The sequence below is a fragment of the Anopheles coluzzii genome, chromosome 2 (genome assembly GCF_943734685.1).
Source record: "Anopheles coluzzii chromosome 2, AcolN3, whole genome shotgun sequence".
Lineage (NCBI taxonomy): Eukaryota > Metazoa > Arthropoda > Insecta > Diptera > Culicidae > Anopheles > Anopheles coluzzii.
Genome location: NC_064670.1, coordinates 46,420,447 through 46,564,625, shown reverse-complemented (window position 1 = coordinate 46,564,625; position 144,179 = coordinate 46,420,447). Strand labels below are relative to the sequence as shown.

At 43.0% G+C, this 144,179-nt stretch overlaps 12 protein-coding genes and 1 non-coding gene across 15 annotated transcripts in view; 9 read left to right on the top strand and 4 right to left on the bottom strand.

Annotated features, from left to right (window-relative positions):
- LOC120950542 (uncharacterized) overlaps positions 1-6,762 on the top strand; it is an 18,174-nt gene extending 11,412 nt beyond the window's left edge. The window contains exon 2 of the mRNA XM_040368664.2: positions 5,779-6,762. Within this exon, the coding sequence (XP_040224598.1) occupies positions 5,779-6,119 (341 nt within the window). The 3' untranslated portion in view covers positions 6,120-6,762. The remainder of the gene's footprint in view (positions 1-5,778) is intronic.
- A 2,051-nt stretch (positions 6,763-8,813) lies between these two features.
- Positions 8,814-10,718, bottom strand: LOC120953092 (uncharacterized). Its single transcript, XM_040372772.2, has 2 exons — positions 10,094-10,718; positions 8,814-10,031 (listed from the first exon to the last, which is right to left on the bottom strand). Exons 1-2 carry the CDS (start codon positions 10,120-10,122, stop codon positions 8,963-8,965), a joined length of 1,098 nt encoding a protein of 365 aa, XP_040228706.2. The 5' UTR covers positions 10,123-10,718; the 3' UTR covers positions 8,814-8,962.
- Positions 10,719-18,084: 7,366 nt separating this feature from the next.
- Positions 18,085-28,985, top strand: LOC120948779 (myogenesis-regulating glycosidase-like). The gene is made up of 5 exons (XM_049606031.1): positions 18,085-19,261; positions 26,774-27,653; positions 27,727-28,291; positions 28,365-28,521; positions 28,602-28,985. Exons 1-5 carry the CDS (start codon positions 19,060-19,062, stop codon positions 28,799-28,801), a joined length of 2,004 nt encoding a protein of 667 aa, XP_049461988.1. The 5' UTR covers positions 18,085-19,059; the 3' UTR covers positions 28,802-28,985.
- LOC120948778 (nucleolar protein 6) lies at positions 28,962-33,043 on the bottom strand. The gene is made up of 4 exons (XM_040365485.2): positions 30,369-33,043; positions 29,661-30,289; positions 29,285-29,578; positions 28,962-29,204 (listed from the first exon to the last, which is right to left on the bottom strand). Exons 1-4 carry the CDS (start codon positions 32,917-32,919, stop codon positions 29,079-29,081), a joined length of 3,600 nt encoding a protein of 1,199 aa, XP_040221419.2. The 5' UTR covers positions 32,920-33,043; the 3' UTR covers positions 28,962-29,078.
- A 7,527-nt stretch (positions 33,044-40,570) lies between these two features.
- On the top strand, positions 40,571-43,521 carry LOC120949725 (zinc finger protein 771-like). The gene is made up of 3 exons (XM_040367207.2): positions 40,571-40,784; positions 40,850-42,930; positions 43,003-43,521. The coding sequence occupies exons 1-2, from the start codon at positions 40,680-40,682 to the stop codon at positions 41,993-41,995; spliced, it is 1,251 nt and encodes a 416-aa protein (XP_040223141.2). The 5' UTR covers positions 40,571-40,679; the 3' UTR covers positions 41,996-42,930; positions 43,003-43,521.
- A 22,028-nt stretch (positions 43,522-65,549) lies between these two features.
- LOC120960265 (U6atac minor spliceosomal RNA) lies at positions 65,550-65,605 on the top strand. Its single transcript, XR_005752320.2, has one exon. It is a non-coding gene; the product is annotated as a U6atac minor spliceosomal RNA (small nuclear RNA).
- A 4,604-nt stretch (positions 65,606-70,209) lies between these two features.
- On the top strand, positions 70,210-73,159 carry LOC120949723 (zinc finger protein 771-like). Its single transcript, XM_040367204.2, has 2 exons — positions 70,210-71,324; positions 71,390-73,159. Exons 1-2 carry the CDS (start codon positions 71,220-71,222, stop codon positions 72,542-72,544), a joined length of 1,260 nt encoding a protein of 419 aa, XP_040223138.2. The 5' UTR covers positions 70,210-71,219; the 3' UTR covers positions 72,545-73,159.
- A 116-nt stretch (positions 73,160-73,275) lies between these two features.
- On the top strand, positions 73,276-74,066 carry LOC125906568 (uncharacterized). The gene is made up of 2 exons (XM_049606036.1): positions 73,276-73,451; positions 73,524-74,066. Exons 1-2 carry the CDS (start codon positions 73,382-73,384, stop codon positions 73,997-73,999), a joined length of 546 nt encoding a protein of 181 aa, XP_049461993.1. The 5' UTR covers positions 73,276-73,381; the 3' UTR covers positions 74,000-74,066.
- Positions 74,067-74,164: 98 nt separating this feature from the next.
- Positions 74,165-75,822, top strand: LOC125906566 (zinc finger protein 771-like). Its single transcript, XM_049606033.1, has 2 exons — positions 74,165-74,425; positions 74,488-75,822. The coding sequence occupies exons 1-2, from the start codon at positions 74,303-74,305 to the stop codon at positions 75,691-75,693; spliced, it is 1,329 nt and encodes a 442-aa protein (XP_049461990.1). The 5' UTR covers positions 74,165-74,302; the 3' UTR covers positions 75,694-75,822.
- Positions 75,823-83,840: 8,018 nt separating this feature from the next.
- On the top strand, positions 83,841-87,180 carry LOC120947532 (putative ammonium transporter 2). Its single transcript, XM_040362917.2, has 4 exons — positions 83,841-84,587; positions 85,661-86,056; positions 86,118-86,350; positions 86,415-87,180. Exons 1-4 carry the CDS (start codon positions 84,124-84,126, stop codon positions 87,095-87,097), a joined length of 1,776 nt encoding a protein of 591 aa, XP_040218851.2. The 5' UTR covers positions 83,841-84,123; the 3' UTR covers positions 87,098-87,180.
- Positions 87,181-87,503: 323 nt separating this feature from the next.
- LOC120947530 (TP53-regulated inhibitor of apoptosis 1-like) lies at positions 87,504-88,449 on the top strand. 2 transcript variants are annotated; one of them, XM_040362914.2, is made up of 3 exons: positions 87,504-87,585; positions 87,656-87,828; positions 87,950-88,449. In XM_040362914.2, the coding sequence occupies exons 2-3, from the start codon at positions 87,682-87,684 to the stop codon at positions 88,046-88,048; spliced, it is 246 nt and encodes an 81-aa protein (XP_040218848.1). In that variant the 5' UTR covers positions 87,504-87,585; positions 87,656-87,681; the 3' UTR covers positions 88,049-88,449. The 2 variants fall into 2 exon arrangements, with proteins under 2 accessions (XP_040218848.1, XP_040218849.1); XM_040362915.2 differs by having other exon boundaries at positions 87,517-87,581.
- A 42-nt stretch (positions 88,450-88,491) lies between these two features.
- On the bottom strand, positions 88,492-90,048 carry LOC120947529 (complement component 1 Q subcomponent-binding protein, mitochondrial). The gene is made up of 5 exons (XM_040362912.2): positions 89,674-90,048; positions 89,407-89,557; positions 89,159-89,349; positions 88,992-89,080; positions 88,492-88,918 (listed from the first exon to the last, which is right to left on the bottom strand). Exons 1-5 carry the CDS (start codon positions 89,900-89,902, stop codon positions 88,766-88,768), a joined length of 813 nt encoding a protein of 270 aa, XP_040218846.2. The 5' UTR covers positions 89,903-90,048; the 3' UTR covers positions 88,492-88,765.
- A 208-nt stretch (positions 90,049-90,256) lies between these two features.
- On the bottom strand, positions 90,257-139,538 carry LOC120947531 (DNA N6-methyl adenine demethylase). Of its 2 annotated transcripts, none has more exons than XM_040362916.2 (9): positions 139,447-139,538; positions 129,853-132,258; positions 95,621-96,923; positions 95,323-95,542; positions 94,987-95,243; positions 94,729-94,890; positions 94,449-94,644; positions 94,290-94,376; positions 90,257-94,205 (listed from the first exon to the last, which is right to left on the bottom strand). In XM_040362916.2, the coding sequence occupies exons 2-9, from the start codon at positions 131,195-131,197 to the stop codon at positions 94,014-94,016; spliced, it is 3,762 nt and encodes a 1,253-aa protein (XP_040218850.2). In that variant the 5' UTR covers positions 131,198-132,258; positions 139,447-139,538; the 3' UTR covers positions 90,257-94,013. The 2 variants fall into 2 exon arrangements, with proteins under 2 accessions (XP_040218850.2, XP_049461987.1); XM_049606030.1 differs by having other exon boundaries at positions 139,419-139,535.
- Between the last annotated feature and the right edge of the window lie 4,641 nt (positions 139,539-144,179).

The window sequence follows — 144,179 nt, the reverse complement described above, 5'->3', positions numbered from 1 at the left end:
CCGGTTCCGGATCTATTTGCTTTCTCAATTGGAACAAAGAACTTGTGAGACAAATTAGATGTACGTTCATGGTGTGCTTCGTGGTTAAACAGAATGAAATTTCCTTATCGTCGAATACAATTTGCTCATAGTGTTTTAATACCGTACCAGAAGAAATGAGATTTCATGCTGCGTACAATGAAATCTATGAGACGCCATTAATAGATATTGAAGAAAATCGACGGTTACCTTGAAATGTGTCGTAAACAACGAACCGGTACCAGTAAACATAAACTCGTAGGCATTGTTTAAGAGTTTCCTATGGTTGCAAGTTTTAGATAAACTAATCTGGATCATAAGCACACGAAAAACACAACGGAGAGTAAGAGAAAGAGAGATATAGAAACTATACAATTATGTGTTTCGGTTACACACCATATGTTGGACAGTTCGCTACTTCGATGATCATACTACAGATGGTGCTGTAAAGCATGGTGGATGTCTTAGCTAAAACACTATCGCAATTTTAAACCTTTAGTATTTCGAGTCGTTTATCTTCATAGTTGTATTTGATCTTTTAATGGACCATTGCAATTTGATTTGTTGGAGATTGTTTATTTGTCCAATTCATCGGAAAAATTTAAATTCATTTCAACAATTGACATAAACAAACAAACAAACACCATGCCGAGTGCAAAAATAGCAATGAGTTCTGTGGTCAAAACCTCAAAAACTCCGAGCAATCAATAGTATTTTAGTCAAAAAACGTGAAATTCGACTTACGCGGATATTCGAGTTACGCGGATTCGTCGGGAACGCAGTAACTGCGTAATTCGGGAACAGACTGTACATTATTTTCCAATCAATTGTTGATATAACAATTTACCAATGTCTAGTATATGACCAAGGCCGGTCTCGTAGTACATTCGTCAACTCGTACGACTTAACAACATGCCCGTCATGGGTTCAAACCCCAAATGGACCGTGCCGCCATACGTAGGACTGACTATCCTGCTATGGGGGGAAATCAATCAGTCACTGAAAGCCAAACCCACAAGAGGTAAAGGCAGGCCTTGACCGACAACGGTTGTTGAGCCAAAGAAGAAGAAGAAGAGGTATATGACCAATGTCTAGTATAGTATATAGTATGGTATATATCACCAAAAGAGCGTACAAAACGAATCACTACAAAAAAAAATCAACTAACGGCTGCTAGTTGAAAAGCATTGAACTTAAGAGTTAATATTTAATGCAACTTTACGATCAAACAGAAAAATGAGATAAAAAAAATTAACATTCAAAAAACAAAGTCGTGATAAATAACATGAACGTTAACAATGAAGAAACAGAAAATTACGAGTATATTTGAAATAATAAACGAAATATTTGTTGAAATATTGAGTTGGATTTTTCATGATAAAATATTCATAAAAAATGCCTTATTTATAGCACTATTTTGGCACTGGAATCAATAATTTTAGTTTCCATAAAATATGTACGTATTTTTTTAACAGCGCTATGCACATCACGAGTGAATTACTTTAACTAATTAAACCTGACATACGACGGTTCACTGTACATATACACTTTAGCACAGCATGCAAAATGACACAGCAAAAAAATGAATAATTATAGTAAAAGAAAACAATGCAACAGCATCAATACCTTTGATAATCAAAATTGACCAACTAGTTCTCGCTTATAATTATTTAGCGTTGTCAGAGTAAACTACATCATCAGTATAAAACATGCAGTCACAATGAAACGTGTGCAGCAAATTGTTCAGTGTTTTGTAAGAATTTCCATAATCACGTATGCATTTAATCTCGCATTAAAAACCGTACAATGTGACCAGCAACACATTCCCGTGTACTATCCCAATCGAATCGTCTTCACGAATGAATCGAGACCGTTCACCGTACGAGTGACCCGGTTCGTCTGTACGGAAACGCCATACGAAGTGTCAGAACTGTTGCAGTGCAAAACAGTGCTGCGGCGAAATAGCCCAACATACTTGAACTTAACGATACACGTCCCGAAAGTGCTGAACACCTTGTATTTCCAGGTGAAAACATACTACCGGTTGAACGATTATCAGGCTTTCCCAGTTGATGTATTATTAGAAGCGTGTGCATATTTTCGTAATCCATCGGAAGATATATTTTCCCGCCATGTAATGTCTGTATTTTTTGCTACAGTACCTCAACTGCTGTACTACTGTCCACATGGTGTAAATATAACTTGATTGCATGCGGCATTGGCTGAGTTACAACTCATCATCATTCGTTTCTTTCAGAACCGAACTTACAATGTCGCTTACTGGCTGGAGGATAAATTCTTTCCCAAGTCGGTGCCAGCCGGAGACTATCGACAGGACGTTTGGTTTCGTGATGAGCTGAACAAAACACTATTGTCGTATCAAGCTCACTTTTCTGTTCGCCGCAGGGGTGTATGGAAATCTTTGATCGAGTGGTAGAGCCGACAAATGATGTGTGAAAGCGATAATTGATGATGTTTAGGCAGAAATGTATCGTAGTAAATACACAATTATGCATCCTGACATTCAGTTTCTAATCAATGCAAGATGATGTATACTTTGCTAACACCAACAAGCTGAAGCAAATGTTTAAATAATGTTTTCATTTTACTTCAATTGTAAGGAAATCATACTGATGCTGTGTTACATTATATTTTTGACCCAAGCAATCATTGACCCAAGCAACATAATCAATATGCTTTCTCGCTCTGTCTAGTTTGAGGGACTGTTAGATAGAACAAGAAAGAATGATAATTTTTTGCTTGGAAAACTCTCTATCGTTCCAGATCATTAAAAAATATATGTGAATTATGCCGATGAGTACATTCGCATAGTTGGAGAATATAAACGCATTGGTAATGTTTTGGACAGTACTTAATTGAGGATTATTTGTTGAGCTATCGTGAAAATCGTACCGATTATTGTGCTATTCTTGTTGTTTTAGTGTGTATTTATATACTTGAAATGTTCAATCCAGATATTCTATTTTTTATACAAAAATAATTGTAGTAGTGTCAATTTAACTTCATGAGATTTGATACAATTATTCACGCTTGGTAGTATATTTTTAGCAGAAAAGTTCCTACTCAAAACTGTCAATCATGTGCTACGATTTATTTTGTCTATTCCCAGAAAGAAAACCAAGGAGAAATGTGTTCATTCCCACAGCTACCATCGCTCAATCCTTAAATGACGGTTGATAATTACTCGAAATAATCTAAATAATCTCTTTAATCACTCTGCTAATCTGCGTCAGGTTCACATAAATCAAACCGGCAGGGTAGGTTGTCCATGCCTCGAATGGGAAGAGAATGTGTGGTCCCTACTAAAACCAAGTAACTGCTGCTCAAGGGTACAGCAGTTTATCTGTATAGAACGAACAGCGGGAAATATTCTTAGATTTATATTTGTAGACAACAACAAAACCTGTCGCTTACAAGGGCGGACAAGGCAAGGAGCAAAAGTGAGACAGAAATGCGCCCGCTTTTAGTGGGCAAGAAAAATGTACTGGTTGTGTAGTAATCATTACAAACAACACATACAACCCCAATAGCGCAAGGTACAATTTATCTAACCGACGGCACAGAGTCGGAAGAAGGACGGATTGGAAAGAGTACCTCGTGACGCTAATTTCCCACGACCATAATAAACAGTGATCGTTGCCGTTAAAGACCATCAGGCGAGGGTTGGCAGGGTATAGCACCAACTTTTGGGCGCTTAATTGGACGGGGAGGTTTTTTTCTCCTTACATACAAATGTGGCCAAAGATAAGTTTACGGAATATCGGTGTATTTTGCAGTGTTTTGAGCCTTTTTTATTGCATCTGTTTTACGAACGATCGGTGACAGCGAACATCATCTTAGTTGGCATAACGACAACGATCGATATACTTGCGAGATACATCCAAGAAAAGCAAAATGGTTAAACAAATGTCTGCACCGTAAACGAATGCAGTATTTGGTGTGCTCTGGATTGTAATAGCCTGATTGATATTCCAAACTACACCGTTTTATTTGCTGAAGTAATAAGTGTTTCAAAGTTAGAATTAAATATATTAAGCTAACGCAACTGTAATGCAGGAAGTAAACATATGAGTACAGTTTAAGGCATGTGTTCTCTTTTCTTTTGCAAATCAATTTAAATGCGACAGTCGACAGAGCGTACGCCCTTGGCATACATACGATGCTTACATCACATCAATGTACGATCCAAAAAAACCTTGATCCTTTCCACAAATACCATCGTTATTGAACGAGTAGAAGGTTTTACCTCCATTTAGTACCGCAGTACTGCATTTCCCTCCCCGGTTGGCGCATCTGCATTCTTCGAAAATAAATGATCCGACAACAAGGATCACAAACGTCGTCAGCCCAATCAAGCGGCAGATGAGTGACACAAAACAAGCATAATTGACGTGAATCATATTTTTTGACCGGCATAAGACGGTCTGTCTGGTAGTAAGAGGGTAGTATTGTCATCTACAAAACATTTGATGAATGCTAGTACTAGTTCGCTTTTTGTTGGTCTAGTTGCTGCTGGGCGTTGCTATTCTAGTATTCGTTAATTAGTAATATTGACTAAAACACAGAAGAAACAGATTTCAATCACATTTCAATGCATCAACTCTCTTATGATTGTCCTGAAAATGATAAATTACATAAACTTTGGACAAGTGGGTCCTCCCACTTGACTAAGAATGTTTAAATTGATTAATGTATATGAAGACGCATTTAATTGAATTGAATTGAAGTCTTCTGTATCCGTAACAAACATACCCTTCAGGTACATATGAAAACCTTTTACAAGTACGCGAATTTGTTGCAGTGCCTAACCCTGATTTGTGCTCACAAAAAGCAAATTCGTAGTATGGACACGCAATGGAATTGATGTGACAGAGCTAACCTGAATTATACATCATTAAATATTCATCAAACAACGATAAGGGCGAAATGTACCGAAGGCTAAATAGAGTTGATCACATATGATCATTGATGCAGTTAATGGGAGTTGTAATATGTATATAAAGATCACTAAATTAGATTCTGATAAATAATGCTACTTACAGTAACAAGCTATGTTAATTGCTGTAATTTCTGAAGTGTTTATCATGCAGATCGTGAAAAGATGATTAATGATCACATTTTGTCTGTAACCTATATCGTTGTACAGTAGTTAATTATTTTGTTTAACATCTAACCAGACAAAAAATTTAAGTCTAGTATGAATCGAAATGAGACCAAAGAATATCAATTTTACAGAAAACCTAGTCCATACGTCCATTACAACAACAAGGTCCAAACAAAAAGGTAAAATGTTTACGTATGGAAATATTTATAGGGCGGTCCCGTGGTTCAGTCGTCAACTCGAACGACTCAATAACATGCCCGTCATGGGTTCAATCCTAGAATGGACCACTCCCCCGTAGCAAGGATTGACTATCCGGCTGCGTGGTAATGAATTAAGTCTCGAAAGCCTGTATAGGCCGGCATGTCCACGTAGGACGTTACGCCAAATAGAAGAAGAAGAAAAAGTATTCACAAGTGATTAATTCCCTTATTGATTGTTTACATGTGCTTTTTATAGATATAATCCGTTTCCTTTTTCTATGATTACAATGCTATATCATCTTTCCCAGGTCCATTTCATATGAAACTATTTATAAACATTACATCTATCATTATCTCTTCTAGGCTTATCGAGTGTCCCTTGCGTTATTTTTATACTAACTCATTCCTTTTCCACCACCTTGCCGCTCGTTACAGACATGGACAAGATACGCAACATGACGGACATACTGCACATGGATCGCTCTACGCACATCGTCCCTTCGCCGGCCGGTTTCAGAGTGTTCGGGAAGGACTTTGAGATACACTTCGATCGGATCAATGTAACGAATGGTGCCGGCGGGGACGACAGCTCGCACCCGCAGGAAGACTACACACCAACGCTCGTGAAACGAAAGACGTACGTCTGGGAGATAACCAGACGCCAGCCAACGGCCAACATTACCGTGCCGGTGTTTCTGGGGAAGCACGAAAAGCAAAGCATACCACCGTTCCAAAATGCCATTTCACCACGGGATTCTGACACTCAAAAAGATTAGCCCCAGGAGCTGCTGCTTCCTCATTCCACATAAAGTGTGCATAGGGTCAACATGTAAACAGCTAGAAAAGACCACTGTTTAACGATAGGTTCCAACTGTTTGGCACGTGAGGAAGGTAGAGCCAAATTGATATCGGCCATAGAAGGCGTTTTGTGAATTGACCTTTTTCTTTTATTCAACAGAAAGATCACCAGACAGATCATCAGATCAATAGAACTAAGTTAAGAAGCTACTAATCAGTTATATGGATTTTGGAAAACTTTCCGTTAAACTTTTACTAAATAAAGTACGTAAACTTTAACTTCTTGGACGTAGCACAGTCAGATCTGTACGCCCTCTCAATTTTGAGAGCGAGCAAGAAGTAAAATATATTAGTTATTGTTAAGGAATTGTGTACATCTATCCTGAATTTATACACCATATTGTGTAGTGACACAGTAAAGCAGTATCCATGAAAGGCATTTATTGCATGCTTAAAATACGTACGTTACGCAAAAACGAAATAATAATATACAAATGGAGAGGGCTTACGAAATATAATTAGAAATTAAGCGATGTATATGGCTGGCAATTATCATTAGAAATGACAGATTTGTGATGCATTTGAAAAATAAAGAATTGTGGTTCCCTTCTTGATCATTCATTCGAAAGCTATTAAAACCTTTCCCAGTAAACAGTGCCTGTTTAAGAATCGTTCTTGCTGGACAGTTTAAACATCATATTTAATGGCAGCTCTTTCCTTCTTGCATTCATCCGAAGCGATCATAGGCTTCTGCAGAGGACAACCATCCGCTAATACACAGTGTCTGTAAAACGCCCCGCAATACGGAAACCTCTACCCTCAACAATTAATGGTTTGCATAAATGTGTTGTGGCACTGACGGTTCCAGTCAAATGCCATTGCTGTGACAAGCAGCATGGTTTACGATCGCAAGAAAAACACGACAAACATTAAAAAGATGCTCTTCCCCCGTACAAAATTGCAAGAATACACGGTTGATGGTATGGTGGCGTCGTTTGGCGTCGGAACGTAACAGGCCGTAACAGACGCATTAAATCGTCCTATCACGAAATAACACGATAAGATGTATGCCGACATTTGGACCGGTAGTGGCGCACACATTTGCTTCATTTGATCGTTCCTTCGTTGCGATCGTTCCTGCTTTTGGTTTTCTAGACAGTGACAAGCAGAGTGCCTTCGATAGGCCACATTAATCATCCGCTCATTTCGGGGAACACTTCTTCGCGGGCGATGAAAAGTAGGGGTGTTACGGTTAGGTGTACGCCCGTTACAACGGCACCGACCAACTAGTGGGCCAAGTAGTGGGATTAATTTAGTAAACATACGCACGTGTGCGAGCGTCGTGGGTAAGGATAAGCGCTGATGGATGAAATCGAAAGTGTAGCGTCGTGAGATGCACTGATAGCTGTAAATAAAAGCCCACTATTTGCATACGGGATTAGATATCATTACATGGAATATTAGATAAGGGTTGGTGTGCAGGAAGCAAACAAAAAGATCATTTCCATTGGCTACAACACTGTAAGACGGACTTTAAAAGTTACCAAAGTGATTAACCATGCCTGTTTACCATGTGCGTAAAATCGGAAGTAATCAATACAGAACTGATAAGCGAGTGCGATTTCATGTATATTGGGAATATATTTAAAATGAAAAGAATTACATACAAATGCTCATTGTTTTATTTCTATTTGCCTGAAAAAAAGCCTGCAATAAAGTAAGTACAATCAATTCAATATTAAATCTTTAAATAAATACAATCATTTCCATAATCTCTTGCGCAATGCCCACGAAATGATTCAAATTGTGTTTGATCAACCAGACGCGCGCTAGACGGTCTGTTCGGTGGGATAAGGAATTACGTTACCATTTGTTTGCATAATTGTACATTTCTAATCGCTGCTAGCCACAACGTTTGTTTGGCAAACAAAAGCTCGTCCCCAAAATGTGAAGGTTTAAAGCGCGCCCGTAAACGAGTAAAACGATAGCATTTGTTGTGAGAATTCACCTGTTGGCCGGTTTACGAACCAATTGTCCATTAGGGGGCCGGCGAGTGATGTTCGGTCACTTTGCACCTACCCGGTTACTAAGACAACGTCGTTCGCTGCCTATAGTAGCTGCGGTTGTGCCACGGTTGTCACAGAAAGTGGGGAAAGGAACCGAAACGGGAACAACAACCGCATGAAGTTACTTTGCCGTTTAAAGGCCATTAATTAACGCAGAATGCAGGCGCGCACAGACGAATGACATCGCGTGAAGATCAGCCGTGACATACCGTGGTCACACTTTGGCTGGCGCACCACACACCTCCCCACTTCCTTCTGTAAACGAGGGCAATGTAGAGTGAGCGACAGAGAGGAAGCAAACCAAAAAAAACCACGATCGACGCGCCCGGTTCAGCTGATGAGAAATTGGAATGTCACACAATGTGGCCATAGAAAAGAAGAAAAAAAAACAACAACCGCCCCAGAAGAGTCACACTCGGGCCGACTTTAAGCAAGTCGACCCTGCGCTAGTCGATCTTGGAGTCATTATTTCACTAACAGTACTTGAAGGTTGAGCACGGTTGCAATAGAAGTGGCAGCGCGATTTGCTTGTAAAATATTGGACACATTTGAAGGGGCTGCTGTCCCAGATTGGTGCAGTAAGGTCGAAACACACTCGGAAAACACTCGTTATACACACACACACATGTTGTGCACAAAAGTAACACATTTAAATGTACGCGTTTGTGTGTGTTTCACCCGATATCCTCTTTGTGGCATGTTTGTCTTTAAAGGGCAACTGCCTCCCACTGCTACCGTCGCACGAAGGGGTCGCGTTAGAACGGATCAAGCGCTCTTGCCGGTCCAGCCACCAGATCGAACTGCTCCATCAGCGTGGTCAGGTTGGCGCGCAGCTGCTCAATTTCCATCCGCTGCTGCTGTATGGTGCGCTGCTGCAGAAAGATGCGTTCCTTCAGATGGCGCACCTCCAGCGGACCATTACCCTCCGCCGCCGCCGGTTTGATGCCATTGGGACGCCGCATTTCCTCCGCATCCAGCACGATCGCATCGTCCACGCTGCACATGCGCCGATCGATCAGATGCACCACGGAACGATTCACAAACGTTTGCAGTGCTTGGTGGTACGAATGGCAATCGAGTGCGTTCGCCGATGCGTCCAGTATGCGTAGCAGAGGAAACCGCCGCACGAGCAGCCCACTGTCCAGTGTGGTTAGCAGGTTATCGCGCACGCTTAGGTTAATCAGCTGTGGCAGCTGCCACCGTTCGAGCGGGAGGCTCGCGAGAAAGTTGCCACCGAGGTCTAGGTGCGTCAGTGCGGGCAGCTGGATGACGGTCGGCGTAGTACCGAGCGTCTTGATGTGATTGCCGCACAGGATCAGCTGGCGCAGCGCTGGCATGGTGGCAAACGTATCCAGCGGTACGTCTTCGATCAAATTGTCACACAGATTGAGCTCGTGCAGCTGCGTGAGATGTTCGAAGTGTGCGATCGAGCGAAGTTTATTCATCTGCAGCCGGAGGTAGCGCACGATGTACCGTGCCCGTGGGTCGATTTCCACCGTCCGCAAACCGTTGTCGCGCAGATAGAGCTGCTCGATCGTGCTGGGCATGGTGAGTGTCGTTACCCGGGTGCCCCGTGCGAACACCCGTAGTACTCCCGCCTTGAACAGCTGGTTGTTGAACGTGTGCGTGAAGTTGCCGATGGAACCGTAAATGAAGCCGAGCTGCCGTACGCGGGGGAACACACTCGCCTGCACATCCGTGTCCATATGTACAGTGGCGTTGTGCAGCTGGCACCAGGATTGGAAGTAACTGTCACAGGTATACTGCCGTACGACGGCACCATCAACGAGTAAGCCCAGGACAAATATAACAATCACACACTTACTGTAAAGAAAATATCTCTAAATGTTACAAGAATTTTGAATATCCAAAAAGATCCCACTTACAGCAAGCGCAACACAGTGATGGATGCCATCGTACATGAGGTTAGATGTGGATGCACTCCGTATAACCTCACACGTTGTTTGCTTCCGCACTCGGAGGAACGACTAGCACAATTCCAGCTGTGAAACCACTGCACTTACTGATCAGAACCGCATCTTCCATTAATGGTGCCGTATTTAGCACGCTCTATGATGCGCAGCATCCGGAAGTTGGCTACCATGTGCCCCCCATGAATGCATTCTATCGCACTTGCAAACTGGCCTGACGGTCACGGCCTACTGAGTTAAAGGCTAAAGCGCACACACAAACACGTAGTTCGTTCTACCAACGAACGTGGCTTTGCACTCTAGCGTCTAAAAGCGGCGCAGTCTACTAAACTTATGACACCGGGCCAGCACCCAACACGCCACAATCATCAACGCGTCGATCGTGCGACGACGAACTCACCTGACTTGGTGGGATATGCTAGCGCACAGCCCAGCGACTAGGCCTCGGTCCACACCAAGCCCCATATTATCATGCCGAACTGCTGCAACAATTCCCCCACTCAGTGACGGCGGCTTTTCGCGACGATACTCTCAACATCTAAGCGTGAAGCATTTTTTCCCATTCAACCCAACTTCGACGGCTCTGGTGGTGGTGACGGCGACCGCGATTGTTCGTGTGCGATTTGGTGCAAACCAGCCTCCCAGCTGGGTAGTTCCCCACCACAGCTGGTGCGCTAGAATTCCAGCCAACCCTGTGCAAATCACGATTTTGCCCATTTTAACACGGAGACTGACTGAAGGCTTCGACGTAAAACAAAACAAAAAATCGCGACCGACACAGCATGGCGTGACTTTGGAACCCTCGATCGGGAATAATGATGGAGCAAGCAGAGCGGATGGCAGCGTTTTATTGGCCGCAAGTAGTAGGGTCGTTTCGCCGTCTGTCTGGGTGGATTGTTCTAATGGGAACGGTAGCGCCCAACGGCGTCGGCTTTCGGGGGTTGGCTGGCTTGAAGTATGAGTTTTCCGGGCATATTTCAACCCAACGGAGAAGGGCAATTAAAGGTTTCCGAAACGTCGATTAAGCGTACCGACCATTGCTGGAGGCTGGTGTGCTGTGGAGAAGGAACAATTGTTGGGCTCGCTTACTTTCCATTTCCATTTGTTGTTATTGCTTCGTTTGTTTGCAAGATCTGTGCAATTGCACGACTCGTAGTCTGCATTTGCATAGCGTCTGGATCGATCTATATACAGGCGTAGATTATGGAAACATAAATGGTAACGCAGAATATTGTGAAGAAAATAAGAGAGACCTAGAATATCTGCGAACAATGAGAAAAACCAAGGATATTCTAATACCTAAAGGATTTAAAGGAATTTCTAATAGCTTGGCTAACAACCTAGCTCATCAACTAAACGTAACATCTGAACGTAACGTTCTTGTTATACGCCGACGACGTCAAGCTCTGTGCAAACTGTCCAGGACTGCAACATGCAACATGCTGTCACTACACTCAATATTTGGTGTGTCCTGAACGCTTTGTTATTATGTACAGCCAAGTGTTTTGTCTTGTCTTTTCTGCGTTCGAGATCATCGATTTTACACGAGTATACTTTAAATGACACAGTTGTAGCACGAACTACTAAAACTATTAGCTTAGGAGTTATACTTATTAAATAACTATTCATTAATGAATTATTACGGTATCGTAACCGGAGTACTCTACTACAATTATAGTTTGCATAAACTAAGGACTCCTAAATTAGACGCAATTATACGATATGTTGTCCATGCTAGTGTTGGGAGATTCAGGATTCGGAAGGTTCGAAGATTCAATCCATAGAAAGATTCGATCGGATCGGATCCCGTTTGTAGAATTTGAATCCCTAAAAGATTCCTTTGCGATTGGGATTTGATTACGATTCGATTGGGATTGGGATTCGTTTGCGATTCGATTGGGATTCAGATTGAGATTGGGATTGCGATTCGATTGAGATTTGTTTGGGACGGGATTGGGATTCTGTTTGGGATTGAGATTTTGATTCGATTGGGATAGGGATTTGTTTGGGATTCGATTGGGATTCTGATTGGGATTGGGATTGAATTTAGAGGCTGTCCCCGAAATACGCTATTAATGGGGGTCGAGAGAAACCACGTATCTCAAATTTCGGAAGTCAAATCACGCAGTTTTCAGTCAAAATATAACAAATGTTCGTGTAATGTAGCATTTGATGAGAAGTTATAGTCACTAAATAAATTTGATATTGAATAAAGGTCCGCGTCGGGGCAATGTACTAATTATGATGTAAGTACTGCAAAGTTAAATGATTTGGAGTAAAACTGAATGACCTCTTATTCCAGCTTTAACTAATTCACCCCCTCCCACCCCGCTGCAAACGAGAATAAAACACTATACGACATTGAGATTGGGATTCAAAGATTCGAATCCCTTCCAGGATTGGGATTCGAAGATTCGAATCCCTTCTGAGATTCATTTTTCCCATCACTAGTCCATGAACCTCAGATTGGATAAATTTTCTTGAGGCAATACAACGAAAATTGATTCATTTCACTGCACGCAAGCTAGGCTGTATTAACGAATCTGAGTTACCCACCCTCTTATATTTTGATTATAATAATGATAATAATAGTAATAATATTAATAATAATAATATTCTTCTTCTTCTTTTTGGCTCAAAAACCGTTGTCAGTCAAGGTCTGCCTGTACCCTGTACTTGTGGGGTTGGCTTTCAGTGATTTTTTTGGATTACCCCCATAGCAGGATAGCCAGCCCAGCGTATGGCGGCTATTTGGGGCTTTAATCCATGACGGGCGTGTTAAGTCGTGCGAGTTGACTACTGTATCATAAGACTGGCTTAATGGTACTAATAATAATATTAAGCAATACGGTCATTTTTTATATGAATAAAAATAATAATAATAATAATTATTATTATTATATTACAACAACTGATAATAAAAAATTGTAATTATTATTAAAAGAACAAAAAGAGTAGCTTTAAATGAAAGGTAAAACATGTAAAATTCACTGACCGGCCCCACCAACAACTGGCACTGACATCGCCGTTACGACTTCATTTAAAAGATATCCGCTCTCGTGTTGCTACTGCTCTTTCGTCTCTGTGCCAAGCGAACCAACCCCTCTACCCCCATCCTGCTGTTACATTGATAAGTGGCCATTTGTAATTTGCGATCGATGCGACAAAAAAAGAAAAGAAAAAACAAGACATGGAACGCGCTGCCGCCGGCCGGTGTTAATATACCCAAGTGGACTATGTTACGCCAACGCGTTACCGGGCCATGTCATTAAGAATATTTCACCGAGATTTTGCTGCTGTACCACGCTGCCGACAACTGACGGGAAGATGTAGCCAAAAAAAAAAGGTCACCTCTCGTGCTCCCGCAGCGTTTCCCACTGTCCCTCCCCGAGGGAAACGGTTTCAACAATGTAGCATGAGAAATGTTTCCCCCCAGGGAACGGTCACTAAACAACGGCCAGAAGAAAGGGCAGCAATTGGGTGCGGGACAAACGTTGCGGAAAATGATTGATGGACTCCGGGGGAGTTGGTTCCGTGTCCGTGTAGGTGTCCTACTCGTTTCACCTCCCTTCCTTCCTTCGCTTTTGACTATTTACCTGTGTTGTTTTGCCGGCGGCCGGATGGACCGGCAAGATGGCACACGGCTAATTTTAGGATGATCACTGTGTAACATGATCAGGTGCGATGATCGTGGACGCGGTGCTTAGCCCATGCCCTGCCGTACCATTCCGGACGAGTGGGAAGCAAGCGGATGGCATATGCATGTGAACTTAATTAACAAAACGGGGTCAAAAGCGGCCGGTGAATGTACCTTCGGGGCGGCCAGCGTGTGGCCAGCGTGTAGCAAAGTAAAGGAAGAATGAAAAAAAGTAAAAAACGAAAACACTAACCGACAGGATACATTCCCGTAGTGTGGCTGCATGTTGCGACTGCGCTAACGCCAGGTTCGTAAATGCTTCGGTTGCGGAAATTCCAATTTGGAGTTTGAAAAACAGGTGTAAGGTTCGGATCTATTTCGATTTGGTGTTCGAAATGTGTACAAAAATATGCATCCAATTTTGAGTCACTTGAAATACAATTCAAACTTTCCAAGCCAAGAATAGCGTTTAAAGTAGTGGAAGGTAGAGAGATCTATCGGATCACGTTACTAAAGGGAAAGGCTAAAGCCATACTTCCCTCGTCGACTCTTCAGTAAATTTATACTAAGCGGAAATGTTTCTATAGCTCATTTCATAGGGGAGAGAGGAAGTTCCCATTTGTCATGACGAACAGTGGACCGTTTTCTCTATGAAGCCAGAATTCTATATAAGATACAGGTCGATGCATTCGTAACAAACTGACAAATGAAAGTAAGTACAAGAAGTCTTTGCTTGACAGTTGCCTCGTCCAGTTTGTTTCTTTACATCATGTATGGGATGCTGCATCCATTTAATAACTTTTAGATTTTTTTGTCCTAAATCCTCTTGGAAGCGATACTGTCTACAGATATTTCAATTGTAATAATTATTAATGCATTCCGGACCCCGAATAAAACACGTTTGTAGTGACCAACGGAGTAGCCATGTAGGGCAAAACATTGTTAAGGTAAGGTAAACATGGAATACATACGTTTGATAATATAGGGTTGTTTATGTGTAAAAAACTTAAAAAATCATCGTTGTTTATAAGTCGCTTGAGGGTAATAATCCCTAACACGTGATTTGGAGTGGAAGTTTAAGTATTATAAAATTATTTAAAATCTCCCCCAGTATCGTATACTATCTTATGATATTAGTTTTACAACAAAACTGTAGCCTAAAATTAGCCCAATTTAGTTTTTCCAGTATTGAATTCAGAAGTTCATTACAGGGTTTTCCAGGGGTTCTCATAGTTGTGGGACACTTCCTTAACTCTTTCTTATGGGAAGTGAACTTCATATGATGGAAATTGGAGTCTATGGCACCCTTTTTGGACAGGTTGCTTGGAAATTCCTATATGATTTGTCCAACAAGGATGCTATAGACTCCAATTCCCGCTACATTAAGTTCATTTCACTTAAGCAAGAGGCAATAAAGTGTCCCACAGGTATGAGAACTTCTGGAAAACCCTGTATTATACAGCGATTACAAGATTCAAGATTCATGCTACGGTCAAGTAGTAATAAAATAAAATATTCAATGTGTCCTTCGAAAATCCATCCGAAATGATTAAAATTTTACTTTTCTTTCGCTACAGGCTACTAATGCATACGTCACAGATTGTAGCCGGAAAAAAGGGCGATCCATATTTTGCCCATCCTCCCAGTGATTTTGTGGCGGTCATTGAACCGTGAAAGTGATCGTAACTAATGCGTTTTTGAGAATGTGCAATCCATCTTCACCGGCAACGTGCATTCCGCCCGCTTTTCCCTCTCCCCCATTCCTGCGTGTCACTTGCCATTTTCGTGTGAGATGAGGCGTGCGACATATCGTGCACATCCCTTGGTTTTAGATTCCTTGCTCTTTTGCTGTCCAACACCCCCGACACACCGGCAATCACACAGAATTTCGTCTGCATGTACTATTTTTTGTGAGTGTGTGTGTGCTGGTTTCGTCTCTCTCTCGCCCTCCGATCACCAAAGGATAACTACACTGCACACGGTATGCCAACGCAGGCACATCGGACGAGCATCGGTTCGCATCGGGTAAATTAAAAACAAGAACCATCCCGCCAACCCGCCCGCCCGACCCTTCTTAAATCGGTTGCAGCAAATATGTTTTCCACTAATGAGCGACCGCACACGCCAGTGAGCCAGCAGCACTGGTAGTAGTTGCCGTAGCGATTGATAGTGCGCAAATAGTGAAGCGTTAGAGATCGGGAAGGTCTTACATGCTGATGGTTTGCGGTGACGGTACATGAATTAAAATTTAATGAACACGACGCCGATAGCCGTGTTGTGTGGTTGTGTGTGGGGGTTTTTTTCTTTCGACCACCCGCGTCCCGTGTGCAGGATGATCGACTGCCAATGGACATTGGCGTCTGGCACGCAACTGGAGTGCGGAAGGTTGGTGATCATTTTTCTTTCGATAATTTACCAACACACCACGCAAAAATATCTGTATCACGGCTTTTTCGTTAATTAGTTAGCATAATATTAAGATGTCGCAGAGGGGGTAGGGTGGCTCGAGGCCACCCTTATCCATCATCACTGTACCGGTTAGCCAGTAATGAAGTCGTATCCGGTAGAGTAATGCTTGTTAGTAATTTGGGTAAGCAAAAATCGTTACTTCTTGAGCAACAGCTAGTAAGGGACAAATTTGGCGATCGTGCTACATACTTCTAGCTTGTCGGAAGGTTTGTCAGTTTGTAACTTACCGATCGGCTTGTGCGGTTGCCGTTGTTGATCTCTAATTTATTCCGAGTTTTCGATTTACTTATCCAACAGCTGGGAAAAGGGATTAAAAAAAGTAAGTTTAGTATTCAAGTATCACAAAAAGAATTGCTTTAAAACTATGGTTAAATCCACACTCCTCATGATTAACGCGATTCAATGCTCGAACGGAATGAAACGAAAAGTTTCATCGTTATGAGATTCTTTGGGACACGGGTCATCAAAGTTACACACAAGAAATCAGATAAAATGTTTCAAAACCCCCTCGCAAAACCATAATGCACCTCACTATGCACCTTCATTTGTTCGTGTTGGTTGCAGCAACAAGTCCTTAGCGATTTTTTTTGTTATTGTTATTTATAGCACATGATCTAAGTGTTGCAGATCATTTGTGAGAATCGAAGAAGGAAAGCGGGCGGTCGTACAAACAATGCAGACATGAAATTAGCACCTCAGCGATGGTTGAGATTCGCGAGTCATAAAATTGGGATGGGAGCTGTAATGATTGTATCATCTCGCCTTTCACAAACAAAAGAAAAGGCCGCACAGGCATGGCCTTGTAGTACTAATAATGTGTGTGTGTTTTTTTTTTATTGTGTGAGTGTACCCAAATTGTGTGAGTGTACAGGAAACATACATCTTTGTTACTGTTCATGTTTTCCTTTGCTTCTCCCTCACGTCAATAATATCCCCATGACATTGATGCCTGCTCTTGTTTCTGCACGTTTCTCTCTTTCCTCCGCTGCCATTTCGCGAACAAGGTACTGCCCAAATGAATGATTACACATTTTATCATCCATTTCCTATTTTTTACACATTACTGCACACACGATCGTGTGCTGCGTTCGTGTGTATGCTTTGACGCGCCGCCAGCAAACGAAAGAAACGTCATAAAGCAAACCCCGCAACCGCACTCGCAACCGGGCGTCGTCCTCAACTTACCATCATCACATTTGGTGGTGCTTGGTTTTCCCATTTCCCATCAACGAAAACCAAAAAAAAACGACTCACCCCACCCACCACCAGAGAATGTTTGGCCTCAACCTCGCGAAACAACGCACGATTAATCAATTCTTCTGCAAAAGCAAGCATCATCCCCGCGGGCCCAAGTGACAAGGTCGAGGAAAATGAGATTTTCCTCGCTGCTCCCCGCTGTTGATGCCATTCATCCTGCAGTTCACCACCACCACCACCACCGACAACGTTAATGCTGGTGGAGGTTGTTGTCCAACACGGACGCGCGTTCGTGTTGGGGAAATGTAAAGATGAATGTTTGGTGCTTTTCCCTTCAGCGATCCACCCCGCACAGTAGAGGGTAGAGTAGCGTGCTTGTCTGTGTTTTGGTTTACCTTTGAACCTACTGGCGCGAGCGTGCGCATCTTCACCGTGTCTCTTTTTCGACACCTTTACCAACACACATACACAAAACCCAAGGGTTTTTTAGGATGATCGTACGCCGCAACCTAACCCCCGTGTACCTCGTCCAATCCATACACCGCTGTTGAATGTGGTGTTTTATTTTCCCTTCTTTCTTGTGTTTGTGCTGGGGAAAATCGGTTTGCCCCTAGGAAGGTGGACGCCACAGCCGCACTTCGAAGATCGGATCAGTTGCGATTCAAGCCGGACCGAGGATCGACGAGCTCCGTTCGTACGACGACGACGACGCCGTGCAGCATCCCGTACATACGAGAGCTAGAGTGTCGATCGGATCGGATTTGGAATTCGAAAAGCAAACGGTGTGATCTAGCTGAAAAGAAAAATATTTAGATAGGTCTGTGTGCAACAACGACTGAAGGGTGTAAAACAGACTGTAATTATACGTTGATATGGGGGGATGTCATTATCGTGGATGAGATAGTATGGTTCCTCTGAACGCTTCCAATCAACTCGGGATTTGGTGAGAACCGCTACAAGTCACCCACTGACAGGCCCACTCCACCCAGGGGACAGACAACAACTTATCCTCGTGTGATAACGACAGCTCACTCCGTTCCCCGAGATAATGTGTTTTTGAAAGAATAGGTGCTTCTAATCGGAAACATGTGCACCCCCGGAGGCAGTGGACGTATCTATCTCTCACCTGGCATCGGTGATGTCTGGGAGGTCGTCCGGTGATAGCAGCAGTGTAATTGTACGTTAGCTTGTGCCCAAAAACCAGCTGCCGCCAGCTTTAGTACGCGGTGGTGTACCGATAGAAGTGCAGCCGCGATTGTGCGGTGAACGTGAGGATCACTTGAAGATCGTCCCCAAATTCCAATACCAGTGCGCAAGAGTTGAACATAGTGTTCCAGATACTCTTCTACCTTGATTCTTTCTTAGAGAATAAAACAACACAGAAGCGTAAGGTTGAATTTCGTACCAGTGTCAGTGCGATCGCGAAAGCATCCCTCTTAACGAAAGGTGACATACGGTTTCCAAACGGTGAAAAACTGTCACCGTTCCGGTCCGGCCACCGATCGTGAGTAGCGAGTCAGTGTCACCGCTATTTGGAGTGGTTTTTCGGTAGGTTATTTTTGCGCGGGCAGTGAAGAAGCAGCTAAAGAAGCAGTGATCCAAACCTGTCTCGTGGACGATGGCGATCCGTGTGACAAAGAAATGCTTCCTACTGTCCACGCTCGGTGTGTTGGTCGTGGCAGCGGCACTGACCGTGACCCTGGTGCTGGTGCTGCGGGACGATGAAGAGATCAGTGAAACCTATCGCTTTGCAGCCAGCTCGATCGAGGTACGGCTCGAGGAGCAACCGGACCATCGGTACGTCCTGAGCATCCGCCGAGGTAAGACAACGTCCGTGGGAGACGGGTGCAACTACACTCCCATTCTTGCCCTAAGTGGCATGCAATCTGTTTATTTTCTTTTCCTCGCAAGTGTAGTATAGTGGCGGAAGTGGCGTTGCTCGCACCACATCATCGCATCTCGTACGACTGAAAGCAATAGCATAAGGGGTGGTAGTTACGGTTAACTACACTGGCGGGTGGATGGATAAATAGCAGACGTGCTTATTATGTCTGATGAATGAAAATAAACATGGAATTATATTTATTCTTGCCCCTATTCCTTCCAAGCAAAACACCATGCTGTTTAAGGTGGAAGAAATTTGGTATTATTGCCTTCATGCAAGCTGCCAAGGATGAACAAATAATCACACCTTACAAGCATCACTCCACATGTTTAGTCTTTGTGAAGCAACAACTCGCATTGCATTCCACTTAGTAGCCTCTAGTTTGTTTGCATCAGCATTTGTTAGCCTGCGAAACAAACAAACTTTGCACTTTTTACCCACGCAAACAAATGCGATACAAATCCAAAATGCCAAACCACAAATCTTTACCATTCAAGTACCAACCAGAGCCGCTCATCGGAACAGACTCCGTCCATCCAACATCCGCCAAAAGGCTGAAAGGCATCTGTCGATCCATTTGCCGGATATGCATTAAGACGAACGATAGGGCGATATGCATTTGGCACAGGGTACAGAGTCACAATGTCAAACCCACCCCCACACGCACCAGCTCATCCAGAGTACGCTCGTTGCAATAGTGCAACAGATTGTAGATGGTGCGCCCACAGAACGCTGCGGTTGTCGATCAACCTTTCCCGCTGTCTGATTGGCATCACTCGTCAAAACTTAAATTCGTTGGCTACCGTTTGCATCCGTGTGTGGTGTCTGTGTGTGGTTTGTTTCCCGCGCCGTCAAGAACACTGACATTAATGTGTAGTGAGAAGAACGGGAAAGGAATAGGGATAGTGCTTTTGCATAAATCAAACATTTTGCAGTTGATGTGTGATTGGCCACCGCCCAACGGAGTAACTTGATCGTCCTTTTTGGGTGGGATCGGAGGGATCGCACATGTAACGCTCACCCATTAAGCGAGGGAGAGCGATTTTACGGGGTAAGTGCGCATTCTTGGTGTTCTGTCTATCCATCCATCATTCGCAATGCTCTACCGTGGTACGTGGTCCATTATGAATGTTGCGAGATTTTCAAGATCTTTTCAAAAGGTTCTCAAGCTACCGGTTTAGAAGAATTGTCATTGCCGAAAATAATATATTGTAGGCAATGTACTAGAAGAAGACATAAGCTAGAGTGCAACAAAGCCTTGTTAGAATGGAGGATGGGAAATGTTATAACAAGTAAAAGAAAAACAAATTGAATTGAGGAGCTTTTCGATGGAGTAATCCACAATTTGTATCCTCAACGTATCAGTTTAGCTAATAATCCGAACTCGAGTTTTAAGATAGCAGAAACAGTCGCTCTTTGAGTTACGCGATTAGCAACTTTTTCTGAGAAAATTGTTACCTAAAAGTTTTCCAAGTCACTTTCCATTATAAAAAGCGTTATTCCCTGTCTGTGAGATATTTTTTCAACAGCTGTCACACATTTCATTTCTCAATAATTTTTCAGTTCTTTCACATGATTTTCAACACATCACAAATATGTATTAAACGTAGTCCAGCTTGGGACGCATTGAAAATCATGTGGAAGAATTAAAATTGTATTTGTGGTTCTTCGCGGTGAATATTAATGTGCACATTAGAAAATTAATTGGAAAACTCTGTATGCTCAAAGTACAAAAATATAAGAAACCTATAAAACAATTAATGTAAGGCCTTAAAGTTTAGATCCTCTTTTTGTTATGAAGATAGCACGAATATAGCACATTAACAATGGTATTTGCTTCTATTTCTAACACTCAGAAAAATAAACCAGGGTTTCTTCTAATCAGCATCGGATCGCTCGATCAAGATCAAAAGGTCACGTTTCATCTACCTTAAGTGTTAATGAAAAGTAACATTTTCTTTTTACCAAAACACTCATTTCACGATCGTGTCTGATCCAAAAGCGACTGAATTATTTTGCAATCAAAGTAATAAATAGCGTTTGGTTTGCACTTTTGCCGTGTGACACTGTTTTTTATCTCTCTTCGTCTTTGGCACAACAACCGATGTCGGTCAAGGCCTGCTTTTACCACTAATGGTCTTGACTTTCAGTGAACTGTTGGTTAGCCATAGCAGGATACTGTTTACTACTTTATTTTTAAAAAATCGTAAATTGCTCCTCATTTGAAGATTTTGTAAATATCAATTTCATTACACATTTACTTATGGTTCCACGCAAACTAAAGCTGATAAGTTTTCAAAGATTGTAGCTAATACAGTGAAAATATCAATCAGTCATCATTCCATTCATGCTCACATCAAATTACATCCATAACTAAACGCAAAGGCTTTTTTAACAACACTTCTTAAGCAATAACACCCACCATCAAATCATCGCCAGTAACTCAGCACGTCACATAATGGACGCATAAACAGATAACAAAAAATTAGTTATCACTTTCCCACTTTCACGCGAATGGTGACAAAACATGTACCCGAAACCCCTAAAACAGCAAGCAACTGTGTACACTCGGATGATGGACGAGACCGATGGATTGCCATCAGTCGTCGGATCTGTCGGACGTCCGTTGTTGTCGATGTCTTTCGGCTCCATACTGCAGAACGCGCCATACCGCCAACAAACGATCCGTGACAGGGCCGAGACACGAACACAGAAAACATCAAGTTAACGGCCAACGTTCGTGTGGCAGCCACCGTTTGTTTCGTTACAAGCCAAATTCTCCGGGGGCAATTGGTTATGCGGTGGTGATGCTGGGCTGATGTTTACATTTCTCACTGATTGATGGACCCATTCCCCATCTCCCGGCCGTTATGGACTCCCCTCGTGTTGTTCAATCTGACAAACGAAATGAAGATCGCGCGTGAGCGTGAGGTTAGCAATCCGAACGGCTGTGTGGATGCTTTCCAAACAACTTAGCATGTACGATCCGAACAACCCCTGCCTAAAATCGGTGGTTGTTTTTTTTCGCTTTTGACTACAGGGGGGATTAATTTTAGAACGATCTAAAACTGATGCCAAAAGTAAATTGCTAGCCGTTTCCGCCTTCCAGAGACACACCCCACGAAATTCCGCTGTAAAGTGATTTCGTTCGACGATGCACCGCATATTTTCCTCCCCATTCTGTTCCCGTTGTGCCAACGTCGATTGGTTTGGCGCCGTGGCTTTTGGCGACAACCTTACCCATTCTACCGTATCAGGTTGCCACACGCCAGATACGATTAGGGGGAAAATGGATCCATTGCTTCCCTCGGTGTTTTTCTGGGCAGTTATGTACTTCCAGTGCTTCCCAAACTTGTTTGACTGACATTCCATTTTAAACAGTTAACACCAATAAACACAATAAAATAAAACATCTAAAACAGCGCTGCACCAGACACATACGGTGGTCGAATTGGGGAATATTATTGTAAATTTATATTGTTATTTTCATTACAGAATCATAGAATTTGGTTTGTAGAAACAAAATACGAAACAAAAAGACATATACAATAAAGTACATATAAAATAAAGTAGAATTGGTTTAATAACTATGTTTACCGTTGAAATCGGATTCTCAGTAAGTAACAAAAAAAGTGATGAAGTATGGTTCTCATATAATTAAAACCAAAATTACATTACACTACACTATATAAGTACAAAGGACCATTTATGTAACCTATTGCCAAATTTGAAGAACAAAGCTTTACGTAGCTCTCAAGTTTTGTATTAACATTTTAAAATTTGGCTTTACATGCCAGTTTGTTTGTAATTCAAACCTGACAACATGTTCGTAGCGATTAAGCATCTTATTCGGGCCGAGATTGGTATTATAAGAAGTATTGTCTATGCTGCCATGGAGACTAGTGGTGGGAGATCGGAATCGGACCTACCCGATTCTGATTCAGTGTTGGGAATCATTTCCAGATCCGATTCCGTATTGGGAATCAATTGGAATTAGCTGCAGAATGAGAATCAGTTCATGAATTGACATAAGAAGATTCAGAAGCGACATCAGTCCAGGAATCTCCATGAGAATGGATCGTTTACAAGTAAATTTTGATTCTTTGCGGCTTTCAATACGTTGATTCATTGGATCCAAATGTCTATGCTTATGTGGTTGGCGAAACCGAATCCGATTTCGGAACCAATTCCCATTCTGGAAACGAATTCGATTCCGGAACCGGTTCTAATTCCGATTCCGGAACCGGTTCTAATTCCGATTCCGAAACCGGTTCCAGTTCCGATTCCGAAACAGGTGAATATTTCGTATCCTAAATCCAATTCCGGAGCCGAATCCGATTCCGAAACCAACTCCGAAGCCGATTCCGGAATCGATTCTGGAAACCGATTCCAGAAAACTTCGGAGCTAGCCGGAATCGATTCCGACGAAAACTTCATTTTTCTCGTCAATAATGGAGACTACTCTTGCATATGCATGTCTAGACAAACTAAAGGTATTGCCCCAAATAAAAAGAACAGAATAATCTTAGTTAACATACTAATAAACATTTGATATATTAAATGTACCATCTATCTCTATTGTTGGGCTTTAGGAAGAATTGTGAATTCCACACGATTGCATCTTTTTGACTATATTGATATTCGATTGGTTATGGATCAAATCGATCTTCTTTGTCAGATTTGGGCATACAAATGAAGCCTAGGAAAATAACTTGAAACCATCTTCATATAGAAATGATTTGAAATATTTGATATACATACAACAACTAGAAAGTTTAGTAAGCATGGCATAGAAATTGAACTGAAAACTTTCTAAGCACTCTCTTACTGTGAACCTGTGTTGTAAATCGCATCCTTACAATCGGACAACATGATCCCATTATCAACTCGGGATGGCTGCCTATTTGATTGTACAATCTAGCTACCCCAAACCCAATCGCTATCTCAATACGGCTGTGGTAGGGTCATAAATATTCGCTACACACATAAATTATTCCAAACAATCGTTGTCAACAGTTGACGAGAAGTTATCTAATGCCCTCCACCACCACCTGATTCCACCGATAAAGCTGACCCATGCCACTGCTATCTCCGTGGCGGCTCCCTACTGTATGTCACCGATTGTTACCAACCTACCGATCTTAATGGAGAAGTTTCCATAAGAAACGCTTCTCTGCATTGATTACGCTGCATTGAAAATGAACGGGGAAGCAAAAGCGACTCAGCGAGAAGCAATCGCAACCAGGAATGCGTTCAGCACGTGACGTGCTGGCCGTGACAGTTGGGCAAGCGCCATCGTACGCGTCATTTGCAGCCGAGTTTCGTGGTACATTTTTCATTTCGCAACCGCACGATCAAACACGATCCTGTGCACGATTCGGTTTGGTCTGCCCGCGCACACAAACACCATTTGGCTCAAGAATCGGCGAAAAATGGCCATAATTAATGGGATGTGTTCCTACCAGCCAATCACGCCCGCTCCTGCCCCATTCCCCTTCACAAAAGTCGTGGCCCATAAATCTCGTACCGCTTCCCCGCCCCCCCTGTGTGAGTGCTCTCGAGAGCGCGCTTTCTAGCATTGAAGTAGATCAAGAGTTGAGGTGGTTCCTTTCCGTTTCGTTTTTATTTAGTCATCGCTTTCCCATACCACACTACACCACAACAGCACACGCCAATGGAGACGCATGGTGCATGAAAGGATTAAGCGCACAAACGCTTGAAATTAATTTCGCTTGGAGAAATTAATTATTTCTCTGTGGCATACTACAGCCCCGATCATCGAGGGAATGCTGTGATCGAGAAGGTAGTGAGTAGGGCGTGTGCTCCCGTTAAAAAACGTGATGATTTATGAACGATTCTACGTCGGGGCTGATGATCTAAGCGACGATACGATACTGGAATTTTAGGACCTCTATCTAGCTTAGCCGATCTCATCGATCCACACCGGCAATATCTGGGTCAGAGAGCTTCCCCAAGGGTGAAACACTAATTTTTATTTTATTTTATTTTTATTTTTATTTTATTATTTGCTCGGCCACGTTGGGTTACAGCAATAGTGCTTACTGACTATAGTATAACAATTATTCACGAAGGAGTTGGAAGGAGTTTATGGTACGGAAAAGGAGCGAAGACGGGATCGGTAGACAGGATAGGATATGTTGAAATCGAACAGATCATAAGTACTATTAAAAGACGACATAGCTCTTACAAAAGGCTCATTGCGAGCAAAACGTGTACGACATATAGGTAACTGGAGACGAAAACGATAACGTAAGGTACGACAAGGTGCATACAAATGTAAGCGCGACAGAAGTGAAGGGGTATCAATCGTATTGAGCAATATGCCAGCGACGAAAGAAGCCTGAGCGACCGAGAAGCGGTGCTCCAACTTGGCAAGGCCTAATAAAGTGCATCTATCCTCATACGAAGGAAGCGGAATAGAGTGATGACCCAGCGACCTACGAAATACGATCCTTGTAAAACGTCTCTGGATCCTCTCAATCCTTTGGAGCAGAGATAGTTGGACAGGAGACCAGATGACACAGGCATATTCCAGTACGGAACGGACCCAACAACAATAAAGGGACTTAAGACAAAAGGGATCACGAATTTCAGTGGACATGCGACAAATATAACCAAGACTAATGGCGATGGATCAAAGCAGGCTTGGGTGGCACTGCGTTTGCACAGGCCAAAGGCTGGAAAGAATGTGCAACATTAATTTCGCAACTGATTTGTGTGATGATAATGCACAGCTGGTTTACTGTTTCGGAGGTTCCATCAGTTTTCTGCCGTTTCTGTACTTGGAATTGAAGGATTTTTTACTTCAGCTGAGCACGTTGGCACATCTTTGATGTTATAATAAAAAAATACGTTCACAAAACGTTGCGATAAGCTGTTTTGATTGCTTTTTGTGGGAGCAGTGAATGTCAGTTTTGTCATATAAATTTGAAATATTTGCCATAAAAGTTATGGCAGTTATGGCTTGATTTTTTATTAAATAAATATTGTATCATAAAGATTGGTTAAATTTCATTTTTTGACTCTAATATGACCGGAAGCTATAGCTGTTGTAAGCACACGGACTAGCACACGATAAATCTGGTCTGATTACGTTTCAATTTGGTTTCAATAACGGATCGTCCCGTGGTACAGTCGTCAATTCGAACGACTCAATAACATGCCCTGCGTGGGTTCAAGCCTAGCATGGACCGTCTTCCAGTAGCAAGGACTAACTGATTATATCTGACTATTATCCGGCTGCGTGGTAATGAATTAAATCTCGAAAGCCTGTATAGGCCGGCATGTCCACGTAGGACGTTGGACCAAATAGAAGATGAATAAAAATGCATAGTTATGCTTTTACATTTTTTATCAGGTAGAGAAGATAAGCTCACAAATAAAAAAAATCAACCATATGTTCTACATTCTCAACCTCTCACACCAGGTGACGATCGCGTGCAAAGGATTACCTTCGATCATGACTTCACGGATGACTCGGACATCGAAACGTTCCCGAAAGGTATGCGACTGTACGGTAACGGCCACAGCGTGGAAATTCGTGAAGTAGAGGACAGCGCCGGCTTTGCCTACCTCAGTATCTCACGCACCCTGCGCAAGGGCCAGATCGGTAGCGATGTGCTGCATCTGCACGATACGTTCGGGGCGGAACAAACCCCGCTCCACTGGTACGGCGGCCCGGAACTGATGGAGCAGTACTATCCGATCGAGAAGCTGCGGTTCGACGACTACCCGTACATCACGAAGGAACTGCACAGTGCGGCCATCATCGAACGCTACTGGCTCAGCACGGCCGGGGTGTTCTTTTACGTCGAAAAGGAGGTGCCACTGTTTATCGACCAGAACGATCAGGTGCTACGGTTTACCGCAAAAAAGGAGCTGCCCTACTACACGTACGACGACGAGTTTGTGTTCAACTACCGCATCGGTGTAGCGGCCGATGCGCGGGAAGCGCACCAGAAGGCGGTCGAGCGGGTGCTGAACCAACCGGTAGACATTCCCGACGAGCGCATGGTACGGCAACCGATCTGGTCCACGTGGGTGCGCTACCGCCGCCCGATCAGCCAGCAAACGGTGCTGGACTTTGCGCGCGAAATCAACGCGTACGGGTTCAAGAACGCCCAGCTCGACATCGATGATCTGTGGGAGGTGTGCTACGGATCGCTCACCTTCAACACGATCACCTTCCCGAACGTGACCGAGATGACGGAAACGTTGCGCGAGATGGGTTTCCGCGTGACGCTGTGGGTGCATCCGTTCATCAACAAGAACTGTGATCCCTGGTACACGGAGGCACTCAGCAAGGGGTAAGAGCTTCCCGTCCTGCTTACGCAATTCCAATTTAAATTTAAAAAAATCTTCCTACTCCATCTTCCCCAGCTATCTGGTGAAATCGCACAACGAAACGATCGGGTACAACACCAAGTGGTGGAACAGTGGCGAAAACGAGGCGTCCTACATTAACTTCAACAACCCGGACGCAGTCGAATGGTACCGGCGGCGGTTGCGCGAACTGCAGGAGCTCGGCATCGACAACTTTAAGTTTGACGCGGGCGAGACGAGCTGGGCACCGGCCGATCCCGACATTGAAGGGACCACGGCACTGCTACCGTCGAGCCAAACGGTTAACTTCGTGCGCATGTGTGCCGCCTTCGGTGGCATGATCGAGGTGCGCACCGGTTGGGGAACGCAGGATCTGCCCGTGTTTGTGCGGATGCTCGATTTCGACACACGCTGGGGCTGGAACAATGGGCTACTGTCGCTGATACCGACCCTGCTGCAGATGAACCTGAACGGCTACCCGTTCGTGCTGCCGGACATGATCGGTGGCAACGTGTACGGGGACGATATACTCACGAAGGAGCTGTTCATACGCTGGCTGGAGGCGAGCGTCTTCATGCCGAGCATACAATTCTCCAAGACGCCGTGGGATATTGATGAGGAGGTATGTTGAGAACAAGGGACGTCATCCAATAGGATGGTATCTAAACGCGGCCTCCTAACGCTTGCTTTCACAGAGTATAACAATATCGAAGAAATTCGCTCAGCTGCACGAAACCTACTCAGACTACATTATCCAGCGGATGCGACTGGCCGTATCGCACGGTACACCGGTAAATCCTCCCATCTGGTGGCTCGATCCTACCGATAAGATCGCCCAAACTATCTACGACGGTAAGATAGAAATGACAATCATCCTTTTGAGATGGGGTGTTTTCTTCTTCCTTCCAATTCCAATGCTTTTTTCGTTGCAGAGTACCTGCTCGGGGAGGACATTGTGGTAGCACCGGTGCTGGCGGAGTTTGCTACCACCCGGGACATATATCTGCCCAAGGGTACGTGGCGTGATGGCAACACGAACCGCGTGCACGAAGGTGGCCGATGGATCTACAACTACACCGCACCGATGGACACGCTGCCATACTTTGTCTCTGCCACGTTCCAGCTAAACTAAGCGGGGCGGTCTGTCGCAACCAAATTACGCTAGTTCCTTATACAAAGCAACGAAAAACCGGGTTCCGAATTTGGATGGTAAAGTAAGCAGAACACATAGTGATTTATATTTACCTACTACTTTTCCATCAAAAACCAAAATAAATTAGAAACTATTGACGTACAAGGGAAGGGAGAGAAATGTATTTTATTGCTGGTTTTTTTTTTTGCTCTTTAAATTATTATCCGAAACAGATCGGTCGTTTTAAACTACCTTACAAACACATTGCATGTTGTGTTTAGTGCATTTTCTCGACGCTGCTCACCAATCCTTCACCCAGGATCTCAAAGTCTCGCACTAACGCATCGACATTCAGCTGCAGTGTACCGTCGTTCGTAAACTTTCTTCCATTTACGTTCGATGTCTGGGGTAAGAGAAATGAAACCAGCATAAGCATTGCATTAACACACCCTCTCCAACGCTTGGCATGCCACGTGCACTTACCGTGAACGGTTTTTCTTCCAATGCTTGCGGACGCCACAGGACAGCAATCCGATCGCCACCACACGGGTCGTAGAAGAAGATGGCAAACTGCCCATAGGCTTCACGAAGCTCTTGCAAATAAGAGCGCACCGGATCGAGCCCCGCTGCCGGCTCTTTGTCCGTCGAGTTAACTGACAAACCCGGCGTCTTGTGAACGCCTATTTCATGCGATTTGCGTATACCGATCGGCGTCACGATGTGGGCGTGCAGGTGAATGATGACGTTGTAACCTTCAACCGATGGTTCGAAGAAATCCTAAACAGATCACACAGAATGAAATTCTAAAATCGGTCCCGTTTTAAGAGTTTCACTACCACCCCGCGCGGCACTACCATACCTGAATGTTGTTGCGAAGCGTACGGAAATCGGTTTCCACCAGGTGTGTGGCCGCCTTAGCAAGCAGCGTCACCCGGTTCAGTATTTCTAGCGTTGGCGCTCTCCGTCCAAACAGTCCATACTTTCCCGCATCGCACGGCGTTACGATTGTGAGCGGTGGGAACGAATGGCGGCGTTCGAAAAAGTCCTTCTCCAGCTCGTCGATCGTTTCGCTCGACAGTTTGTCGGTTAGGTTCACCACGATCATCTCTTTGCTCCAGTCGGTGGAAGCGATAAACTGCAGCCAGCGCAGGAAGCCCGTCTGCGGTTGTATCGGCGGCTGCAACGGTTGGTTTAAATACAGCGCCGCGAGCAGCAGTTCCGTACACTCGTCCGGCCAGAGGTATGGATCGATTAGCTGCGAGTAAAGCCAGCGTTTCGCAATGGCAGCGACGGACCCGAAGGAGAAGTACTGCTGATGCAAACCGTGCAGGAAGCCGGTCAGCTGGGGCAGGATCGTGGCCCGCATCTCCAGGGCGACGCTTTCGTCCGTGTCCTTCTGCAGGCGTGTAACCTTGTTCGAGGACAGATACTCGCGAAGAATGCCTATTTCGCGCTGATGAATTATCTCGAACCGGAATAGGTATTTTTCTATTTAAACAAAAAAAAAGTTCATTTAAATACCTTCAAGGTGATTTGAGTCTATGAGTACTGCCTGTACCACACTTACCAAAAAGCACATCCAAATAGTCGTTGTATGCTTGGGCCTGAACTTGTCCCTTTAATTTCCGCGAGGTGTTTACATCCTCGGCAATGCGCAGGTAGAATGCCGTTTTCAGGCGTCGTATCGCTTCCAGGTCGGCGGGCCATTTTCCACTAGCCGCCAGCTGGATCGTAGCACGAATCGGTTTCCCACTGAGAAATACCGTCTCCCCATTGCTGGACTGCATTCCACTAGCGGTCGGCCGCGGAGGATCTGGATCAGTATAGCGAAACACCGGATCCGTTCCAGTAATTGCATTGATCGTTAACGGCAGACGTTCCAAATCGCGCATCACACGTCCAAGCGTATCGAACGTGCGGATGACGGCTAGCGAGCGTTCCTCAATTGTTTCGTGCAACTCCTGCACCGGGAACGGTGTTACCGCGGCCTCGAACTGTTCCGCCAAATATACGATCTTGTTCTCCGGCATATCGAAATGCGCTTGCAGCAGAAACTTCACTATCGCCCGCACGATCAAACGCTTCTGTCCGATCGGGTCGGACGTTTCGCCCCACACGCACGACTCCGTGATGGAGCCGTCCTTGAAGCGACGCAGCTCTGCCTTGCCGTGCCAGAACGAGCGGAACGCTTCGCTTGCCTCCGCATCGATCGCTTCCGGGCCTTTATCGACCAGGTTGAACGCTTCCGAACCGTTGAGCGAAAGCCCAAGCGCCAATCGTGGCTTTATCGGCATCGCACTCTCGCCCTCTTTTAGAGTGCTAGCAAGCGGGACCAGATAGGCGGCACGCGCTCCCAGCCCTTTCCTTAGCAACCTTTCGACCATGCGCGTGAAGAGTGCCTGAGCGTCACCGAAGTAATCGAGCTTTTCGGCGTCCTCGGCGAACGATTCAAGCGTGGCAGTGACGAGCTTGGAGTCGTTGACCATCACTATGTGATCGTACTGGGCAAAGGAGGGATAGCTTGCTAGGAACAGCGCCAGGAAGGAGTTAATTTGGCGGTTATCAAGCAACCGTATCGCCAGTGCACTCTCGTGCCGCACGCGCCGGTACAGATCCACCGGCAGATTGGCGGCAAGGTTGAGCGTCCCGAGCGGATCGATAAACACCACGTCGTAGTAGCGGAAGAAGGAGACCAGCATTTCGCGGCTACTGCTGTCAAAGGAAATTCCCTCCTTGTCCCAGCTGCTGCCCGCCAGCTGGTTCCAGAACAGTCGAATGATCTGGTAGCTGCTCATGTTCGGGTAGATGCGCTTGTTCTGCAGCAAATACGCGACGTAGAACGTGGCCAGTGCGCCGTCGAAACCGTACCGGCTTCGGTCGAAGTGCCGCTGGCGTATCCACACCTTCAGCAGGACGATCGCTTCCCGCACGCTCTCTGACTGGATGATGCTTTCCAGCAGCTCTACATTCTTCACCAACCGAACGTCATAAAGAATGGAAGTGTTGTAGTGCGGGGTGGGAAGGTTTTCGTACTCTTCCGTCGATACCGTTTCCGCCTGCCCTCCGATCATGGACGGTCGCACATTGTTCCGATGCGGGAGGAACCGTTTCTTGGGAAATTTGCTACTATCGGCCACTACGTGCAGCTGAAAGTGAATCTTTCGTGCGAATCGTTCATCTGCCGGTTCCATTACGAGTACCGGCTTCGTATGATCGCCCTTCAGTGGCTCGAAGCGAATGTTCGAGACCACCTTATCGTTTCCCGCCTGCTGCAGCAAACGTTCTGCAATCGTGCAGAGATAGTGCGCCCGCTTGCAGTGGTAGCGCAGGTTCAGGTAGTCCTCCTTGTGAAGACACTTCTCTGGCATGACCATAAGCAGATCCACGACCAGTGGTTTCCCGAACGAGGTGCGCAGCATTCCATCGCACCCACCGATCACGCGCACCTGGTGCTGCTGCATATACCGGAACCGTTCCTTGCCGAGCACTTCCTGCGCGTGCTGCATGCTGGTCAACGGCAGTGGAAATTGCACACCATCGTACTCCAGCTCGTGCAGCCACCGGTCACTGGCACCGTCTTCTATTGTGTGGAGAAATTGTTTAAACTGCTCCACCCAAACGTGACTGAACCGGCCCACCTTGGACGGCACGCGCACCTCCTTCAGCATTTCCTCCGTCTGCATGCGGAACAGATTCGAGTGGTAGTAGTTTTCCGTTTCCTTCAGCCGGTTTATCTCCTCCATGGTCGGCGGTTTGTACAGTTCCTTCATCTCTTTCAGGCGCTTACGGTGCGCTTCGTCGTCCTCGTGTGCGACCACTTTGCGCTTCAACGCTTTGACGGCCTTCTTCTTCGATGGTTTTGGAGCACGCACAAAGGCACCACTCTCGTGGCCGCTGTCCATGCTGTCGCTTTCCTCCCCGGAAGCGTTTCCGTTCTGACCGGCACCATTAAGTTCGCCACCGCCGTCGTCATCATCATCATCATCCTCATCGGTACCGTTGTCGACCATCGAGTCGTACGCTTCGTTGTCCGAATCCACGGGCACTTGTTGCTTCTTGCTTTTCTTTTTCTTCAACAGCACCAAACTGCCGGACGGTTTCTTTTTCACTCGGTTCATCCTCGCTAGGTGGGAAATTAGCACTTTTTGCTAGCTAAATACTCACTAATATCGACGCGCGAATGAGTTCAAGTGTGCCGGGAAAAGATCTTTTCGCTACGCGCACATTGTTTTTATTTTGACAGCGCTGGAAACATGCGGTGAATGACAGGTGAAAGTTACACCATCAACTTACACCATCCATTCGACAGTGTGACACTGAAGAGTAACGACGGTTTTTTCGAAGCAGCGGTTGACCAACAACAAGCATAGCGAGAAGAGAGTGAAGAAGGAAAATCAATTATAAAGTTTCTTACCAAGACAAGGGTATTTTCAAAAAAAAGGATAAGAAAGGAGGAGTGGAAGTAGAGTGCGTTAGTGACTAGTGGAAAATGGGGGTCCAGGACCCAGGGGGGGGCATTCCCCTCGGGAACTACTACGACATTTTAGAGTTCCAAAGCGAACCTAAAAGGAAAATGGGGAAAAAGAATAAAATCCTAGGATTTGAGAAAGAAATCATGGAGGATGAAGTATTCATGGTGATGGAATCCACAACCCGAGATAGAGATCTAAGCCGAGTTAGCCCGTTTTTGATCTCAAAGGTAATTGAAAATGCGATCTCCGGAAAGCCAATGCTGGTCAGTCGCTTGAAAGACGGGAAACTACTGATCAAGGTGGCCAACCAGAAACAAGCAGATAAGATTAAAAAAATAAAATCGATCCCCGATCACAGAGGAGAGATCCAGGTTCAAACGCTAGAACACCCCACCTTAAATTGTAGCAAAGGAGTGATTCGATGCCCCGATATCGAATTCCTTACGGAAGGGGAAATATTGGACGGACTTCAAGCACAGAAGGCAACAGAGGTGATTATCTTAAAAAGAAAGATAAATAATGTGTTAACCAATACTCGCACAGCAATCGTCACCTTCAAAACAGGAAGAATCCCACGTACAGTCGATTTCGGACTGTATCCACTGAAAGTGGAACTCTACATTCCGAGACCCATGCGGTGCACCACCTGCATGAGACTCGGTCATACAAAAAAATCTTGCCAGCGCGACAAAATATGTGCAAACTGCAGTGAACTGGAGCACAAAGAGTCATGCGTAAGAACAAAATGCGTGTCATGTGGAGATGCCCACAATACGCTAGACAGGAACTGCCCTGTTTTTTGTGACGAAATGGAGATCAGTAAAATACGCACAGTGAACAAAATAACATACGGAGAAGCAAAACGTATACGTAGACGACAGTGTCCCGAAATCCCTAAAATCTACACATCAGACATATCCTATGCACAAAGAACAAAATCAGCAACAAAAAGCGTAAGTACAAACTCGACAGAAGAAACAAATTCACGAAATACCACCAATGATACAAACAACACAAACACCACAGAAAATAACAAAACACACACAGCCGAACCCACCACTCCAAGAGAAACACATAAACAGAAAACCGTAATCGATCAACCGATTACACTCAACGAACAAACAAACACACCCACAAGAAGCGACACACTAACGATCAGTTCACCTGAATCACCAGATTCTATATACATAGAAGTTACTAATGAAACACCTAAAACCCCCACTATGATGGTGGAGGAATACATAATTACTAATACACAAGAAGATAACACATCAGAATACGATAAATTCAAAATTCTATACTAAATACCACTCACAAGGCATCCACAACCACACTTAAACATTTGGTCTCATGTTCTCGTTATTACAAGCTAACATACAGGGACTAAGAGCCAACAAAGAAGAAATTAGAGAATTGCTAATAAAAAGAAAGATCGATGTAGCCTGCCTGCAGGAGACATGGTTGGATGATAAAGCCATAGGGAAAATAAACATCCCACACTATGAACTAATATCGGACAATAGAGAAGATGGTTACGGAGGAGCGGTAATATTAATACGCACAGAGCTAAACACAGAAAAACTCAAAGTGATTCCCCCTAACCCATACATACAGATAGTAGCCGCTCGTATAAAGCAAGCAGGCTTAGTAATCGCCTCGGTGTACGTTAAACCCAACACACCAATCGCAACATTCCGCAGCTTACTAACCCTTAGCATCACAAGCTTGGCGAAATATAACAAATTAATAATTATGGGTGATTTTAACTCTCATCACTCTGAATGGGGAAATCAGACGTGTGACGGAAAAGGAAACATCCTTTTACATGAGATTAACGAAAACAATCTAACTGTGATAAACAACTATGAACAGACTTTCATTAACCCAGACCCAAACAAAAGTAACTCAGCAATAGATTTGACAATCACCTCTCTAGCTATAACCCCACATATTCAAAGGAACGTTTCAGACATACACATCGGCAATAGTGGACATCGGGTTATATTCACCAATTTTAACCTATTCAAACCTCCCCCACAAAAAATCACAGTTTATAATAAGAAAAAAATAGACGAAGGAATATCCAGCCTACCATACAATAACAAATCTGACATCAACTCAATTACCAAAGATATCAATAAAATTATTTTAAGAAACAAAATCAAGACCCCGTTCACCCCAAAATCATGGTGGAATGATATCGTTCAAAAAGCATGGGAAGAGAAATGCAGAGCTAGAACAGACTATAACCAAAATCGGACGATCGAAAACCAAATCAAGTACAAGAAAGAATCAGCCAAATTTCGATTCGCAAAACAAAAATCAAAAACCAAACGAATCGAGGAAAAACTTGACTTGATCGATTCTCAATCCTCTATGGATGACCTTTGGACTCTTTTGGGAATGTTCAAAGATAAACCTGCCAGAACAAACAAGATTGCCACAGATGAATCCCTAGCAAAAGAGTTCTTAAAAATTCATTTCGGTTCATCAAACCAAAAAAAAAATGAAACAAGACCCCGATTCATAAGCGATAAAAATCTAATTGACTACAACAGATGGCAAAATATCCTAAACTCAAAAAAGAATTCTGCTCCTGGTATTGACAAAATATCGTACAAAACATTGAAACTACTAAGCAGCGAAAACACCAAAGCCATAATCGGAAACATCAATGACATGTACAAAAGAGGAGTCGTGGAAAAAAAGCTCAGAAGAATAAAAATCGTAGCAATTGGAAAACCCGGCAAGGATCTCAGTCTAGCAGCAAATCACAGACCCATAGCTTTGCTTCCTACTATAACGAAAGTGGCAAACACGGCCATCTTACACAACATTAACCACATCGTAGATAAGTTTGACATCCTCCCCAGCACATCCTTCGGATTTAGGAAAAACCGTCCCACAACCTCCGCAGTTGATTCACTCTCCAACATTTTAAAAAATAACATAAGAAAAAACAAACACACTACAGTAGTTTTTATTGACATTAAAAACGCCTACAATAGTGTGAATGTTGGCCTTTTAACAAAAATCCTCTCCGGAAAAATGATACCACACGAAGATATCAGATGGATAGAAGGATTCCTCTCAAACCGACTGGTAGAGATCGCTGCTGAAGGTAAATCGATTAAGAGAAGGATAACTAACGGGTTGCCCCAAGGGGACGTCCTTTCACCACTGCTTTTCAACCTGTATACAAGTGGATGTCACGAATTAAACCGGTATAATGTAAAAATAATCCAATATGCAGACGATTTCGCATTAATTGGAAGTGCAATCACCTCTCCAGCAGCTCAAACAAAAACACAACGGGCCCTGAACCAATTGGCAAACACACTATCTTCCCTTCAACTTGAAATAAACGTAGCAAAAACAAAACTCATGACATTTTCCAAAAACTACACTCACACAACAATAGCACTAAACGGAACTCCCCTTGAACAAGTCAACTCCCACCACTTCCTAGGCATAGAAATTGACAACAGATTAAAATTCCACTCCCATATTAACAACCAAATCAACAAAGCCCAGAAAAAAATGAATTTCATTAAAGCCGTATGCAACAAATCCAACCACATAAATCCAGAAAAAGCTAAACAACTACACCAAGCTCTTGTGAGGGGTACCCTGGAATACGGGATAACTCTAAGTAGCAATGCCAACAAGAACAAACTCAACACCATGAGCACAATAATTAACCAGTCACTCAGGAAAATTACAGGCTGCACAAAAACTACTCCGATCAACACACTCCACGCCATAGCAGCAGAAATGCCCTTCCACATACGATCTAAACTTCTTATGCAAAAACAACTATGCAAAGCAATAGCACATTCCTTTTTCACCACAACATCTCAGCCACTCCCAACCACATCAAGAAATCTAACCGCTCAAGAAAAAACATACATAACTGACAAACTCATCTTCAACAACATAACTAAGTATGATTTCAACCACTCAAAATCCACTTCCGAAAACATCAATATTAACACGATCATCCCAGGCATTGACACCAACAAACACAATTTAAACATAACAGTCCTTTACCAAACAAGCATGCAAATCATCAACTCACATCAGGGCATAAAAATATATACAGACGGCAGCAAAAAAGATGAAAATTGTGGCATAGGAATTTATGTAAAAACTCAGATTGAAGAACTCAAAATATCAAAGAAACTCCAACACCCAACATCCATAAGCACTACAGAACTCTACGCAATAGACCTGGCACTCGAGATGTCGACGAAAAAACGATGGAATAATATTGCCATTTACACAGACAGTCTATCAGCATGCCAAACACTAAATACAGCCAAAGAAGAAAACCGAGTAGACGAACTCCTCGGGAGAATACTACATAACTGTGAAGTCACTCGAGCAATAATCCAATGGATCCCAAGCCATGTCGGAATAGCTGGAAATGAAATTGCCGACCAATTAGCCAAAGATAGTCTTAGTAAACAAACTGTGATAAATAACAAATTAAGATTAAAAGATGCTATTAATTTATTCCAACAGAGAGCTAATCACGAGACTAATACATGGTACACTGAACTATGCCGAAGCAAAGGGAAAAAATTTGCTAGATACCAAAGCTCAATTGAAAATAAAATGTGGCACTATACAGGGTTTCCCACGATTTATTGGTTGGTTCCCACGATTTATTGGTGCGTTCCCACGATTTTTTGGTCATTTCCCATAATTTTTTGGTAGCAACCCACGATTTATTGGTCGGTTCCCAAATATTATTGGTCGGTTCCCAAATATTATTGGTCGTTTCCCAAATATTATTGGTCGGTTCCCAAATATAATATAATATAATACCGACCAATAATATTTGGGAAACGACCAATAATATTTGGGAACCGACCAATAATATTTGGGAACCGACCAATAAATCGTGGGTTGCTACCAAAAAATTATGGGAAATGACCAAAAAATCGTGGGAACGCACCAATAAATCGTGGGAACCAACCAATAAATCGTGGGAAACCCTGTAAACTAAAAATCCCAGCAAAGGACATCAAAACACTTAATAGATTAATAGCAGGCCATGATTATGGGAATTTCTGGCTACACAAAATGAAGCTCATAGACAGAGGAACATGTGCAATTTGTAACGTAGAGGACACAGCGAGTCACAGAGTCTTCTATTGCCACAAACTCGACATGGAACGAGAAGACCAGTTAAAAATAAATGAACAAAACTTCATCAAGGCCTGGAAGACGAAAGATAAAAAGAAAATGAAAATGGTGATAAAATTTATAAAAACTAACCGAATATCCTTCTGAAACGTCTCGCTTAAACTACATGACATAATAAACCGACGAAGTACTTAACCTAACAACATAAACTGACAACACACACAAAACTTCAGAAAACAAATCACATATAGAAAGAGGACATATGGCCTTTGATGCCGTCCAAAAACAACAGAGGTTGTGTTTAACACAATAGCGGACTAGTACTGAAGGGCCCAGGAAGCTGGATTTCAGTTCCGAACCGTCAAACGACCTCGACAAACTGAAGAAGAAGAAGAAGAACTTACACCATCGCCGACAGAGTGACCAGAAATACCGATTTATCTGTATTCCTACCGGTTTTTGAATCGCCTACTAATTCACAGATGAGCTCTCAATAAACACCGATTTTTCATATTTCATACCGAAAAAAAAGTTTTTTTCTTAATACTGACCAAAAAATCATAAAACCATTTCCCCAAACATTTTATGCATGAAACTCCTCCTTAGTACGATATCACTAGCGACCAGAACAAGAAGTTTAGTTGACAACTAAGGTCCACGTCTGTGTTTCTTCAGATTTAATCGAACGTGCTGTAAAAAATTAACATGAAACTTGACAGATAACTACCGAGTGTGACTTTGAAGCACGAAGAATAAAAAAAGATTTGATCGGTCAATGTAATTATTTAGGATTTGTAGGAACAATCTCAAGTTTTAGTGTATGTTTTCTAATTAAGCTATAAAACTCATCTAAATAATCGCTATTTCTATCGAAGTAGCTAAATAGGTCTATTTCAATTGAAATTGCCAATCGAAATAGTCCATCGAAAATCGGTTAACAACACATCCGATAAACTCGCATACGATGGAACACTACCACGATCCTAAGTGGCCGCGTAGAGCCCCGAGAAAAGGAACTCACCATCGATCAGAAGAACATATGCATCTCAATCCTCTCTCTCTGTTCAACACTTGATACACTTAACTGGTTTTCAAATTTCCCAAGCTGCCAAAAACTATCGAAAACTACCGAATACTACCGATAAATTTCCCTACGGACAAAAAGCGGGTAATTTTTATCATGGTGTGCGTAAAAACCTAGAGTTAAGCCGACGGAAGATTTCCTAGGCTTAAAAAAGGGGGCGGGAATGGGTACCACGGTTCGCTCCCGCTCCCATATAAAATACTTGTGCTTGTGTTTCTTTCTTTCGTGTTGCGCTGTGTGCGTTTCTTTCGTTCAGCGATCGCTCACACTCGCTGCGTATTTTTTTGTTATCTAAAGCTAAACAAAAACACAAACAAGCGTAGATTTTTTTTTATCACTTTATTGAAACATTTACATTTTAACTTTACACGATTTCACACATTTACGTAAGTTGATACACAATATTTGACAAAAATAAAATTGATCACTCCATCGATGCAAACGTTGAAATGGCCGAATATCTGCGTAGATCCTTTTGTACACGTTGATTACTGTAAAAAGGTACGAAATGAAGCTGCGCGATGTACATAACATGCATTACGTATCATTCGCGCAGCTTCATTTGAATTCGCACAACACTTGAACACTTGAACACTTTACAAAATCATAACACCAATCGTCCAGGACTTAGGCTGACGCATGTGCGGCCGCTCGCTGCCGATCCTTGAGCTGTACTGACGATTTCGTGTGGTAGCAAGAACGAGAGCACACAGAGGAACTTTCGGTGCAGCAGTGCAAGCGATACACCGACATCAGCACAGCGCTGCGAGCAGATCAAACTGAGCGCACTGGCGGAAAGTAAACGCACACATTTCCACATGTGTAACTGTGTTAGTGCCAAAACTGTGTCGAAACCAAAACGCGCTCTCGCCTCCGTGTATTTCACACCGATTCTCCGCTTAACTCTAGGTTTTTACACACACCGGTCACATAGAAGGTTTTTACATAAAATATCCCGCTCGTTGTTTGTAGGGTTTTGATGCTCCTACCGAAACCCGCCAAAATAATCTGGTCACACTGACCACCGGGCTTGGACTCAATGACAGCTGTTTGTTTATAGCTCCCAGCGCCAGGACGATATTTGTTTTCCACCGAGTGTTTGGAAATGATCTGCCTCAACACAGTATTTCCTGCAAAAGCGTTCACATAATTGTACATATTGTACAGCAAAATGCAAACCTGCGTATCGTGTAGAGTGAAAAATAATGGCATGATTGCTATTTATCAGCATCCAAATGGGTTGGATGAGATGTTTCACTCAATTACCGACATAAAGGTACGGGGTGAGGAGAACCATTTGCACAAGTTGTGCATCGCTAAACCGCATTGTTACTATTCTAGGTACAACCGGAAGAACATCTGTGTGTGCCGTGCTATGATGATTTGAAGGTAGCATATCGCTTCAAACAGAGATGCATTCAGAACACGGCACTACGGTTATCGTCTCGGGCTAAAAAGACGACACATGCTCCTGCAGACCAGAGCGTCATTAGTAGTTGTACGGATGTTTACACAACGTATGATAAATCTGTTCCGGAATCAACTATAAATCAAAATACAGAAAACAATAGCAGCAATGGCAGGGCGAACACGTCTAATCTTACACCGGAAATGTCAGATCCTTCGCCGCTTCCCAAGATAGAATTATGCATAGAAAATGAAACGATACAACAGGATGATGTTGAAATTAGCGAAGAACTCATTGACCCGCTACAAGACGAGGAAGATCAACCGTTAGCAAATTATATAATCGGGGTAATAGAAAGCGCAACTAATGACAATGCACCAAAAGACAAAGTGGGTACCGATGCCGCTAAAGAACAAATCGGCGACCAAACCATAACTGCAGCCACCCAAGAGAGGGGTCAATCCTCTTCTCTTCTACCGAAACTGCATAGCCTGATGTGTGAGTACTGTTTCAAAGAGTTTACCCTGCTGACCGACAAGATCGAACATACCGAGTCACACAAATCGGAAGCGAAACCATTCAAATGTGTGCAGGAAGGTTGCGGCAAATCATTTAAAGACCGCGTAGGTTTGCGATCGCACGTGCGCATCCATTCCGCCGTAAGGCGGTTCGGCTGTCGGTACTGCCCGAGGCGATTCCACACGCTGGGCAATCAGATGGCGCACGAGCGAACACACAGCGGGGAGAAGCCATTTATCTGTCCAAAGTGTGGCAAAGGCTTCGCGGAGGTAGGCAATCTCAAGAATCACATTCGCTTCCACACTGGCGAACGGCCGTACGCTTGCAATCTGTGCGACAAATCGTACAGAACGTACTACTCTCGCACGATTCATATGCGCTCCCACACCAACGAACGACCGTATCTGTGCGGTGACTGCGGGAAAGGGTTCTATTCGAGCGGCAAGCTGACCATCCATCGCCGGACGCACACTGGCGAACGGCCCTACGAATGTACGAGCTGTACGGCAAGGTTTTCCGCAACGTCCTCGCTTAGGCGACACATGGTTAAAAAACACTAGAATAAGTGGACATATATTTAACTGTGTAGGGTAGTTTGCCAATTGTTGCACACTTAAGGGAACAGCCAACGTATTTCATAAGTTTGAGAGGGATACAACCACAATATTCATGTTATGTGTGTCTAGTTTACATCATTATTGTTTAAAAAACAGCATACATATATTTTTCTATTATTCAGGAGGAACAAGTTTGCCGTATCGCTTAAAAGTATGAATGTATGTTGTATTTTAAGCAGAAAATGATAATGTCAAGAAATACTGATATTTAAACCTATTCAAAAGCTCAATTCCGAAATGTTATACATTTACAAAAACTCAAAGTTCTATTATTTCACACTTTTAAATGCACTGAAACCGACGAAAAATAAATCTATTCTGGATGTTTTTCTATTGAACTGCTATTTCTATTGTGTTTAGGACAATACGAAACGCTGTTACATTAACATTACATACATTACTTAACACGTTTGTGCTTGGTTCGAGCTGGAATTCCGCAAAATAAGTAGCAACTTGCGGCACTTGCTGCCAGACGCCAATGGTAGACGAAGGCAAAATGAAGGCACGATGAAAAAATAAGGCTTTGGACTGTGCAATAAAATAGGATCGAAGCGCTCTCTTTGTTCTAATTATTGAACAGTGTGTTCATAACATAACTAACTAAAAAAATCTTATTTTTTTTTAGCAAAAAGTCTACATTTTTACTGTCATAGGAAAAAAAACTTTCATCATCATCATAGTAGCAATAGGATTAAGTTTCACTCCTTATTTAACATAGGATCCGATGAGGTGAAAGCATCCAAATTTCACGTGAAAATAAATCTAAAAAAATTGAATAATTATAATTTTATTAAAATCAAAACAAATCATGAATCAACAGTCTATATTAATTAACTCAGAACAAAAATCGTACGAAATGTTTGCCGAACCAGTGCACTGTAAGGAAACACACGTCAAATCCAAACAAATAGTGCGTTTCATTTTCCTTTTTTCCTTCCTTCATCTACAAGTCCCACTCGTGATTGGAAATGAAACATTCATCATCACTTGGCAAGATCAGCGGAACATAATCGATCGGCGGAACTGGTTTTTGTCGCGTCCTCCCAATTCTACACCGACAGGTATCGAATGTCCAATGGGAGGAGACCAGACTGCTATGATCAACTATCAATCTCTGTTAGCACAAATATTGCACGAGCTGCGCGGGAACGATGCGGCTTTCGAATCAAACCTGCCGCCTGGTCAAAATATGGATGCTAGACAGTGCAAACCTTTTTGCTTCCACTACGAGAAGAAAACCGATACAGAGGATTTACCGTACTATCAAAACCGAGATCGTCTGCGAGCACCGAACGGAGAAAGGGTGGTGAAACATGTGCACTATTATGTCGAGTCTGCCGTTAAAAGCGTGGGCACCAATACGTCCGCCACGGATCAGCCAATGGAAACAGAAGAAATCACCGATATCGAAGATTTGGGGCTATAGTTTGCAAGAATCATTTTTTTAAATAAAATCCCTTCGGTTCAAACTGATTGTCATATCGGAACAAGCAACATTTGCACCAACTGTCAAACTGAGGCCAAGCGTGGGAACAAGGTGGATTAAAAATATCAGATGGTGGATAAGGGCCTTTGGGGGTCGCCATAGTTGAGGGACTTTACGTCATTTTAAAACCGTTAACCATTGGTTTCCGCACACAAAGCTTGGCAAATAGAACAGATTTCTTTGTTATTATGTGCATTTTTGTGTGTCTATTGATTTTATCCAAAAAATGAGATATATTAACAAAAGATTTGATGATTTGTTTAGGCACGAAATTTAAAATCATGTGAGTAAGAGTTATAATCTCACGTAAATTGTCCATGCGGCTCGTAGATAATGAGGAATTAATGTGAAAATGTTGGAAAAACAAAGTAGACCATATCATATACGACGGGTATAAAAGAAGCAGCTAGCTTCAGTTATGTTGTAGTTTAGTATAATAAACTGCAGAGACACATTCTAAACTCATTAGGTTATGGGCTCTCCACGTCTCTAACAAGTGTGTCGCGGATATAAAAGGTATTCATTGAAGATAATTTTATTATTCGTGGTCGTGTTCATTCCGGTCGATATTATCGAAGTACTCTGGAAAAACCAACATGGAGGAAGAACGAATGCAACGCGTGTATCTTTTTGATGGAACGAATTTTTCGAATTGGAGTTTTCGTATGGAATTATACCTGGAAGAATTGGGGTTACTCCATTGTATCGAAAAGATTCTGGAAGAAGAAGATTTTTTTTTCAAGTGAATCGTACGGCAGAAATTGAAGCGCTAAATGAAGGAAAACGGCTAAAACGAAAGCAACAAGATGCGAAATGTAAATCGGTTTTAATTCATAAAATAGCCGATAATCAACCGGAATATATTCGAGGGAAAACATCTCCAAGAGCAATTTGGTTGACGTTAAAGGAAAATTTCGAGAAGAAAGGAATTTCCGGAGTGTTTTACTTGCTGAAACAGCTATCTATGATGAAGTTCGATGAAAAGCGAACATTGCAAGAACATATTCTATCATTCGAAAAGCTCGTCAGGGAACTTGAATCAGCTAACATCAAGTTGGATAAGTCGGTATTAGTATTCTTTTTGCTACAATCGATGCCGAAATCATTTGAACATCTGATTACGGTATTGGAAACGTTGCCGGTTGAACAGTGCTCGATGGAATTTGTTAAAGCACGTTTGCTGAATGAAGCCGTTAAACGACAATTCAACGTGGAAACAGTCGAAACCAGCACAGCCTTTTCTGGAAGAGTTGGAAAACCTGGAAATACTGGAAGATTCGTTTTCAAATGTCATGCTTGTGGAAAACCTGGTCATAAGCGTATAAATTGTCCCGAAAACAAAGGAATTGAAAGGCACGTAAAAGCGGAAAATCAGAAGAAGAAAAGTACGGCACATTATGCGAAAAACCAAGACGACACGGCGTTTATAACTAGTGATGTGAATTTAGATGAAAATTTCCAATGGATACTCGATAGTGGTGCATCGGAACATATGGTGAACAACAAAAAGTATCTGCAGAATATTCGAAAACTGAATTCACCGATTGTTATAAATGTGGCCAAGTCGGGAGTATCGCTAACCAGTGATGTAATTGGAGATTTGAAGATATTTGTGAAAATTCAAGACGAGCAGTTGCCATATATAGTACACGATGTATTGTATGTACCTGGACTTTTTTCGAATTTGTTCTCCGTGAAACGAGTCGTTGAACGAGGAATGGAAGTAAAATTCAGCGAAAGTGGAGCAAAAATCATGCGTGGATCTAAGGTTTTGTGCACTGCAAGTCGAAAAGGTCGATTATATGAATTGGATATTTTAACACCAAGTTTAGAATCTGCCATGGTTACTGATCCTCAAGATTTGCTGATAATATGGCATCGTCGGTATGGTCATATTGGAAATACGGGTCTAGTGAAGCTCATCCAAGCTGAAATGGTTGAAGGAATCGACAACTGTGGAAATGTGAAACCTCACGCAGGAGTCTGTGAATCGTGTATGATGGGAAAACAAACAAGGCTACCATTTGAAACAGTTCCTCGACCTCGATCATCGCGACCATTGGAATTGATCTATTCCGATGTTTGTGGGCCGTTTACACCAGCTTCCTGGGATGGTAAGAAGATGTTCGTTACCTTTGTTGATGATTATACGCATTTTACAGCAGTGTACGTGGTGAAATCAAAGGCGGAAGTTTTCAACGCATTTGTTAAGTACACAGCGATGGCAGCAGCTCACTTTGATCGTCGAATATCCCGAGTAAGATGCGATAATGGCCGTGAATATATCAACTCAAATTTTACACATTTTTGTAAAGAAAAGGGCATTGTAATGGAACCAACCGTTCCATAAACATCGCAGCAAAACGGAGTTGCTGAACGCATGAACAGAACGATTATGGAACGTGCCCGAGCTATTTTGGACGATTCGAAATTTAAACGATCGATGTGGAATGAAGCGGTTTTGACGGCAGTACATCTGATCAATCGAAGTCCATCCTCATCTTTAAGTATGAGCAAAACTCCATACGAATTGTGGTTCGGGCACAAGCCAAATGTGTCTCTTTTCAGAATATTCGGAAGCAAGGTATTTTGTCACATACCGAAAGAGAAGCGAACGAAGCTTGATGTCAAGAGTCAAGTAGGATTTCTTGTTGGCTACGGATTCAATGGCTATCGTGTGTGGGATCCTGTACATCGGAAGATTATCGTTGCTCGTGATGTTGTAATCGAAGAATTAATGTCGAATCGTCATTTGGAAGAATCCACTTTTGACCAAGAAAGGATGCTACCAGAACAGGTTAGTGAAACAAATCGTAATATTGAATTTACTGTTCAACATGTGGAAGATTTTGGCGATTATTTGAACACATCGACTGAGGGCATTGAAAACGTGAAAAATACAAATATTGGAACTACGAACAGATCGGTCGACATTGTTGGAAATATGGAAGAAACATGTCATGAAAACTCGAACGATACGCCTGATGTTATTGAAAACACAGAATATAACGAAGTAGCAGTTCGTCGTAGTGAAAGGCTTCGAAAACCACCTGTGCGCTTTAGTGATTATGAAGCTAGTGTCGCATTTCCACTGAACGCGGAAAATTACGTGGAAGATTTACCCGATACGATTGATGCACTTCGGAAGCGTGACGATTGGCCTGAATGGAAACAAGCGATCAATGTGGAGATGCAAGCGCTCGAGAAAAATGAAACATGGGATCTAGTAGAACTTCCTGTTGGCGCGAGAGCAGTTCCTTGTAAATGGGTATTCAAAATCAAATACTCGGAGAATGGTACTGTGAACAGATACAAGGCGCGGCTCGTTGCTAAAGGATGTTCTGGACGTCAAGTATATGACTATCAAGAAACGTATGCTCCAGTAGTCCGAATAACAACAGTGAGGACCCTACTGGCAGTAGCAGTGCAGAAGAAGTTCTATCTTCATCAGATGGACGTGCGGACCGCCTTTCTGAACGGAAATCTTTCAGAAACAGTGTATGTAAAGGTATGTAAACTGAACAAATGTAAACTGAAAATTGTATGGTTTAAAACAGGCTCCGCGGAGCTGGAATGAAATGTTCCACAACTATGTTGACACTGGAATTTGTACGGTCAGCATATGACAGTTGTTTGTACACTCGGAAATCTACGAAAGCTGAGATGTATCTAATCCTATACGTCGCTAATATAGTTTTGGCATCAAACTCTTTGGAAGAAATTCAACTAGTAAAGGAACAATTAAAAAGGAAATTCGAAATGGACGATATGCAAGAAATAAGCAACTTCCTTAGAATGAAAATTGATTACGACATGGCTCAAGGTACGTTAAAAATTAATCAATCAAAGTACGTGAAGGACTTGTTTAAAAGATTTGGTATGGAAGATTGCAAACCATCGTTAGTACCCCTAGAAACTAATTTGAAGTTAACACGCAACCATAACATGGAGGGAACAACACAGCATCCGTACCGTGAACTTGTAGGATGTTTAACCTATTTGATGATTACGTCTCGTCCAGACATTAGTATTACAGTTAATTATCTTAGTCGTTTTGAGAGTGGTGCAACAGATGAACACTGGACACATCTAAAACGTGTACTAAGGTATTTACAAGGCACAAAGGATTATTTCCTAGAATATCGACATAATCAAGAGGAACCAATTGTAGGATTTGCTGATGCAGATTGGGGTAGCGACATGGAAAGTCGTCTTTCCACAAGTGGCTATATATTTCAAATTTTTGGAAACACTGTTCTATGGACCACAAGAAAGCAAGGAACCATTGCATTGTCATCAACAGAAGCGGAATATGTTGCGTTAAGCCAATCATCCTGCGAAGCAATGTGGTTAGAAAATTTGCTTACCGAATTTGGCGTGCATTTGAATAGTCCGTTAATTATATACGAAGACAACCAGTCGTGTATGTATATTGCCAAAGAGCCTCGCGAACAAAAACGGATGAAACATTTAGACATCAGATACAACTTCATACGAGAATGTATCCAGAACGGAAGAATTCAACTGAAGTATATTCCCATTCGCAAGTGTGAGTTCAAAGTGAACGGTTGTGCTAGCGGACAAGAGAACAAAAACGAACACAAATTTCATACATAAAGGCTAAGTATAAAGTTAATTAAATTAAATATATAAAAAAATAATAAGCAGGTAAGGTACAAAAAAAAGGAAACTAGGAGTGTAGGAACAAAAGATGGGGGACCGATCCCCCGGAGGGGGGGAGACGTTTGGTTCATATTACGAGCCACTAGGCTCAGTAATATCCCCAAAAATCCAAAAGAAAAGAAAGTTTAGAGGAGAAAAAGTAGACTTGTGTGACATACTAACAGAGGAGGAAGTTTTTATGGTCATCGAAGGTACAAAGGAAAACCTAGTAAAAGACAAATGCCCATTCCTAGTGCAGAAGTGTTTGGAAGCCGCATTAGGAGATCGACCAAAAAAAGTCACGGCACTAAGAGACGGTCGTCTATTAGTGTTAGTAAAAAGCAAACGCCAGGCTAGTAAACTAGCGAAATACAATCTAAACATAGGCAACACAAAGGTTTACGAGCATGAAACCCTCAATACATCGAAAGGTGTAATAAGGTGTGATGCAGTAATGGCGATGACAGAACAGGAGATAGTAGAGGGACTAAAAGAAGACAAAGTAAAGGAGGATTACATCGTCAAGCGAAAAGATAAGGACGGCAAATACGTGAACACAAGAACAGCGATACTAACGTTCAACACAACAGTAATACCGAGACGTGTGAACGTTGGATATTACTACGATGTGTTGGTAGAACAATACTACCCGAAACCGATGAGGTGTATGACATGCCTCCGGTTAGGACACAAAAAAGAGAACTGCCGGGGAACAAAGAAATGCGCAAAATGCGCCGAGGAATATCACGAAAACTGCAATGGAGTCGAACGGTGCATGGAATGTGGAGAAAACCATAGCACGTTGGACAAAAATTGCCCGGTATATTTAGACGAGGTCGAAATTAAAAAAATACAAACAAAAAATAGTATAACAATGAGAGAAGCGAGAGAAATGAGAAGAGCGCAAGTACCAGCGGTACCCAGAAATTATATAAATAAAACGTTCGCACAAATAATTAATAACCGAAAAAAAAAAGATATACCCCCACCAAAAACAATGGAAAACGAACACAATATAAATATGCAGAAAATAACTCCCACATTCACAGACAAGCAAAATAATCTAAACGACACAGAAAAAAATAACTTAGAAAATACGAATCAGAAAATGAAAAAATAACACAGAAAATATTAAGAATCAGAACAAAATTACTGAAATAAAAATAATCGATACTAGCGAGGAGGAAATGGCAGGTTTTATGAGCGACGAAATCAGTCCTCATCCCAGGTCGCCAAATAAAAATAAATCAGAAACAAAGCAACATATCCAACAAACAGACAAATAAACATTAAAAAAAAAAATCATTAATAAAAAAATGGAAAATATAAAAATTTTCCAAAATAATGTACAAAGTTTAAGAAATTGCAAGGATGAACTTAGAGAATTCCTAATAAAAGGAAATTATTTAATAGCATGTCTTCAAGAGACATGGCTCAAGAATAACGAAAAAGGAAAAGATTAAATAGATTCAATATAGTAAGACAAGATAGAGAGGATGGATATGGCGGATCATGCATTATTATTAAAAATAAAATAAAATTTAGAAGAATACCAGAATTACAGAGCTCCAAATTTATACAGTTAGTAGGAATAAAACTAACCGAGTTGAACATTAATATAACTTCCATTTATGCCTCAACGAAAGCAACGATATATGAATTTGAAGAAATGATAAAGCAAATAACGAAGTTGAACCTGCTCAGTCAAATCTGCTAATAACTCAATGAATAACCCATGTTTCGGCTAGAATGCTACAGCGGAGCCAAGATAAACCTCTATTCTTTGTTAAACAACATAGTTGTATCACAAATCAGCACTAAAAGCCCAAAAATTTATTTTTGAAAAAAATGTAAACATCGCGGACGGCTCCAGCTAACATCCCCTGTGAAAAGACTTCATATAATGGATGAAAATGAATGCGGCGGAATAGAAAATTATTTCGGGCCAAATGAAGTAGCACGTCAGAATAGAAATACGTCTCAAATGAGATGAATTGTGCAGCTCACATCGCAAAGTGACTTGGTAAACCCTGTAACACAAGAAATATATGTCGACACACACAAAACAATTTTAGACCAACACATAGGAAATAGCCAGCACCGAATAATAGAAATAAGCCTCAACAAAAGCACAACAGATGGAAAAACAATAGTATACAGCAGGGGTCTCCAAACTACGGCCCGCGGGCCGCATGCGGCCCTCGAGAGCCTATAATGCGGCCCGCGGTGATGTTGCCAAGGATAATGTAAATATCATATTAGTTTTACAGTTTTCATCACACTTTTTATTTTTACTAGACCAAGCCAACAATAAAGTTACTATAAAAGAAAAGTGCAGAATTTTAAAATGTTCATAAAGTATTTTCATATGAAAACGTGATTTAAACGTTATCATTACCAAAAGTAACGTCAAAATAGCCCTCAACAACGTTATTTACAAAGCAATGCGGCCCGCGAATTGAAAAGTTTGGAGACCCCTGGTATACAACAAAGCAAAAATTCTAGAGCAAATTAGTCGAATAAACAGCAAAACACCACAAAAAATAAAACAACTAACAAAACAACCATTATTTAAAAAAATCGACACAGGGTGAAACACAAACCAAAATCATGGTGGAATAAAGAAATAAAAAAATGCATGGAAACAGAAAACGAACGCAAGAAAATCCTTCAACAATTATAGAACCATTGAATCCTTAATCGAACTAACAAAACATCAGCAAAATTGAAGCTAGAGATATGTAAAAGTAAAAGAAAATACATAGAAAATACAATAAAAACAATAAACGAAGATACATCTAATAAAGAACTGTGGGAAATTGTTGAAAAAATTAACTACAAAGAGGAAAATACAAATGAAGAAAACATTATCCATAGTAATGAGGAAAACGCAAAAAAGCACCTGGACATAAATTTCGAGAAGAACAAAGGACTAAAACTGGAAGCATTCAATATACCAGAATTTATAAACGAGGAAACTGTGATAGAGGTAGAAGATTGGGACAATATAATCAGCAAAAAAACCCGACTCGATCTCGCTACACCAACGGGTCGGAGGTGCTTATGCTTGCTCGCATATACTGATCATTCGGGTCGGAATAAATCCTCATTGGATGGCTCCGACCCCATAGGTTCGGGTCGACCCGTCCATCACTAGAACGGTCCATAAGGGCTTTAACCCATGACGGGCATGTTGTTGCTGTGCCACAGGACCGCACTTAACTCGCAGTGAAATATAAAATTTACTGATAAATAACAAAACAACTTACCGTATTGAGATGCGCGCATCCTTCATAGTATCATCAAGGAACTTCATCGTGGCGAAGGCGAACCATCTTGGCCGAAAAACGTCCTCAGCCGCTACGAATGATAAAATTTTGTCATTGAACAGTTTCATATTATTTTACAGGGTTTTCCATTCCAATTAACAACTGTCCACAGTCTACTAGTAATTTTCGATTTGAAAAACACGATTGTCTACCACTTACAAACAAGTCAAGCCGTTTTTGGTACACTGTCCATTTCAATTTCACAATTGTCGTCTTCGAAACCACACGTCAGATGCGGCCGGGTTTGGCTGGAACGTGTATCACTTGTCTGTAAGAATTGAACCATGTTGTAAACAGGTCTTGATTGAATATCAGAATATGGGAAAGCTGAGCAATTTGGACATGTTAAGCAGTTTTATCATTTGGTTTTAGTTATTCTTGGATCGTTACAGTTTTTAGGTTATTTTGGGACGTTGTATTTTTTTTTCACTGGCTACAAGTAAAAGCACCGATAAATGTCAAAATTTCTGCATTGTGTTGAAAGATTAAAGTATACATAAAATGCCTAACATGTCCATTTTGCTCAGCTGTCCCAACTACAAGTGATACACGTTCCAGCCAAACCCAAAACAAACCGTGCCGCATCCGACGTGTGTTTTCGAAGACGACAATTGTGAAATTGAAATGGACAGTGTACCAAAAACGGCTTGACTTGTTCGTAAGTGGTAGACAATCATGTTTTTCAAATCCAAGATTGCCAGCAGACTGTGGACAGTTGTTAATTGGAATGGAAAACCCTGTAAATTTGATGATTACCTGCTCCGCTTTGCTGACTTTTACGCAGCTTGGACTTATATGACAGGTAGCTGGTCAGCAGCTTCCTCCACTGGTAACTGGCCTCTTCGACGGTGAGTTCCAAGAGTCCACCAATCTCGGTCCACGCATCCCTTCGCCGAATACCGTTCTTGTAAAAATCCGACCGCTTTTGCCATAAAGCAGGCCGTCTTTCCACCTCGGCAATTAGCCGAAGGCTTTGCTCAACGTTCTGGAAGCAAATCAATAATCAAAAAACTATTAATCTCGACTCAATTACTTATCATTCACCATCCCCATGACCCCGATATTATGTTGATGGCTCGGAAGATGCAGCAGTTTTCTTCCATTATCAGTTTTCTAACTCGAAAGAGTTGTAATATAAAATATTTAAATACACATAAACGTTCCTATAAAAATAAGAAACTTTTTTTTATCGCAGCGGCAACAGCAATAGCTTCCATTGTAGCAGTTGGGGTAGAGGTGTTAGTAAAAATGGTGCAGTAAACAGGGCCAGAAGGAATAGTTGATTTTCCGGATTAGATGAAATATTTCCTGTTGGAAGAAGACCAAAACCGCATAACCTAGATTCCAGGATTCCAAATCATTATTAGTGTATGCGGACTAATAAGAAACACAACATCCCGTGGTACAGCCAGGTCAGTTCTCAAAGAGTTGCAATGTACAAATAAAACATTTCAGTTCAATGGTATATTCCTGTAAAAATAAAGATTAGCTAGGTACATAAAATTAGTACAATTTTTACAATTTACAATTTTTACCATTTAAACTTTTTTATAATCTACAATTTTTACAATTTACAATTTTTACATTTTTTTTTAAACAAACTCCAAAGCAGCTGTCATTTTTAAAAAAATCGCCGGTAGCTGGAGAAGCAGCAGAGGTTATGTTTTTCCAAGCCGGAAAATAATCAAAATTGAACAATAATTCAATCGTTGCCCATATTTATAAATTTCTACCGCATACACAAATCACAAACACTGAACATATACGATTTAAGTAAAAATAAATTTAGAAAAATACACCCAAGAATTGCTTCCACTACAAAAACACCGGTATCAAAAACAGAATGATTATATATTTACCAATTTTTCATAATTCCGGCGATTCGGCACGTTCGGCAATTCGTTTCCCATGGCTGAAATCAAAATAAAATTAGATTTTTGGTTAAAAAATCAACGCATCATCTCATATTTATTCGTTTCAAAACCTACCGCTATATGTAAATTTTATGTTTAGAACTTTTGTAATTTATTTAAACACTTATTAAACATACAAAATAAATAAAACATAAATGAAACAAACAATACACTTTAAAATAACAAATGCGGTGGCCGCGCACCAGCCGCACCGAGCGCCCCTGCCGAGAGCTCCTGCTCGATCGGCTCGCAAACACACTCTCACTGTGCGCTCGGCACACACTAAGCCTTGCGCTGCTTAGTGTGTGCGACAGTGTGCGTGACACACTGTCGTCCCCCTGGATGTTGACCGGTGGCAGCGCAATTGCCACGGCAAGTCCAGGGGTCGGCACGGCTGCCCACAACAGTAAACAAACGTATTATTTCAAGATTGCGCTAAGATTGCGCATAAATTTTCGAGATTTATATGTCCGAGATATATAATTTTTTTTTGACAGATAAATATATCAAATCGGGCCGTCTGACAGATAAATATATGCGCAATCTGAGATTGCGCATCGTCTATTGCAGGGGCCTCCAAACTTTTCAGCTCGCGGGCCGCATTGCTGCATAACTAACTATATTGAGGGCCATTTAACGCTACCTTTAAATGATAAGTGAACGTTTAAATCTCGTTTTTACAACAAAATACTAACGATACTAATACAGTTTCGTGTTACTAAAGCTTGGTTTTTGTCTAAGAAAAGTAAAAAATACATTTTTATTTGAATAAGTCATAATAACGTAATATTTATATTAACTCTGGCAAAGTCATCGTGGGCCGCATTATAAGCTCTTGAGAGCCGCATGCGGCCCGCGGGCCGTAGTTTGGAGACACATGGTCTATTGCTACGGTGATATTTTTAAATCCACCTTGAACTTACACCACCGCCGACAGAGTGACCAGAAATACCCATATATCTGTATTCCTACCGATTTTTAAAACGCCTTCTAATTCACAGATGAGCTCTATATAACTACCGATTTATCATTTTTCATACCAAAAATTACCAGATTTTTTCATAATACTGACCGACAAATCATACAAACATTTCCCCAAACATTTTAGGCATGAAACTCCTCCTTAGTACGATACATTTCACGACCTGACACGGAGTCGGGTGCAAAACAATCGGAATCGATTTCGAACCGTGAGTACAGTGGGTGCGCAAAGTGTTGAACCTACCTTGACCCAACCCGACTCGATCTCGCTACACCAACGGGTCGGAGGTGCTTACCCAAGCGAAATTTTTCGGGGATAATGAACATAAACTCATGCCATCTCTTTCTATTCATCAGCTCTACTCTCTCACACGCATCGATGAACTTTTAGACATCTCTTTGTTCATTGTGCTATATTTGAAGGGTTTAAAACTGATAGATAACGATTCATATTCATGAACTAGTAATGGTCAAATGGTAATGGTGTAATGTTTGCACCATGGTCGACATGAGTTCAATTCCATTTTTATTGTTTTCATTGATGATTTAAAGTTTTGATTTCTTTATAAAACATGCAGCTCCAGTAACTTCAGACCCCTTTACTAATTGTTAGAAATGAGTGTTTAATAGTCAATCTATTACAGGCGGTCCCGAAATTACACAAAAAATTGTGATATTTTAGCTGGAAATCACGAGATTCGACTTACGCGGAAATTCGAGATACGCGGTATTTTGCGGCCGTTTTCGGTCCCCATTAACCGTGTATCTCGGGGACCGCCTGTATTTTTATTGTTTTATTTATTTCTTTTAATTCATTTAGTATCAGTACCCCTTCATACAACAAAACAAGCAAATAGCACGATCATGAATAATAATATGGCGCAACTGGCAAAGTGATTCGAAGTAGAATTAGCGATGTGGTTGGTAGCATCAAGGATGAAGCATGAGCATGAATTGGAATATGAGGGAAGGGAATGAATCCGAATGTTCATTTCTATTTTTAGCTCTTTTTTGCATGGGTTCATCCTTCACGTGTGTTCACTATCCCCGAAAATGATCTGTATTTCGCTGGTCTTTTCGGGGATAATTCGTTAACGAATTATCCTCGAAAAGACCAGCGAAAACCAGCGTGGTCGGGAGCTTGGGTATGCTTTCTCGCACCTACTGATCATTCGGGTCGGAATAAATCCTCATTGGCTCGACCCTACATTAACTCGTGGCACCAACGGCTCGCTTATGCTTTCTTGCATCTACCGGAATCATTGCACCTACTGAACCTACTTTTACTTTTCGGGTCGACCCAAATGACTCCGGCTCGCTTGCTGATAGCTCCGACCCGATGGGTTCGGGTCGACCAGACCATCACTACTCCTTATGAAGAAATTTAAATCACTAGCGACCAGAACAAGAAGTTTAATTGACAACTAAGGCCCGCGTCTGTGTTTCTTCAGATTTAAATCGAACTTGCTGTAAAAAATTAACATGAAACTTGACAGATAACGTCGGACGTGTGACTTCATTCTACAGTGTAACCCTGAAGGATAAAGTTGTGATTAACCCAAGTGACGATTTTGGCGAAAAGAAAACCAAAAACAGATACCGAGTGCAAGATAGTGGATAGAGAGTGGAAAAAGGAAAAAAAAGAAGAAAAAGAAATTCTAACTGAGGAAAATAAATAAACACAAAAAAGGCGGTGGGAAGTAAGGTGGGATGGGGGTCCAGGACCCGGGAGGGGGTATTCCCCTCAATAACTATTTTGGCAAACTAGAAGACCAAAGCGAGCCGAGAAGGAAAATAGGGAAAAATCCGAGAAGACTAGCACTTACCAATGACACAGAAGAAGTAGAAGTCTTCATGCTGATGGAAACAATCTCAAAAACACAAGACCTAAGCCGGATAAACCCGTTTCTAGCAGCAAAAGTGATGTACAACGCAATTGGCACAAAAGCACTATCGGTGAACAAATTGAAAGACGGAAAACTACTCATCAAAGTAGCGAATCAGAAACAAGCTAACAAACTGGCAACAATAAAAAAAATCTTTGATGGAAGAAACGAAACCACGGTAAAAACCTACGAACACCCCACCCTGAAATTAAGTAAGGGAGTGATCCGATGTCCAGACATTGAATATCTCACAGAGGAAGAACTGCTTGAGGGACTAAAGGAACAAAAAGTAGTAGAGGTAGTCATAATGAAAAGGAAAACAGCGCAAACAATAAGAAACACCCGAACGGCAATCATAACTTGTCACTTGTCACTCAAAGCGGCTGGTTGTGCTCTCTCACTCTCCTATTTCCAAGTTGATTTTTTACCGCGATTTTCTTGTTGATTAAGGCTTGAATTGTTTTAGTTCGGTTAATTTACACTCGCGCGTTCACGTATCCCAAATTTGTGCGGCACCTGTGAATTGTACGGTTCAACATATAAACATTGCAATCCGCCTGCGGTTGTTGTGATCACTCACTGTGCAGTTGAACTTTGGTCTATTTTGCGATGGCGTCTGTGATCTGTAAGAAATGTGAAGGTGCTATTAGCAACGATCCAATTCCGTGCTTCGGTCTTTGTGAACACTATTACCACGATAAGTGCATTGGACTTTCAACCCCGCTCCTGCGTGATTTTAAGAAGTCACAAAATTTATTCTGGGCTTGCGCGGATTGTGCTCAGCGTTTGCGGGCCGACACTTTACGCTTCTCGCACGGCCTTTCTCGTGACGCTGCCTACCTGTTGGAATCGTTGCAGTCCGATTTCCGCGATTCCTCACGTTCTGTGCAGGCGGCATCAGCTGGCTTGCGACTTGAACTTTCCTCTTCACTGGATTGTTTTAGAAACGAGATAGCTTTGATGAAACAGGAATCAGCATCGTCAATTCGCTCCGTGAAAGATTTCATCGACTCACTTACTGCTTCTCACTCAATGGAACGCAACTACTCACAGGCTCCACTATTCACAACGCTTGATGAAGTTAAGCATGGCATCAAGGAGCTTGATCTCATGCACCGTGAGTTTCTCACTTCCTTCAACTCACTAATGAACAAGCTCAACTCTCATCTTGCCACGCATACCACTACATCGAGTGCTCACCATTCTACGATTCCTGCTACGCACTCAACGACCACTATTCCAGTTGCGGCCTCTAAGCTCACCCATCAAGCTGTTGGTGAGAATCCTTCTAAACGTCGATTGTTGGATCGCTCTCCCGACCCATCGCCTACCAATACCGTTACACGCGCTATGCTTTCATCGGGCACAGGGTTGTCCTGCAATAATATTACGACCGTTCCTGAACGCCCACCCCGTACTTGGGTCTTTATCTCCCGTATTGCTCCTGATACTCCGATTGAAGCGATCCGCGAAATGGCCTGTTCTAACATAGGGACAGACGACATCTTGGTATATAGCCTTGTACGACGCGACCGGGATCTTTCTACGCTCTCCTACGTATCTTTTAAAATTGGTGTACCGGATTCGCACCGGGCTATTGCTTTAGCTGCTTCATCCTGGCCTCGCGGGATCTCTTTTAAGGAGTTCATCGACCTAAATCCCCGCTCCGTCAATGTTTGGCGACCCACTACTGCAGCATCCCTTGCACCTTCTGCGCCTATTAATCGTGAATCGGATCATCCTTCCTCGCCACCTTCTATCAACCACACGACACAACTGCGAAACGCTGATTTCACTATTTCGCCAGATCATGGCCCTATGAGCTTGCCTTATACGCAGTACTTTCAGCAAGCGTAAACCGGCTGATCCAGCTGAAGATTCTCATGAACTACCGACTTTACCCGAATTGATGGAAGCTAACCCTGCATCTAATACACATAATCCGTCCGACTCTCTTTCGCCGTTAATCACTTGCAGCGAGAGCACTCCCGGCGCATCTCGCTCTCTCATCCCTTCGATCGATCAACTAAACATCTACTATCAAAAAGTATGAGGATTGCGCACAAAACTAGACGAGTTACGCCTCTCTGTCTACCTGAGCTTGATATGGATGTGTTTGCATCGTGCGTTAATCACTTCATTCCTACTGGTGTATCTCGTGAAAATGTTTCTCTGCTTGATGGAATGTCGGTAAACGGTTTGCCGCAATTATCTGGCATAAAAAATATACGCGGAAGTCAATTGGACCTTCTATTTGCCAATGCTGCCAATGCTATGCCTTCTTGGAGCGCTGCTTCCCCGTCATAGCTTCACCTGTTCCACTCGTCGCGCTAGACAATCATCATCCTGCTCATGAGACAAGTGTGCTCCTTACGCACTCTCGCCCTGCATCCTCTCAACGAATACCTACGGCTCGTATGTTCAATTTTAGGAAACTGGACTACCAAAAGCTTCATCATATTTTAGCCGGTACCGATTGGTGCTTTAGTGATGAAGACATAAATCAAGCTGTAGCAGCGTTTACTAATGTAATCACTTCCGCCTTCCCTTCCTGCTGTCCTCTCCTATCCTGTCTACCGATCCCGTCTTCGCTCCTTTTCCGTACCATAAACTCCTTCCTACTCCTTCGTGAATAATTGTATACTATAGTCAGTAAGCACTATTGCTGTAACCCAACGTGGCCGAGCAATTAATAAAATAAAAATAAATAAATAAAAATAACGTTCAAAACGGGGAAGATACCACGTGTAGTGGACTTCGGATTATACCCAGTTAAGGTGGAACTCTACGTCCCCAGGCCTATGCGATGCATAACGTGCATGAAACTGGGTCACACAAAAAAATGGTGCCAAAAAGAGAAAATATGCGCGAACTGTAGCGAAATTGATCACAAAGACCAATGCAAAAAAACACAATGCGTGTCATGCGGGGAAGCCCACCACACACTAAACAGAAACTGCCCGGTATTCGTTGATGAAATGGAGATCAGCAGAATAAAAACAGAGATTAAGGTAACGTATGGGGAAGCAAGACGTATTCGGAGACGCCAATGTCTTGGTATCCCAAGAGTCTACAATACGGAAACATCATACGCACAAAAAACAAAATCTCCTACGAGTGAAACAAACACTATCACAACAGAAAAAGTAAGTTCAAAAATCCAAACTCCGATAAAAAATAACACAAACAACACAGAAATCCGGGCAACTCACACCACAGAAAACACCACACCTAAAGAAAACAAAACCCACAACACAGAAATACAAAATACCAACTCACCTAACGAACAGACAAACACCGTTAACGAAACATACACACCAACAAAATATACAGAAGACTCAGAAGAATCCTACATCGATGGAATAAACGTAACACCAAAAACCCCCACAATGATTGTGGAGGAATACATCATAATGAACGCACAAGCAGGAAAACACCTGAAATCAATAATTACCAAATCATACCTAAAAACGACTAACTCATCCAACACCCCATAATTATCCTTTTAACATTCACACTGCTACAAGGGAATGTACAAGGATTAAAAAATAACAAAGAAGAAATCAGAGAATTACTGATAAAAAAAAACATAGATATAGCCTGTCTCCAAGAGACATGGTTGGATAAAAAAACATCTGACACACTAAAAATCCAACACTACCAAGTGATCCCCGATAACAGGGAAGATGGCTATGGAGGCGTGGTGATACTAATCCGTAACGGTATTAACGCAAAAAAAATCCCACTAATACCTTCTAACCCCTACATACAAGCAACAGCGGTCCACACTATACAAACGGGATGGATATTTGCATCTGTGTACGTCAAACCAAAAACACCAAGTTCAGAGTTCGTAACGCTATTAACCCTTACGTTTACAACCCTCAACAAATATCCCAAGGTGATAATAACGGAAGATTTCAACTCACACCATACGCCAGGACTCCACAGAGCATAACACGGAGCGCAACATAACAACTGACAGCTGCCAAACGCTTGAGAAAACGCTTGGGAAAGGAGGTTAAGCGTTTCATTAACTATCGGTCATCGCAGTAGGTTGGTAGCTTTTCAACGAAAAATGAGCGGCCTACTAAGGATATTCAAAACATGGTACCGGTAATAAAGCGTTTTATGAAGCGTTTAGCAGCTGTCAGTTGTTATGTTGCGCTCCGTGTTATGCTGTGTGGAGTCCTGGCGATAGGGAGTGGGGCAATCACTTCAATGATGGGAAAGGTAACAACCTACTAAACATGATAAATGATACTAACTTTACTGTGATCCATAACAAAGAACATACATTTATGAACCCTAACCCTAATAAAATAAACACGGCTAACGACCTGACAATCACAAAAATAACAGTGGCACCAAATATAAAAAGAACGGTATCGGACATACAAATTGGGAACAGTGGACACAGAATAATCTACACACAAATAAACACAATTAAATCCCGTCCATACCAAAGATTCATATATAATAGGAAAAAAATAGATAAGGAAATCACCCTACTACCGGGCAACGAAAATACGGACATAAACAGCATAACCAAAAATATTAATAGGATAATCTTAAGTAATAGAAGTAAAACCACCTTAGAACCAAAATCATGATGGTCAGAAGAAATTAAAATGGCGTGGGAAAAAAATGTGAATCTCGGAAAATTTTTAACCAAAGCAAAACGATAACAAACCAAATAGAGTATAAGAGAGATTCAGCCAAATTCAGATACTTAAGAAACCTTGCCAAAGCAAACAGAATAGAAGATAAACCACCGACAAACCGACATGACACTTCGAACAAAATGAGCTTCAAAAGTTGTCTCCTTATTTCAAATGAAAATACGTTAAACACTAGCGCCATCTCTATAATGATTCGCTTACTACACTGACACAGAGAAGAAACTGCTAAATCCCCTTTTTGTTTTTCTTCGCAAATTCCAATGCATATTGTTTTATGTACTTCTCACATCTTTTGCATTGATTTGGAAACTTATAAAATGATTTTCCTGGGTGTTTTGTCCAATAATTCTCACAAAATCTTGCCTCACACTTCCTTCGCCATTTGTATTTAGAAAAGTTGTTTACATCGAAGCAGCAGTGAACAGAGCTTACTTTGACAGAAGTGTTCGCCTCACTGGTAAATGACAGTACTTTCGTGTGGGACAAGGTGTATTTATTGAGGAGGTAAATAATTAGCGCGTTTGCCGGGCGCCATTATTGAGTATTGTTATGTCAAATCGCATACAATTTTCATTATCCCCCTCCAGCCCTTCCCGATTTTTATACCGGAGCCCCCAGTATTGTTATGTCAAGTCGTGAAATGTCAATTTGCTCTGGAGCACTTCACCTCCTAATATCCATACACCTTGGTGTGGGACACTTTTGTAACGCCAGTGTCACGTCGGTTTGTCGGTGGATAAACTGGAACTAATCAACATGCAAACAAGGATGGAGGATCTCTGGGACCTCATGGGATGCTTCAAAGTGAAACCCAGGAAAGAAAATAATATAGAAAAAGACAAAAAATGGCAAACGAATTTTTAAACATACACTTTGGACCAACAAAACAAAAAAATACAATACGAACCCCTTACTTCATCAGTGACAAAATCCTACTGGACAAAAATAAATGGGATAACATACTCAAATCCAAAAAAAAATTCATCCCCAGGCATAGACAAAATATCATACAACACACTAAAAATACTAAACAACAATAACTCAACCGCAATCATAAACGACATCAACAGAATGTACCAAACAGGAAAAATAGGAAAAAAACTAAAAAAATAAAAATAATCGCCATCGAAAAACCTGGAAAAGACCATACCCTAGCTGAAAATTACAGACCTATAGCCTTACTCCCAACCATAACAAAAGTTGCAAACACAGCCGTACTACACAACCTAAACTATGTTATTGAAAAATATGACCAATTACCCAACACAACCTTTGGATTTAGAAAAAATCATGCCACAACATCCGCTGTTGATTGGATTGTTAACACAATCAAGTACAACTTGAGGAAAAAAATGCACACTGGAGTGATTTTTATTGATGTGAAAAACGCCTACAACAGTGTGAAAGTTGACATCCTCGAAAAGATCCTCACCAGGAAAATGGTATCCAGAGAAGATATCAGATGGATTGTAGGATTCCTAAACAACAGATCGGTCGAAATCACAGCTGAAGAGAAAAAGATCAGTAGGAGAATATCCATGGGACTTCCGCAAGGTGACGTCCTTTCACCCTTATTATTTAATATATATACAAGTGACTGTCATACTTTAAATCACAATAAGACTAAACTAATACAATATGCCGATGATTTTGCTATCATAGAAAGCGGAATCACTGCCTCAGCAACAATAACAAAACTCCAACGAACCCTAAACACACTGCAAGAAACACTCAATAGCCTCAACCTAAAAATAAACATAGCAAAAACCAAGATAATGCAATTTCCCCAAAAAACAACAAGAAACAACATAAAAATAGAAGACACCTACATACAACAAGTAACCTCCCACCGATTTCTAGGCATAGACATTGACAACAACCTAAAATTCCACTCACATATCGACAAGCAAACCCTAATAGCACAACAAAAACTAAACTTCATTAAAGCAGTATGCAATAGATCTAGACACATCAACCCAGAAAAAAATATCCAACTACATCGGTCCCTAATAAGAGGAAGTTTGGAATACGGAATCTCACTCAGTAGTAACGCCAACAAAACAAAAAAAAAACAAACTAAACACTATACTAAACCAATCACTCAGAAAAATCACTGGCTGCTCAAAGACCACCCCCCTGAACACACTCCACGCAATAGCGGCAGAAACCGCATTCCACATAAGAACTACATATTTTATAGAAAAACAACTCGCCAAAGCAATAGCACATACAACATTCACCACAAAACCTCTAAGAAACCACCAAAACACCCCACGCAGTAAATTCACCACTCAAGAAAAAACATACATCTTAAGGCCGGGCTACATTGATCGTACTCTTTGCTGTAATTTTGATTTTCACTAGCGCACCTGGCGGCGGCTGACCGAAGCATTTTTCCAAACAATTTGGAGCCGCTTCAGAAAGTATGTTAATTTTCCCTGTTTTTTGCTTAAACTTGTCTGAAAAAGCTATGCAATTAGTAGATACAGATATTGTGCAAGTATTCCAGCCGTTTTCGCATCGAAAAACGGTTAAAAAACTACTTAAATTTGAGATCCGGCACGACCCTTCCCCCGACGACCAAAAAAAGCTTCCACCAGCCGCCGCCAGATGCGCTAGTGAAAATCAAAATTACGCGTGCGAGTACGATCAATGTAGCCCGGCCTTTAAACAGAAACATATACGACAAAATAGCCCATTATGAATTTAAAGGCCGGGCTACATTGATCGTACTCGCAAGTGTAATTTCGATTTTCACTAGCGCATCTGGCGGCGGCTGACCGAAGCATTTTGCCAAACAATTTGGGGATGCTCCAGAAAATACGTAATTTTTCTATGTTTTTTACTTTAACTGGACTGGGAAAGCTTTGTAATTGATACATAAATATGTTGTGAAAGTATTTCAGCCGTTTTCGCATCGAAAAACGGCGACAAAACTAATTAATTTTGAGATCCGGCACGACCATTCCCCCGACGACCAAAAAAAGCTTCCACCAGCCGCCACCAGATGCGCTAGTGAAAATCGAAATTACACCTGCGAGTACGGTCAATGTAGCCCGGCCTTAATAACTCAAAAAATAGCCCATTTCAAACCATTATCAACCCGACCATCCCTTCCATTAACGACAACAAAAAAACCAAGACACAACTATGCTAAGACAAAAAAGCCTAGAAATTATAAACAAACAACAGGGTACAAAAATATACACGGATGGGAGCAAAAAAGAAAACCCACGGCGGGATAGGTATATATATAGAGATTAACCAGAGAGAAATCATCACGGTATCAAAAAAAAATAGAACTCCCGGTATCAATCTGCACCACGGAACTATACGCAATAGACACAGCCTTACAAATAGCAATAAGTAAAAATATAAAAAAAAACTGCACAATCTACACAGATAGCAAAGCGTGATGATTTTAGAGACCGCCAGAGAAGAACTATATGTAGATGAAATCATAAATAGGATGTTATTTAACCTAGAACTAATACAATGCAAAATTCAATGGATCCCGAGTCATGTGGGTATAATCGGCAATGAAAAAGCCGACAAACTAGCCAAGGAGGGCACAAAACAACATGACACAATAAAGAACAAAATCAGAGTAAGCGACGCCATATCAACATCCTATAACAAATTTTACAAAAAGGTTCTCATTTTCAATCTCTCACTATAGAGCGTTACTTTTTCACTCCATAGTGAGACGATGTGGGATAGTGAGTTGATGTTAGGTGCGGATAACTTGGATTATTTTTTTACCGTGTTGGTTTTATCGGACATTTTACACCGATATAGCGATTCATCGATGTAGGCGTTGGACGAAAGACGACAAACCATAAACAAACATAAGTATATGAAGTTGTGAAAGGCCGCAAATACACGACGCGAAAAAAAGTTGTCGAAAGGAATGTCCCAGAATCCTTGGTTATTGTAGGACGTGGACGTGAACCACTTTGCTCACCGACAAATCAGGATCAGTACACCGTCGAAGACTCCAAATAGAATTGGCTGCAGCAAGCTGTCGAGAACCTCAAAGCGCTACGATTTATTAATCAGTACCTGTGCGAAAAGACGCCGCAGAAGACGCTGACGATGTTTCCGCAGTTAACCGACTTTGTGCAAATACGACCAGACCTGCTAAAATCTGCCTTATGCTATCGATATGCGGAGCCTTATGGGAGCACTCTTATGCTATCGATGTGATGAACAACATATTAGCAAACGTGACCCGAATGAACAACGAACGGTGTATGATATAGTTACTGCAGCATTGGATGGATAGCTACGGTTTGACAGAACAATCTATTTTTGATGAACCTGGTGGCACCGGGTAGCCGTTTCTGCTCAAAACTAATCTTGCGTACACGCGGCGTCGATTGAACATTGCAATAGCAGTGGCTTTGAGTTGAATTGCTGCTCTGCTGCTGACCTGGTGACGTACGCTACACTCTAAATTCAAGCTATCGCTCAACCTGGACGCTAACAGTTCCTGTAACATCCGTGTACAGTCAGCACAGGCTGAATTGATGCAACAGGCTTCACTGATCGTTTGGTTGTGTCATTTGAAAGTAGAGCAGGTTAGCACACCCCCTTGACAAAGATGGAACACATACCCTGAGATCAGTGGGCACCAACACTGATCGTATGGAACAAGACATCCATGAGTAGCCGCTATGCTCTTGAAACTCGCGCCCTCGATCACGCCTTGCAGGACGTTATGGGAAATCGGCAAACGTTCGGTGATAAGATGGTGCTGCTATGTGGTGACTTCCGACAGATACCAACGTCTAGGTTTTGCAGCAGTGTATCCGGCAGAGCATGCTGTGATGCAAATTTAGGATATTGCGTTTGCGGCCAAAAATGCGTGTGCAGAAAGCCCAGACTGTTCAAGATGCTGAAGAGCGGAAAGAGTTCGCAGAATCGCTGCTCCTTATCGGCGAGAGTTACATATGGCAGCAATGTGAATTTCGATGAATAAATTATTTATTCCAAGAGGTACACCATCCTCAATTTAACTTATAGAATTTTAAATAATAGAAAATTAAGAAATCATGGTTGTGTGTATACTGCAATGTATGTTGTAAATACTATAAGCATACAAAGTTAATCAAAAGCATTCAAAAAGTGCAATTCTCATATGTCCCATAATAAACGTTGCGAAGCCCTGTAACCGGGCCATTTTAACTAGTCCTATAACAAATTTTACAAAAAGGTTCTCATTTTCAATCTCTCACTATAGAGCGTTACTTTTTCACTCTATAGTGAGACGATGTTGGTTAGTGAGTTGATGTTAGGTGCGGATAGCTTGGATGATTTTTGTACCGTGTTGGTTTTCTTGCACACTTTGCACCGACATAGCGATTCATCAATGCAGGCGTTGGACGAAAGACGACAAGGATGTTTTCGTCAAACGAACAGACGAATATCGCCCTCACGTATGTGAAATTGTGTACTATTTATGAAGCGATCTAAACAGCATAAAGATTCAAAAAGTACAGTTAAGCTTAAAATAAATTGCAGCAGCTTACGTGGTATGTTGGTACGGGTAACCAGTGGATCGCGGGCCATCGCCAGATTGGTTGGCTGATCATTATTGGCCGCATGGTGTACTGTTGATGTCTGGATTGCTGCAGCAGTCTCATTTCAAATGTTCAATCATCTGCGTCACCTATTTGCCCTTATATTGGTGGAGGAAATGTCGCATTATCCTCTCTTATTGCAGAACGCAAACGTGAACCACTTTTGTGAAGATTTACACTCGCAAAATCAAGATTATTACATCGTCGAAGACTCCGAACAGAATCAGATACTGCGAGCTTTCGAGAACCTCAAAGCGCTGCGAATCATTAATTAGTATCCGTGCGAAATGACGCCGCGGAAGGCGCTAACGATATTTCTGACCATGCTGCATTGAGACGACTTTGTGCAGATACTGCCAGACTTTCTACAATGCGCCTTATCCGCAATATTTTTCCTGGTGGATGCGCAACACTCTTATGTTATCGATGAGCTGGACAACATATTAATAAACGTGAACCGATTCAACAACGAACAATGAACGGTGTGCGATGAAATTACCGCAGCAGTGGACAGCTACGATTTGACAGAATAATCCAGCGGAGAGGAGACACACAATGGACAGGTTTTTTTCTTGATTGACCTGGTGGCATCGGAAATCCGTTAATGCTCGAAACTATTCTTGGATTTAATCGAAAATTGCAATCGCAGTGGCTTGGAGTGGAATTGCTACTCTGCTGTTAGCACGCTACACTCTACATTCAAGCTATCGCTCATCCTGGACGCTCACAGTTCCTATAATATCCGTGTACAGTAAAGTTCTGAAGCAGTGTGTTCGGCGGAGCATGATTTGGGGCAATTTTAGGGTATTGCATTTGCGGGAAAACATGCGTGTGCAGACAGCCCAGGCCTTGGTGAAGAACGGAAAGAGTTCGTAGAATTTCTGCTCTACATCGGCGAGAGTCATACGACATACGGCATAAGACATTCCCGGGGTTTGGTAAGGCATATGCCAAGATGCCACGGGACTTTATATTAACATCTGATCCGAAAGGTTACGTAAATTTATCCCAAACAATGTGAATTTTGATACATAAATTATTTATTTCAAGGGGTACACGATCAACAATTTAATTTATAAAATATTAAAAAAAAGAAAATTAAGAAATAAATAAACATACTGCAATACATATTATAAATAATATAAGCACACAGAAAAAATCTTTCGCAAAGGATCCAAAAATAAAATGGTTAATTGAAGTGCAATTCTTATATGCCCTCCGATGAACGTTGCGTAGCCCTGTAAACGGGCCATTTTAACTAGTTTAATACAAAAGCACAAAATGAAGCAAATGGTTGGTACTCAACAATGAGCTCAACAAAAGGAAAAAAATTATATAGGTACCAAACCACCCTAAACAAGAAAATGTGGCACTACAAGTTAAAAATCCCTCCAAGAGACATAAAAACACTAAACAGACTTATTGCAGGACACGACTACAGCAACTTTTGGCTAAACAAAATGAAACTAACAGATAACGGCACATGCAACACACGTCACGAACCGGACACCGGAACACACAGAGTATTTAAATGCCAAAAATACTCTGCAGAAAGAAATATCAATAAAAAAATAAATGGACCAAACTTCATCGCAGCATGGAAAAAAAAGATACAAAATCCTTAAGGTTTATTATAGACTTTGCGAAGAATAACAGAATATCCTTCTAAAAAAAAATCGGATACTCCTGTTTTTTTTTTTACTGAGCTTGCTCAGATCGAACCCAACCAACCAAACCGAGCTCTTTCGAAGCAAATCCTTCGTGATGAGCGAGAAAGCATGTCACGCATCTCACGTGTTGCCATGCGAACAGCTGCGCGTGTAGATGTGTGAGTGCGCGGAGAAAAATTGATGGATGACGAATGGAGGAAGGGGAGGAACTTCACTCTGTCGAAGCATCTGAAGGGGGCCGAACGCTCTCTTCACATTTTGCGAAGAATCAGTTTAACTCAAACGCTTGGCAAAGAGGATATACTACTTTGAGGCACTAAATATTTCAGGTAATGGAGACGTGGTCTATTAGTATTAGTATAAATTATTTCCCTTACCCCATTTATGAATTAATTTAAAGGAATAAACATTAATCTGAGTAAAATTTCAAAAGTCACTTTTAGCAAAAAACTTTTTCCAAATGTGTTTTGAAATTCTGAATCGATCTTGTAAAGATGGTTTTTTCATACAATGCGTACTTTTTAAGATATTTGGAAAAGTACGGTTCATAGGGTGCGCGGATGATATACTAGCAATGCTATTACAATGAAATGCTATTCCGCTCTATAAAATTTTCAGCTGAGCGATTTTGTCTGTTTACGTTAGAACCGCTCCATTATTATTGCGCCTTTTACGTCCTCACGCGCGAATTCACAAATAGTTAAAGTGTTAGGCCCGCTTGTGATGAACAGTAGATTCACCTACTACCATGTTTCAATTCTCTGATTAAATCGCACGTAATAAATAAATCGAATATCTCTCCTTCCAATTTCAATTAAAAACACATAACCACTGCACATAAGGTAGGAAGATAGATGAGAGGAGGAGGAGGAGGAGGGGCTATAAACACGTACGTAAATAAAAGGGGGCAGGGCGCGCGTGTGAGCGAGAACGCGGCAGCATACGAGAGATTTTTTTCTTTCTCTTTTGTAGCATTTCGGCTAAACACCCGAGCCTAACTTCGGTAGGAACTGCCTATCAAAGTTGATACACCTTCGGTAGAGAACTTCTGTCGAAGCTATATCGAAGCAAATTTACTTCGAAAGAGCACGAATTGGTTGGTTGGGAAATGTCTATGGCATTCAATCTGTCGAACTTGGGGAACAGAAAGCTCCGTATCCTCAGTCACAACATATAAAAAAATCAAAAATAAAACTACTAAGAAAAAAGGATATATGGCCTAAGTAGCTGATCCTAAGCAAGTTTGAGGTTGGAAAAAAAAAATTTTTCCATACGCGGATTAGTATGATGAAGGCCCAGGAAGCTGGATTCTCATACCGAACCGGGTAATAACCTCCCACAGCAGAGAAGAAGAAGAAGAAGGACGTGTGACTTTGTCGTACGAGGGAATAAAAAAAAGATTTGTAGGAACAATCTCAAGTTTTTGTGTATTTTTTTCTAATTAAGCTATAAAACTAATCTAAATAATCGCTATTTCTGACGAAATAGCTAAATAGGGCAATTTCAGTCGAAATTGTCAATCGAAATTGTCCATCGAAAATCAAATAAAACATCCGATAAAATCGCATACGATGGAGCACCTAGCTTCATAACTCAAAAGTTCATACACTTAACTGATTTTGAAATTTCACAACCCACCAAAAACTACCGAATATTACCGATATATTTTTGGTGCTCCTACCGAAACCCGCCAAAATAATCTGGCTACACTGACCACCGGGTATGGACTAGTGATGGGAAAAATGAAGTTTTTGTCGGAATCGATTCCGACTAGCTCCGCAGTTTTCTGGAATCGATTCCGGATAGTAGGTCCGGAATCAGTTTCCGGAATCGATTCCGGAATCGGCTCCGGAATCGGAATCGACTCCGGAATCGACTCCAGAATTGATTCCGGAAACGGTTCCGGAATCGACTCCGGAATCGGCTCCGGAATCGGAATCGGCTCCGGAATCGGAATCGGTTCCGGAATCGACTCTGGAATCGGCTCCAGAATCGAAGTCGGCTCTCTAATCGGAAATGGCTCATAAATTAGAATCGGCTACCAAACGGAGTCAGTTTCGGCATCGCCATAAAAAAGGCGTTTGGGTCCAATCATACTACGTATTGCTAACCGCAAAAATCCAAATTTACTTGTAAAAGATCCATTCTCATGGAGATTCCCGGACTGATTTTCCTCCGGAGTCAACATCGGAATCGGCTCCGGAGCCAACTCCGGAATCGGCTCCGGAATCGGCTCCGGAATCGGCTCCGGAATCGGCTCCGGAATCGGCTCCGGAATCGGTTCCGGAATCGACTCCGGAATCGGCTCCGGAATCGGAATCGATTCCATCATCGGAATCGGCTCCGGAATTGATTCCGAAGACGGAATCGGAATCGGGTAGGTCCGATTCCGAGCTCCCACCACTAGTATGGACTCAATGCCTGCGCCTACACGCACGGTCCAAAACAGCCGAAGTCATACAAAATCATGAAAAAGTCTGCGCCCTTTTGCTCCGGCATCCTCGTGAAGTTTACCGAGCCGAACCGAATAGTTGTGTTCGATAAACATGTGTGCGTATCAGGTAGCAGCATTTGTACTGCTTACCTGCCGTAAGCCGCTGTGATACCGAGCGAGACGCATAGACAACGCATCAAAAGGACATGTGTAGCCGTGAGGAAATTTTTCTGTGTCTCTTTTGCCTTGTCCTTGCCTTTAGATCCTGATGAGTAAAGCATGCATACCTTTCGGGTACGTTCGGGGTATAAGCTCTGTCCCTCTCATGTTAATGGTGAAGATAGAATCGTATGCCATCAGCTCTGCCTTCGGGCGTGGGCAGGCCTGTGGACGCCGTTTGTTCGCAGGCAATGACAGCTGTTTGTTTATAGCTCCCAGCGCCAGGACGATATTTGTTTTCCACCGAGTGTTTGGAAATGATCTGCCTCAACACAGTATTTCCTGCAAAAGCGTTCACATAATTGTACATATTGTACAGCAAAATGCAAACCTGCGTATCGTGTAGAGTGAAAAATAATGGCATGATTGCTATTTATCAGCATCCAAATGGGTTGGATGAGATGTTTCACTCAATTACCGACATAAAGGTACGGAGTGAGGTGAACCATTTGCACAAGTTGTGCATCGCTAATCCGCATTGTTATTATTCTAGGTACAACCGGAAGAATATCTGTGTGTGCCGTGCTATGATGATTTGAAGGTAGCATATCGCTTCAAACAGAGATGCATTCAGAACACGGCACCACGGTTATCGTCTCGGGCTAAAAAGACGACACATGCTCCTGCAGACCAGAGCGTCATTAGTAGTTGTACGGATGTTTACACAACGTATGATAAATCTGTTCCGGAATCGACCATAAATCAAAATACAGAAAACAACAGCAGCAATGGCAGGGCGAACACGTCTAATATTGCACCGGAAATGTCAGATCCTTCGCCGCTTCCCAAGATAGAATTATGCATAGAAAATGAAACGATACAACAGGATGATGTTGAAATTAGCGAAGAACTCATTGACCCGCTACAAGACGAGGAAGATCAACCGTTAGCAAATTATATAATCGGGGTAATAGAAAGCGCAACTAATGACAATGCACCAAAAGACAAAGTGGGTACCGATGCCGCTAAAGAACAAATCGGCGACCAAACAATAACTGCAGCCACCCAAGAGAGGGGTCAAACCTCTTCTCTTCTACCGAAACTGCATAGCCTGATGTGTGAGTACTGTTTCAAAGAGTTTACCCTGCTGGCCGACAAGATCGAACATACCGAGTCGCACAAATCGGAAGCGAAACCATTCAAATGTGTGCAGGAAGGTTGCGGCAGATCATTTAAAGACCGCGTAGGTTTGCGATCGCACGTGCGCATCCATTCCGCCGTGAAGCGGTTCGGCTGTCGGTACTGCCCGAGGCGATTCCACACGCTGGGCAATCAGATGGCGCACGAGCGAACACACAGCGGGGAGAAGCCATTTATCTGTCCAAAGTGTGGCAAAGGCTTCGCGGAGGGAGGCAATCTCAAGAACCATATTCGCTTCCACACCGGCGAACGGCCGTACGCTTGCAATCTGTGCGACAAATCGTACAGAACGCACTACTCTCGATCGGTTCATATGCGCTCACATACCAACGAACGACCGTATCTGTGCGGTGACTGCGGGAAAGGGTTCTATTCGAGCGGCAAGCTGACCATCCACCGCCGGACGCACACTGGCGAACGGCCCTACGAATGTACGAGCTGTACGGCAAGGTTTTCCGAAACGTCCTCGCTTAGGCGACACATGGTTAAAAAACACTTAAATAAGTGAACATTTATTTAACTGTGCAGGGTAGTTTGCCAATTGTTGCACACTTAAGGGAACAGCCAACGTATTTCATAAGTTTGAGAGGGATACAACCACAATATTCATGTTATGTGTGTCTAGTTTACATCATTATTGTTTAAAAAACAACATACATATATTTTTCTATTATTCAGGAGAAACAACTTTGCTGTATCGCTTAAAAGTATGAATATATGTTGTATTTTAAGCAGAAAATGATAATGTCAAGAAATACTGATATTTAAACCTATTCAAAAGCCCAATTCCAAAATGTTGTACACTTACAAAAACTCAAAGTTCTATTATTTCACACCTTACACCTTTAAATGCACTGAAACCGACGAAAAAGAAATCGATTCTAGATATTTTTCTATTGAACAGTGTTTAGGACAATACGAAACGCTGTTACATTAACACGTTTGTGCTTGGTTCAAGCTGGAATTCCGCAAAATAAGTAGCAACTTGTGGCACTTGCTGCCAGACGCCAATGGTAGACAAAAGACTCAAAATTAAGCCACGATGAAAAAATAAGGCTTTGGACTGTGCAATAAAATAGGATCGAAGCGCTCTCTTTGTTCTAATTATTCTAAAAAATTATTATTATATTATTATTATTATTATAAATTATTATTATTATTATAAAAGTCTACATTTTTACTGTGATAGGAAAAAAAACTTTCATCATCATCATAGTAGCAATAGGATTAGGTTTCACTCTTTATTTAACTTAGGATCCGATGAGGTGAAAGCATCCAAATTTCAAGTGAAAATAATTCTAAAAAAAAATTAATAATTATAAGTTTATTCCAATCAAACTAAATCATGAATCAACAGTCTATATTAATTAACTCAGAACAAAAATCGTACGAAATGTTTGCCGAACCAGTGCACTGTAAGGAAACACACGTCAAATCCAAACAAATAGTGCGTTTCATTTTCCTTTTTTCCTTCCTTCATCTACAAGTCCCACTCGTGATTGGAAATGAAACATTCATCATCACTTGGCAAGATCAGCGGAACATAATCGATCGGCGGAACTGGTTTTTGTCGCGTCCTCCCAATTCTACACCGACAGGTATCGAATGTCCAATGGGAGGAGACCAGACTGCTATGATCAACTATCAATCTCTGTTAGCACAAATATTGCACGAGCTGCGCGGGAACGATGCGGCTTTCGTATCAAACCTGCCGCCTGGTCAAAATATGGATGCTAGACAGTGCAAACCTTTTTGTTTCCACTACGAGAAGAAAACCGATACAGAGGATTTACCGTACTATCAAAACCGAGATCGTCTGCGAGCATCGAACGGAGAAAGGGTGGTGAAACATGTGAACTATTATGTCGAGTCTGCCGTTAAAAGCGTGGGCACAAATACGTCCGCCACGGATCAGCCAATGGAAACAGAAGAAATCACCGATATCGAAGATTTAGAGCTGTAGTTTGCAAGAATCATTTTGAAAATAAAATCCCTTCGGTTCAAACTGATTCTCATATCGGAACAAGCAACATTTGCACCAACTGTCAAACTGAGGCCAAGCGTGGGAAACAAAAAAAACACACACATACTGTCATGAGCCAACCTTTCCCATCTGTCGATTGATCTGTCTTCTACCAGTTTGTTTACGTTGTTTGTTTGTTGTGAAAAGAACCAACTTTTTATTGCAACTTTTTATCTTAAATTTTACTCAGCATGAAACTGCCGCAGTTTGTAAAAGTGCATTGAAACCCGCCAGCAAAACAATATGAATTCCATCATGAGTCGGGGTCGGTGTGTCGCTTGCCATATCGAGGAACCGGGCATGATAGCGATCTACCAGCATCCCCGGGGTGTCGATCGGCTTTGGACATACGTGACCGGAATCATCGTAAGACAGCGGCACAGTCATATGGTTAATGCAAATCAGGATTAAAGAAAGGCTTTTTTCAGGTAAAATCCAAAGACGAGCTGTGCATACCGTGCTACGACGAGCTGCGGATAGCACACCGGTTTAAGGAGAAGTGTATCCACAACAACATTAACCGTCTGGGCCTGGGGGGCCTACCGCGAATCTCCGCATCCCACACGTTGCAACAGACCACTCCGACCAGTGATGATTCGATTAGTGCTCCTCTTATGACGTCAGAACCGCCGGTGGCTGGGCGAATGGGCGAAAGCAGTCACGCTGCCGCCGAAGAGTGTCTGCAAATAACGCCCGGAAATGACGTGTCCAGCACCGGACGGCTAGATATTGTGATCAAATCGGAAAGGCTTCCGGAAGAACAGGAAGAACCGTTACAGGAGGCGGTAGCGGAAGAACAGCCCGATGATTCCGTTTCACTACTAAACGACAGTACAGCTGCCAGAACGGACTGCAGCGGCCAAGAAGCATCGCCAGCACTGGAGGTGGTTAAGATGGAGCTGGAGCTTTCGCTTGACGATATAGGACTGCGGGCCGAATCACTCTCAGTGGACAGCTTCAACGATGAAACGGAGGAAGGGAAAGATGACGTTAACAGTAAGACGGAGCACGTCGACTCTCCAGCCGAATCCGGATCGGTACTGAAGTGTGTTCAGTGCGGACAGCTGTTCCATACCCGGGCGGCACTCAAACAGCACCAGCAGCTCGACCACAAGAAGCTGCGCCGGGACAACACGAATGCCGTCAAATTTCGGCGCGTGCTTTCGGGCAAGATCAATGCACTCATGTGCCGGTACTGCTATCGCGAATTTAACGAACCGGAAGCGAAGGCCTTGCACGAGAAAACGCACCTCACCGATCCGAAACCATTCCAGTGTTCCTATGACGATTGCAATCGGCTGTTCCAGAACCGGTCCGCGCTGAATCGGCACTTTTACACGCACGTCATCCCGAAGCGGTTCAAGTGCAGCGTGTGCCCGAAACGGTTCCACCAGCAAAGCTCGATGGTGGTGCACGAACGGTTGCACCGCGGCGACAAGCCCCACATTTGTCCGCAGTGCGGCAAGGGCTTTACGCACGTTTCCAACGTGAAGCGTCACATCCGGTTTCACAACGGTGAAAAACCGTACCAGTGTGGCAAGTGTCCGGCACGGTTCACTACCAGCACCGATCTACGGCGGCACATGAACAGCAGGCGGTGCATGATGATGTGGGCGCTCAAGGCGGCCAAGTAGATGTTGTGGGACTGAGGCAAGGCTTACAGTGTGCATGGGCGGGGGATTGGTTTATAAGGCAGATGATTATTTTATATTTGCTACGAGGGAAACATTATGCATTAAAAAAGTAGTGGTTCGCATCCTGTTGGTTTAGCTTTTTTTTTTAAATAATTTGCGCATCCGAAATTGTGTTTCTACTATAATGCTGCTAATTATAGTGCTTAATTTTTAATTATATAGAACTTCCTGCTTCCCTAGTAATTAAGAATATTATAATATTGTTAAACCCATAAAGGCAGTCAATTTAATGATACAAAATATAATTCAATAAATAAAAAAGTGCCTTTTAGACGAAGCAACGCAATGTTAAATTCACAAAGCTCTGTATCCAAGTAATTAAGTAGTGCTGATCATAATTTCTTCTCCTACGGGATTTATCTCAGTTATAGATAAAAAGATAAGGAAAACGATTGTTGTTGCTGTTGACAGTGGTTATAGCAATTCTTGTTATTTGATGCAACAACCGTACTTGATCAAGATCTGCCTAAGTCACTTATGAACTTCGGCTGTCGGTGATTATTATTGGTTTTATCTATTTCGTTATAAACTAACTCGTTACGAAAGAAAACACCTCAAGTTATTTATTTAATACAAGTATATGGGGAACGGTCCCGTGGTACAGTCGTCAACTCGCGCAGCTTAACAGTATGGCCGTCGTGGGTTTATGTCTAGAATGGACCGTTCCCCCGTAGCAATGACTGACTATATCCGGCGGCATGGTACTGAATAAGCCCCGAAAGCCTGTGCAAGGTCATGTCTACGATAGGACGCGTTACACCAAGTAGAAGTATACGGAGAAGCTATTATATTCTCTGTAAAACCTTCTTACGCTTACTATCCTACTGATGAGGGGATCTTTATACATTATTCGTCAATTGAATAAATGTGCAATATGCAAATTTGAATTCGCAATAGAAGAAGGATCAATTCAATTATATATCTTGTTGCAGGGTTTTCCAGGAGTTCGCATCGTTGTGGTACACTTCAGTGACTTTTTCTTTGTGGGAAAATAACTTTATGCCATGGGCATTGGACTCTATAGCACCCTTGATGGATCCAAATCCAATAGGAATTTCCGAGGAGCCTCTTCAATAAAGATGCCATATAGTCCAATTCCTGTGAATTCACAGGAATATAAAGTTCACATTTAATACAGGGTTTTCCAGGGGTTCTCATAGTTGTGGGACACTTCCTTGACTTTTTCTTACTGGAAATGAGCTTCATATGATGGAATTTGGACTCTATGGCACCCTTTTTGGACAGGCTCCTTCAAATTTGCTATTGGATTTGTCCAACAAGGGTGCTATAGAGTCCAATTCCCATTACTTTAAGTTCATTTCACGTAAGAAGGAGTCAATAAAGTGCTCCATATCTGTGAGAACTCCTGAAAAACCCTGTAAGTTAGAGTCAAGGAAGTGTCCCACAACTATGAGAACCCCTGGAAAACCCTGTATATCACTCTCTTACTTAAAGGGTTTCCCACGATTTATTGGTCTGTTCCCATAATATTTGGGCTCGTCTCACGATTTATTCATTGTATCCCATAGATTATTGGTTCGTTCCCATAATTTATTGGTATCGTTCGATTGGATATCAATACAATTGAACCAACAAATTCTGGGAAACGGCAAAAAAATCGTGGGAACGCACCAAAACATATGGGAACCAACCAAAAATTAATGGGAACCAACCAATAAATCGTGGGAAACCCTGTATAAGCTCTTCGTCCTTTGTGGCTTAAGTTACTGTACGACAGTGAGGTCAAATTACAGGCTTTCTACTTTCTTTCTACGTTTCAAGGTCAAACCCCATTCTAAGCATCTTTCTCTCGAACACGGCAAAAGAAGGGGTTCGGGAATTTGGGATGAATATAGATACCCATGTCCATGTAGAAAAGGTGTTGTGTTTCGGAACGGGACGTACATTTGACACACTTAATAAAACGGCACACTCGGACTCTTATTAAAACTTATACTCTATTACAACAATTATCAAACATCGACCATCCTAGTCCGCAGCCTGATACCGAGTCGCAGCGATCGATCATCCGATCGCTGCCGAAGTCCTTCCCAGCCTTTTTGACATCACATGCTGTCAGTTACGTGACAGCATTGAGTCGCGGCTACACCTGCGCTACCTACACAACATCTCCTTCTCTTAATTCAACTGGTACGGTTGTAATCTGCGCGGCAGTCTTCTAATGCGAGAAGAACGGCGAGGTGGACCGTCCAGTTGTACATACACGCGTTCACGACGTCTCGGAGGGTTCGATATATCACTCGTTAAAACTGGAGTAGGTGGCCTAGCTTCTAACACTTCTAACGGGCTGCGCTGTTCCGGTAGCTTCCACTCAGCAATTAAAATATCAAGCGGCAAGTTAATACTAGTGGTTTCTATGCTTTGGTTCGGTATAATGCGTTTACGTAGCTGATTTATATGACGCCTGTGTAACTGATTATTGCCAGTTCTAATCTCATACATAACATTTCCGATTCGCTTACTAATCACACCAGGCATCCATCTATACTTATTGTTTGCGTAAACCTTTGCGAATATTCTATCTCCTGCACTCAAAGCTCTTGTGGTTTTCAACGATTCATTCTCGGTTTTGCTTGCAGCCGGTCTTATGAGATCCAAATCGGTACGAATAGGTCTATTAAACATTATTTCAGCGGGTGTTTGATTTCGGTCTAACAAAGGGTTCGGGGTAGTGCGGTACGTTAGCAAAAATGTATCAAGAGCTTCATCGAGTTTTATATCGGCTATTCTTATTTTCTTCAAAGCTCTTTTAAACGTATCAACAAAGCGTTCGGCCTGTCCATTACTTTGCGGGTGATATGGTGCAGTGGTTATGTGTGCTATGCCGTAACGCTTGCAAAAATCCTTAAAGTCCTGTCCGACAAATTGCGGGCCGTTGTCGCTTACGAGGGTTATAGGCGCTCCGTATCTAGCAAATACTGCTCTTAACAAGGCTATGGTTGCGTATGCTGATATAGACGTGGTTTTAATTATCTCTGGCCATTTAGAAAACGCATCCACGATCACAAGGAAATACACTCCGTCTATCGGCCCGGCATAATCAATGTGTATCCTTTTCCACGGACCTAACGGCTTGGGCCAAGCTGCTGGTTCCACCTTCGGCGGAGATCTCGATGCGCACTGACATGATGTACAGGTACCCACTGTCTCAATAATGTCTTCGTCCATATGCGGCCAATACACATAACTACGAGCAATTGCCTTCATGCGTACGATTCCCGGGTGTCCCTTATGCAACTGCATTAAACATCGCTTTTGTAGTATTCTTGGTATCACTACCCTCTCTCCAAAAAGAATGCACCCTTTTACGTTGCTCAACCATTCTCTTCTACTATAAAAGCTAGCAAGCTCTGAGCCATGTTCCATCGTTTTCGGCCATCCATTCACTATGTAGTTTTTCACGTTGCGTAAAAGGTAATCTCGTTGCGTAGCTTCAGCAACCTCGTTGAACAAAAGCGGGAAAATACTAAGCGCGTTGACTGCCACGTACGCTAAATCATTGTCGGTCTCTATATTCGCGATTACGCATTCTGGCTCTGGCTTACTGTGGTTTCCGATCAACCGCGATAAAACATCTGCTCCTCCAAATTCTTCCGATCGCACATACTGGATTTCAAAATCATACGCCAACAGAGTTAAGGCAAAACGCTGCAAGCGATTCGCGGTATAGGCCGGGATCCCCTTCTTTGATCCAAATATCCTCAATAACGGCTTGTGATCAGTTTGCAAAAGGAAGCGGCGGCCAAAGATCATCTTATGGAACTTTGTGATGGCAAATACTATAGCAAGTGCTTCGCGATCTATCTGACTGTAGGCCTGCTCAGTTTTTGTTAGTGCTCGCGAGGCATGTTGAACTACACGTACCGATCCATCCGCATACTTGTGGCTTATAGTAGCGCCTAAGCCTATTGACGATGCGTCCGCGGAAACAATAATTTCTTGTCTTGGATCGTAATGGGTGAGCAAAAGATCAGACGATAGCACTGCTTTAAACTTCTCGAACGCCGCCCTGCATTCCTCAGTCCAACGAAATGGCTTGTCTCCCTTCAGTAAGCAATCTAGAGGGTATCGCAACTCCCTCATACTCTTCACAAATCTGCCATAATAATTAACAGCTCCTAAGAATGCACGGACTCCGGTAACATCAGTCGGTTCTGGGAGTTTCAAGATAGCCTCAATCTTTGCTGAATCCGGTCTTAATCCTCTACGATCTATAACATGCCCCAAATAGCTGATACGCTCCACGTTAAATGCACACTTTTCCGGTTTAATAGTAAATCCATACTCTTCTATACGTTTCAGCACCTCTTCTAAATTGGCATTATGCTCTCGAACTGTTGAACCACCGATAACGATATCATCCATATATCCAAATACGCCATTCAAACCAGCTAACATGACATCAATAATCTGCTGAAAAGCAGCCGGTGCTATTTTTAAACCGGGTGGTAGCCTGTTGTAACTAAACAACCCACGGTGCGTGTTGATGGTCAACAACGACCGATACTGCGGATCTATCTCTACCTGGAGGAAAGCGTCAGAGAGATCTAGCTTGCTGAAGACGCTGCAGTTTGCCAAACGTGCGAAAATATCCTCCGGGAGAGGCAAAGGGTAATCATACGGCTGAAGTGCATCATTCAGTCCCGTGGAATAATCTCCGCAAATTCTCACTGCTCCGCTGGCTTTCCTTACTACCACTACTGGTGCTGCCCATTCTGAATGATTTATCGGGGTTATCACACCAATCTCCTCTAAGCGCCGAAGTTCTTTTTCGACGACCTCTTGCATGGCGTACGCTACTGGCCTTTTGGGTCTAAATATTGGCTGACAGCTGTCCTTGATCACAAGCTTTAAAATTGCCTTCTTACACAGCCCCGTGCCTTGGAACACTTGCGGAAACCGTTTCTGCACATCAGGCGGTTTCGAATCTGAGCCTTCTACGTAGCAGCAAAAACTCTGTATGGGTAACGACCACAAATCCAAAGCATCAAACAGATCTGCACCACAAAGCAGAAGATCTTGCTTTGCCACTCTTATGGTTGCCTTTGTCGTTGCATTCCCTAATGTGGTCTCACATATAAACTCGCCTTCGAGCTCAAGTCCAGCTCCTGATGCAGTTTTCGCTATAACCGATACGGGCGTAAGCTTTGGACTCCCTATATAATTCCATGCGTTTCTATTGATAATTGATATGTCCGACCCTGTGTCGAGCTGCATGCGAACTGGCGCATTATTCAGTAATACCTCCACATATTTTCTTCCGGATTCTATATTCTGCACCTTTACCGTAACCACCCGTGATACGCTGTTATTCCGCTTCTTATATCCACGATTAAATTGGAACCTTGGTTGTCCAAATGACCTTCGGTCTTTCTTACAATGGCTCGCCTTGTGGCCTATCCCCTTGCATTTGAAACACTCTTTGTTGCGATATGGACAATCGCGCGCCCAGTGCCTATCACCACATGCCCAACATGGTTTACTTGGTCCCATAAACTGACCCGGTTGCGACCTTTTAAAATGTACTCGTTCTGACTGGACTGCCAACACACTTTCCTGTGCTGGGGACTCTATCATGGCACTATCTTTCTTTAAATTCACTATTCGGTTGCACTCTGCCGACAATTGTTGAAGCGTCAGATCGGCTTTATCCTCGATGCGCGCCAAAAGCCTCGTACGAAATTCGACCTCATGTTCTGACCTCAAACCACACACAAAGAGCAAGCACTTGAATTGCTCCTCCGATAGCTTGCCAAGCTCAAACTCAACGCAAGCCTTATTAAGCCGACACGCATACGCTAAGTGATCCTCATTCCTTTTCTTAGTTATTTGCAAGCACTTAAACCGTTTACTTAACAAGGATTCCCGTGTATCAAATAGGTTTGTAAGCATCCGAACCGTTTCCACAAAAGAGATATCTCCCGCCCGCTGCGGTAATATGAATGACGCATATCTTTCATGCTCGACCGGCCCGAGCTTCCGCAATAATAATCTGACCTTTGCTGCATCATCAATACGCTCCGCGTCCTTTTTAAATAACTCTTCGTACCTCGCAAACCACCCACCGAACGTAACTCCACCTTCCTCATCAAATCTGAATTCCGTAATGTTCCTAGCTAACGTATCTATTATTTGTTCGGGCTGTATCGCGGCCGTAGGTGCACTAAGGTTAGTTAGACGCTGACACAGCATTTGATTAATCAGTTGTTGTTGCTGTGTCATCTGCTGCTGCAGATGCTGAAGCGTTTGCAACATCGAACTTTCGGTAGCATACGGACCTGAAGCTTGCTGCATTTGCGATGGCGGCGCTGGAGCTGACTGCGATGGCGCCTGACCACCGTGGAAGTGAGGCAATGACCCCAAGTGCGATGGCGGCTGAGCACATGTCTGCATCGCGGCGGTTTCACTTCGCGGCATACTCCCGAGCATGCGCTGGTCAGCAAAAGGATGTAATTGCGGCTGCAACAGTCCTCCGTTCTGCGAATTTAACCCTCCGCTGGCGCTGGCCAATCCAAACGATGCACGACGCTGCTCCTCATCGATCCTCATTTGCTCTTCCGCAGCACCCGTCTCCTCGGTGCTCATCCTTGGTCGCTTGCGGCGCGGAATTTTTCTCCCCAGAAGATAAATAATACACAAAGAATTAGACACTCGTCGCCACTGTTGTGTTTCGGAACGGGACGTACATTTGACACACTTAATAAAACGGCACACTCGGACTCTTATTAAAACTTATACTCTATTACAACAATTATCAAACATCGACCATCCTAGTCCGCAGCCTGATACCGAGTCGCAGCGATCGATCATCCGATCGCTGCCGAAGTCCTTCCCAGCCTTTTTGACATCACATGCTGTCAGTTACGTGACAGCATTGAGTCGCGGCTACACCTGCGCTACCTACACAACAAAAGGTATTAGCAAATATACTAGGGAACATTGCTTATTAAATAATACAATCAGGGCTGGGGAGGGATATTGATGTAGGATTAAAATATTTTTAAGATGTTCGTTTATGTATAAACTAGTTTCTGGATTAGCGATATAAAAAAATACACAAAACAGCTAATGTAGCCAGTTGGCTCAAAGTTAAAAAACTTCAAATTATCCAAATTATTTCCGAACACGAACACACATGAATAACATCCAGATTGGTTAAATCTGATTGCAAAACTAGGTGATAAGAAGAAAAACAATTTCCACACCGGAAATTAAATGCGTGCCAATGTTTTCCTTACATCTGCCAAACAATAATCACCTCATAGCCAACCGAAACCAACAACCGTAACGTAGTAATGAGCAATTCCATGAGACGGAGTCAAAAGCACACAAGGGAGACAACACCAACAAGCATCATCAGAGCGATAGAGTCGGAATCAAAATTGATAACTAATTAAGGTAGCAACATAGTAAATTGAGTCATCAAATAAGCAAACAGAAACGATCGCATACCGACACGGATGAGATTGGGATATCAATTGCTCCAAGCATACCTATATTCCCACCACACAACACTTCGTCTGAGTGCGTCCAATGGAATGTGTTTAGAAAAGCCACGGCCACGGTCACCAGGGAGTCCCGCGGTCACGCTACTTTGATCTTCCTTGCTCAAAAAGATCACCCGGCGATAGGTGTCCACAAGCGCGCACGCCACCGCACTTACCGCCACCCATTTGTAGCAAGGTGCCGGTCGTAGGCGCCCCGGAATGCGGAACGACAAGATACGGGAGTGATGGGGGTGGGGGGGGGGGGGGTGCGTTCCACCCTGCCATCCAACTCACCACACAAACAAGCGAGAAAATCTGCTACCGGACGCGGCCTGATGTTGTTGCCGACGATTGTTTTGCACGGCTCGTAGCACGCGATCGTCCCCGAAGCCCAGCGTGAAAAGCGGGAAAACGTTGCATGACCAGGCCGCGGACAGAATTAGCTGCCCCGTGGGCTAATGGCTTAATGACATCTAATTTTTTAATGAATTCTGTACAAAAAAAGCCCTTCCTACGCTCCGGGAGTACGCCAGAGATTGAGAACGTCCATACACTGGGGCCACATTGGATAGGTTAAACACAGGGAGACGGATATTGTTTTCGAATTTTGCGACAAACTGACTGACCCGAACCGCCACCGAATCGCCAATTGGTGAATCAGTCGTCAGCGAGCGCTGGTCGGATTTACATGTTCGGGAAAAACAAGGAACTGGGAAAGCCTTTCCGCGGGAATTTCAGAACACGGTTTCGTATCACGTGTTTTCGTGCGTGACTTTTACACATGTGGCCTATGCCCAAAGTGCAGTGCGTTTGTGATGCAATAGAACAGTGGGTCTAATAAGTTGGTTTGATTAGCACTGCAATGGCCAACGGCACAACGATGGGGTCGCCGGGAGCGGCATCAACCACACCGAGCCCCGGTGCATTCCAATCGTTGGCGCGCAACAACAGCTACGTCATACCGGGACTGTACGATCTGAACGTGGAGGACACAAATTGGGTCCTGACGTCGTCGTTCATCATCTTCACCATGCAGACCGGGTTCGGGATGCTCGAGTCCGGTTGCGTATCGGTGAAGAACGAGGTCAACATCATGATGAAGAACATCATCGACATTGTGCTGGGCGGATTCACGTACTGGCTGTTCGGGTACGCGATGGCGTTCGGGCGAGGCGAGCTGAACAATCCGTTCGTGGCACTCGGAGACTTTCTCATCGATCCGGGCGTAAGCGATCCACTGTTCGGGCCGATCTTTGCCGCGTTCCTGTTCCAGCTGTCGTTCTCGACGACGGCGACCACGATCGTTAGCGGCGCTATGGCGGAAAGGTTAGTCCTGAATGGTCTAGGCGACCTTGTGTTTCGGGAGCAGAGAAATAGAGGATAGTGCTGTGATCATGGATTGGACTATTTTTGTGATTTAAGTGTTATAAAATTTAAACCATGACAAGCATGTCAAGTTTAAGGTAATCGCGCAATGCCATTTACTATTCATGATTTGTCCACCAGTGGTAGTTTATATAGAGTAATGTCTGTTTCTTTCCCTTAAGAAGCATCTCAGCTTGCATGCATAATCGATGGAGAAATCCTGAACCCTTTTGTGAGTTAACCTTCAGTTCCGTCTCATCATGCAATACAACAACAGTGTCCGTTGGTGTACTACATTGGTGGCCATAGTTAACTTTCAGGGTCAAAAGTTTAACCAGCGATGTCCAACCTCAACCTTTTCGTCTCTTCCTCTTTCTCTGGCTCTCTCTCTCTCTCCTCCGTTAAAACAACTAGTCATGGGGACAACGCAGGACTTTTAATCATGCAACCACCGACGACCACGTTAGCGCATTCGCGGTGAAAGTATCAATTTTAAATGACACCGATTTTGAAAACAACCTATGCCGGGTGTGCTGGTTTATGTGTTTGTCTCAATGTTGCCGTACTGATTAAAGCGAGTGTGCTTTAAACACGCCAATTAGTCACACGGACCGGCTGAGGACCGGGTGCATGGCTCCTGACCGTGGCAGTGAATAGGAATACACATTCTCATTGGGAGTCCTATTAGAAAACAGGAAAGCTACACTTCGTTTAAAGCACATTAACAAAGCACAAAACATTCGTACCGTAATTTTGCATTAGTTCGTTGAAAAAAAAAATGACGTTTTTTAGGTCGTGCAGTGTAAAGTAGTTAAAAAGGATAAACCTACAGATCTCAATGATAAGAAGTGAAACACCCAGAACACAGACGACAATCCTTTTTGGATAAGTCGTACTGTAAATGGCTAAATAAAGTCAAACACAAGGGGAACACTTTTGCATAATGTCCACAAAGTATTACAAATCCAAAATGAAAATTATAAAGAAAGCAAAAACAAAACAAAAATCTGACTCACCTTCCGCTTACTCAACAGATGCAACTTCAAAGCCTACTGCATCTTCTCGTTCTTCAACACGATCGTCTACTGCATACCGGCCGGTTGGGTGTGGGGCGAGCATGGCTTCCTCAAGAACCTCGGCGTGGTCGATATAGCGGGCAGCGGTCCAGTTCATCTCATCGGTGGTGCTTCGGCATTCGCATCGGCCGCCATTCTCGGACCAAGGCTGGGCCGCTACGCCAAGGGTACGGATCCGTTGCCGCTCGGCAATCCGGTCAACGCGTGCATGGGCCTGTTTGTGCTGTGGTGGGGCTGGCTAGCATTCAATTCCGGCAGCACGTACGGAGTCAGTGGTGCCAAATGGGCGTATGCAGCACGGGCCGCCGTCATGACGATGATGGGCTCGTTTGGCGGTGGAAGTTTCAGCATCATGTAAGTAACCTTTCGTCTTCCGGTCGTGTCTTGCTTGTTCATTCGATCGTACACTTTGCAGCTATTCGATGATAAACAACGACGGCCGCATGGATGTGGTGGATCTGATAAACGGCATACTGGCGTCGCTTGTGTCGGTAACGGCCGGTTGCTATCTTTATCACGCCTGGGAAGCGATCCTGATCGGTGCGATCGGTTCGGCACTGTGCTGCTTCGGAATGCCGCTGTTCGATCGGATGGGCGTGGATGATCCGGTCGGTGCTAGTTCCGTGCATGGAATCGCAGGCATTTGGGGTAAGTTACGACTCTACGCGTTCTGTTCTCTGAAACCGCTTGTAAGCGTTGCTTCTTCCGGTAGGTGTGCTAGCGGTCGGATTCTTTGCCGACAATCCACTACGCATGGATACGACGAGCGGACGATCGGGACTCTTCAAGGGGGGCGGTTGGTATATGCTAGGCGTCCAATCACTTTCCGCACTGTGTCTGGCGTGCTGGGGCGTTTGCTCCACGTTTGTGCTGCTGTGGCTGATCAACAAGGTCGTCCCCATCCGGATGGACCCGAACGAGGAGTTGCTCGGGGCGGATCTAATGGAGCACCGGATTCGACACACGCAGATCGGAATCTCACGAGCGCTGTCCGCGCTGGCCCCCATTCAGCTCGATCTGGACGATGTGATCGATGCACCGCCGATCGGGCGCAATCCCGGGCATGAACGATGTGTGGACGAAATTGAAGCCGCCAGTCAGAAGCTGCACCAGTGGCGTCAGGCGATGGATAAGTTTGCCGATCGGCCAGCAAGGGAAAAGACCGAACCGGCAAGTGGCGCCAGTTCGCGACGGCGCTCCAAGAGCTTTTTGAGCAAGTCGCACAGGAACGGGAAGGATAATGCTGCGTTCGAACGTGGGGGAATTACCACGGTCAAGATGAGTGGCCGGGAAGGTAAGGAGACACACCAACTTTCCGTGATTGGTAGCGAGCAAAGCTACCAGGTTGGCAGTACCGATCGGAACGCTGATCGCAACTTTGCGTGGATTGATTAAGTGGCAAATCACGGCTCGATCCGTTACCATCCCATCGAGTGCAGGCTTTGTTGTTCAATAAAAAAAGTGTTATTGAAGGTTTTGGATTCGATTTTGTTCGAAATGGATAGGAAAGCGTCTTTCTGACAGCAGTGTAGTAGCTGATAAGTAAACAAACCGCGTTTGCCATTTCCACTGAAACATAGATTTTCATCAATTCATGCACATTTTTCTGCCGGGTGAGTAATCTTCATAACAAACAACACAATTTGAAGCAATACCCAGTGAAATTAATTACATTCCTTCTCAAAATTAAATCACACCACGCGTTCTAGTACGCACAACACCGAAACCGAGCGATGACAATCAAAACGCGTGTCAACAAACATACAAGTACTTCATCCGGCTGCATAAACGGAGCACATTGCGACGACAGATTGCGAAACAACATCAACACAACACATCGTTACCGCGAACCAGGCCCAGGAACGGTGCAATTGCGAAGGCGGGCACTTGTGAAGAAGAAAAGGCAACACCGCCAAAGTAAAGTGGCTCACAGAATAGTTTTTCCTTCATCAGCTGCTAAACCAAACACCAGAGACACCATGAACAGCATCGGTGAAAACTGTACGCAGCTCAAGAAGGATTACGACAACTGCTTCAACAACTGGTTTTCCGATCGATTTCTCAAAGGCGATACGGACGATTCGCTGTGTGCTCCACTGTTCAAAGTTTATCAGCAGTGCGTAAAGGTGCGTTCCCTTCTGCTGTGCCGATAGCGCGTTGATAAAACGACACATTTCGGCACGAGGTACCTTTGCAGACGTACACACTAACACGCACACACCGCCTTGAACTCTGCCCCTTTTGCAGGAAGCCATGAAGCAGCACCAAATCGAATTTAAGGAAATCGAAAACGATTATCTCGGCACAAAGGACGAGGAGCAGAAGCCACCACCGAAGGGCAGTTGAAGCGGAACTGTGTCCATTCCTGTTTTCCCTGCTGGACGGCTCGAGAATCAATCACTGCCGCTGGTGTGTCGTCAACCTGAGTGGCTGCTAGTCAAATAAGCAAGCGAAAAGTTCAATTTTAGTTAATTACGGTTTTAAATCCCTGGTAGCGGTGCTACAGGCGACGATGCCCAAAGTGAATGTTGTGATCGAATCGTTTGGCTGATCGCGCGGCTGGCGATTGATGTGTTTCGTTTTCTTGACATCCCTCATTCCTTGAATTGTATTAGCTTAGTAGGAATGAAACCAATCGATAGCTCTAGCGCCATACAGCCATAGCTATTCCGTCAATCACAACTAGTTGCACGCCTGTTAAGCATACAAAAGTGGGTTTTGTTAAAAATAAAATACTAACATACGAAGTGGCGCTCGATTCTTTCGTTTTACACAAAATGTCACTGAAATAGAGTTTTAACTATTTTATTGTACGATGAAATGCTATGAAACTATGACACTGAGTTTGGTTCACTGTCTTCTTCTTTCGCCTGACGATAACAAATGCAGCAATGGTTCCTAGGACGCTTTACATTCCCATCTTCCTCTGCTCAAGGGACATACAGTGGATGCAAATATTCTATAGCAGAGACGGAGTATGGCTTTTCATTCCTGTGTGTAAACTCATCAATATGATAAAGGTGATGATGATCGGTTTGCCCAGCGATTCACAAGTGGACAACATTACTTCTTCTCAACGGTAAACTTCGAGATAGCTTCCAGCAGTTCGACGTACTTGGCGTGTTCGTACGCACTGGCAAAGTCGGACATTTTCTCTGCGAACTCGTTGCTGACACCCTTCTCCTCGAGGAAATTCATCAACAGATCATACAGGTACTGTGGAAGATGTATAAAGCATTACTTTCCGTGCCCTTTTTGACTATTTTGGCTTCAAAACCCGTTTACTAACCCCATCAAGAACGTCGCCAGCGACTGCGTAAACTTTGTCACTCCATTCACCCTGGTAGATGGTAACTTCGTCAATGCTGAACACATCATCTGCGAGTTAAAGAAATGTAAAACAAAAATCAATCAATAACATCCAATTTAAGCTTCAATCGAACGCAAAACACTTACTGTACTCTCCTTCCTGCGCTTCGCCGGGCAGATAGGAGCAGGTGAATGACAGCGTCGTTCCACCGCGCACAATGTCAACCTCGAACTGGGGGCGACTCTTCATAGCAGAAAACTCCGGCTTGTTTTCCGTGGCTTCGGCCTCTTCGCCCTCCATGTCTACCGTGTGGTTAACGTTGAACGAAATCGTGATCCTTAAAAGCGTATACATTAATAATGATTTTCATTTTTCCACTTGCTACTCCACTCACTTTTCACGTTCGGACGATTTCGTCAGCTCCACATCGGCCTTGTTGCATGTGATGGCGAATCCATTCAGGGACGTCGGAATGGTTGCGCTGGGGCTGGCCTTCTTCTCTGCCACGATTTCCTCCGCCAGAAACTCGACTAGCTCACGCTCGCCTGCCAAAACGACAATGTTGCACCCATTACCAGAAATGTCCGATGATTACATAAGCCGGCATGCCGACTCAGATTCATGAGAAAGTTGTCGCCCTTTTTTTAAAGTAAATTCTTACCTTTGGTATGGATTTGTCGGCTAGCGATAGAGAAGCCGGCAGCATGTTTAGCGCTCATGCCCGAAGACATCGCCGACAGCGGTTTGATATTGCATGTTGCAATTCCGCTGCTGGGTTGTGCAATGATACCGGCGTTCCACTGGGAGCATGGTGCCACGGTCGTGGTAGACTTACCGCTGGTGAAACTTTTACCAACAGCCCAACGCAGGAAGCGAACGTTGCGAATCATGATGAGTGTGTATTTGGTGCGTTTAGCAAACGATTATCACGAAATTTTTAGCAAATTTGCGCCCTATTTACAGAACCGCAGCACGCTCACGCCGTTTTTGTTTACCACGAGGTAGCTGTCAGGTGCACGTTGTTTGAAGGGGTTGGTGTGAAAGAACACAAAATCACGGGTTGGATCATATTTTGCGCAAAGCAAACGCACTACAATCATTTGACAGCCATCGTACAACGGAAAGAACAATTCAAATGAACCGTTTTTTTTCCTAACCTAGTACATCTCAAGCAGTAGAAACAACTTTTCCACTTCTCACCTTTCAAGACTCCGCATAACACAAAACCTGTAAGAAACAAACCATTGAAATAGTAAGGATTTTTGCTGGTTTATTATGTTTACTTGAATAATTTCCAATGTATTGTTGGTTTTATTTTTGCATTCTTCTCGCATTGCGCTTTTTTACCGAATACAGTCACCTTCTCTTCTCGGAATAGATTTTAATTTTAATTCCCTCTGTTTCCAGCCCTCGCTAATTATAATAATAACCCATTTTGTTTTCCTTTCTTCGCTTACTTTTTTATCATTTTTCGGATTGATTCAGTTGTTGAGACAGCATTAGCCAACAACCATTGATTGTGTCGCTTTCCTAGTACTCTTCCTCTTCCAATACCTCATACTTTCTATCATAAACATACACACATACACACACACACTCTCACACACATGGACACCAGCCCTTCGTACATAAATGGTTGCCCTCATACTCATCCTTTCTTCTCACAATCTCGCGCGCCTTACCATCGTTTATTTTCACTCTAGCCTGCATATTCGGTGTCGGATCCATGTCTACTTCCTGTCGTAAGGTAATTATGGTTTCAAGGTTGCCCTATTTTCACTGCACTACTTAACTAATACGAAAGTTGTTGAAAAGCGAGAACGTAGTGGTGGTGATGGAGGCGATCATGCACCCGTACCTTTAGCTCATTTTGTGTCATTCTGTTTTGCTTATTTGTGCATGGATTTCTTTTTTGTTATACTCATTGATTTCCAAAGTAATCCTTAAAGCCGAAAATTAGTAAAAACCATCAGCCGATTTGTGCTGCATTTGCGCTTCCGTGTTTGCTGAATAATGTGTTACAGAGATGAAGCTTTACTATGCAATTTCTTCAATTTGGTAGTATTATTACTTGCTCGGCTACTAGCTATTATACCATGCATGATGTTTATGTTGCAATTTGAACTATCGGGTTTTGTTTATGAGTGGTTGTATTCGATACAATATGGTTTACTTTGATAATGGTTGACATGGTCTCGTTTACGCTGTGTTGCTAATTTGATCATTCCTATTTGATATTCGTTGCATGCGCGCACCGTTGCTCTACCGCTTGCGCAAGCTGGACTTCTATTTTGCTTAAATGGCTTTTTGCTCGGTAGACTATTTGTGTTCATCGACTATAGAGTTCTGTTATATTTTATATTCGTTATGCTAGTCGGTGGATAAAAACCAGTTTCCATGAAATCGAGACCCCATTTTCTCGTATGCTGATCGAAACTGATCGAACGACCGAATGAATGTTGCCTTTCCTTCTCTGGCTAGTGTATGTGTATTGATATTTTGGCGTTTTTTCCAGTAGCAGGTAATTTTCCGCTCCAATAGCTGAACCAACGTTATTTAAATTTGGACTTTGTTGAATTATGCTTTGCTGTGAATCAAAACAGGAAGATATCGTCTATTACAACAGCCTCCCCCTCCGGTTGACTTTCTGAATGCGGTTCGTTTTGCTTAAAGCTTCATGTCTGCGCTACGTTGGCTTTCGAGACGTCGTTTCACTTGGAATGGTAACAAGGCTACAATAGGATGATAGTTGTGGTGGGGGCGCATGCTTTTTTGTTTTTTTTCTAGTCTTTGACATTTCAATCAAAACTTTTGCGCGTATTTGGACCCCGAACGGGGAATTTGCACGTGGCCAAACAGTTACTCCACATTCAATGACTTGCTTTGCGTTCGCACTTTAACTACTTTTGCATTTACATTCTAACCGCCCCAGTTCACGGACCGCCGTTCTTGCTATTTTTGTTTGCAAGCCCAGGGAATTATGTACAATAATTAAAAAGACGACAACTTATCATGCGCATCATTTCCAAACAATACACGCGTTGGGGAGAGTAATGGTACAGAATTGTAGAAAATGTGGCTTGTTGCACTAAAAGCTAACCCTTCTTCTTTCATAAATAAAATGCAGGACGTATACATCACTAGACCAGAAACCAACACACACACACAAACACACCACAAATCAATGGAGGAGGAATATGCAAACAAAAAATCGACTACCACGTGGGTGCCTTCCCGTGAGTACATGTTCTGATCGGAGTGTATGCCGTGGTAACCGCGCCCAATCGCAGTTGGCTTGTTTGTGTTCCTTTCTTACTATCTAAAATTATTTATGCAGGCCGGATTAAAACATTAGTCAACCAAACGATTTGAACGAATCGTCAACTAGAATTAAAATAAAGACAAAACAATTGGTTTCCCATCCATTGTTTTTTTTTGTTTGGACACTGCTAGGCGGGCCAATTAAAGTACTTAAGATTCACTGTTTAAAAAAAACTGCTTTACACGCAACCATTAACGTAAGTTAACAAACACAAGGTAGTACATTCCTTACTTAAAACCCCAGTGACTCACACAAGCACACGATCCGCTTTCCGCTTGTCCACAAATGATGCTCAGTCATAGAATATAATGGAATAGATTTGCAACATAATAATAATAGTAATAGTAATAAGTGTAATAATAAAAACAAAACGATTTATAATTTAACGAACCATTTTTTTACACATTCCGACCTTGTTTAACCTTGTTTTGAGGATTGATTTTGTTTTTGTTTGCTGCTTGTTTTTCTGATTTAAATACTCTAGCGTTAGGAATTCATAAAGTGTAAAGCGTTACATTTGTTTGTTTTTTTGTTTTTTACTTGACATTCCCTACACAACTGCCCCGCCACAATGCTTGCAATTGATTTATATCATTTAACTCGTAGCAGGATATCTCGTTCCGTTTTGTGCCTGTGTGTTGTGATTTAAAAAAAAACACCATAACTGGTCGTACTTTACGCGTGTAATTGTGATTTACAACTCTTTACGGGGATCAGTTGTCTGGAGTATCTGCTCCCGGGAGGAGAGTGGTGTAAAGTGTCCGCATACCAAAGGAACGCAGAATCAATGATCAAACGTACGCGCGTTTGCAGTATTAGTTGGTACAATCAAGTACAGTTATGGATGAAAATAAATTACAAATATGAATATCATATCGATAAATTATTGTTTGCTGTCCCCTGCACTGCACGTACGCACAGTCGCCCAAATCGACACATTTTATCATTGATACTGCGTCTTTCCCCCATACCTTCATTTTCATTCTTTAAAAGAACAGTTACCGTCGCTCTTATGAGGAGTTTTGGAGGGTAGTAAACATTAAAATCACAACTAATAAATATCGATGCAGCTCTCTGAACCTTGGTATGCAGCAGCCTATACCACGGACAACACACACACGCACAGCGCGGACACAGCACGACACAGAACCGGCAAAATAGGACACAGCATAGCGATGTGCTTCAAAACATCACCATTTCAATTGTTCCATTAAAGGATTAAAGCGCATGCCAAGCTGCGTTAGGACCGCAACACGTACGCTAGGTACACGCCGTTTGTGTTTCGAACGCTACATTCTCATGCAGTACCACACACCATGGAAGAAAAATGCATTCCACTGAGGAAAGTGTTAACACTAACCGTGCATAAGCTGAAATATTCTTCCAGCTTCTACACCAAAGCCAAGATTGGCACACACAAAACTCATCGTTTGCACAGACGATGGACAATGCACACGTGACATCTTCCAATCGCGCGCACAATTCTCTCAAGATGATGTGAAAGAAATCTTCTATTAGCTTTTGTTTGTCTGCTTTTTTACAATTAGATTCATTCTTATCTTTACGGATGCCCTTTTCCTTCCTTTCTTCGGTTATACCGATGACTCTTTGTCTTCGTCCTTTGCGCGTTAAGTTTTTTTCTTTCATCCCAGCTGGATCGCTGCATCGGGCCACACGCTCTACGTCACGTACGTGTTGGCCGTTTCACGCTTACAGTTGTACAGCCGCCGCTTCAGCTCGGCAAAGGTTGGACGCTTTTCGGGCACCAGATCCCACGCTTGACGCATCATTTCATAGATCTCCGGTGGGCAACCTTCGGGGGCTTCCATTTTGTAACCACTGCCAACGTGTTTCACCACATCGGCCAATGGCTGTAGAGCAAGGCAAAGAAAAGATATGAGTTGGCATTCAGAAAGGAAGGAAGGAAAGAAAAGAAGCGGAAAAGCAACACTCACAATTCTCGGGTATGGTACGCGGCCAAATGAATAGATTTCCCATAGTAGAATTCCAAAACTCCACATGTCCGTTTTGTTGGAGAATTTCTACAAGAGAGAATAAGCACAATACAATCAGTAATCAGTTTCACCGCATATTCCAGTGCCGCTTGTACGTACGCCTTCCTTTAACGCTTCCGGAGCCGTCCACTTAATCGGAAGCTTGCTGCTATCACCAGTATAACGCTCGTCGCGCGCCAATCCAAAATCGGACACCTTCGCGACACAATCCTCGGAAATGAGCACGTTGCGGGCAGCCAGATCTCGATGGATCACTTTTTTGGTCTCTAAATACTCCATGCCGCAGCAGGTGTCGCTGTGAAAAAACGTGTGAAAATTCACGTTCAGTGTCGTTCGTCCGCAGCGAACCGCATTGAAACGCATGTACTGCGATACTCACTAGGCAAAGTTGATCTGATCCTTCCGGCTTATGTGTTGCCGACCACGTGACCGCAGATAGTCGACCAGCGATCCTTTGCTCATGTACTCCGTTACGAGATAGATGTACTTGTCGTGAAATACAAGACCAATAAACTTGACGAGATTTTCATGCTCCAATGTACTGCAGAAAGAGAGAGAGATAGAAGGAAGAAAAAAACAGGCAAAGGTTAGGTAAACCACTCTCTTCGGAGAAACCAAACCGAATTTCGTAACCTACGTCATTACGCCAGCTTCGGCAAGGAATTTGTTTGACGCGCGGCCAGCATCCTTCAGCACCTTCACTGCGACCTTCTCGCCCTTCATTATGCCCAGCATTACGTCCCCGAATTCACCCTTGCCGATGTTTTCCTTCAGCTGCAGATCCTCCATCTTGATCTCCCAGCCATTGTCCTGGAAGTCCTTTACGCAGAATTCTTCCTTGGGCAGAGCTTTCATCAGCTTTGTGCACAAACCGTCCGAGTCGAGCGTGTAATGCTGCGAGCAACAACAAAAAATCAAATTCAGCGTTAATTATGCAGAGTTTTGTGACGCCTATCTTTGCCGTACAACATACCTCCACCAGCTGTCCGAGATGATCGAAGTATTCGTCGTCATCGATGGTGAGCTTGTTGTCCACGTATTTGATGCGATAGTGTTCAACCTTCTCGTTAAAGCATACGCACAGCGTGTAGTCGCCCGGGAAGTTGGTGGACTCGCGCACCAAAAACAATCCATCTTCTCGAGGTTTCAGCAACGATTCTGCCTCTTCCCGCTTTATTCGTCCATGGAACCAGCTAAAATAGGGGGAAAAGAAAAGAACACCGAATAGGAAAGGGCAAGTCATTGCATGCAACTATCTGCAAAGTACTTACGGCATAGCGTTGAGTTTCGCGTTCACTTCCGCTCTCCGTTGGGCGGCAGCGGCTGCCGAGGTCGTTGGTGAGGAAAGTCCGACCGGCACGCAGTTCCAGCCGGGAGCCGGACCGCCCACTCCATTGCTACCGTCGTGCCCGGCAGGCGGTACTACGACCGTTGGTAAACCGATTGGACCGTGCAGCGAGTTGGACATGTGATGCACCGGCTGGTTTCCTTGCACCATTGCTGACTGTTGCTGCTGCTGCTGCTGCTGCTGGTGGATGGAAAGTGCCGAACCGGTGAGCCCTCCGACCGGCTGCAGTATGTGTCCCTGTAGCTGCGCACTGTTCATGGATGTTGACATCATATTGGCGGCGGCACTGCCGGTCACAGGCGCTACTGGTGGTCCCCCTGCGCCGGTGGACGGTGGGCCCGTGGTGTGGTGGCTGTTGTTGGTCAGCACGCCGCCACCGACTGCTGACGCTGCCTGAGGGTTGTGCTGTAGCACCGCTGACGCCGGCTGAGGTGGATGATGCTGGTTCGGTGATTTTGGTATGTGGTGTTGTACCGCGGGATGCGGCGGTATCGGCGGCTGATGGGGCTGCTGCTGTGCTGACTGTGGCGCAACCAGCTGCTGCACCGGATGATGGATGGAACTGAGACTCGGGTTAACACTGTGTGGAGGTAATTGTGGTGGCGGCACTATTGCTGACTGCTGACTATGTTGCTGTTGGTGCTGCTGCTGCTGCTGCTGCTGCTGTTGCTGCGGTGCTGGAGGTGGGCTAATAAACTGCGGCGGCTGCATGTGACTGCCGGGACCGCCCCCTCCTCCACCTCCTCCGCCGCCGACGACATTGGCACCGCCGGGTTGCGGTGCGGGCCGCTTGTGCTGGCGGGCCGGAGCCGTCGGTGGTGGAGGCATCTGGTGCGGCAAAAACCATGGACAGTCGGTGGCGGAGGCGGAAGCGGCGGCCGAATTCGCGGCTGCTACGACCGTCGACGAGAAGCCCCGATGGTGGCCCACCACAGCCGTCTGTCCCGTGCCCGGATGCTGCAGGTTGATCGCCGCCGTGTGACTGTTCATTCCGTTCAGCGCCACGCTGCTTCCGGTGGAGTTGCGGCGCGCAACTAGCGAACTGTCCTCTGCCTCTTCCTGCTGCCGGTGGTCACACACTGACTCCGAGTGTGGAAGATCGAAAGATCGCTGCTGTGGCTGCTGCTGTTGATGGTGAAACCGCTTCTGGTACTGGTCGCTGCCGATGACAGAAGATGCTGGTTTGGTGCTGCGATCGAACCGTGGTACACCGCTCACATCGACATCTGAAAGGGGAAGCGAGACGCACACATGAGTATGGGCCAACAGCTTGGTGGGTGTATGCTAAAATCGTCGTCGTGCCAACGATGTGCCGTCGAAACGTGTTCCACCATCCCGGGTGTGCCCGCCGCCCAACAAGGCGATTATCGTTGGCTGATGACGAATCGTTTACACCAAGCTCGTCACTTAAGTGGGCAATCATCCATCGCCTCCAAAACCCCCACCCTTCCCTTCTTATTCCCTTCCCCTTCCCGTCTCCCGCCAGCCAATGTCGATGGATCATCGATTACTTGTGGTGTGACTGTGGCGCGGCGGGGTACACCTTGAGTAAGAACGATTTGCTAACACGCGCAACACATGATATCTTGAAGGCAAAACTAGCGGCTGCCGGGGCAACTTCTGCCTCTGACTCGGCTATAAACTACGAGCCGCTTACAAGTGCCGCTAAACATTTGTGTTCGAGGATTTCTCTAGTGAGGAGCTGCCGTCGTCGTGTTTTGAAGATTCGTGTTTGTTTGTTGACACTTCTCATGGTTAACCCCGCGGAGCGCGCGAACCGTATGACACCACCGTGTGATTGTTTTATTTGCATTTCAGTTTTACCGGATTTTGAGACGTCGGAGACTTAGGGATGGGAACATGGAGGAAGATGTCATTTGTGTGTTGTTAGCGGGACATTAGCTTCTGGTGTAGTAGGTTGACCGCGCGAAATTGACACCAAATGATCATCTTAGCCAGTTTTATGAGAAGCATCTATTGCAAAGGAATTGAATGTTTTCACTTTGAATAGTGATTTCACATGATTTCTCTCTACTTTCCTGTTTCCAAAACATCTCATTTGTGAGCACATCGGATGAGATATAGCAATATACACATTGATCACATATTTGTTGCGGAGTTACAGTTAATAAGTCCTTAGGATGGATTAAAAAATCCAATCATTTTTTTACCCATTTCATCCACCTTTCAAATTACAGAACTAAAGACTTATGCTCAATTGCGTAAATTCTCTTCTCTTTTTTGCTAGGAAACACCGTCCGGGATGCCACCAATACATGACGACACAATCTAGAAGAACAGGTAGAGACGCCAGCGGATAGTTACTTCAATGATCGGTTTCAATTTCCGCCAATACAGTCGGTCTAACACCGGTAGGGGCCAAGTGGGTGGTGTCGTACGTTCATCAAATGAAATGTCAACTGTGCTCTCTTCATTTTGCTCAGTATTACACGTAAGGTTGTACGCGTGCCTGTACGTTTTGTATCAAGCGCTGACGAACGACATCGAGGATATCATCTCGTGTACAATGTCTCCTTGTCTCATAACCTCTCTCAATATGCTGCACTGCTGTATTGTCTGTTTGCTAACTTTAAAAAAAGGATGCGTGTTTTGATAGGAACGAGCTGAGGTAGAGGTCGGAGGTACAGTAAACCTCAATCATGCAACGTTCCATGGCACCACTGTACAAAGCTAGGATGAGTTGTGCAGCAAAAAGCAAATCAAAAATAGATTGCACTACACACATTTGCTCTCGTTCACATCATGTATCGTGCAATGCTTGTCCAGGATATAAGTTTTGTGTGCGCCTGATTGAAACGACGGAAGCAAAAGCGATAATTGATTTTTTGACACTTTTTGTTTGCATAGTCAGCAACAACAATCCTTGCAAGTAAAAAAAAAATCGTGCGTACATTCAATTTCTTGCCCTAAAGAAAGTCACAAACACAGCAAATGTTCACAGAACCTGAATTACTTTTATGATAAATTGGTAGCAGGGGGAAAAAAGGTTTATTCTTTCAACAGTACAACGATGAAACACTGCCAAAGAAGGGCCACACCATTCGTTCATGTGTCATGTTATTTCACCGGGACAGGGGGAGGGCTGTCCAAACGCGTGTAATAAATGATGTTCTACCACGAACGTAACACTTCATTACGGTGTCACTGAGCCTCAACACTGACACTAACAAGCTGGGTCATCCAAGAGATCGTCAATCTGGTTGGATGATGGTATGTTGTTTTTTTGGGAGAAAGAAAATCATCCACAAATTAATGTGTCGACAACTGTACATGTTACATACCAACCGGAACAAGCTTAAATTAAGCCTTTTTTTTGTTTTGTTTTGCTGCTTTTGTTTTTATCGCCAAAAGCTCTCATTACATTTTAAATGGCGTTACTTTATGACGCGACTTCTCTAGCCCTCTCTAGTGATGCACTTGGTGAGTGATTCATTGCTCAATCCCGCTTCAATCAAACTTCCAACACCCTCTCTAACAGTGTTACCTCCAGTCAATGAGGGAGGGGTGTGTATTTTCACGCCTCTCATGTTACCGCCTCCCATTTTTTACTCTACCCGCACAATTACAAATCAACGTAAATTTGGCAAACTGGCAATATGGCAAAAACTGGAGCTTTTACCGGTCCGCCAACGCTTCCGCAAGCCATTTAGCGTGAAGCGCCAGTTAAAAGCCACAAAAATAGTCAGCACAGACCCACGGACAAATGCAAGTGTGAAGGAAAAAAAACTAAATTCCACTTCCAGCCAGTCAGCAGTCAGGCAACGAAATAAAAAAGGTGTTGTGGGAGTTACGGATTAAATAATCGCAAGATTACAACATTTTGCCAACAGTGTTTGTTTCGTTTTCCTTTTCTTTTTTGTGTTAAATATAAACGGCGATACGATACGCCACTTTCATGCTATATCAGGTGCGTGTTACGTGTCGATGGTAAGTGGAAATGGTCGTTACACAGCAGAGCAACATCAAAAAATAACCTAGAGAAAGAAAAAAACAATAACTTACTGCAACAAAATATGCGTAACGCGTGAACAAAAAACAAAAAGAGAAAAAAAACAGGCGGAAAACAAAGATGTAGGTTAAGCAGTAAAACTAAATCGCAATCGGATTTAAAGTGCGTCCGAAAGGCGTTGAAATAAATTGCTAACAAGAGAGGGTGAGAGAGAGAGAGGGGCAAACACATGGTAAATGCGTAAAAAAGCAGTTGTTGAAGGTGTGGAAAGAGAGGGGGCAAGTGAAAGAGAGATAGAGAGAAAACAGCTTAAAAAGGTTAACCTTCAGCCAACTAAGCTAGTGAGCAATCGTGATATGACGTGGTAATTCACTGTAGTAAATCCATGGCCCAAGAGGTTGATGGGTCGGAGTGAAGTTTATGATTTTTTATTTTATTTTGCCCCATTTTGCAAGAAATCACAATTGCAGCTCGAACCGTCCCCTCGCATAACTTAACTTTTTCTTGCAGCTATGTGAGCTTTGTGTTTCCCGCGGAACGTATGAAGCGCGTGCAGGGTGAATCGCGGGTGTGTTTTTGACTCACGCGACCCCAAACCTCGTGGCACAGAGCAAGCAAGAAAGCAGACACACGCAAACCACACATACCGCTGCCACCTGTTACTACTAGTTGGCCCACAAATCACCCCCGCGTGCATGTGCCAAGCAAATGTAAGAAATCGCAGCTTACTCGTCCGGACGAAGGATGTATGTGTACACGAGAGTTTGTTTTTGCCTCCTTTTTTCGATCCCGATGGGAGCGGACTGGGTGGGAAATAAATGTTTATTTGTACATTTTCATAATCAATCGGTCATTACGGTCAATCAGGGCGAAATGCGAATAAATGGTACGAAACGAATCTTCGTAATTGAAAGATTAGCCACACGCAAGGTACTGAGAGCTGGGATTGAGAATGGGGCCAGCAAACAGCAATGCCCAGATATTCCCTGAATGGCGGCGCTTCTTCGGATTAGAGCAACGTGACATTACCATCGAAACGAGTGACGCTGAGAGTTGCTTCACCGACAATCAAACACAATCTGTAACGCTTACAAATGGAGCGGTTGACATACAGCTGGGACCACCGGTATGTGCGGGTTCAAACCGAAACCGTCACCGAAATGCTGAGGTTCATTTGCATATTGGACTACCTTTCCGCCAGCTTTTTTACCTTTTTTGTCCAGCACAGGTAGCAGCAGCCCTCGGAACGAGCTGGAAACAAATGTGGGGCGGTGAAGATACCATTGCTGTAATTTACCATATTCATGATTTCACTCTTGCCAGCCGAAGCCCGGATGGGAAAGTTTTGTAAAAGATACAAGGAAAACTGCACCGCGCATACTAGGACGTAAGAACTGTCATGCACTGGTCATGAATATCAATTGCGAGCTGACACACTCACACCACGTATGACATTCTGTCGTAAATGGTCTTTTTTGTTAACTGCCGTTCGTTAAATGGTGAAAGCGTTGCCGGCATTCAGTTCACGCTGCTGCTCTGTGTTCACGCTTTTATTGATGTTTAGATGTTTTAAGCATTTTTGCTTCATTCCACCAAACAATTGGATGTTTCGTCATTTAGATAAAATAGCATAATGTTTTTTTTTTAAATTTTACCCTATCCTATATGATGCATTAAAGCGTGGAGGCACGGTGGCATCATGACTGACACGACCCAAGCTACATTTTTCATTATTTATGATGTTAGGGGTTTGTATAATGTGACCCTAATTAAGTACGACAGATAACAGCTTTATCACACTGCTCCCTAACCACACCCCGTACATTTCTTCCTGCTAAAATGACGTAACACCATCTAGTGCATGTGTGGCATTGCATTAAGCTTATTTAAAGGCTAGGTTTGGGACGCTCCGCTAATTGATAGCGAGGACTGTCGGGCAACTATACTACTATTTAATGGTAGGCTTGACATAGTAATCAAGCATTTTCATGCTAGAGAAGCGGCTAAGCAGCACGAGTGACAAAATTATAAGCTTTGAGAGGAGGACATAATATATGGCGTAATACAATTAGTTCACGTATTTACAACCTCTCTCTCTCTAAAAAGAGTATAAAAGAGAGACCGTACTATGTATACTTTATTTAAGCAAGAAAATAAATTGCAAAAATTTCTCAAACATAACATTTGTCTAATGTTCTTTTGGTTTTTTTTTTGTTTTTCTGAACCTACAACACCAGGAAATAGTGATTGATATCCAAACGCTGCTTCTACTTTCTACCCTGAACTGTGTAGAAGCTTGACCTACTCGTGTTCAATCGCATATGCTTTCCAAAGCATAACAAATAATTTCCAAAGTAGACGAAATTGTTGCACGCTGCTGATGCTGCTGCTGCTGCTACAGCATTCGTGACTGTGTACCACCACCAGCCGCATCTGAAACACTCATCGGGAAATCAAATTGAAGATGGCACCACGTTCCCACGTGGTGCAGAGCAAACCAAAACGCAGGGGAATGATCGTTCCGTTTTATGTACCACGTCTTGCACCACAGCTACAGGAACACAGCTATATCCAAAAGGTTAGGGGCAGAGTCGCAAAGAAAGTGCAGCTTGATGTCTCTGTTAGAAATTGTTCCACGTTTCTTCCAAATCACAAAACAGACGATCTTGTCTCTTTGTTGCTGCTTCCATCTCTCACGCCACAGCTCACGATTTTGTGATTAACAACAAGGAACGGTTGGATAGAACCATCTCCAATTCGCTAAACTGCATTATGCGCTTTGCAATCCTCTTTTCCCGCCGCACAGCGTCGATGGAGAGCAAACGCATCACGCAACCTCCTCCGGTGGTAGAGAGAGAGATTGTAGTGAGCATATAATTAAAGTGCCCTCAATCATGAGGCTCCGTTCTTACGATCTGCTGCACTGTGTAACTGCTTTGTGTGGCTGGTGTGGCATGCTTAGCAATTCGATACGGCGAATTGCTGCAGCTTCCAACCCGGCAACATTGTAGCAACACTGACCCATACTGGCGAAGCTCATCCGCTGAGTTTGTTCTTCAATTCGTATTGGAATCAGCGAAGCGACCACTTCACTGACCCACCAACGAGAGTCGTGGCCTGGTGGTCATCATCCATTCTCACCCAGACGTGCTCCGTTTTCCACCCCCTGTAGACTGCACCTTTAAAGTGCGCCAATAAGTGTGTGGCACTGATCCAGCCTCCCATCCAGCCAACATTTCCCGACCAATTGAGAGATCTTCGAACGTTGCGTTTTCCGTGGCTCGTACGTGATTCAATTATAGCTGCACGATTGCTGTTTAAATCGTACGAACATTCCCTGACCTGACTGCCAGCCGGGTGGAAATTGTCGGAGGTCACCATTACGCACACGGCGACTGCCAGGGAACTAACAGTGACGCATACAACGACCGACGCTACACTTTGTGGCGCGCTTCAATCACATCATGTGACTGTTTCTTTCGAGATGCACGTGAGGACTTTTCTCAGCAAGTGTTTGCACCCTGAGAACGGCGGGTTCGGTTGAAGGGGCACAACCAGTTGGCCAAATTGGTACGTGCAATCACCAACATTCTTCTGTGCGATACTGCGCGCTTCGAAAAAGGGATTAAAGAACGGAAGGAGAAAAATTAAATTCTCACGCTTACTTCTTCGCTGGATGGTGGCGTTTCTCCTTCCTTTATACTCACACCATGGGACATGAGCATGGAGCATGGTGCACGTACTAAGGCGCTGTGAGTAATTGTAACGTTCAAATCTGTAGCGTTAGTTGCAGCATTCTTGTAACCGTCAATTGCAGCTGGTCACTTACAGCAGCAGAAACCGGCGAGCGGGTGGTGGAATTTAGTTATTATGTGTTTGAGTTTGCCGTCAGAGAGGGAGAGATTGGAAAATGCTCCAAAAAGGAGCGATAAACATAACCGCAAAAGTCTGGACTACTTTTCGAATACAACCCTAATATCGTATGGCCGGTGCGATGTGTAAAGAGGAGGAATTTCTGTTACGTGGTAATCAAAACTTCCGCAAAGCTCGACACCGATCCTAAATCGTTATTTTGTGTTTGGCGGAGATGCCTGCTTTAATTGTTTTTTAATTGCAATTCTTGCTACGGATTCACGATAAATCCAACGATTTCATGGGAGACTAGCGCACACATGATCATAAAAAAACGCGTTTGATAGTGCCGCCCTTCTAACGCAAAAAGGCCGAAACCACTATACTAGGCATGTGGATATTATTGCCGACGGTTGCGCGAAACCGTGCGCGAGCAAAGCATAGTTGTTGGCAAATAGTTGGTGTGGAACCACCCTGCATTCCATCTCCGGTGCCTGCTGTATTCTCAGGCTTTTGGTAAGAAGGTGGAGCGAGTGTGAAGCCATTTAATAACTCTTGCCTAAATTGAACCTTTCGATTCTAAACTCATTCCAACCCATAAACGAGTCAATTCCGGACCAACATAACCTCAAAATGTGTTCCCTGACCTCGACTCGTTCAGCTATAAGCGACGAACCGAATAATCGCATGTATCTTGAACGAGTAGTGACGACAAAACGCCAACCAAACTCTTTTTATCTTTCCTTCCGTTACCCACACATACATCAGAGCTCGTGACTTTGCAACAGGATGTCTTTGGTGATGTGGTCTAATAAAAAGATTCCCTCTTCCCGCGAATTGCGTTTTACCATGATCCGACAATCGCGCCGTATTCCCTTCCTTAGCTGACGGTTGAGCGATGGATTGATCAAATATTGAACAAATAATGAGCGTGCTCTGTGGCTTGGTGGGTTCGGTTGGACGGACACTAACAAGATTGGATCGTGGTTAGTATAAAATAAAACGGAGCATTTTATATCAACCGGACATTCGATCGTCGTAGACAAATCGCGGCAAAATGTTTGGAGGGTTGTAAACCAGAGTAATCAAACCCGACGCTCCATTACATTGTGTATTGTAGTTCTTAAGTAGAAAAAAAGAATCTCAAACGTGTTGTTCAGCAGAAGAGAACGACCTACAAAAGAAAATAAAAATGGCAAGCCGGAAAATGGTCGGTGTGCAATAAGGAAAGAACAAACGCCTACAAGTATTTGCGATATCAAAGGCTCAAAAGTTTGTTTTTTTGTTTTATGGCGTCTTTTCCTAGCGTCTCTCACAGTTCAATCTATAAGAATGTTTCATTTATGTCTGGCGGATATTACGTTATGTTGTTTCATTAATCAAGTCCTACCATTTTTCCGGATTAGGCGAACAACTAAATCAAGTGTTCAGGGAACAGTTTCGCAGTCGACTGCAGTACATCCAGCTCAAATCGTGAATCTTAAAATAAACGCATACAGAAATTTGAAAATGAAGCATCTCACCATCCCCAACGGTTGGCATTTATAATTTAACATAACAATTGAGTGATTACTGCCTTGGTATTCCGAAAGAAAAACGAGGCTAGGCGGTTCGGTAAACTAAAAAAATTGCCATCGCCCAAGAATGGCCGCACATTACCGCTATTTGACGCACAATTAACTGCAGCTTATGTAATCGACACCGATACTCGACCGGTTAATCACTTTCTGCTAAGGCCGGCGCACTAAAAGACACGCGTATCCATATTTGCGCCCTGCCCTTGCCATCGCCTTATTACTGGAGCGACATTCGGCGACACCGCTCATGGTGTGCGTAAGTCAACCTGCTCGAGATTTGAACCCTGTGCCAATGGCACATGGAAGGGATATTTGGAATCACGACGGTGGTTGTGTGTGAGCGTGACTAACTGCGCTTAGAAGTACTAAAACGTGGCCTCGCCGGGTTCAATCCACCGTTGCAAACAAACCGGGCGAAAGATCAGACACGGCTTCGTGTGGTCGCGTAGTACCCACGTCGCCATTTGGCACGACACTGCCTAGTAGAAGCTCAGCGGCGATTTATGTTCGGTTCAGGTACCTTTCTCGAAATCAAATAACCTTCGCTAGCCGTTGCTTCACGTAACCAGTCAGACGAGGCCCAGATCACAACACCTCTCGCAGTGGTGGTGGTGCCGCGACACGATTCCGAACCTGCCGCTCTTGATTGACGGAATTTGGAATGCACGCGCACTCACTTTGTCAACCTGTCAAGGTTCATATAGCAGGAGCAACCACCTGCCCATGTCTGGCGACGCATGGTGGTGGCGACGGTGCTGGTTGTTGTGGTTGTGGTCGTAGTACAAAGCCAATCAAACAATAACCAATGGCCGTTAGCTAATAATGCTTCACGCGAAAGGTTAGTTTGCTCTTTAGGAAGCAACACATTACGACAAGCCATCATGTACTAGCAAATGAAACACGATGGTTAATGGTCTATCCGTGGTTTGGCTATCTCGAGGACACTCTCCCGCTCCAAAAAGCGCATCATGTGGTGCACCCTGGATTGATTACGTCAGAGAACACGCACAGAGTGATCCCAGGTCAGGTTCATACTGTGCAAGACAGGTGTTTTGCTCCCAACAAATGGCACATTACAGAGGTTCTTTCTTCCAGTTCGCGCTTGGACTGGGCCGCCGCATTCCTATCGAAATTCCGGTAAAGGAATTTAGATGAGTAAGTTAAGAAATAAATGCAAGCTTAAGCTTTCAACTTGCATGGCCATAAATCGTTTCCTTTTACAATATATGAATCAAATGTTTGCTTCAATAACGATTTTTGGTTCGTTGTTGAAAACTCCCCATCTCATGCGCGATGGCCGTGAGGATCAGTAAAAATCGCAGTCATCATCTTCGATTAACCTTTGGACTTCATAATGTACTACAGCTTGGTAGGAAAGATGACTACAGCATTGACGGTAACCGAAAAAATAACGCGAACCAAGACACGCCTTTCCAGTTTTACATAATGCAAATATTTAACTTTGTAGAAGAACACACATATAAACAAACGAGATAATACAAACGAAACGAACAGAAACACGCTATCTTGTTTGACATGAGTCATGATGACTTCATGCAAGTAACCGTGAACAGACAACGACAACGTAAAAAGCGATTTTATGCTGACTTAAAAATATGAAGAAGGTGTTCGATATTTCAATGTTACTCCCATAGATGTGCTTATGTCCATGCGAACATCTTCTGACTAATTGAAGACTAATAATCCAATCAAAGAAATAGATATATATCTTACCGTACCCTAAGCAGTGAAAGTGAAGCTTTTGCACACCTAATTGAGCACCAGAAGCTAGCGTGCTGTGAGCATCCATGTGAGAGCGCCCACTCTCCTCTCCAATCCTTTCATTCCGGTAATGACGGACGGCGCAAAAATAGAGTTACCAACCGCGCACAACGTTTATGAGGACACAGCAGTTTGGAAGTAGTAGCAATTGATCACATTATTCTTTGGGGAAAAAACAAACGTCTCTACCATTACTGACCATTTCGTTACGTTTCCACTTCGTGCATAAGCGTCCGTCGTGGATGTCGGAGCAAAAGTACCCCAACCGAAGAGGTTAGCTCCTTTTTGAACCAATTATCATTAGCGACGCCTTATCATTAGCGTCATGCTTTCGCTTCCTTCTTGCCCAAACGTTTATGTTGTGCAAACGAAGCTCGGGCACGTTTGCTCTCTCTCTCTCTCGGTTTAGTGGGCTAGTATATCAGGTGTCTTTTTTACCGCTTTCCCTCTCTCTATTAGAGAGCACGATTCCGGGAATGATCACAAATGATAGCACGCGGTGGCAGACACAGTAGGGCGGCGGAGGACAGCAGGAATTGTTTTGCCAAAGGTGAACACGTATGGGTGGTAGCGATTTTTTCTTCGCAACGAAACCATTCGCAATCCAAACGTATAATTATCGAAATTGCTTCATATCGCTTTACAATCGGTTGCATTGCCATGGCCCACCACCCGGACGGGGGACTGTAAACATCGATCGCACATAATGGCTGGAAGGTGGTTTCTATCAGGAAATCAACCAAACAACACCTCTGCGAACATGTGTGCACGTAACGAGAGTGGGTGTTTGGTAGCCAGGCTCTATGATGCACCGTAATGTCCGGATGTTATGCTTTGGTGTACGTTTATCATTTTGTTACCAGTTTTATCAATCAATCTTGTTCGGATAGAAGAAGTCTAATTGGAATATGGATTTAACGTTTTGTGAATTATGAACGCTTAGAGAAAATTGCTATTTAAAAATTGAATGACAGCACAACAAATTGCAATATTTATTACACGTTTTACATGAACAATTACACAAAATCCTTCCAAAAGAGAATTGATTTTCCGTTGAACAATTTGAACAAAATTCAACAACAAACACTAGATAATTAAGTCCTCCAGACATGCACTACTTTTCCAAAAAAGAAGTAACTAGTGTTTGAGCATAAAAACAACTACCAACAGAAACTCTACATAAATCTTCCGCCATGGAGAAGGGCACCGACCGATCAATGAAGAGCAGCAGACGGCCATCCATAACCATGGCTCATCGCTCGTTGCCTCAACCAGAAAGCTCGATTAAAATGGCCTTTCAATTTTTGACCTTTTTTGCCACCAATTGGATGTCTCGAAAGGGTTTTTCTCATCTTCACCGGGTGTTCACTTTCGCTAACACGGGGCACATTAACGCGCACACCAGATGACCGAACAATGGGACACCACCGGCCAGTGGGGTGCACCCTTACACAGTAAACGCTTCGTTACGCTGCTCAACGGACTGACCTTTGTCTGGTAGCCTCCAGCGAACGTTAGGAAACTGTAAGGGTGACGCTTCACCAAAAGGAAGGAACAAAAACTGGAGCCATTTGAAAGATGATGAAATGAATTACAAAATGCCCGAGCATGATCACGCTATTGGTAGGATAACATAGAGATACCTCCATCGGACGGCAGTTTTGGTTAGTTTTTTCCAGTATCTTCCGAACACATTGCTTGGAGAAACGCACATTTTATCGAAATCGATTAATCCGCCACTACTATGAGAGGCGTGAACTTCCTTGGCCATATCCGGTGATCGTTGATGCTCAAGGTACGCATTGACTCGCAGTTCGGTGTTTTTTCTGATGTTGTACATCACTATTAAGAACACTTTTGTGCAACGAACTCTCCAAATTGTTTAAAACATTCGATACTTCATAACTTTTGAACACATACTCGGAGCCTTTTTCCTATACATGTGTATCCTAACCTGAAATGACACTCCATGTACTACTTTTATTACAACTTTGAACTGTTTAATCCAATAGAATCATACGCCAAAGACGTCCCAGATTCCTTATTGTGCTTCTTACTTTTCCATTCCCCGCATTATTGAGCCCACATCTACCGATCGATGCCTACCTAAATCCAGAAACTCGACGCACGGTCTCCACACTGCGATGATGCACTCGAAATCCATCATACCGATGGGTCAAACGCACACTGTATTCGTCTAGCGGTACACACGTCAGAATCACCTCAGTCAAAATCAGCACAGCAACACGCAAAAACACCGCTGGCACACGTGTGTCGAACGATCGCGAATCACAGCACAATCATAACTGGCGCAGAAGTAAAGCTAGCACTTCTAGCACCGAGAGCGACTCGCACTAGTTTGTTTGGAAGATCAACTTTTCTTAGCTGTACATCCCCCGCGAGCTCGAGAAACTAGTGGAACTGGAAACTGGAGCAAACACGCTAGGCCTCCTTCGTCAAATCGGGAAAAACAAGATACGGCTGTGAAAACCAGCCGCCAGCTGTGGGAAGCGCTTGCTCGAAGCGACCGTGCGGCAGAAGAGTATCGAATCATTTTCAACTATTTTCCACCCATCTTACAACTTGTTTCGTTTGCGGAACGAAAGCGAACCTCCGCCGCAAAATCTTACTAGACGTGCCTAGCTGTGAGTGAAGAGCAGAACCAGTTTTAGATAATAATAATAAAAAACTAAGGTTACACCTGTGTTCCAGAGCTGCTGCAGAACAGTTCGGGTGAGGACAGGTCGTCGTCGTCTTACATTTATAAACAATTTCACTTGCTGACCACTCACACTTTCTTTGCAAGAGAAAAAAAAAACATTAAGAACCGGTCTTGCCTTCATCACGATGGAACCGGCTTCCGGTCGAGTGAAAAACCGGAATCGATCCATTATTAGTCACACCAAGACCCTCGTCATACACGCGTTTTGTACTAATGTCGACGGCTTCCCTTGCCGGAGGTTTAGTGAATGTGTGTCGTGTGATTTGATTTAGTTTTACAAGTAAGGTCAGAGCAGAGCTCATTGGGAACCGATGTTGTTTTGTATGTTGAAAGAAAGGAATGTATGGATTGAAAGATGTGAACAAATAGTAAGTTATTCTTACGGACGATTTAATAGCCTAAAATCAACACCATCATATAAAATACGAAAGATGCAGTAATAACGCTAATTTGAATAAAGAAAATTAAAACAACACCAAATTAATACCGAAAACACATAACCAAATCCTATAGGCTCTTTTTGAAAATCTTGATGTTTTCATCTGCCTGATACTTTCATGCTTCTTTTATCCATCATCCATATCAAACTTTCTAGAAAGTTTCACAAAAATTGCGAAAAAAAACTCACGCATATAAATAATAAAAATAATAGCTCGCCGATTCACAATTGTGCAGGCAGACAGACAGACTTTAGATTACAGCAGGAGCCTCCGGACGATAAGCCAATACCAGACGCCGTCTGGCTGATGTGGCGAACAACTTGGATGAGGGATTAAAAACCGAAAGTGTTCAAACCGGACCCCGCAATGGTCGCTTCCTGCACACTCGCGATGAGTGGGGCTTACAAACCTCCATTCGATTTCTATGAGAAGAAAGTGCACACTAACGAAAACGCAACCGTTGAAAGAAAAATCAACGCGCTAATGCGAATAATGTCACTATTTCACTGTCTTCTCTAATGGAGAGCTTTTCTGCCAGGAAAAACTGCAAACTCGCGTAGAGAAAGGATGCCTCCGTAGGCTATCTGAGACTGAGTAGCCAGCAATGGCAAGTGATAGTTAGCTAGAAACTGGGTAAACTTCTTTTTATCAAGATAAGACTTGGGACGCGATACTCGACTCGGCTGGAATGATGGACCTTCCACTGTATGACAAAGAGGAAGCATTTGATGACGCTATCGTTTCTTCAGATAATAAAAGGTATAGCGTATTCTGTAAAAACTGAGAGTTTAGACTCAAAGTAAAGGAATAAAAAACCCTCATCACGGTATCATGATACCTGAACCACGATGATGATGCTGAATCACAACAAAAACCTTGCACCTCGTCCCCCACACATTGGATGTTGCTGGCTGTGACCTTACCTGAAGAGGAGAGATAAAAAAAGAAATCATATACTTTATATGAAATAAGTAGTGAACAGGATGAATAGAAGAGATTTCAAGATTTCGGTTTAAACCCAATAATGCAGATAATGGGCACCGGATGGCGATGGTATATTAATTCCTCTCCACGGGCTAGGTGATGGTAGGTGATTGTACGTTTACAAACTCGTTACAAAAATACCCTCTAGGCCAAACCGATTACGGATTGCTGCTGCCGCAGTCGGTACAGTGTATCTTCCCAATTGCCCCAATGCAGATGCACGGCACGTCTAGCAGCGTGTGCCTTAAATTATCACCTACGGCACAACGACGTTTTCCTCCGCACTAGACATCCCTCCACCAATTGATCCATACATTCCATACACAGCGAATCTGCTCCAGAGGAGTCCATTGCTTCACGCAAGGTTCACCACCTTCCCCGCTAATAACTGACCCATGGAAGCCATGCTACCCACCCTCCCAGCTTCCTCAGCTTTGGTTCGGGCAATCATATATGCATGACTTTCACTTTTCGTTTCGACATGTCCATCCAAGCACGGCTGCCAAACGAGTCATGGATGGAGCAGGCCAAAAGGTCGAGCGCGGTTCGGATGTTGTTACCCTCTGCTTGCACGCCGCAGCTCATCTTGTTTTAAGCGGTTTGGCGTTGTGCATCAGCGGCCAGCGAACTCTAACTGAACTCGCAAGGAGCAATACTTCATCTCAGACGAGAGAGTGAGAGAGAGGCAAATGTGTCATGCGAATGAAATGTCAATTGTTTGGTTGCTCTACCTTTGCTGGGATAACGTACTCTAAGCCCTCGAGGATGGAAGCTACGCAAGCCATGAACTTAACATTAAGCTCGATTTCTCAAATGGACATGTTTACGAGCATGTACAGGTAATGATCGGTTTGCAATAACGTCAACCAATAATTGGACGCTGTTGTTGGCCGGCCTGTTAGAAAGTGATCCTTTTGCACCCGGTGCACTGACAGGCCAATCATTTATTGCTGCATATGTCTTTGGCCTATCATGTGACGAGTGTCACTGCTGCTATTTGGTATGAAATATCTATGAGGCAAGACTGACCCTGCAGGCGACATAACAATACATCCTCTAATTGGTTTTATCAATTAGCGAAACTCAAAGCGAGAAACCGCCAATTGGCAGATCAATCTGTGGAAAGACGTCGAGCAAACATCTCGAACATTCTTTTGCGCCAAAAGAACATTACGTAAACGGTGGACAGTATTTTCTTCTTTCTAATTGACGTCATGAATGTCCGGAGCAAATCACCCTGTACATGATGACACCTTCGTTTGATATCGAAAAATAATTAACATCATTCTTCCATCTAACTTTGATTACAAATTGAACACTTTCTGGACAATCGTGTAAGTTCTAGTGTGAAAAAACAGGAATTGAAGGTAATTGGATAACATACGCGTTGATCAGTTTCATGACACGACTCTACAAGACGATATTGCTAGTTATGTTTAAATATATACGGTTTTAATAAAATTTGTCTCTGAATTTCTCTGTCTTTCTCAGTATTTTAACGTTATATATAGCACATACTGCTTAAATACTTTCACCTTTACAACCACTATAGCCGCTGTGTATCCAAAGTGCTCTGTCCCACAAACGCTACGCAAATAAAGATGGTAATTTGTACCGTGAAATTCGCCATTATTTCTTTTCCCCATTGCCCTTCAAAGATGTTTTGACGATAATTTGCTTGCCAATTTCAATTTCATCGCTCATCATTGTGCTGTACTACAGTTTGTGTGATATTGGGTTTGAATTTCGCTTTTCACTTTTTCCACATTCCGAGCGGATTGTCAGTTCTGCTTCTGCTACTGAACAAAACACAACAGATTGGTCCGGAAACATTATTTACCAGAAGGAGGATGGTCATTGTTTCCCTGGTTTTTTTGCTTTTCCTCTAAAGTAGATAAAATCAAAGGCTCATTTCCAACCAAACCATTCCATCACGAAAAAAGCTACAAATGGCCGATACAAATAGATTCTCACTAGGGAAGCGAGCGAATTTGCGAAACAAGAGCTCAGCACAACATTTCAATTGGTTGACCCAAACTGTGACATGGCAGACCACAGATGGCAGAGATCATCATTTCACGCCCATCCATCTGGTTTCCGGTGTAGGAAAACTCTCATTTCAATTAGAGTAACAGTGATGCGAAACAAAAAAAGCCACAAAGCATAATACTAATTGTACTACTTTTTATTTTCCGGCCATCGAATTGTTTGTGTCGAATACTGAATTAATTTTCCAACGCTTTGGAAATGGCGAGAAATGTACATTGTGTTATTGTTTTACAGTAAAAAGAGAGAAACATTGATTTTCGTACAATAGTAAAAAGGAAAGTGTTCTACATTTCCTTTCTGATAGTTTCCATTACCTCTTACCTTGCAATACATCATTGCATAGGGTTTCGATCAACAGTTTGTTCATTAAAACACCGCTGGTGACGACTTGTACACAAGTATATTCAAGTATATAGAAAACTGGTTCTTTAAAGGTAAACATTGTTGAAAATTTCAATACTTTTCAACCTTAATTGTCCCACTTCCCCATTCTATACAACCATTCGTCGTAAGTATATTTACAGGTTTTTTTTAAGTGGAATAATGTTAATCAAATGGAAAACAATACAAAAGAACAAATCTAAATCTTGTTTCCTTTATTCATACAAAACAATCACCGTTATAAAACTTTCAGTACATTGGGTTCCCTTTTGCACGATCGTTTATTTTGATGCTATAGCGTTCCATTGTGTCGAAGATGATTATTATGCAAATGAGGCCCTTCTATGTCGAAAAAGACAAGACATATCTGGACTTCATCGAAATGAAAATCCTGCTCGTACGCTACAAAAGCAGAAATGAGTGGCGTAATGAAAGCGAGAGCAAAATTTGCCTTTGATTTGCTTATCATGATGAACATAGCTTTCTTAAACCACACTGTGCGGGACATCATTTTTTCATTGCCGTTTACTTACAGTTGAACTGGAAGGAATAACCCGAACTGCATCATGCAACGGCGAATTGGGAAACTTGACACACTGTACAATACGACGGTGTAAAAGAGTGTCTTGTTCAGGTATTTCTTTCACCACAAAGCAGCGCCAAAAGAAGACGAAGATGATCCGGTTGAATAACAGGACAGAGAAACCTCCACCAGTAGCAGGAGGTTCATATGACTTTTTAACAATACTAGTGTTGGCGCGCCATAATTGAGAAGCCTTTCTGATCCATTCTGAAAGCGATCCTGGCACGAGGTACCATAATATCGGGGGGTTAAAGGCGAAGTCACTGTCTAGGCTTTGCGTTTCGTATCGAATTACCGCTAGTGAACAAAAGATAGCTGTCCATTACTAGCAGCACTGCACATGATGGAAAGAATTCCACCCTAATGAATGTATCTATTTCATTTCCATCACACCGAAGATTTCTTGAGGTGCTTCTTCAGACATAAAATGAATTCTATCATACAAGAGCTTTAATCGGTAGCTTTCATAATTCTAACGCGTTTATTTATATAATGCAGTGGCGTTAGACATTTTTTACAATATCCAACAACATCTTGTTTTTTTATATTGCCTGCGTATTGCAAAACAAATCTGTTATAACATTTTCTATCAAACTGATCAATCACATCACTATTCAAATGCGATGAACGATTATCTTAAACAGATTCACAGTAAATACATCACTTGCCACTTTATATCGAGTTACTAGAGTAATGTTTCCCGTAGATAATTCATGGTCAAACCTCTCTTGTTCGTCATGATGGCGTCACATTACTATGCTGATCTTCCACAAGCAGTTAACTCATATGCTCATAGGTAACTCATTGCGTTAATTCATATGCTCTCTGAAATAAGTCAAGCGTGACTATAACGTAATGATACTTTTACTATCTGCTCTCACATATCTCTATTTAATCGTCTCGAAAGAAAAAGACGCATGTTATCCGTTTGTTGATGGAATTATTAAATGGTTTTTAAAATTGGAAATGAATTCTGTTATGACGCGACCTTCAGATGACAGGTGCGTTTATTATAGCGTTTCGTGGACTGTTCCATGTGCCGAGTGTGCGTATGGGTAACACTCTGTAACCAATTAATACCCCAAAATGATGAACTCTCTACTGGGACTGTTTGCCACACATATTTATGCTGACTGTGACTTCGTTCACAAACGTCGTTGATGTTGAAGAAATGATCATTAGGTGCGTTCAACTGAATTCCATTTTAATTGATTATGAGTAACCAAATACCAAATTAAATAACAAAAGTGATAAAGCAACTAAAATAATATCAAAAGAATCAAACGTATTTTTTTTAAATATTAAAATTTAACCATAAACACCACAATTTAACACGTATAACTTCAATTATATCTATAACTTTCACAATTTATATCTATAACTTTCACACATTTTTACTCTTGTTTATATATTTGGCTCTTCACGTGAAACTCTAGGAACATTTTTGTAGCAATTGGTTCCTTCGGTCGCAAAGTTTGCAAGTTTGGTCGCAAATTAGACAACTGCAAGATACGTGAAAACCATTGCGATTGTGCGGGAAACAATGATTTAAGGTAACATTTAAAGTAAGTAATACACACACTATTGCTCCTATTGAACTAGCTATCTAGCATATGAGCTCTCACATGAATATGCCGCATATAATTTTGAAAACGCTCAAGCATGTACTAATCAACCTACCAAGGCATTGAAACAATGCAAATATTTCAGTTTTCCTCACGCACCGAGCGAATTTGGCTGAGGAATGGTGCAGCTATGTGGTATTTGACAACAATCAACAGATTGCTGCGCGGACACGAGCATACCGCTATATGGAAACCTCCCGTTTTTCAAATACAACAAAAATGCTTCCAAACATCCATAATTAAATTTTCCACTTTTTATTGCAAACGTAGAGAGCTACGGTCTTAAAAAAGCAATATCCGCTATGTTTTTGCTGAGCTCACCAATGGCTTGGAGAATGGGCAGATATGATGAAACGAACGTGCTGCATCATGCCTCACCCTAATTCATTGCAATTAATTGTAGCATGGATAGCAACTAACGAAACGTTTTGGGGAATCGCAAAGTTGCTCTGCTTCTCTTTAATTTTCATTTTCCAAACGGAAAGCGTAAATCGGCGACAATTTAACACCATCACCAAACGATTTCTGTGACGAAATGGGAAATCAAACCAGCTATTTCGCATTTCGTGCCATCGTGGTGTTAATGTATGAAATTGATTCACTATTATAGATGGATACCGAAATGAAACGAAACAATCATACGAGAAATTTGTTTAGATTGTTTTTGAAGCTAGCTTGCACACTGCGCAAACTTTTACCAAGGTCGAAAACCTATGCTTTGTTCTAATACAATATATTCAACACTGATGTTAATCAGCAAACATTAACAAGGTATACGAAAGCATTTTAATCGTTTTTTTTTAACTGTACCATTGTTCAAACATCTTTTGTTATTCTAATAAAGTTTGCTTTATTCACAAGCGACAAATTCCTATCGAAATTTAATTACGAAACTTGTTTTGTTATTTTCAGGCGATGGGCTTATGGTTTTTGGAGAAGCTTTCACTTTTCTACATTTGGATTCAGCTTCATTGAATTATGTAGGTATCTTCAACAATGCGTATTCCGGTAGACAACTTTGCAGTACTAGACTATTTGAACAGTTGTTTTTAAAAGATAGACAAACCCAGGAATAATGCATAAATACGTGCTTAATCGTGAGAGAGATGAGACAAGAGAGAGATGGTAAAAATCAGTCAAGACATTAAAAATATGTTTCAAAATATTACACTATAAAAATATGATATCTTTCTTGAATTGCCCTGTATTTTTAAATATTCTTTGTAAACTACCTCTAGCAATAACGTAAAGTGAAATTCCAATAATCACAACTATTCTGGTATTGATTTACGTAACCCTCAGAAGATCAAAAACGGATGGCAAGGAAGATGTTTTTGTGCAGCGGTGCAGCGGATAGTAAACAGAACGATGCATCACGATTAAGGACATTCATAGACCATGCCACCCTTTTTGATACTACCCAACCATCCCAACAAACGTACATCATTCGGGGTTGTCCCGCAGTGGTAGTCACGACTGACTACTTCCTCATTCGCTCGTCTTCGCGGTGACTCATATGGTGGCAAAGACCCGGATAACGACATCGCAAAGGTGCCCAAAGCCAAACGATACGTGAGTGCCTTCACGAAAACTGGGAACAGTGTACGACATTGACCCAACCACACTCACTGCGACGCATGCATGGTCAACCGTTAAACTCCAACTCGTCGCACCTTGGCAACGTGTGCATTAACCACTACACGCTTTACATGGAAAGGCGATTTGCGCCAAGAATAAGACACGACCGCACGAATCCAACTCATGAAGGACAAGCAAAGCACCAGAAGCAAGTGAGGAGAGCCAACAAAAAGGGCATAAAAATAAGTCCGAAGGTCATCTTTACCATTCGTAGTGTCAATGTAATAAACTCGCCACGATGTGTATCGGGGACGCTAAACTTCTTTCAAAGCTTAAAGAACGGTGGACCGTGTCATCTTCCCTCGCTTGGAGACATGGACGTCGCACATCAAGTTTTGCAGGTAGTGGTATCAATGGTTCACGATCTAGCTTTGCTGTTTCACATGATGAAACGGATGTGACAAATTCAGGCTCTAGTGAGTGGGATACAGGCTATAGTCAGAAAATATAAAAAAGCATATGAATCATTGAACTATTCTTGGGAGTGTCTTCTAGTTATCATCTTCGTCAACAGTCTTACAAAATTTACTCATGTCACTCCTTTTTTATGCTGTCATAAGAACTGTTCGTGACTTTAACGAAGAATCCAATAAGCCTCTATAGAAAATGATTGCCTAAACCTCGCGTGTAAAAGACTTCGAGTGGAATGCTTATTTTGGAAAGAGGTCATTTATGGTCGTTTTGCTCTCACCCTAAGTAGAGCATGACTTATATTATGAATAATAATACCCTGTTAGCAACATGAGGAATGGCATCATAGCTCAGCAAAGCAAAATTCCTATTCGTGCTACGGTTTCATGGTGATCTTATCGTGAGAAATTCAGTCACTTTGGCTAAAAGTGTGTCTATGTATCAAACGCAAAAGGATCAAAAAGATTGACGACATTTGTATGACTTAACATGTCTATAGACAGGTAACTTAAACTATAAGTTTTAACAGCTTTTGTTTTGTTCGCCAAAAACGAAATGGTAAATATTTAAATTGAACAATCTTTGGACTAAAAGAATTGAATATTATTTCGGGAAACCAAAATGTGAAGTATTTGAAGAATAACTAAATCCAAAATTTTCACTTTTAGTTTGCCTCTTCACTTTCACCCGTTAAAATACATGCGTATACATGAGCGTCCAAGAGACAGTCCAATCGCATTGAAGTCTTGCGTTATGTTACCGGTTTGTTCTGCGTATGTGTTTTTTTCGCTTTCAACTTTATCATTTCCATGCACCCCGTGAGCACTTTCCATTGATGACCGCAGGGTCGATGTGCCGCTTCACCGGTTCATTAAAACGTAAGATACTTATGAATTAAAAAAAAACACATCCACACACATTCATACGCACCGAAGTCTTCCTCTTACACCATACGCGATCGATCGGAAAAGGTTCACTACAATTTGCCACAGTACCGAGACGTACACGACCAACCGCGATCAGTGTGAGGGTAATTCCACTGGCGCTTTAATTTCATATCCAATGACCAATGACGCAGGCAGAGCATCTCCACTCTTTAAAGTTTCTTCCGTACGAAAAAAAACTTACCTAAAAAGAGAAAGAAAAAGAGAAAGACACAAAGGCGCGAGTTAGTAATGGAGTTATCAATAATAAGGGGGAAAATTGCTTTAAAAGGTGTAGTCATTATGTAGCAGCGTCGTCCAGGTATCACCCAGCAGCCGGTGGAGGAAAACACTACCGAGATCCATCAATACCTACGACAGCCCGTGCACATCAACGCGAGAGACGGATCTTCAAAGTTCGTTGATTTTTATGTATATTCGGCATCACAGATCGAACGTTCGTTCGTTTGACTAATTAAGCTTCAAATCGGAAAGCTACCGAGCACATGAAAACGCATACGAAAAAAAGCGTCTAAAGGCACTTTATCTTCAAGCCCAAATGATAACCCAAAAAGAAAAGTTTACATCATTTGTGAAACAATTATCCCTCGGGGCAGATAGCCCTGCACAAATACCACCAACTATCACCAACGGAAGATGCTGTTGGGTATAAAAGCTTATCATATAAAAAACGGAGAGAAAGCGGCATGCAAAACCAAATGCTGATATGAAGGTTGCAGCTTTCTGATAAAATGAAAGAAACATAACATTTTACACCAACATCACACGATTTTGTTACGAATAAAAACCTGCATCACGTGGCACGGTGATATGAACCAAAAATTACTTAATTATTACGCTGTTTGAGCATGCCACTCCGGGTAAACATGACTAGCTCAGCAGGAGCCACGCACGTACGTATGATCATATGTATAAAGGACACTTAACAAAACCAGTTCTCCAAAAAATATATAGCCCAACACATTCATGCCATGAGACGAATGCATTAAAATAACTTACTTTTGGATGTTTTATGCCAACGAGAGAGGTAAGGGATATCTCCTTTTCGACCATATTTAAGCGCACATTTTAGCATCATCCTTATTCTCTTTGGTGTGCAATAATTATAGCAGGGCAATTATTTTCATTAAATTTGCAGGTCGACATTTCTCTTTTTGTCATTCTGCGTCTTCGCTCCAGGGTCGAATACAATCGCGTTACGTAAAATCACTAGCTACCACCATTCGTGCCATTTGCAGTGCTATACCACGACAACGACGCCATGCGAACGTGAGCAGACAAAATGTCACTAGTCTGCAACAACCTCCTAAAGCAAAACAAAAAATGCGAAAATCGGCGGACAACGTTACGCACCAGTCGCACCAAAAAAATGTACCCTGATGTACAACAAGTTGAGACAGTTTTTAATTTACGATCCCGAAAACTGCTCAACCATTGCATGCAAACCCACCAAACGTAAGCTTTTGACAGGCTGTCATGCTTGTTATGTTCCCTCTGCAAACCACTCGCAACTGATTTTACATAGTTGTTAACGGGTTAAGGGTTGAAATACGGATCACACCACCACCAGCATCGTGATGCGGGGTTTGAAATGTGCGTCAGAGCGGGGAAAGTTTGACTTTTTTAAGCCAACATTAAGTCATTCAACTGTACCTATGGAGCCAGTACTAAACACATTCAATATATTTTATCAAAACGTGAGAGGCTTACGTACTAAAACCTCTGAATGTTTTGCTAATACTGCAATCGCCGACTGGGATGTTATCGTTCTTACGGAAACGTGGCTAGATGACAGCTTTCCATCTGAGCTTTTGTTTGATAACAACCGCTTTAATACATTCCGTACGGATCGTTCTGCAGCAAACAGTAACAAATGTAGAGGTGGTGGTGTCCTCGTTGCGATCAATGCAAATTATGCTTCCTCTCTGTGCTCGACAAACACACCTACAATTGAATGCCTTTGGGTTCGAGTAAAAGTTCTTAATGTTTCGCTAATCATCGGATCATTTTATTTGCCTCCTGATCAATCAGCCAACATGGACACCATAAATGCATTCTGTAATTCATTGCACTTAACGAGAGAGAAATATAAGAATGACTTTTTTATTCTGTTCGGGGACTTCAATCAACCTAATCTTAAGTGGGATATCAACGGCAAATTTCCGACACTGAATCTTATGCTTACCCGACTATCCCCTACCAGTCAAGCTCTACTCGATGAACTAAGCTTTGAAGGTCTTCGCCAACTTAACACTGTTCTAAACCACAATAACAACATGTTAGATCTAGTGTTTGCGAACGACAAAGTTACTGATTACATGAGGCCAATCGAATTATGCATCGAAAGTATTGTTGAACCTGATGGACATCATCCAGCTTTACTTACATACTTCACGCTCCCGCAATACAGTGTGCCGTCATCTAAACCCCCACGTCAAGCAGATTTCAATTTTAGACGAACTAATTTCACTGATCTCGTTTCTGCACTTAACCAAATCAACTGGGACTCTATCGCTGACCATGACGACATCAACGACAGTGTGGCTGAATTTTCTTCTCAAATGAATGAACTGTATGAACAATTCATCCCACGGTTTAATGTTCGTGCTCATCCACCATGGACCAATTCTGCACTACGTTTGGCTAAACGTCGAAGATCACGGGCCCTTAAAAAACTGCATCGACTAAAAAACAGCACTAATCAAATAAATTTTGCTCGCGCCTCAAAAATATATAAGCAGCTGAACCGAACCGCCTACGCCAACTACGTCAGGAAAATTGAAATCAATATCAAAAGACATCCCACATCATTCTGGAAATTTGCTAAAGATAAGGAATCCTGTGGACGACTTCCTTCCTCGATGCAGTTTGAGGGAAACACCATTACCGGAGATGAAGAGTTTTGCAATGCATTTGCCTCATATTTCTCTTCTGTGTACACCAACAATTCCTCGGTTCCGTCTAACTCAACATCGGCTTTATCCTTCATAAATGATGAGGTTAATTTATGCACACCACTAATCAACGATGATGAGGTGGAATCTGCTATTTCGTTGTTGAAGCTTTCCTACGCACCTGGGCCTGACAATATTCCCAGCGCAATTCTCATTAATTGCAAGGCTGCTCTCATTCCCATACTGACCAAACTATTCAACAAATCCTTGCAATCGAAATGCTTCCCGCGTCTTTGGAAATCATCGTGGATGTTTCCTGTTTATAAAAAATCTGACAAAAGTAATGTGTGCAATTATAGAGGAATTTCTATGTTATGTGCGTGCAGTAAACTGTTTGAAAAGATAATGTCTCGTCATATGCTCCAAGCCTTTTCACCATTAATTTCTAATGTTCAACATGGCTTTATGCCGAAACGATCGATTGAGACCAATCTAATATACTTACTTAACTTTTGCCACTCCTATATTGACAAGGGCTTACAGGTTGACGTCATTTATACTGACTTCTGCGCTGCTTTTGACAAGGTCAACCACTTTCTATTGCTATCTAAATTATCAAAGTATGGTGTTCACACAAATGTTGTTGAGTGGTTAAGAAGTTATTTAACTGATCGTTGCATTAACGTTAAGATAGGAACTAGTTTATCTGCCACATTCCATAATTTATCTGGTGTTCCTCAAGGGAGTATATTAGGACCTTTACTATTTATTATATTTATTAACGATGTCGTGTTTGCTATTCCTCATGTTAAATTGTTATTATATGCTGACGATCTAAAAATGTTCCTACCTGTTAAATATTCTGACGACTGTGAAATGTTACAAGACTCGTTAAACTATTTTTCTGCATGGTGTTTTAATAATGAAATGTTACTTAATGTTAGCAAATGTAGTTGTATAACATTCTCAAAGAAAAAAAATCCTATTATTTATAACTACAAAATCAATGAAGACAGCGTTCCACGTTTTTCTCAGGTTCGGGACTTAGGAGTTATTTTAGACAGTAGGCTTAGTTTATCTAGCCATTATCAAACTATCGTCACTAAAGCTCTTAAACTGTTAGGATTTGTCTTACGTGTTTCGGCCGACTTTAAAGATCCTTTCAGTTTAAAAACATTATACTGTTCTCTAGTCCGTCCCATCCTGGAATTTGCCAGTGTAGTTTGGTGTCCCCATCAAATCACATACATAGATAAAATTGAAAAAATTCAGAAAAAAATCACACGTGTTATGTTTCATCGTCTTCCCTGGTCAAACCAAATTCCACGTCCTTCGTATAATGTTCGGTGTTTACTATTCGGCTTAGAGACTTTACAGCATAGGAGAACTACGGCTCAGATAACTTTTATGCATAAATTATTAATTGGAGATTTTGATGCACCTGACATTTTAAATTTTATTTGCTTTTCTACTCCCTCTAGAGGTCTTAGAAGTAGAGAGCTACTAAGAAGCCCTTTTAGATCGACTGGTTTTGGTGCCAATGATCCACTGCTCAAAATGATTGATGTGTATAATAGGTTAGGGTTATCAGCAGATTTCAATCAATCCGTTAGTCAGCTGCGTCAGCATATTCAAGTTAGTTCTAGGGCCATAATTTAAACTTGTACTCTGTAAGCATTAAGTTATTTAGGCATACTGCCCGATAACTTTGATTTAAATAAATAAAAAAAAAAAAAAAAAAAAAAAAAAAAAAAGGTATAGGCAGCTATTTACAAACACTGCGGAATATAAAACCGCCTGATACGAAATGCGCCCCCGTACGCCAAACGGAAGTTTATTCCCTGTTGCACCATCGACCCTGCATTAAGGATTCACCGGAGTAAAAACCAGGGTTGTCTTCGTTGTCCATCACCATCAATTAACGGTGGTGGCGGGCGTGGTATGTCACACTTGACATTCGGACGTATTGTTTTGCTTTCTGTCAGTCAGACACTTTCCAAAACAACTCGGAATGCTCTACGTAAAGGGAAAACCTTGTCTGAGATCATGCTCTGATTTGAAATTATTGCTGCGAGAGACTTGGTATGTTGACAGTTGAAGAAAGTGTTGCATTGGGAGACATATCTTGGTACTTTTTTGCTCGCATCTCTTAGTATTATGAAAACGATGGCGAAATTGAATCGTAATCGATTTAAAAGGTCTAGAAGCATGCATTTGCAGATGTAAAGACATTTTTTTTATTATATTGATGTAACCTGATATATTGACAAAAATGTTTTAACGATAAGAGAACATTGTTGATTAAATCAATTCTTCTTCTTCTTTGGCTCAACAACTGTTGTCGGTCAAGGCCTGCCTGTACCACTTGTGGGCTTGGCTTTCAGTGACTAATTGATTTCCCTCCATAACAGGATAGTCAGTCCTACGTTTGGCGGCACGGTCCATTTGGGGTTTGAACCCATGACGGGCATGTTGTTAAGTCGTACGAGTTGACGACTGTACTACGAGACCGGCTGATTAAATCAATATGACACCCAAAAGGTAAAATGGTAAAACAACATAAATCACATCTCTGACGCTCAAAAACACATCTCACCAGCTCCACCCAGCTGGTAAGAGGTCGAAGAAAACCTAGTTCATGCTCCCATCGACCCAATTCGAACACACTCGGGTGTGTTGTCATTTCATCATGTTATTCCCTTCGAACTCTCGAAAACCACTAGAATTCTAAACATAGCATAGCAAACATCATCTACTCAACAACCTTGTTCTTAGCTGTCATGTCATTGCTAAGCATAAATAATGAACAAATCGTACGAAAAATCCAAACCCCATCATCATAAACTACCTACTACTACCACACGGCCAGATGTTGTTCATCTCTACGGATAAGTAGACGCATCGTTGAGCGGCTGGAGTCGTAAAGAAGCGCGACGTCTGACCATGTGAATGTAAAATTTTTACTTCACTAAAAAGCGAATGTATTTCCTTCCGCCTTTTTCAAGCTAGCGTTGAAAAGATATGCTAGAGGCGAAACGATTAAACAGATCATCAGCTGCAATGATGCCCTCGGTTGCGCTGCTCTCTTGTTCCCGGGGGAAGTGAGCGTTACATTCCTTTAGCTTTATTTAATACGATCATGGTGAAGGCTTTATTTTCTTATGCGTCAAAAACAGATTAAACAAGCAGTGTAAGTGTTTCTATTTTTATGGATCTTTTACACATGGAATAACGTGTGGGAAAAGGAAAAATATTCATGTTTTTGGATTGTTTTAAGCAATAGAATAAACTGTTATGTATGATTGTTATGTTATGTTATGACTTAATCGGAGCGCCTCACAGTCAAGAAAGGAAAGACATCGCAACTCTGATACGTTGCTTGTATTTTACTAAATAAAAATTGTTCCCAAAAAAAGCATACAAACACAAGCAGTCAATCGGAAGGTCAAGCAGCTATCCGCAACCATAACGACCCTAGAGCGATCGACGAGGTTGGTAGCCACGTTGGGGGAAAAACTCCTAAATCTGTAAAAATAGGCCCCACTTTAATGGTCACAAATTTCTGTCTGAGCGAATGAATGGCAAATACGCTCTCGCTTCATTTGCTTGGAAGACAAGAAATACACGCACACAAAGCTTATAATAAATTTAAAATGCGTGCAAGAATTTCACATACATTTACACGTTTGTAAAAGGCTACCGTGTAGCATTCCATTTAGTTTTTTTTTCTACATTCCACCAACCGGAACATGGCTCATGAGAAAACGGCAATGAATTATGGTACAACGATCAAGGGAAATCAAGCGACCATACGAATGGAAGGAGCGAATAAATGACAACACAAATATCATGGAGGACTTTCACGTGCTTTTCATATGTGAAGGAATTAAAGTTAGGAAATGAATTTAAAATAATCTGTTCTAGGAATGTTATACTATAAAAGTTAGATAGTGACGAGAGTTCTCTTCTGAAGAATCCAAAAATTTCGTCATCGCTTCAACAACGTTACTTGGGATGAATCATCATTATTGATGAGGAAATACATTCTAAGCACAGGCAAAGCGCGAAGCAAAGCCTGTATGTGAGTCAAGTTGTAATTTATCCTCAGTTTTCTTGGGTGATAAATTAAAGTCGTTTCGAATCGTTTAAAAAATGAAAATTTTCTTACTGCTCCGGTCCGAGCTGAGTCAAAACTGCTTCGAATCGAACATCCAAAAGAGATTTTAACGGAAGCATTCTAAACTAATAGTGACATGAAACGTTCGGCGATGAAACTTAGAGCTCTAGCAGCATGAATGAATGAAATGTGAAGCAATCAAACAAAACAAACTATCCCATCACGAGCAGCGACTGAGTGCTAAATGAAGCTAGAAACTCTTTCCTGCCTTGAACCGACCGATTTATTCAAATCCGTGCACGACCGGAACGATCTGTGCCGAAGCTGCTACTGTCGGTGTACGTTTGCCCTGTTCACCCTCCTTCTCGATTCGTCTTATTAAATCTCAGCATGTCAACTATTATCTGTCGACCGTGTCCACTAAGCGATCGTCTTCGAGACGGACGGCTTCAATGATTGTGAAAACACACGCTGCTACCGAATGAGTTACAAGCGACGGGAGATTCGGTAAAAATAACCATAAATCAGCGCAACAAAACGAAATGCAACCAACCGGTACCAACCCCCAAGCAGCAGAGGTACTGCCCTTTTTTCCTCTGGAGCCTTACCAACCAGCGAGTGAAACTATACAATCCCATCCGGATGGCGTCACCATAAAGCATCTGCCGGTCTGTGCAGCATGAGAAGGAAACACACTACGCATCATGCTAACCGGTGTAGCTGTGGGTTCTCGCAGATGTGGAGGCCAAGCTTGTTGCCAAGATGGTTGTCGGGTCAAAGCAAGTTGCTCAAGTCGTCGGACCTCTTGCGGATGAGTGAACTGCTAGCGCTGCCAGGCCTTTACGAATGATGTTCAGGTAATATAGTGAGATGAACAAACCACACGAAAAAAAAAAAAATACACGCATACAAAACAACTTCATCCGCTCTCTGCTAGTGGGGGGACTGGAAGCTAGCGAACTACAACTGGCGTCCATAAGTGGGAAACGTAAAAAAGCGCATTCAAAACATCATCCACCAAATTATGCACGACCGGTGAACGCTGTGTCTCATCCACATCGTGGAACTGATCTCCCGCAACACCACCCAACTAAAGCTCGGATCAAAGTCCGCACGCGTTTTGCATTGCAAATCATCACTCCCAACAAACAGCATCGAAACAGCATAAAAAATACTAACATTTAAATACATAGCTAGGCGCGAGAAGAGTGAATCGTGCCTGTATCAAGTCTGACACATACACGATTCCAAGCTACACCAATGTCCGATGGTTTTTAATCTCATCAAGAACAGATACCGATAGTGGATGAGAAGTTTCTCATCGTGGATGATAAGCCTGAAAATTGGACAGAGGTAACATTAACAGCGTAACAATCAACGCAATTAATTGATATGCTGCTGAGCTCTCAAGAATTTGGTTGCCAAAATACCTTTTCAAGATGGTGCTACAATCAATGCCGTAATAAGGGGCAACTTTGAAAAAGGGATCGGCTGGTAAGTGCCAATATATGCGAAGTGTCGTTTGTAATTTCTCTATTGCTATTGGATCGGAGTACAGATCCAAAACAAGACTATACTGGCAGTAATTCTGGTATGAAAGGAGATTTCATGAGTGAAAGTAGTAATTTCGATTGGAATATGTTTTAAGTGTAATTTTGGGTCCATCGCATCGCAATTACAATTTCTAAAAACAAATTAACCAAATAGTCTTCAGACGCGCTTCCAGAAAAAGGTAAAGGCTATATCCGTTTTTGGCTAATGCGTCAGATAAAATTATTCAATAATTAGATTACAGCAAGCAATATCGACGAGAGCATCGTGCATTATCACAACTGATGGTGGATAGCTCAAAGAATAAGAAAAACTCTCAAGCAAGATAAAAAAAACTATTAAAAAACATAAAAAAATACTATAAAAAATAATAAAACAAACCCTTCCCAGATGTTACTGAATAAAAAAAAGTTGTTTGCTTTCATCCAAACGAGCAACGAAAAAGTCAATACATCATGTGAAACACACCACGGTTGCGTTGTTTTTAGATTCCGTCTTAATTTATCCCAATTGTCATGAGCTCAATTCCATCTTACAGTCAGTTTTATAGGCTGCTTTTGCTTCAAATTGCTTGGGAGCGGCAAGAGGGGCGAGATTTTTTCATCCGCACCTCTGACTCACGACTGTAGCGTAAATTAAGAACGCGTGCCGTTTCGTTACCCCCAGCAATCGCTCTAATTTTTGTAGGTTAACCGTGAACGCGCAGAAGAAATGGTCCCGTGCGGCCCCCGTCAATTGGACCGGAGAGCAATTCCGGTAATTTACCAATTGACGTCACGTGAAAACAGGTGGTAATGAAACTGTAACGCCAGGAGATCGGATAGATTGACACGATTTGACGTTCGCTTTTCACTCTCGTCGGTTTAAACCAAGTCGTGCTTTGATTTTTTTTCCTAGTGACATTTTGATGTGGAGACCCTTGAAGGGGAGAGGGTTGAAAATATCAACAGAGTATTGTAACGATTTGAATTGAATGACTGTGCACCAGACACCCAACGGAAAGTCGAGAACCTTTCATTTCTCGCTGTATAGCATTACAAGATGTTTAGGTTCATTGAAATTTTATTATAAAGTGATTTGCTAGGCGTGTACTGGGCTGCGAAGGGAACGAGTTAAGATTGAGCATTTAATGACCCAAAATGGTCATCTATCCCTTGGTAGTTAATTTTCACCTTTGCAGCCCCAACATGCTTGATTTATTCCAACCCCAAGCTGGTATCTTTGTTATCCTGCCAGAGGCAATACATTTCATATTGTGGGTTTTGGGTTAGTTTCACATTCAAAAGCGATCATTAAAGGCTGTAAACCACACGACCGACAACGAGTGAATGAGCCAATAAGTTAAAGTTGTAACAGAACCGACCGAACGCGATGAAGATACAAACATCCAGAAAACCCTCAAAAAAGCTCACAGTCACCTCTGCCAGCCTGGAAGCGATGGTTTTCCATCTCATGCACATCCAGTACATGGTGTCAGTGAGCTGCCAACGTATACACGAAACCAAGCGTACCAATAAAACCCGAAGACCGCATACTCCGACAAGTGTTGGCCACCGACAAACGCCGCTTTCCCACCACGAGCGAAGAATAATGGTCGCAATAAATTATGCACATAAAAGCGACATTTTCTGAGCGCTGAGACTTCTGGACTGGAGCAGTATTTTTGGAATGCTTTGGAGGCACAGAACACGCAGCAGCCTGTGGAAACCCTGGGCTAAGAAACAAAACCACTAACAATAACAGAACGAAAGTGGAAAGCTCCCAACGAGGCCAAGCAACTAAGGAGTCCCTGTGGCGATGTGACACCATATTAAAACACACTCGTACACACACACAGGCAGCTGCCAACAACCCTGTGCAGAGCGCCCCGGGTACGCTCCAACCAAAAGCCCTCTGACCCACTGGCTGGCGCTCGTGGAAAACTCAATGAAAAGGTCACCAAGTTAGGCCGAACGATGCACGAGTCGGGAGCAAAAACGATGGCAGGGAAAAAGTATTGTGTGAAATTTCCGGCAGATGGCGTGGCAACCACCTATTGTTTTAGTGTCATTTGCTGCCTTGTGATGCTTCCGCTGGGAATAGGAACGCGTGAGCAGCAGCCAGCAACACACGCGAAAAGCTACAACCAACACGCCACACAATTGTTGACGAATGAGCACGGGAAAAACCAGGTCGAGAGTTGCCGGTCGACCCATTCACAAAGCAGTTTTTTACCTCGTAGTATGATGGGCTCGTGTGCATCATCATGTGCTTACGGAATTCCTGTGCGGCATGAATTAAAGTGCTGCCCATGGTAGTAAAAAAAAGCGAACGTAGAAAAGGCCGAGCGCAGTGTTTCGACGTGAAGGGATCATGAAACCCGAAAGTGAGTGTCATGCAAAACAATAGTTAGGGGGAAAAAGCAATGGAACATTGCTAAAGCGACTCAAAAAGGTACAAATCAGACACGGAAAAGCAATCAACAACGAGCAAGAACAACAGAAAGCAATACATCGAAATATTAAGTCTGCAAGCAATTCAAACATATTCCTTACTATCACACCTTGAAAGTGAAATCAACATTCGAATAATAACAGCTAATGGTCTCGATAATAGCTAAGCACCAATCACACCACTTCCCAAAAGACGTACTAACCAAGATTTGATGTCGAAGAAGAAGGCGACGATGGGTGCGTTGGTGTAGATGGCGCTACCGTACCCGGCGGTGGTACCGGTGTTGGTGAGTTCGACGCGTCGGGTGACGTTGTCGTTGGCGTCGTTGGGGAACTGCAGGTCGTTGTCGAGGACGCCGTGACTGCATTAGCAGATGTCGCGGTCACCTCACTCGGCACCACGGGCGGTGGAGGAGTGTTTGACGATGAATTAGCACCGGACGATGGCGGCGAACCAGCTGAGAAAGATGACGGCGAGGAGGACAGTGACGAGTTGGAGGAAGAGGCCGGTACAGGGCGTGGCGCGGTACCACCAGCGGACGGGTACGGCTGCGGTGCACTTCGGGCTGGTTGCGCGGGAAGTAATAGTAGCGGCGATGCGGTGACGGTTCTGTAGGAGGAAGCAGCGGCCGCACTGCTCGACACCAGACAGGAAGTGGACTTGGCCCAACCAGGTACGGCAGCCGGTGGCGTACCCAGGAGCGAACGGTGTTGCTGATGGAAGAGACTGTTCTGATAGAGCTGATGCTGCTGCTGCTGCTCCAAGCGATCTCGATCCGGAGGCGAACAACTCGGGATCGCAGCAGCCGTGATCAGTGACGGTGAGCTTAGCACCGAGGTCGACAAGGACGGACGCAGCCGATTGTACAGGTACTGCTGGTAGTGGCTTGGGTAGGGCAGGGGCGGTGAACCGCTCCCACTGCTGCCAAGTTCCCCATTGGCAGAGGCGGCGGCAATGCTCTGCTGGTAGTACTGCTGGTGCAGCACCGACGATGTCTTTGGCTTCTTGCTGTTGTACACGATGAACTTGTGGTTGAGCATGCTCTTGCCACCGCCGTTCGGCAGCAGCCCACCGCCGCTCGAGCGGTGCGTGTTTAGGAATGAAATCGTAAACTTGTCCCGCTTACGACTCGGATCAGGCTCGCCGAGCGTGTCATCACTTTCGCCCGATACCACCTCGGACGACCCTGGGGACGCGCCGTCGGCCCGCTCCGGCGGCTTGCCATTGCGCATCCCGATGAAACCGGGTCCCTCGTCCGACTGGTACCGGCGGTGGTTGAAGTTACGATAGCCCTTGTGATTGTTGTTTGTATCATTGCCACCGGTACCACTGTCCACCAGGTCCAGCGATCCGTTGCGCACCGTACCCTCGGCAGATGGCAAATTGGCCTCTCCGAGCGCGGTGCTTCCAAGGGTGTTCTCACCCGTCAGCAGCTCTTGCCGTTCCTGTTGCTGCAGTCTCGCGCTGCCTCCTGCACCGCCAGTCCCAACGCCACCGTTCGACTGGATGAACACACCGTCGCCGGTAATTTTAATCGTCGTCACCATGTTGTTCTGCTTGTTTCCTCCCTTTTTGTGAGCGGGGAATTGTAGCAACCTTCGTTATCACCTTAAAACGCCATCGCTCAGCACTGGTGCATCATACACAGTATAACCACACTTCGCATGATTCAATATACAGCGCAAGGCCAGAATTAACAACACAACACGTGCCTCACCACATGCATCTCGTTAAACACGACTTCCCTTTACAGCCCTCGGATGGGGTGGCTAATGAGCTATTTAGGTGAAATTGTGCACTACACAACGCTCCGCGCTCTGCTGTTTAGTCGAGCAAATGCAACACACACTCTGCTGGTGCACCAGATTTCCCGAGTAGTACACGTGTTTGTTTCTTTGGGTATATAACGATTTGCATGCCCTAACAGCAACTTTTCACCTTAGCGCTCCAACACTATCCCGGACTTGCACTATATACTGCCTTTGCACTACACGATGAACTTGACGCTTTGCCTTGCCTTCACCCTCCGAGCCCAAAGTGTTGGGGCATGGCCGGACACTAAACACTGCCGGCCGATGTGGCCTAAGATACCACGCGCAACAGACCTACTACTTGGCGAATGACTCTATTACTCGCTATTTTTTTTTTTTTTCGTTTGTTTCGTTTCTTTCCCCAGCGGGCATCATCGAAGGCACACCGTCCCACTAGCAGCCTGCCTCCTCTTCCCTCTTTCGAATGGAACGGGAGGAAAGGCACACCAGGCAAACGCGCGCGCACATACACTAAGCAGATGAATCAAACCAAAAGCACAAAAACACTAGTGATCGAGAGCCACGCGGGATTGAGGAGAGGAGTTTGGACAGGCAGGGTACTCCTTTCCTAGCCTGGTCGCTGTTAATTGCACTTTTACACACGGATGTTTTTAACTGCCGTTGCAACACTGCTGCACTCGCACGTCCGCTGCTTCCTACTACAGACCAGACATGTTTAACACGTAGGCACACACACATCAATCGGATGCACTACTGCACTGCCCCAAGCCCCGCGCAAACAGGGCACGTTTGCTGAGGCTGAAAGATGTAGCATCAATGTCATGCACTTGAAGGAGCTGGCGGCAATAATAATAACATTATTAGTCGTAATTGTTAACACACACGAGATACAACTGGGAGCACACACACGTGTGTTTGTAGCCTGTTGTGGTAACTATGTGTTTAAGAGAGGAGGCACGTACTTTCTATCACGTGGGAAAACACACAGCACCTCAAACTGAACTAATCTGCACTAATTACCTTTTTGGTGAGTTTTTACTCTTCAACGAAAATATTTAAAATTGGTTGAATAAATATAAAGCGTTAACACTTTCCTAATAAATTTCAAAATTCTTCAAAGTAAAAAAAAACAAGCTGAAATACATATATTGAAACCTCTAGTCGTTCCCTTTGCAATTCCACACACTTCCTGTGGTTTACCGTAGACATCCTGACCAGCACTTGGAAGTCATCACAGGTTTCACAAACGTATCGGTAACCCGACAATCATACACTCTCGAGCTTTAACAAACTAAAGCTAAGTTCCCCAAATGCTCAATCTACATCTAATCAGCATGGGAAATCTTGTGTCAGCACACAACACCAACCCCCCAAACAGCAACATGGCATGGAAAATATGTTTTTCTTAAAGCGAGAAGCCTCAAAGGGGCCAAATTGCGAGTAATAGTACGGCAGTGGGCCAATGTCATCACTCAGCCGGCGCCATGGAGCCACTTCTCTTCTCTATTTTTTTCTTTTTCGTTCGTAGTATGACTCATCATCCTCCTCGTAAAGATCGCTTATACTAAAGAAGGTGTGTTTGTTTTTGTGCCATGTGGGAACTGTCCATTTGAATGTAGTTGCTTCTCCGTTTTTCAGCTACCATACAAAGCACTGTATCTCATGGGATGTGTACAGCATGTTTAGTGAAAAATGTGTGGAACAGAACAGAAGCAGGGTAACATTGATTTAAGTTTAAACTTAGAATATCGATAAAAATATAATAGAATAATCTCTATTCATACCTTAGATATCAATTAAATGACTAACACTTCCCAAAAGCCGACCCATCATCGACCGCTTTGAAGATGAACAGACAAACTGTAAGACGCCGTGCAGCTGTGTTCTTACTCTTCGAGCTATAACCTTCACATCGCATCGCTTCTCAAGCGCTATTTATGTACAACTTTTTTCGAAACTCTCGTCTTATTCCATCTAGAATCGATTCGCTAACGTTATGGTTCCCCACTTGACGTTAGCTGTTTCTGTGATGAAATTGAAACGTTGGGTCGGAGTCGAACGAAAACATCGACTACGAAGAAGGGGATACCCTTCCAACCCTAGCCCATGAACAAGGCCAGCGCGGGATGTTGGGTTGCCTTTCTGCAGTGGCGTGCAAGGAAAACGGTTTTGCCGAATAGACTCATCTCTCGCCGGGTGGAGAAGTTCGCTCGAGCGGAAAATTAATGACGCGACGATATATCGCCACACGCGCCGCCAAATCCCCGCCAGCCAGAGACGCAATTTGATGGACTGTGCTCCAAAATCAAATAATCATCATTCGTTTGCTCGCTAGGCGAGATTTGTCACGAAACAATAATACACAGATCAATGCAACCCATACGCGCTTTTGCCCGGCCCGACACGTGCGCGGATAAAGGTTAAGTTGTGGTTGGAATCGGCGTAAACCAAGCGTACCGTCGTTTTCTCTTAAATACACGCACGATGAGCTAATGCTTCCTCTCTCGCTTTCAGTGATGCGAGGGGATGATCTTTTGCGCATCACTTAAATCGTTGCCAAGCACTAACTTACAATTCAACCCCTGCAGCAGCAGCAGTAAAGCAAGAGGCGGCAAGTACATCCACAGCTTCGCAACTGCTTAAATTGGCTTCGAAGCAGGGTGGCTTGCGTCACCGCGACAGTACCATCGCAATGAGAAGACACTGGTATTGGTGCTACGCTGGTATGTGGTTGTGAGTTCGCTCGTCCGTGACGCATCGTCTTGCGCAGTTCGACGCGAAATTAAACACAGTCAAGAAAACAAAAACTTAAAGCAGCTGGAAATGATCGCATTGTTAGCGCTTAAAATCTTGGGTAGTCGGTCACACAATCGTGTTTTTAAAATATTGTTTGGGTGTATCTATAAACTATAGAAAGAGTCAAATTGTTGCAGGCTTTTTTACACACACTGTAAGAAGATATAAACCAATTAGCATGTTATAGACATTAGTTCTTGATCAAAATCACAGATACTGTTTGAATGCGTGGTAAGAGTTTTATGTTCGAGATGATATAAATTCAAACTATTTTGCTAATATTTGCTGCGTTTAAAGCAAGCTAAAAATATTGACAACAAAAAGCATTTAATTCCCGATCAATAGTGGTTTTATGGTGGTAACGAAAATCAACCAACTTGTTCTGCCCCATTTGGGCGATCATTGCTTCACTTGGGTTGAAAGTTGGCAGTGGCCAAAAGTTGTTGTTTGGAAAAGTAGCTTTCGGGAGGTCTTAAATGAGAACAATCTGCGACCTACACAAACGAGGCAAGGAACACACCTCCCAATACCAGATGACATGTTGTAAGTCGGTAAAGGTCATCTAAAGTGTCGCGGGTTTTGGTTCATTTAAAAAGGAAAGCGATCGATAAAACATAACATGTATAATTCTTAAATTAAAAAGAATCGTAACATCAAAGCATGTATAGTTCAAAACGTAGCGATGGAACACTACAAGTACATTAATTTTCGATGCGCAAAGTACACATTTTCGGGGTCAAAAACTCCAATCATCAACTCAATCCAGCAATTGCGCGCTCCAACTGTCAGCCATGTCCGTGTGCCGAGCGTCGTGTAGTAAACACGACAAAAACATCTAATTGTTAGAGGACATTGGTTCTGAAACTCGATGTCAGCAGAACATTAAGCACTTCAGCGAAGGATACCAAAGCGAAACCGTACCCAAAAGGTTAATTAGTTTCGCACCGGTTATCGATTGCCGATGCACCGACCCTAACCTCATTATTTTGCCTTCTTTATTGTTAATGGTTGGAATTCTTGCAGTGCGATTACATCTGCCACGCCGTTGGAGATACTACCTCGGAGCGGAGATATGTATGGTAGGCACGACATGGAAGCACATTTTTATAGCTACGGATAGCAAAGAACAGATCCAATTTTGGTAAATTGCACGTCTTATTTACCGTAGCAATACGTGCAGCAAACCCTGCTTCCCGATGCAGGTGTTTCCAAAGGTTCTGTCACCAACCTCGTACCACCCTTTGCGCCGTAAGATGCCATGCGGCTGTGCCTGCACGATTTGTTTCGCTTGTGACACACTGGCAACCAGCAGCTGCATCGGTGACAGAAGGGAAGTGCTACGTGTGGAGCTGGCGGTACAAAAATGTGGATGCACTTTTCCACGCCGATGGTCGATTTTATGCTACCGTTCCGTGCGGTGTTGCGATATGTGTGGTACGCGAAGAAGGAAGGAACAAAACATGCCGCCGTTACGCTCCAGTGAGCGAACCGGGCGCAACGACACACCCAGCAATGCCAGTGCTCTAGTGGCCATGGCGCAAGTGTTGACTGGCCTTCTCATCTCCACCCCACTCATTGCAGGAGATGGATGGTGTGCGAGAAAAAATGGAGCGAAAATAGGGAGCTATGGCTAAGGTTCGAAGGTTTTCGCCCGAATGACCCAATTTCATCAATGGGTGGAAACAGATGCTAGCGAGGTAAGGCAGGGCAATGGATGATGGTGTGCAAAAAAAACCTCTGCACCCGTACATTTGCAGAATTAAATCTCATTAAACGCTAAAATGATAGTGATCTAGGTTAGATGATGGGTGGTTACAAAGCACTAGGAAAGGTACAACAATAACACTCCGTTGGCAGCATCTAGGTTGGCAGCGAGAGTACCTTTGTCACTAGTCGTAATGTCATCTACCATCAATTTAAAGTTTAAATAGAACTGCAACTGCTTCCATATTAAAGCGTACATCTTGTCGAATATCTATTGATTGACCTAAATAAACGATCTAGCCGCCCGCTTGACTCTACATCTCCACTTATTTTGCCTGAATGTACTTCGCATTGTTTGGGTTAGTGCGGTGGAACAAAGAACGTATTGACTATAAAATGTTCATCGCCATAAACCGTTGTTTACTTGGCTGCCGTTCATATATACACAATGTGCAGAAGTTTAAATATAAACTGCAAACCACATTCACCCAACTGGAAGGCGTGCGTAATGAGGATCTTCAAGACAAAAAAAAACTTCTACCACAATACCAACAACAAAATACCAAGAGATCACTGAGGCCACGGTCATAACAACACCGCAAGTTCTTGAGGTCTCGCAATTCAGTGCCATGGTGGTTTGTGATTTTTTCGTACCAGAGTAGAGACCCAGCCAGTTAACGAGCTAATTAATCTCACCCTAATCTAGTCGAGGGTAACCTTCTGCTGATGAAACTGGAGCATACCTTATGTCCGCAGCACGCTTCCGCAAAGGAAGGCCAAAAGGTTAAAGGTGTAATACTCTACGAAGAGGTACCATAGCAAGCGCAAGTCAAACAAAAACCATCTACAAACCTAATATAGGGTCTAAGATTCATAATTCAGTTGATAGGCATAGGGATCCTTTGGCATGTCAATACCGTACCACAAAATTTAAACGCGAAGGTACATAGAGGTTTTTCACATCGTACTGCATTTTTGCCTTTTTCTATTCAAAAAATCATACCTATGTGCTTTAAAACAAGCGCAACATTGCTGAATTCGTACAAAAATTCGTGCAATGAACAGATCACGACCAAATGTTTCTTGTATTTGTTCTCTTATCCGTTCTTTTCGCTTCCGTCGACCTTTCGCGATTTTCGCGGTTTCCGGATGTGCAAAAGCGACCATATCCTCAACCGGAGGATATAACCGGGCTGGAGGATGTAGTATATGTATTACAGACTGAAGGACGTCCAGTAATTAGTGGTAATTTACTAATTACCAGAGCAATCGAGAAGCGATCCGCGCACAAATGCATCTTACGGTGCGCGGCCTACCGCGGTGCGTGGGAAGGAAGATGTCAGGTCTCGTAGCTGGGAGATGATCACAACACGGTGAGATGATTCACACAAAAAAAAAAATCTTCCCCGTGCAGCCTGTTTACAGCCTGAAGATTGAATGATTTTTAGAGGTCAATACGACGAATCTTCTCACCAACATGCGCTCAGTGAGTAGCTGCGTTGGAGTTGCTTTTGCGCTTGTTTGTGAGGCATCTGTTAGCGTTGTTCTGACACACGTTGAGTAAACAGTCGTGCATGGTACGGTAATGGAAAGAAACCAATGAGAATCGGTATATATTTATCCATTACCGATGCATTTAAGTTGTACGATCATCTCGATGCTTTGCGTCTGCCTCCGATCGATGGAGTCGTAAAATGTTATTTCCATGGTTAATTTTGCCTCAACAAAGAAGCGGCTAATAATAGTAAATATTGTATTTTGTACGCAAATTAATCTTTGCTACAAAGAAAAAAGCACAGATGTCAGATACCACATTTGCCTTCGAACTTTACATGCAATCCAAATGGTACGAATTTATTACCTCCAAAAGATATTTGTTTACAAAATACGCATAATTTTGTATTTATTGAAGAAAAACAAATTAATAAACCAGTTGATACGAATGAATGTATAACCAAAGACACATCACGAATATCACAAATGACAAACTGCACATTAATCCTTGCTTCCATCGGCACAAATGACCTTCACATTCATACTTTTTTTGTTAATTGATTTCGTTAACTGGCCGTCCGCAGACATTACGGTCACGAAAAAAATGTTACCACTACGGAAAAGATCAAGCACGGGATGGATGAGTTAAAAACAAAGCTGTGAGCTAGCTAGCAACACGCGCATGCAAACCGTGCTTCAAATGGTTCGCGCTCGATGAATCTGAATCATTTTGGTGCGGCATTCGATGGCGTATTAGTGTTGTGCTTGGCGCGGACTAATCAAGCAGGCAATGAAGCGATGTGAGAGCACACACAACAGCAGCGCCACTGGCGATTTCGCCCACTAACCTTCGTAAAACTTTGCGTAGGCCGGAGGCTGCCCCTGGCAGAAGCGCAAAAAATACATTCTGCTCCGTTTGAGGAAGAAGTAGGAACAAGTGCGCCTAACACTGTAGCGCTGAATGAGGCCGGTTTCGATTGAAAATACTCGAAAAATGCTTCACAGACGTCCGCGTTGGTATGACGAGAAGTAAGAACTCCTCGATGTTTTCTTTTTTTTTTTTGTCAAGAGGTCTACAGATTCATTCGAGTTTGAAGACGGAGGTTTGATGTAGCTCGAGATTTATTTCACACGCCGTACCATAAACACATTTCCGAAATGATAGAAACAAGAGCGGGTGCCCACAGACTTGAACTCATGACGTAGTCTAGATCTAAACAGCTTCCCATCTGTAACACAGCCCCGGATATAGTGTAGATTTTTAGACACTGGGCAGAAGATTGTTGTATTCAATTCATCCCTAAGGTTTACTTTACTTTTAATCCAATGTCATCTCGTTTAGCATTCGTATCAAGGTAAACCCGGTTCGTATCGACTTTGATACATCAGTTGAAGGTATCACAGTGGCAAAGGGTGCCTAAACACTGGCAACTACACACCCAATCTAAATATAATTCATCCTTCTTTGAATCTGCTCTGTTTCGCTCGACAATTCCCTATGTATGATCCGAGCTACACTTTTCACTTTCGATCAGAAGTACGAGGAGGGCATTCTTTGTTTAAAATCACTATATATTGAGTTAAATATTATCTGTATCATTACTTGATAATCCAAATAAGACAAACGTATGTGCACATTAACTAAATTATTTTGTTGTTTCATTTGAATGACACGATTTTTCAAACTTGGGACTCCTGTTGTTCTACAAAGAGCTAACACAAGAAGACACAGCTATACGAAAAGTATAACATTAACGACGATCGCACGGGTACTTTCGAAGAATATTTAATTTTAACGGTTCCATCACACTGACTAGTTTCGTTACACTTTCGAGTGATTATTCTCACAGGCATTCATTACGAATGCTTTCATAATCTTGAACATCAATTGTATTGACTAAAATTATTTTCAACTCGTTTCAGCCTTTGCTGGACCACAAGAACGCTTATATTATATCACTTTCACGACAGGCCATCACGTTCAACTAGAAAATACACCAACCAGACTGTAGCATTCCGTGTTTACGCACCGAAATGAAGCAAACGCGCGGCAGTTACACTCACGAACAAACGGGCACAACCAACCAGTGTCCAACGACGATCGGAATCTTTCTGAAAGCTGGTCGGATACCGAGGTAATTCAACACAACCGAAACCCGTTTGACACTCCTGCCCAAACACGGTCGCTCTTTTTACGCGCTTTTTCTCAAACTCTGAGAGCAAGAGTTGAGAGCAAACCAAAACTTAGCCTGTGGAGAGGGCGCATTCGAATCGAGCGTGCGTGAGTTAGATGCGCAAGAGCTTTCTGCCCTGAGCTTTACGTTCAACAATGAAGGGTCGAATAACATACAAAGAGAGGGAATAGCATGATGGAGAGAATAGAGGGAGCGAGAATGCGCGAGAAGCGGTGCAAGCCTAAAAGAGCCTACCAGAAATGATTCGGTGAGGCCAAGGGAGAGTTCAATCCAATTCAACCCTTGAAGCTACAAGTAAATTTGATGTTTCGTTTGTCTGAGCAAGTTTCTCACCAGCGAGCAAGTGCAAGAGAAGCACGAAAAGCTTGAACGAACATTTATTCTCCGTGAGATGCACTCACCAAGCTCACGAAGTCTGCACGCTCGCGATCGCGCGCAATAGGCTCGATTAATTCATTTAGAGCTTTCATGCCTGTTTAAAAAAAGCTTTCAGCTAAGGGGTAAACTGGTTGAGCTTTTTCATAAATATCACTTTAGATGCACCAAATTTAGACAGTTTTAAAAATGATCCAAAATAAACTATAATCATTGTGCTAATTGTAGCAAACCTTGTTCATTTCCCACAAAGAGCCATGCTTGTTCATCTCCCACAAAGACCAAAGAAACGCTCGATCTAAGAAGAATCCAGTCTTCCATACCGGTCTGTTCATTTTTTGTTTCTACCCTTGAAATCGGTCGATGGAGTAAAGGCCGAAAAAAGCGCCATAAACTAACCACACACTAATCCAATAAACACAACCCACAAACGGCAAGAAAATCACAGACTCATGCTGGTCGTGAATTAGATCAACACATAATCATGCCACAACACACCAACTTCTCCCAACCCCTCCTCCTTCCCCGTAATACCCGTCAACCCATACACCACATCATCCTCTAATTTACTCCCCAGCTTCCCTCCTCAACATCGGAAATGAAGAAGAGTGAGCACAAATTAATGAGTGATTATTTCAGTTCGGATTTTAGTTTTTCTCGTCTCCTCACGATCGTTTCTTTCTGCTAGAGGGTGCTGAGGGAGAGGAAAATTCGGCCAGTTTTGCTTGTTTCTTCTTGCACTATCATTGGTTCTTCTTGCACTAAACGAACGTACCGAGCCGGCCGTTCAAATTATACTTACGTCCACTTCCGTTTTGATACGAAACAAAACGGAAAACGAAACCGATCGAACAAAAGATGAAAAGCCCGTTAGATGACTTGTTTTTTTTTATTCAATCAAACTTGATTTATTCGTGGTGTTTGATGTTTTGTTTTCATTTTTCCCCTATCCATCAAATCGAACAACAGAACGGAACAGATTCTCATCCGACTGGCTGGATATATAACAGATGCAATTATTCTAGCTTCACTTCACATCCTTCCTCTTAACTCTGCTTAACCCGATCAAACCCCCACAACAAAATCACTCTTTCGAACAAGGGGTGGACAGTGCGGTACTTTACCGGCTGAAAATTATTTTAGTGCACCGATAAAACCGCTGCTTGCCACACAAGTATGTTTGTTCAATACGTTTTTTGCTTGTTTGCTACACATACATACACATCTCTTAAGGCATATATATGTATCGCGGTGTGCAGTGATGCTCAAGTTTCATCAGCCAGTCGTGTAGAGTGAACAACTGCTGTAATGGAATCGATGTAGATTGACCTTCAGCAAACAAAAGCATCAGATAGGTTGACAGGAATACAGTTGTGGAGTAGGCGCACGATTACACACAAAGTAAAATTTAATAAACACACCCAGTTAAGCTGACACCGTGTTTGTGCAAGTTTGTACAGCTGCAATATGACACCGTTGCAACAGTGCAAGATAACGTGAAGTACGCATTTACAACTGCTCCCGAGTTGGAGTTACTTTGCTGAGCCAATTTGAAAAAGTTTAGATAGAACTAAACTACACGCAGTAATTTAATCATAATTATTATTAATAGTACACAAAACATATGATGAATTACAAGAATTATGATACTTTAAATTGAATTGAAAAATGTCTTTGAATAGTAAAACAGAGAAGAAAGAAAAAAAAAACGGTGCATTTAATGTATGAAAAACAACTTTTGAACGAACTAAGCAAACAAATTTTACTTGCTTAATATATCAGCCAAGTAAATGAAAAAAGAAATTACGCACACATTGCTTAAATTTTCACCCAAAAAAATGATTCCAAACAATCTTAAATCAAATGAAACAAGAAAAACAGCACCTTCGCTTCCAAACAGTTCTCTATCGAATATCAAATCACACGTCTCTTGCATTTGTCTTGCTTAGGTCAGTACATTTCGCGTCCAAGGCACGCTGATCATTGAAATTGAAAACCTCGTGCCCGTGTGTGTTGGTATCCGGCGCATTGTATTCTACCACAAGACCTCGATCGAACGAGCGGATCATATATAGGACTTTGAGATTGGCCTGATGGTGGTATGGGTGTACTGTTTTTATTTTATTTTATTTTTTCATCTCGTCCAATATGTCCCCCTCCTCTTCCACCCATCTTTTTACCAACATCCATCGTAACACGGCCCTAGACACGCCTGTCATCGATGACTCCGCGGTATGCTGGGCCCCACATTGTGTGCGCGACACACATTCTTTTGCGTTTCCGCGAGCGCACTGCTTCGCCGCGCAGGTGGAGCGCGCGACTACGAAAAGGGAGCAACAACAAGAGACGCACCATCACCAGCAGTGGAACAGGGGACAAAGGGTGCAATGAATTAACATTCCAGAACGACTCCACAACACATATGCAAAAGGGAAACCTTCTCTGCCGGCGCGGTAAAGATGTGTGCGTAAGTCGCTCTCGATCGTGTTCATTTTGGGCTGCCGAAAAAGAAAGAAAGCGCGATAGAAAAGTTTCAAGATCGAGAGCAGATGATTTCTTTTTGCGCTCTCCGTTGTTCAAATTTTTCTTGCGATGAACTCGCAAAACCGCACTTTGTGCGTTCATCTGGACCTACGAATGAAGCAACGAGCATAGAGATACGAGCACTTGCCACTAACACACCACCACCGAACAGATAGGTTTGCATGCCTGGCGATCGGACGCACATGGATGGTTTGTGATGACGGTTCGGAAACGCAACCCCGGTATCATAAGCAGCCGGTTTCCGATCGAGTCTCACTCGTAAACTTTCATGACGTCATGGACCTGATCGCGGTGGCGGCAGCGTAAAACCACCACCACCATTACCACCAAAATTAAGAAAAGTAAAAAAAAACTTTACCATGCCACACGCACATAAAAATCGATCGAAGGTCGGCCGAAGAAGTGAAAACACATTTTCCTCGGAAAACCGAACGCAATTCCGAACGATATTTAAACGCCGAGACCGTGCCACACAGCCAGACAGCCCAAATGAATGCCACCCACAAAACGTGCCTAGCCCGCCCGGGCTATCGATGGTAACCTCTATTTGCGTGCCATAAAGTGCGCTTAATTGGCAGCAACAAAATGTGTACTTACAAGCGTGATGGAGAAAATAAATCGCTCACCGAGCAGTGGGGGGATGATGGCTTACGCTACTACACCTACGGTGGCTTTCGAACTGATGACCCACAAAATACGCACCTGAAGAGAGAAAAGAAAGTAGAAGGTAAAAAAATATTACACATCGGATGTTGGTAGCCATAGTTATGAATGAAGTGCATCAGCATCAGCAGTACAGTGTGTGACAAGAATCAAGGGTTTGATGTTGTGGTATAACATGTAAACACTAATGCCGACCGGCCCAAATAGTTCCGAAGGGAACAATTCATGCAGCTAACGCCACAGATCTAAACAGCGTAACGCTTGGAAAATATTCCATTGAGTTTTTTTCTAAGCGCTGATTTTGACCTATTTTTTCGTTTTTTTTCAACTTTTGTAATATATTTTTCTTCTTTTAATTGCGTATGCTTTGTACGGTTGTACATGCATTTTTCGTTATTTATTAACAGTTATGAACATTCCAAAAATAATCTTGCAGCTTTAAAATTAAACAGCATCGTAGAACGATGTTCAACAAGAGCAATGATGTTTCTGACTCGAAGTGGATTGGATCAAGATAGAATAGGGCTCTATGGAATTTAATAAGAATTTCCAATGTGCATGTCCAGTTCCGTCACATAACGTTCTTTTCCCTTAAGAAAGAGTACAAAAAGTGTCTCCAAATTCTGAAAACCCCCTGAAAACCGCTGTAAGGCAGATTTATATAACAGGTGCGCTAAATGAAATGTGTTATATCCATATTGTAGCACGATCCTATACCGGTCTCTCCAATTTCTTGGCTTCGCGGATGACATCGATATCATCGGCAGAACAACAGCAAAGGTGTGTGAGGCGTACACCTCATTCAAACACGAAGCAGCAAGAATTGGATTGAGAATCAATGCGACGAAGACGAAGTACGTGCTTGCCGGAGACTCAGACCATCTGCTCCCCAGCAGTGTATTAGTTGACGGCGACAATCTCGAGGTAGTAAAGGAGTTCTGCTATCTTGGGACAGTCGTTATTTCGGACAACGACATCAGCAGCGA

Bases quoted from the DNA above. Each gene is read 5' to 3' on its own strand.
- LOC120947530 (XM_040362914.2), top strand. From the start codon at position 87,682: ATGAACAGCATCGGTGAAAACTGTACGCAGCTCAAGAAGGATTACGAC. The intron at 87,829-87,949 runs GTGCGTTCCCTT...CCCCTTTTGCAG, and splicing joins TTTATCAGCAGTGCGTAAAG to GAAGCCATGAAGCAGCACCA.
- LOC120953092 (XM_040372772.2), bottom strand. From the start codon at position 10,122: ATGGCATCCATCACTGTGTTGCGCTTGCT. The intron at 10,032-10,093 runs GTAAGTGGGATC...TTTTCTTTACAG, and splicing joins ATCACTGTGTTGCGCTTGCT to TAAGTGTGTGATTGTTATAT.
- LOC120947531 (XM_040362916.2), bottom strand. From the start codon at position 131,197: ATGGTGACGACGATTAAAATTACCGGCGACGGTGTGTTCATCCAGTCG. The intron at 96,924-129,852 runs GTTAGTACGTCT...TTCCCCTTTCAG, and splicing joins TTCTTCGACATCAAATCTTG to ATGTCGATGTGAGCGGTGTA. The intron at 94,891-94,986 runs GTAGGTTACGAA...CTCTTTCTGCAG, and splicing joins GCCGAAGCTGGCGTAATGAC to TACATTGGAGCATGAAAATC.
- LOC120948778 (XM_040365485.2), bottom strand. From the start codon at position 32,919: ATGAACCGAGTGAAAAAGAAACCGTCCGGCAGTTTGGTGCTGTTGAAG. The intron at 30,290-30,368 runs GTAAGTGTGGTA...TTGTTTAAATAG, and splicing joins CTATTTGGATGTGCTTTTTG to AAAAATACCTATTCCGGTTC. The intron at 29,579-29,660 runs GTATGGTAGTGC...TGATCTGTTTAG, and splicing joins CGCTTCGCAACAACATTCAG to GATTTCTTCGAACCATCGGT.
- LOC120947529 (XM_040362912.2), bottom strand. From the start codon at position 89,902: ATGATTCGCAACGTTCGCTTCCTGCGTTGGGCTGTTGGTAAAAGTTTC. The intron at 89,081-89,158 runs GTAAGTGTTTTG...TTTAACTCGCAG, and splicing joins AGCGCAGGAAGGAGAGTACA to ATGATGTGTTCAGCATTGAC. The intron at 88,919-88,991 runs GTTAGTAAACGG...CATCTTCCACAG, and splicing joins CTGGCGACGTTCTTGATGGG to TACCTGTATGATCTGTTGAT.
- LOC125906566 (XM_049606033.1), top strand. From the start codon at position 74,303: ATGAATTCCATCATGAGTCGGGGTCGGTGTGTCGCTTGCCATATCGAG. The intron at 74,426-74,487 runs GTAAGACAGCGG...GGCTTTTTTCAG, and splicing joins CATACGTGACCGGAATCATC to GTAAAATCCAAAGACGAGCT.
- LOC120947532 (XM_040362917.2), top strand. From the start codon at position 84,124: ATGGCCAACGGCACAACGATGGGGTCGCCGGGAGCGGCATCAACCACA. The intron at 86,057-86,117 runs GTAAGTAACCTT...TACACTTTGCAG, and splicing joins GGTGGAAGTTTCAGCATCAT to CTATTCGATGATAAACAACG. The intron at 86,351-86,414 runs GTAAGTTACGAC...TTCTTCCGGTAG, and splicing joins TGGAATCGCAGGCATTTGGG to GTGTGCTAGCGGTCGGATTC.
- LOC120949725 (XM_040367207.2), top strand. From the start codon at position 40,680: ATGCAAACCTGCGTATCGTGTAGAGTGAAAAATAATGGCATGATTGCT. The intron at 40,785-40,849 runs GTACGGGGTGAG...TTACTATTCTAG, and splicing joins ACTCAATTACCGACATAAAG to GTACAACCGGAAGAACATCT.
- LOC120949723 (XM_040367204.2), top strand. From the start codon at position 71,220: ATGCAAACCTGCGTATCGTGTAGAGTGAAAAATAATGGCATGATTGCT. The intron at 71,325-71,389 runs GTACGGAGTGAG...TTATTATTCTAG, and splicing joins ACTCAATTACCGACATAAAG to GTACAACCGGAAGAATATCT.
- LOC125906568 (XM_049606036.1), top strand. From the start codon at position 73,382: ATGAATCAACAGTCTATATTAATTAACTCAGAACAAAAATCGTACGAA. The intron at 73,452-73,523 runs GTAAGGAAACAC...TTCATCTACAAG, and splicing joins GTTTGCCGAACCAGTGCACT to TCCCACTCGTGATTGGAAAT.
- LOC120948779 (XM_049606031.1), top strand. From the start codon at position 19,060: ATGGCGATCCGTGTGACAAAGAAATGCTTCCTACTGTCCACGCTCGGT. The intron at 27,654-27,726 runs GTAAGAGCTTCC...CATCTTCCCCAG, and splicing joins ACGGAGGCACTCAGCAAGGG to CTATCTGGTGAAATCGCACA. The intron at 28,292-28,364 runs GTATGTTGAGAA...TTGCTTTCACAG, and splicing joins CGTGGGATATTGATGAGGAG to AGTATAACAATATCGAAGAA.